Source organism: Cydia fagiglandana, chromosome 21, assembly GCF_963556715.1.
Source record: "Cydia fagiglandana chromosome 21, ilCydFagi1.1, whole genome shotgun sequence".
Classification (NCBI taxonomy): Eukaryota; Metazoa; Arthropoda; class Insecta; order Lepidoptera; family Tortricidae; genus Cydia; species Cydia fagiglandana.
In genome coordinates, this window is record NC_085952.1 from 12,700,113 (window position 1) to 12,827,731 (window position 127,619).

Consider the following 127,619-nt stretch of genomic DNA (forward strand, 5'->3'; position numbering starts at 1 on the left):
AATTATTATGAACGTCAAATAAAGTTACACCGGCTCCAATCTACACCGACAACAAACACACGTTTTCAAAACATTACATCTTTTAATTAACATGCATTATTTAAAAGTTAATCTATAAATCAAGATACTTAAATGCTTACATCATTTTAAACTCATTACGGATACGTAAATGTGTCTATTTATAAACCTTTTGTTAATTACGTCAATTTGTTGTATTCTCTTCAAATAATGAGATATTGATAATTTATTTAAACTCCTTAAACAGTTGGTTGATAGAACCAAATGTGTGCGGATACATGTGTGAAATAAATTAGTGCTCAATAATACTCTTGTGAGTGAATAGGTATTTCCGATGTTGGCGCCACTTGTTTTGACACTATGGTAAAGTACCTATATCTTTTTTTTAATTTTTAGTCTGATAATCTTAACAATTATCACTCAGAAATTCGCCATAGATACGTACTCAAATTTAACATTTCTGTTCCCATAATAAAAGATAGGTGTAACAAATGCCCAAAATTTCAATAGGTAGTTAGGTATCGTTCGTTTTTTAGCATTAGAAAAGGGCGTTTTCAGAAATAAATATTGAAAACCTGATTCTTTCACATCTGGACGTTCTTGGGCTCATTCTACTCAGAATCGACAGCATTGTCCATCCCACCATTAAAAAAACCGGGCAAGTGCGAGTCGGACTCGCGCACGAAGGGTTCCGCACCACAATGCAAAAAAACAAAAACAATAAAAAGCAAAAAAGAACGGTCACCCACGGTCAAAAATCACGTTTTTTGTATGGGAGCCCCATTTAAATCTTTATTTTATTCTGTTTTTAGTATTTGTTGTTATAGCGGCAACAGAAATACATAATCTGTGAAAATTTCAACTGTCTAGCTATCACGGTTCGTGAGATACAGCCTGGTGACAGACGGACGGACGGACGGACGGACGGACAGCGAAGTCTTAGTAATAGGGTCCCGTTTTACCCTTTGGGTACGGAACCCTAAAAAAGATGTCCCAAAATGTCCATTCCATTACGTCACGTTTTACTATGAAATTTTTTTTCACTTGTATGTGCGTGACGTGGTGGAATGTACAATTTTCATACAAATTTTTGGGACATTTTATTTTATCATCAGAATTGAATATTCTAGTGATTCTGAGTTGAAAGAACCCAAAAACACCGGGATCTGTGAGAATCGGGTTTTCGATATTTATCCCAAAAACACTACGCGATCTTGACGTGTCTTCTAATTGAAAAACTTTTTTAAAATCAGTAACTTGACTTTTAAAAGCAAAAGAATATAAATAATCGTATTTGATTCATAATTGTTACATATTGTCCGTGACTTATTTTTCAAAAGTGTTTTAATAAAACTCGTCAAGATTGTTAACTTTATTCTAATGCAAAAAAAACGAACTATATGTACACCCCAAAATTACGTCAGGATCGATTTTTTCGGATATCGATCGATCGATAACTTACACAATAAATTTGGTATGGTCTTCGAGCAACACCGGCTTCCGAAGGGTATGGTAATTATCCTGCAAAAATAAGATACGTGTTTAGTTTTTTTTTTTCCTATTATTGCAGCGCTATTACGCAAATCAGCGGCAATGTCGGCAAGAAGAAGATTCCTGAGAACTTTTTACTTGGGGCTGCAACATCTGCTTATCAGATCGAAGGAGGTTGGAATGCCGATGGTAGATACTTTCTTGGTTATTTATTTGTAGAGCTATGAAATAAGTGTTCCGTGAACAAAGTTTTGTACGGAACACTAAAAAGGAATCCAGAGGAAGTTATTTGCTCCTTTGTTTTAAGTTTTAACAATCTTCTTTATGGCTCCTCTACACGATCGGCCAACGCCGGCCACTCCAAGGGACGCATTTATGCATTAGAGGGAGCAAGTGATATTGATATCTCATTCTACCGTATGGCTGCGTCCCTTGGAGTGGCCGGCGTTGGCCCATCATCGTATAAAGGAGCCATTAAAGTTAGAACAACACCAGCACGTCTAGAGTTAGACCAAGAAGAGCCTGCTAGCGATTTGATAGCCCACGCAGTGCAAGAATCATTTATACTTCAAACTTCTATGAATTTATGACGTATAAATAACACTTGCACTGCGTGGGCTATCAAAATCGCTGCAGACTTTTCTTGGTAGTAGTGTGTTTGTGCCGCTTTTGGACCAGAACTTTTCCGCCAGAGGGCGACAGTATGTATGCGTAAGGTAGTGACAATTTAGTTCACCCTACTCCCCGCTAGATGGCGCCACTGTCTATGCGCAACGTTAGTTCCAAAGGTCTCCGCTAGATGGCGCCACTGGTTAGTTCACTCTACTCCCCGCTAGAGGCGCCACTGTCTATGCGCAAGGTTAGTTCTAAAAATCCCCGCCAGCCCTGCCTGGGGGCGACAGTATGTATGCGCAACGTTAGTTCCTAAAATTTCCGCCAGCCCCGCTGGAGGGCGACAGTATGTATGCGCAAGGTTAGTTCTAAAAATCCCCACCAGCCCTGCCTGAGGGCGACAGTATGTATGCGCAACGTTAGTTCCAAAAATCCCCACCAGCCCTGCCTGGGGGCGACAGTATGTATGCGCAACGTTAGTTCCAAAAACATCCGCTATGAAATTGCAAAAAGGCCCATCATGTTTGTTTTATAATATGAGGCATATATCGGCGTTTTTTTTTTTTAATACCACGTCAGTGGCAAACTAGCAGACGACCCCACCTGACAGTAAGCAGTCACCGTAGCCCATGGACGCCTGCGAATTCTATTGTTACCACGGATGCATTTTTATTTGCGTTTGGTTTTATCGCTTGTGCTTATCAAATGTATGGAGTTTATAGTTTACCAACCGCAAAGGGGTTTTTCTTTTATGATACCACATTGGTGGTAAATAAGCATACAGTCCGTCTGATGGTAAGTTGTTACGGTAGCCTTTGGACGCCTGCTTGAGAGAGCTGCCTCAGTTTAGGTATTCAAGTCCCCCCGCGGGGGTGGGGGGGAGGGGAGGGGAGGGGGAGGGGAGTGACCTTGACCTTGAGTGACCTTGACCTTGAGTGACCTTGACCTTGAGTGACCTTGACCTTGGGTGACCTTGACCTTGGGTGACCTTGACCTTGGGTGACCTTGACCTTGGGTGACCTTGACCTTGGGTGACCTTGACCTTGAGTGACCTTGACCTTGACCTCGAGGGGGCGTGACCTTGAGGGGGCGTGACCTTGAGGGGAGGGGGACCGGGAGGGGAGGGTGCCTAACGGGGTGAGGGGAGAGGGTAAGCGCCTCGGCGACACGTGAGCAGTCACCGTAGCCCATGGACGCCTGCGAATTGTATTGTTACCACGGATGCATTTTTATTTGCGTTTGGTTTTGTCGCTTGTGCTTATCAAATGTATGGAGTTTATAGTTTACCAACTGCAAAGGGGTTTTTCTTTTATGATACCACATTGGTGGCAAATAAGCATACAGTCCGTCTGATGGTAAGTTGTTACCGTAGCCTTTGGACGCCTGCAACTCCAGGGTGGATACAAGCGCGCTGCCGACTGCCCAAAGATTCAATAACTTTGTTTTAAAATATGAGGCATATATCGGTGTTTTTTTTAATACCACGTCAGTGGCAAACAAGCAGACGACCCCACCTGACAGTAAGCAGTCACCGTAGCCCATGGACGCCTGCGAATTCTATTGTTACCACGGATGCATTTTTATTTGCGTTTGGTTTTGTCGCTTGTGCTTATCAAATGTATGGAGTTTGTACTTTACCGACCGCAAAAAGACTCAATAACTTTTTTTTTTTCACATGTTCCAATGGGTAAGGAGAGGCATAATAAAATAATGTTTTTACTCACATAATATTTTTATTTCGTCAATAGACTTTAACTACAGTACATATGTAAAATCAAGAAAGATTATTATATCTAGCATAAATCTATAAATAATCTATAATAGGTATCTATTTCATTATGTCCTAAGGCTAATGTTTGATGCGGTTTGGATGGGATTGGGAATCGCTTATCATCATAATTCTTGAGAGCAATTTTGTTGACAGTTTGCGAATATAACTGGTGACCTTTACTACGGATAACATTCATGTTCCTATACTGAGGTGGAGCGTTCATAATACAATTGTGATAATCCTCACCGGAAACAGTTTTAGCTATGACACATTTTTTTATACCCTTGATTTTTTTAATAACATTATCCCCTTCCTTCTCTTTACCCCCCATTTTCCCCATTAAAACATCATCTGCTGCTGCTTTCTCCACATAATAACACTTTGATCTTATTCCTATAAATTTTGAAATTATTCTCCCACTAACCTCGTCCTTCATTTTTCCCAATACATTCTTATTAACTCTAGGTAACGCGTAAACATTATCTATTTGGAAATCTGATGTATCGAATTTATCTTGTACATCCGGTTTGATATCCTCATAGAAATCATTTGTATTAATGTCATAGATGAATGAGTCTGTATCTGTATATAATAGTCGTATATTTTCACTATATTTAGGTAGCATATAATTATAATGGAAATCAAACATATGGGTTTTACTTAATTCTAAGACTGTAAACCCTACATATATAGGCTTATCATATTTTATACAATTTCTAGTCATTTGTATTATCGAAACATCATCATTGATTATGCATGAGCTATGAAAGTTAAGACGACCGATTAGAGCGCGCGCACCTAACCGTCTTCCCTGACTCTCCCAAGCACTTACTACTCTAACATCCTGTCGTTTTTCAACATTTTCCATAGTTTTACCAAAGACTGCATTGTTCATTAATTTATAAAAGTCTTTCTCAAACTTGTTTCTAGACTGTATTCTTTTGTCTGTATTAAGATCAATGTACGATTTAAGCCATGGACGTTGAGTAAACTCAAGGATGCGGTGGATTTTTTTTACTTTCAACCCATGTCTTATAGCCTGTAGCAGATTTATATAATGAATTACATAATTACATTTATCTTCTAGTGTAGCTAATAATTTATTTGTTTTACTCATCCCTATCGATGGAGCCTTATTCTCAAAGCAAAACGGGAGGTCATTGTGTAAATCATGTAAGCTCGTAGGATACTCTAAATCTACTTCAAAAAAGTAACCCTTTTCATTTTCGGGGCATAATTTAGTCATATCGAAATTGATGGTTTCCTCTTCAGATAGCCAGCGAAAACCTCCTACAGGTAAATACTGGGACATAGCCCATCCATACAAATTATTTGCATCTAAATAAACTATAAAATTAGAGGGTTTATCTGAATCATAATTTTTTAAATATTTATTATTTGCTACTGCAAATTTCCCACAACACTGACTCAACCCCCCTCGTATTCCGGATGAAATAAATTTTATTTTTGACATGTCAGTGAGTAGCTCTAACTCAATTTGAGTGTGCTTTAACATAGAGTCCCAACTGAGTCCAGGGGCGGTATAATAGTGAGCCGGGTCGAGCTTATACGTCTCAAGACAGACGTCACGGAAGTTCTCAAAAACTTCTGTCAATAACATGACGTCAGTCTTAAGGTAATGATCGCTATACTCCCCCAGAGTTCCAATTTTGAAGGCATCCCAAACATCTTGGGCATGCTGGTAATCCTCATCGGAAATGGGGGAGCTGGCGAGGCTGTTATAGAAGGCGGTCTGAGGAGGTAGTGAAGTTTCCTCAAGCTGCGTCCACCCCCGTACGTACTCATAGGGGAACACCCCCTTGCGTGTTAGTAAATCGAGTTTATCATGAGGGAAATGTGAGGTGATAATGTTAAACTGATTTTTTGGAAGGTTTTGCACTAATGTATCTAACGAGGACGCCATAAATCTAAAAGAATCTATAAACCTAAGATCTAACTCTAAAACATCACTCTTCAAAGTAAGAGATATAAATTTCTCTTTATTCTGAGGTATAACATTAACATTGTCATACTTTTTCAAGGACTTAATTATAAAGTGTGAGTCATACCCACTGAAGTTATGCATCACTATTGGAATCTCATTACAAATTTTATAATTCAAGTTGCAGTTAGAATGTGCAGCGCCCCTAAACTCACCCGTGAGATGACAGTGATCCCGTACCCTATCATCTCCCAACACTCCCCCACAAATATGACAGTTTATTGCAGACTGGAATTGCACCTGCTGCTCTCGTGTAAGAGAACGCATAGGTATTATAGTTTTAATCTTACTCGCAAAGGGCGCTAACTCGGTCTCCAATGATTTAATAAACTCTTTCGCACAGTCCTCGCCGCGAAATGTCACATATTTAGATTTTGATTCGTCGTATGAGCATTTGATATAATAACCAAAGCTATACGGCTCATGTGACTGATAGTCTACAGTATATGAGGAAGATTGAGATGGCGTGCAAGTGGGTATAATAGGTTTTAACATAGCCTCGAAATCTGCATACACGACAACTGGTGCTCGTAATTGATAGCGAAAGTTTTTAAATTTTAATATATTTTCTCCATCATTCGGTAAAATGGTCTTTACATGGGAACAGTCGCGTTTTATATGTTCCTTGAATTTTACTTCATTGGAAAAAGGTAAAAGACATCCATCACAAAACCACATCTTATGACGATGTTTTGAAAGCTGTGTGCTTATCAACCTACTTATATCTTTAATCCAGCAAAAGTGTTTTTTGTCACCATCTTCTATTATGAGCATGTTTATATGACGGTCGCGTCGCTTTTTTGTATGATATACCGGTCCTGCTATTGACTCATCAATAATTTCAAAAACATTAACACTTATATTATTCAACTGTTCAAACCGTTTAATCCCGCACAATGACATGGGAAAAGACACCCCCTCTAGGCTTAGTATGTCCTTAAAGTGGGGATATGACGAGGGACGATCCCCATGTTTATCAGCGGGATACAAAGCGCTAACAATGGCCCACGCAAAGCATGCGTCATCATCATTCTTAACATTAATACAGGCGTGCCTCGCTTGCACCCACTTTGGTAGGGGCAGGTATGATGATCCTCGCAAGGGTTGATATTTGTTAATATTCACTTCTAGATGTAACACTTTACTTATAGCCCACCCACTGTCCCGTTCTTGAAAGTCTTCAGCCTTAACTCTGATCTCCTCCATAAACAATTGATAAATTTCATTTACGTTGCACCCATCTAATGAAATCACTTTATTCTTGGTGTTGAAAGATTTCACCTCCTCCACCTCCTGATCATTATCATTCACCTTGATCCATTTACTATATCGTCCGAAAAGTTGCAAATTCACCTTAACAGCGCTCTTAACCCTAGATATATTCTCCTCTATGAGATTAACAACTCGTTGGCGTACACTGTCCATGAAATCGTCAGGAGTGAGATATTCTTCCTTGGTAAACAGTCTATAAGAGATGATCCGGCTCTTGAACGCTGATGTTAATATTTCAGTGTCTTCGTCATACATCTTACATTTTAGACTGTGTTTATGCATTGCACTTTTCAGATGATTATGCAATGATTTTACCTCTATATCACAAGTATCACATTTTTGCGTTTTGGAGGGTGATGCGTCATCATTAGCTCGTACTGATGGCCCTTCATCGCTAACTCGACTGCGTTTCTCCCCCACCAACCGTTGATTTGATTTTTCACATTTGGTAGGTATGGTATTTTCACGTTTTAAACTCGCTGACTTATCCGACTTTAAATACTTCATACAGTAAGTCACATGTTTAAGCATGTTGGCTCTCTGAGTAAAGTTGCGATTACAATATTCACACGGAAACATTTTCAATTGTCTTGTTACGTGGCTACACTGAGACTGACGCGAAAGGAAATGATTTGCGGGTGTGCCGTGTGGCGGACCGCGGGCAACTGCCAGGCCCTGCGCGTGCGGCTGCGGAGCGCGGCAGAGCGGGGGAGGGGAGACGCGCCGCATCACGCGACATCGACCTTGAATGTGCACGTGTGCCTTGCCCCGGCGGAGCAGTGACGTCATGCGCAGGTGTCAGGTGTCGGGTGGCACCAAAATGGCGGAGCATTTCCAAACCCACAACTGGCGGCGGGCGTAGGGGGGGAGGGGAGACTCGCCGGCCAGGTGCGCCATCAAGGCCGATGTCGCGTGATGTGGGGCGGCCCCCCGGTCATCGCAACATCAAAACGTCGTAAGTGACGTGAAATTCATGGCGCTTACATCGTTACAGAAGCGGGGTGTGAATCTCGTGACCTAAACGTGTAACCGCCGGGGAATTCACGGCGCTTACGGCGTTTCAGTCGACTGAGAGTGACGCAATATTGCGCAATGTTGTGCAATTTACACGTGTTTCTTTCGACTGCGAGTGACTCAATATTGCGTCATCGGGTAAGTAGTCTCTGGAAGTTTCTATTGTGAAATAAAATAAGATGGGTTTAGTTTAGTTATTTTTTATTTTTTCATCAAAATTTAACCGATTCAATGGAAAATATAGGTATTACACAAAATATCGGCGGCATAACACTTGATTTCAGAGTCGACAATATCGTTTACATTGCACAAACTACCTATGATATTGCGTGCCTGTTGAATATTGACGGGGTGATATATCTTGAAATGTTTCTTGAAAAAGTTGAGACGGTTCTCGTAGGTAGACTTTGTTTTGTTCAAGTATCCGATACGTGCGTTAATACACTCCACGACATGTTCGATATGGCTCCATTCCATGTGGTTTATCACCAAGGGGTGTGAGTTTGTCATAGGTTCGTGATCATCGTCACAGGTGAGTAAAAGTAACGGCACCGGAGAGATACACATCTGAAGACGATTGCACTGTATCAGTTGCGGTGAAACACTCATTGGGTTATGAAAGAAGTTTCCAATGACTTCAACTTTTTCCGCAAACATTGCATTCCATTCTTCACTGGTGAGTTCATATCGCCCATTAAAATTGACACAGACATCTAGTCTGATTTTAGCCTCAATAAACTGCAACTTCAAGTATACATGGATATTTTCAATCAGAGCACTTGCACCAGCAGGACAGCGTTTGAGATTGTAGACACTCTTGCTCAGCTCACAGCGACCGACACCTTCACCGCTGCCGGAACAATCAATCGACGGTGTGTAAGAAGGTGAATAAATGTTTGAATAATTCATTTTTTATTTTATTTTAAAGGCTCCACGACACGTTTACAAGTGAGGACGGTCAATGGTCTACTGAATAATTTTACGAGTGGTACTGGTGAGAGCGTTGTACTCAAACAGTGAATCGTTGATGATGAGACAGTATGCCGTGGTGTTAGCCGGCACATTCTCTTTAAACTCCATTTCCAATTTAATATCAATAGCACCAGCTCCCGAGTTGAAGCTGTCACACTGTCTTGACGTGTCAATGACAATTAATGGAGACTGTGTCTTGTAATGAGCGTAATTTACTTGAGGGCTGGTATGATGACGGTTGTAGTACGACCGTTGGAAATTGGTAAATGCGTCATATAAGAGCGCATAGTTGTTTGTTTTAAATTCAGCCGAAAAGGGATCGTATGGATAATACTGTGCGTTCAAATACACCCTGCAATTGGTAAGATTACAATGGTCGAATATACTCATATCTTTGCTCTTCTCGTTCCTACGAGCCGTTTGGAAACCAACAATGAGATAGCGAGGTTTCTCCAGTTGAGTGCTAGTCTTGATGCACCAAATATGACGTTGTGAGGCAGGCAGTATGGGATATTCGTACAGTTCCCAGGTGCGGAACGCTATCTGAACCGGTATGCCCCTCTCAACATACGACATTAGACGCAATTTCTCCTTATCAGATACTTTTATGACTGGCATCCTCCATGTGACACGGGTGATTTCAATCTCACCATTTGGTGTTGGCGGTTGCGGTACCTTCTCCGCATCAACGGGTGCTAAATCTAAACAGTTTACATCTGTACTGGCGCGATTTAATATCAACTCGTGTTTCCCATTAATTATAACCTTTTTATAGTCCTCGGCGAAACCCAAGAAATGAGATAGTGGTATAGTCACAGTAAACTTGTCTTGTATCTTTTTAGCACCAACTTCCCACCCCGCCGTCTGAAGACTATGGTCCATTTCCTTGGTGTATGAGACTAGTCCCTTAATGGTGGACGTGATACCGCAGTTTCTCGCGCGGTCAATCTCCACACCGTTCAATTCATAACGAATGTCTTGAAATAAAAATGCAGCACCGTTGTTGACCAGTAGACATCCTTTCTCCACTGTGCCCTCCACTAATATTTGACTGTGACTCGGTAGTAGAATTAAATCTTGACGGTTGATACATATGTGGATGTTGTCGTTATTTTTGAACGAGTCATTATACGGAGTGTACGGGTGAAATTCTATACTTTCTATACTATCATCGAATAACACCTTCTCACCAATGTTTAAGATAGATGACGAGGACATACTTGGAAACCGATACTCTGTAAAAATGCACTATTTTCTCGTGTCAATTTCTTTGGCTGTTGTAGTGACTGGCGTTGCTGTCTCTCGTTGTTAATACGACGACGACGACGACGAGTAGTACTTGCTCCCACGAGAGCAAGATCTCGACTAATTGTAGAAGTGTTGTTACCAAGGCTTTTATTGTTATGAATAATCATTTCTTTTTTTACTTTTTACGAATATGCAAACGAAGTGCAATGCTTTCACCTCGAAAATTCACCGTATTACCGTGCTCGTTTACAATGCGCAACTCAATGTTTTGTATGCGATTGTTACTCTTCTTGACAGGTAAATATATAATGTTGGTAGGATGTTCAATAATTTGATAGCCGGGCGGGACGTCGGGTGAAAACTCGTGTAAAACATGCGACGGCTTGTTGTTTACGAATGAACCCTCCACAATATTGCACTCTATTCTTATAGTGTTTGTTATGATTATGTTTATTGTTTTATCCGACCAATGTGATGATTTTGCTTTAAGCTTTTTCGGTGAATAACCAAACAATGATCCTATGCTGTTTGGTTTGTCAAAGTGAATATCATACTTTGGCGAGAATATCATACACTTGGAGGTATTGTTGTTTACAAAGATATCTGCCACCGCCATTCTTTCACCCTCTGGGCCTTTAGCCCTCTTGGTCATTTCCTCCTTCAAGAGGTGTATTATACTGGAGAGCTCGTATGAACCTTCAGGAATCGCGATTACATCATCTCCATAGTGAAACAGATTATTGCTCTTATCAACATTGGGAATAGTGTTGAAAGTCTTAAAGTACACGAGAGCACACTCGTAAAAACCATCATTGTCCAATTCTAGAGCCGGTTGAAAGTCTACATTCAACACAGACTCGTTACCGCTCAGACTTATTGTGAATGATGTCATGGACATGATACCTGCTGCTGCTGCTGACGGGTAGAAGTTTAATGTAAGAATGAAACTACACATGTAATGCTCATGATATTTATTTAAAACAAACGCTTAGCATTGGTACACAGGAAATCCAAACACAAGTGTCCACAATTTACAGTATTAAATTTCTGTAGGCGATTGTAATTATACTCTATTCGCATGTTGCGCTGTAGTTTGGCACCGTTTATATAATCAATAAACTCTCGAGGTGGTCTCAAATCACCAAAGCTATCAAAATATAGACAATAATCACCCTTTTTCGCATAGGCACACCAATGTGTACCTTCACCACGCTGAGAGTCTAAATTAATGATACCAGTTTCATAATAGTGAGGATTCTTTGGGAGATTATCTCGCATGAAAACACCTCTAAAGTAGGGGATTTTCTCTCTACGTGCAAATCTCACAATGTCCAAATCGGTGAGAGCTTTATCCATTGGAGGTAAATTTATTTTCTTGTTTTTTTTTTTCTTTTCTTCATCAATTTTGCAGTTGCTGCCGCTACTGTTCCATTAGCCGGTGTAATGTAGAGTCCCATTCCACGTTTATAAGGTGCTAAATATAAACCTCTACCTACAATCTTGCTTTCGGTATTATTATTATTATTTCTATTCTTTACCATTTCATAAATATTTTTAGCAGCAGTGGTAACACCACCGGCCAAAGTTCCCGTGGCGGCTAATGCACCCAGTAGCGGTATCAAAGCCGGTAGGAAACCGCCTCTCTTAGGTATTGGGATGACTCGCTGTTTCTGATGTCCCTTGACAATTTTCCCTTTAACAAAATGTTTTGCCGCTTTTACGCCCACTTTGAGTAGTTTATTAGCAGTTGTATCCTTCCTTTTCGCAATGTGTTTTTTTACAGCGTCACGACTTGCTTTTATGACTTTTGATATGGGGACCATGCCCATACCGTGTTTAACTTTATACTTCATAATCTTATCTACCGCTAACGCGGCAATGCGTTCACCAATTGGATTGTGACCACGCCAACGATTTTCAGCAGCTTTGGCCAATTGTAAATCTGCTTGATGACGTCCCTCCAATGACTTGTCACGCGAGTAGGCAATATCGTGTAATTTACAAGCTTCGTCGAGCGGATTCACACCGGGATCGTTGCGAGCCAATCTCTCCTTCAATCTAGTACCGGGACCGCAATAATTGTAACCGGGTATGTGCGCTTCGAATGGTAGATTATTAATTAAACTATTTATAATACCACCGCCGCTTATGTGATGCTGCTGTCTACGTCTACGTAGTTTGGGGTTATGTTTAACACTAACCCCGCCAATGTGTGTTATCATCTCAAGTACCTATACTTGACTGTGTACGTGAGTATAAAGTATGCCTATATATATATTTAATATTTGTGTGTGTATATGTGTGAGTATAAAATACACGTCCTAATGATTTGATATGTCACAGTGAAATGAAGCTTAAAAAACAAAACACGTCGCTCGCTATTAAAGATTGGAGTGTTGTTCTGGATGATAATGTGAAACAAACAGTGACTCATCGCTCCTTTAAACACGGCTCGTTGCTGGTGAATAACATTAGATGTCTCATCTGTGGACCTTCCAACTGTGGCAAGACAAATGTTCTATTGACTCTACTCTTACATCCGAACGGTGTAAAGTTTCATAATGTTTATCTTTATTCGAAATCATTGAATCAACCCAAATACCAGTTTCTGAGTACAGTTTTAGAGCAAGCGGGTGACATTCCGTTTCACACGTACAATGATAAGAGTCAAGTCGTCCCACCGGAGGAAGCCGCCGAGGACAGCGTCATTGTATTCGATGATGTGGCTTTGGAAGATCAAGATGCCATTCGTCAGTACTTTGCAATGGGACGGCATCGTTGGTTGGATTGTTTCTACTTGTGTCAGACATATAGTAGGATACCTAAACAGTTGGTACGTGACAATGCCAATCTTATATTGCTATTCAAACAGGACGAGTTGAATTTAAAACATGCCTATGACGATCACGTGAACACCGACATGAGTTGGGAAAAGTTTAAGGAAATTTGTCGTGAGTGTTGGCAGAAAAAGTACACTTTTTTAACAATCGACAAGGAGAGAGACATTAACAAGGGTCGATATCGTAAAGGATTTGACGTTTACATTATTGTATAAAATTTAGTGTCATCTCCGGTTTATCATCAGTTTTATGTTGTCAGCTACTGAGGAACAACCTCTTTATCTAAAATAACAAAAGCAAACATGTTCGGTAATAAAAAGTTGAAACGGAAACTCGTAAATTCAATTGAGAGTGTAAAGAGAAAAGTAAAGGCGTTGCGAGCAGATAAGACATCGCTTGACACTTCGCTAGCGCAAACCTTTGAACCAATCACAAAACCGCTCAATGTTTTAATGAATAAAGCTTTGGAATCCAAGGGTAATAAGAATCACGATGATGACGATGACAATGCTAAACCAGCAGTTATGAATAAACCTCATGGCCCCTTGATAAAAACCTCCACACCATTGCCACAACGTTCGCGTAAAAGGAAATATCTGATCAAAACCGAAGAACCCAATAGTAAACTGATCAAGTGGAGTAATCATCCTTTAACAAAAACACACCAGATTGATAATGATGATGTTGATTCTAATGATTATGACGATGATGATGATGATGATGATGATGACGATGAAGAGAAAAAAACAGAGGGAGATGAAGAGAAAAAAACAGAGGGAGATGAAGAGCTTAGCGATGATGATGAAGATATGAAATCGGCTCTTGAAATTGATGAAGGTGGTAATAGTAGTATTGATGATCTACAAAATAAATATATTAAACATCTTGTTAAAACACCAAAGATACCATTTGGTGTTTATCTCGAGGATGATAAAATGCATATTGGTAATAGTCGAGTTAGAATCATTGATGACGTGTTGTATATTAAAGATTCACGATTCAACATGACTCCTGGACTGTTGGAACTTATCTTTAAACGAGTACCAAACAAGAATGTAATTTTGAAAAAAGATGTAGATGATTACAATAAGATTTTAGACATGACAAACGCTCATCGTAGAGGATTCTCACCCAACGGCCAATTGAGTGGAGATAGAAGTTTAAAGTATCTGCGCTACATTAAACAACCACAAGAATCAAAGAAACATAAAGAAGGTGGGTGTTTGAACTCTGGTAAAAGAGATATATTAACAACTAAAACTTTTTATCCAAAAACCGATTACATCTATTGGGATGACCCGAACGAGCTGGTGAGCCGTTTACAGCTTTTGATAGCATCACAAAACGCTGGCAACACCTCTCATTCGAACGAGATCAATGCAATCGTTGAGGAACTAACTGAGAGCGGTATAATTTTAAAGTAAGAAAACAGACCCGCTTCTGTTTGTTGTTTTAAAAGCTGTTTTCCGGTAAAACCGATCTGTTTCTCCCTGGTTACCTTGTTATAAATACTGATGAAGGCTCCCTCCATCGCTCACTTTCACAATGCCTCTTAACAAGTTTGGACAATACTTGGGCAGCGAATCTACAATCCGTGACGATATAAAAGTGGAGCGAGATTTAGTCAATTTTGAAAATAGACGAGTGGCAGGAATTCACAAGTCTTTCCTCAAAACTGATGCCATCTGTAGAGCTGAACTAGATGAACAAGTAGTATTTTTAAACACAAAGCTAAAGGCGAATATTAAAGATATAAAAGATTTACGGGTAAAGCTTGAAAAATTATCAGAAAGAATTACTGCACCAACTCCGTCACAACCTCAAACACCACCATCGACAGCGGCAACAGTTCCAGGAAAGCGCATTGCATTGAAGAAAAATGAGTAAGGCTCAAGTAGTCGACGAGATACACAAGTATGCGAGAAAGACATTTCCACGTCGACGATTCATTCAGAGGGGGCTCGATGACACATGGCAGATTGATCTGATTGATATGCAAAAGTACTCCAAGGATAATAACAACTATAAATACATTCTAGTGTGCATTGATACTTTTTCGAAATACGCTTGGATGCAGCCGCTAAAATCCAAGAGCGCTGACGATGTTACAAGGGCAATGAGCAAAATTTTGAGTGAAGGCGGGAGAAGGCCCAAGAATATTCAGTCAGATGACGGCAAGGAATTCTTCAATCTCAAGTTTAAATCGCTCATGACACGTCATCATATCAACCACTACTCTACCTATAGCGTCATGAAAGCTTCCATAGTGGAAAGACTAATTAGAACCTTAAAACATTGGATTTGGAAGCAATTTAGCTTGAATGGTTCTTACACATGGGTACAACTGATAAGCCAAGTGGAGCATTATTACAATAACAAACCGCATCGTACTATCGGTATGGCGCCGGCGAGTGTGAATAAAAACAACTCTAAACAGTTGTTACATAAAGTCTACAATAACATTAAAATTAAACCACGGGCCAAGTTCAAGGTGGGTCAACATGTGAGAATTAGTAAATATAAATCCACCTTCGCCAAAGGCTACACCGGCAATTGGACTACGGAGATATTTACAATAACTAGAGTGCAAACTACTAATCCAGTGACATATTTACTTCAAGACGCTAATCACCAACCCATCTCTGGATGTTTCTATGAACAAGAGTTGCAGAAAACTAAACACCATGACATTTATCTAGTGGAAAAAGTGTTGAAACGTCGTGGAAATAAAGTGTATGTAAAATGGCTCGGCTTAAATGAAAAAAGTTGGATAGATAAAGATAACATTGTCTAACTATTATTATGTTCAATAAACATTTATCTACTCTAAATCAATGAGGTTTCATTCAATAAAACATCTCTATATTCAGAAATATTATATATATTTATTGTTATTAATTATTATTAGTATACCTATACGTGTACAATTATAATACATGTGCAGTGAGCTAGCAATTTAAAAGTAAACAATGAAAAGGAAACAAAAATACACCATCATTAATAATCACCAGAATCTATTATGTTTGGACCTACCACACAAAATATGACATTAATTAAATATGTAAAAGATTCCACATTGCACACTGCGCGTGAAAAAAGTTCCGCTGTAACACCACCTAACAAGTCAATCCAGTCTTGAAAATTGATTTGGGCGTCTCCCACTATTTCTTCCGCTTCATCGTTTAAATCGTCCCACATTACAATTAAACGGTAAATATGACAATCGTCACGGTGACCTTCGACATATAAACTTTTCAACAATCTCGCCACTTCTGCTCTAAATGAGTGTAATGGCATGGGCACGCGCCATCTATTAATCAATGTATTCTTTTGGAACGCTTCCATCCACTCGTTTTTACATTGTTGATGAAAAGATTTCACTTCGTTGCTGGAATCGCTCTCGTGGCCGTAGTACAAGGGATTGGTGTGTTTTTCCTTGCCCCCGTCGTCTTGTGCTTTCGCTGTTGCCATCGGTTGTGCGGGTGGTGAGTGTGAAGTGGAGCTGCTGCATCCACCGTCACAGCCGCCGCCTGTGGTCGTGGACAACCAGCACTGGCAGCACCAAGCGGTCATGGTACTGTTAATGTCAGCTGGGGAAGATGTAATAAAAATTAGGTATTGTTTATATTAAAAGTAAGCAAAAAGTGTATCTAATTGAGAAGTTTTTAATTACAAAGACAGAACAGAGTTCATATACTCAAAAAATTAGTATGATACGACTATACTTGAAAAGAAACTTACATTTGGTATGTGATGAAGCTTGTGGATCCATTGTTGTAGAATATTATTTCAACACGATAATTGTAGTGACACTCTAGTGAGAATGTGGTGAAATGACTGTTTACTATGGCTGAACATGCTCTTTTATAAACCCGGTGGAGGGGAGCGGGGGCATAGGAGTGCGGGGTGTAGGGAGCGCGGCATAGGAGAGCGGGGTGTAGGGGCAGGGGGGCAGGGTGTAGGGGGCGGGGTGTACGGGGCAGGGGGAAGGGGGCGGGGTGTAGGGGGCAGGGTGTAGGGGGCAGGGTGTAGGGGGCAGGGGGAAGGGGGCGGGGTGTAGGGGGCGAGGTGATTATGGCAAAGAAACGTGTGAACCCAGTAAAGAAAACTAAGTACAATGTTTTGTAAAAAATAAATATATACTTACCTCAACTTTCAGTGATGAACAATCTCTGTCGAGCGATGTCAAATGCAGCCATTTACTTGCGCAATGAGATATAGTTGAGAAATCGGATGACGTCATATTTATTCTATTCCATGACTTCTAGAATACATTGTATAACAGTCCACAAACACGCTAATTTAGCATATCCCCGAGAAATTATGAGAATGTAGTCGAGAAATTGAGGCTGGTCCTACCGTGACGGGGTGGCCTAGAGGTTCATACAGTGTGTGGTGACGATAGCCCCGGTTAGCTAAAGATGCGCTGGTTCGAATCCGACCTTCGCCACTGGAGACCACCCCGTCACTTTTTGCGTTTCTCCTATGATACTGCAGTTTTGGAACTAACGTTGCGCATACATACTGTCGCCCTCTGGCGGGGCTGGCAGAATTCAAACTCACATACAAAGTGGAGACATCTATTCATTTCATAGCGGATGGTTTAGGAACTAACGTTGCGCATACATACTGTCGCCCCCACGCAGGGCTGACGGATAATTTTGGAACTAACGTTACGCATACATACTGTCGCCCCCAGGCAGGGCTGGCGGGGATTTTTGGAACTAACCTTGCGCATACATACTGTCGCCCCCAGGCAGGGCTGGTGGGGATTTTTGGAACTAACGTTGCGCATACACAGTGGCGACTCTAGCGGGGAGTAGAGTGAACTAACCAGTGGCGCCATCTAGCGGAGACCTTTGGAACTAACGCTGCGCTTACACAGTGGCGCCATCTAGCGGGGAGTAGAGTGAACTAACCAGTGGCGCCATCTAGCGGAGACCTTTGGAACTAACGTTGCGCATAGACAGTGGCGCCATCTAGCGGGGAGTAGGGTGAACTAAATTGTCACTACCTTGCGCATACATACTGGCGCCCTCTGGCGGAAAAGTTCTGGTCCAAAAGCGGCACAAACACACTACTCTTGGTCTAACTCTAACATCTTCATACTCGTAATAAGATAGCTATTATCTTGCCTTGTGACAGTTGTAGGTACCTACCACACCGCACCAGCAATTTTATTCTGTGTCTACACTTCTACAGGAAAAGGCGAGTCAGTTTGGGACCACTACCTTCACAAGCAACCAGATATAGTACAAGATTTCACCAACGGCGATATCGCAGCCAATTCTTATCACCTTTACGAACGGGACGTGGAAATACTTAAAGAATTAGGTGCAAAAGCATACAGATTCTCAATATCATGGACTAGAATTCTCCCTGACGGCACTACTAAGTTTATAAACCCTCATGGCATAGCCTATTATAGCAGACTTATCGATTTATTACTAGCTAATAACATACTGCCTTTAGTGACTTTGTATCATTGGGATTTGCCAATAACTTTCAGCAATAATGGAGGCTGGTTAAATGAAACTACTGCTGATAGATTCGGCGAATACGCTAGAATAGTTTTTAATACTTTTGGGGATAAAGTCAAGAATTGGATCACAGTGAACGAGCCATCTATACACTGCTCTTTTATGTACGAATATGGTATTCATCCTCCGTTGAAGAAATCCCCAGGGGTAGGGTTTTATGAATGTGGAAGGAATTTGCTTCGAGCTCATGCTAAAGCGTATCACATTTATGATATTGAATTCAGGAAAGTCCAAGGGGGAAAAGTGGGTTTGTCCTTGGATGCGGAGTGGCCTATAGCGGCCAGCGATGCAAAGGATGACTTGGAAGCCGTTAAAGATTATCTGACTTTTAACGTAAGTATCTACCTTGTAAATGTTATGGATGCTTAGCAGGCACTCAGGCATCTAACACCCTTGGTCGCACCGAGCGACCACGTCGCGTTTGCTAGATATTCGCTAGGCTATGTGTGTACCAGTGGTAAACTGCTGCGGGCCGACTCTATTATAACATCGTGAATAATAGCGTGATTCATTGTTACGTATAACATAAGACGTTGTTCCTTAAGCGATAATTTCATTTAAAATATTTAAATACATCGTGACTATTTATCGTCATAGGTGTCCATCTTGATCTATATATATATAAATGCAAGTGTCCTGACTGACTGATTCATCAACGCAGAGCCGAAACTACAAAAGCCAGAAAGTTGAAATTTGCACACCAGATTGCATTTATAAAGTGTACAAGAGATAAGAAGCGCTTTAGAAAAATTCAACCCCTAAGGGGGTTAAAAAGGGGATGAAAGGTTGTATGGGGTTAAAGTTTTCTTTTAAGCTAGAAATTTGAAACTTCGTAAAAAGATATATTATTAAAATACAAGAAAACTAATTTCAGCGTTTTTGAAAATTCATCCCCTAAGGTGGTGAAAAAGGGGTTGAAAGTTTGTATGGAAATCAAAAAATTATTCGAGTGGTTGAGTTGAATCTTTGTATTTAGGGATATTATTAGAAGACGAGAAAAGTAATTTTAGCGTTTTGTAAAATTCATCCCCTAACAGGGTTAAAAAGGGGTTGAAAATTTTAATCCGTTATAAATGCTTTGAAGCTTCTTAAAAAGGCATAATAGCCCATTACAAAAAAAACTGATTGCAACGTTTTTGGAAATTCATCCCCTAAGGGGGTTAAAAAGGGGATGAAAGTTCGTCTTCGGGTGCAAATTTTATTTTAAGCTAGGAACTTGAAACTTTGTAAAAAAGTATCAAATTTAAATACAAGAAAACTGATTTCAGCGTTTTAGAAAATTCATCCCCCAAGGTGGTGAAAAAGGGGTTGAAAGTTTGTATGGATATCAAAAATTTTTTCGAGCGCGGGACTTGAATCTTTTTATTTGGGGATATTATAAGAAGAAAATAAAAGTAATTTCAGCGTTTTGTAAAATTCATCCCCTAACAGGGTTTAAAAGGGGATGAAAGTTTGTATGGGGTTAAAGTTTTCTTTTGAGCTACGAATTTGAAACTTCGTTAAAAGATATATAATTAAAATACAAGAAAACTAATTTCAGCGTTTTTGAAAATTCAACCCCTAAGGTGGTGAAAAAGGGGTTGAAAGTTTGTATGGATATCAAACATTTTTTCGAGTGTGGGACTTGAATCTTTGTATTTAGGGATATTTTTAGAAGACAGGAAAAGTAACTTTAGCGTTTTGTAAAATTCATCCCCTAACAGGGTTAAAAAGGAGTTGAAAGTTTGAATCCATTACAAATGGTTTTGAAACTTCTTAGAAAGGCATAATAGCCGATTACAAAAAAAGTGATTGCAACGTTTTTGGAATTTCAACCCCTAAAGGGGTTAAAAAGGGGATGGAAGTTCGTCTGCGGGTGCAAATTTTATTTTAAGCAAGGAACTTGAAACTTTGTAAAAACGTTTTAAATTAAAATACAAGAAAACTTATTTCAGCGTTTTTGAAAATTCATCCCTATGGTGGTGAAAACGGGGTTGAAAGTTTGTATGGATATCATGCATTTTTTCGAGCGCGGGATTTGAATCTTTAATTATATTTGAGGATATTATTAGAAGACAATAAAAGTGATTTCAGCGATTTGTAAAATTCATCCCCTAACAGGGTTAAAATGGGGTTCAAAGTTTGAATCCATTACAAATGCTTTGAAACTTCTTAGAAAGACATAATAGCCGATTACAAAAAAAAAGTAATTGCAACGTTTTTGGAAATTCAATCCCTAAGGGGGCTAAAAAGAGGATGAAAATTCGTCTTGGGGTGTAAATTTAATTTTAAGCTAGGAACTTTAACTTTTTGGAAAAATTAAAAAACATGAAAACTAACTCAAGCATTTTTGAAAATCATCCCCCAAGGTGGTGAGAAAGGGGTTGAAAGTTTGTATGGAGATCAGATATTTTGTGAGTGCGGAATGCGGAACTTGAATCTTTGTATAAGGGCGGTACCTACCTACTATTATGAGAATACAAGAAAAGTAATTTCAACAACCAACATCAAAATCCACTTGACTTAAAACTTCATACAACTTGCTAAAAAAGAAAAGTACTTAATTTCAACATTGCTTGGATATGAAAATTATAGGTACTAAAGATGTAAAATGTTGAAGATAAGATTCCACGCGGACGAAGTCGCGGGCAACAGCTAGTGTACCTATAACGGACAAATAGTCAGAAAATAAGTTTCGGTAACTTTATTATTGCCATATTTCTTATAATAAAATGCATGTCAAGACATGCATACATAACGCTGGTGTCAGGGCTTTCCATGCGCGTGTAAAGACGTCCTTGACAGTCAAAAGGTTAATGCAAATTTAATAATGTAAAAATCTTACCAAGTTCCTCCTTGCAGGTCGGACAATATATGGACCCGATATTCAAAGGCGATTACCCTAAAAGACTGGTCAGCCGCATAGCCGCTGCAAGCAGAAGGCAGGGCTGTACCACATCTCGTCTGCAACCCCTCACAGACAAAGAGAAAGCCTATATTAATGGAACAGCTGACTTCGTCGGTATCAATCATTACTACAGTTTATACGTTTACAGAAATGCGTCAGTGAGGGGGATGTATGAGACGCCCTCGTTTCTTGATGACACGGGGTTGGGTACTATTCAAGATCCATCGTGGCCGCAAAGTGCCTTTACACGTATGAGGGTAAGCAGTACTTTTCACACTTCTTCCGGTCAGCATTAGTTTCAAATTGTTGAAAGGATCTTCTATACCCGAAGATCAGTGAAACCATGCTAAATTCGTCGTTACAATTTAGTTAATTTCTTTGTTTGTACGCTTACATGTATTGACTAATACCGTACTTTGCTAACGACAGCGTAAACGTTTTGTATGGACAATTGTACGTAATATACCCGTAGCGGTCACTTAAAGAACTATCAGCATTAACTGTGTTTGGGATTTGCCCAAACATTCATATTGCACTTCTATCCTTCATATGACAAACGAAAATGACGGAACTTCATTGCGTAAACCCAAACCACGAAAAAAACAAGGGAGAGCTCTATATCACAAACATGTAGGTACCTAAGTATAGCCTACAAAATAGAGTAAATGCATAGAGTCTGTGCGGAAAAAGAAGAGTCGTGGGATGTAGGGGGCCAATACATTCAATACACGAACGACTCTTCTCTTTCCGAACCGGACAGACTCTACCTAATTAATAATGTGGAAAAGACGAAAAAAAAATCCTAAGTGTTTTGAGCTGGAAAAATGATAGATGGATTGTTAAATCAATTTGGTCTAATAAACCCGCATAAAATTAAAACGTTACCCATTACAGGAATATGCACCAGGACTCTACTCCCTATTAATGTATCTAAAAGACACATATGCCAATCCCGTGGTCTACATCACTGAAAACGGGTTCCCCACGACGCCGGCTGAAGATCTCAACGACGAGAAGAAAGCTCATTATTTGAGAGCGTATTTGGAAGCGGTGTTGGCCGCGAAGGCTAATGGATCTAACTGTCAAGGGTACTTCTTTTGGTCGTTGATTGACGGTTTGGAATGGGCCAGTGGACTACAGAAGTAAGTTGTTTTGGAGACAGTGTTGCAAATATTTTACTTTGAAAATGTTTCTTAATATTAATCCTAAGGGCTGATTTATGGCTCCTCTACACGATGGGCCACCGCCGGCCACTCCAATGGACGCAGCCATGCGGTAGAATGAGATAGCAATATCACTTGCTCCTTCTTAACGCCTAAATCACACCCCGGACACTGGCGATAAAATGTATGAAACAAACGCGTTCCTACGCACAGACTGTGTGCGTAGGTAAGCTCGTGTAGGTAAACGCGTACCATGCTTGTGTGAGTGAGATAAGACGTGCGAGGGTTCTCGCCAGTTTGTTGTCAAGTTCGATGACCTCAATTACTCAAAACTCATTGCGCGAATTAGGAAGAAATAAGAATCGTATTATGTTGTAATGTAAGGTGGGTATCTAAGCTCAATTTATAGAATAGTTTCCTATTTTGAATCAGTATAAACAAAGTAACGAACATTTTGTAAGGTAGGTAATTCAGGCCACCAACATATTACGTAAGTTGTAAACATGATTTTTTTATTCATATAGGTATTGTACTGGTTTTGTAAATATTTGAATATTTTACGTGGCCTCCGCTCTGCGCACCGCGTCGTCGCGTCCTTGGCAGCCGGTAACTGTGAGGTAACCGAGAGCGGGTGGGCGGCACTTTCAACGGGAGGCAGGGAGTGTCCATACTGTACGTTAGTACTCTTTATTATACTGTGCCTAAATGCCTCCCTTGGAGTGGCCAGCGTTGGCCCATCGTGTAGAGGAGACAAGACAAGACAAGACAAGACAAATTATTTATTTGTAAACATAGGTAACAATGTTGGATAGGTACAAAAAGTATTTGAGAACGCTATGTTTCGCCGACAGGCATACAAATTCGAAATTAGGTATACACATACCAATTAAATTACATTATTACAAGGAAATATACTTAACTAAAGAAATTAATCAATTATACAATAACTTAATCATAATTGCGCGTATTACAAACTCATAATTATTTATTAAAATCTATTCATATTTTTATGTCAATAAGTCATGCATATATACAATACTTATATTCACTAATTACTTACAAGCTAATTTAAAGTGTCACCAAGAAACTCTGGCAACGAATAATAGCACTTAGAAATTAATAAATTATTCAAGTCATTTTTAAACAAGTGCAATGGTTTCATTCTTAGAGCTATAGGAATTTTGTTAAAGATCTTGCTCGCCAGACAAAACACACTTTTCCGCATTAATGCAGTACGAGAAAATACTGTACAAAGGTTGTCAGCACGGTAGGTATCTCTGTTAAATATCTGTGACACTTGTTTAAATAAATGCAGATTTGTTTTTACAAAAACAGCAGTTTCAAATATGAAGAGGCACGGTAGAGTCAACAGATTAAGTTTTTTAAAATACGGAACACAGCTATCCAATTGATGCAGACCACACATTGACCTTATACATCGTTTTTGTGCTTTGAATACGATCTCCCTGTTGGTTGAATTCCCCCAATATATAAGACCATAGCGGAGGGTTGACCCAACGTAACCATGATATGCGGCAATTACTGCTTCAATGTTTACTATCTTCGATAATCTGTAAAGAGCGTATGCATATTTACTTAGCTTTGTACAAATTTCCTCCGTATATGGTTTCCAAGACAACTTGCTATCAATAGTTAGTCCCAAAAATTTAGTTTCTTCAACCGGTTCTATAGTAAGTCCTTGATAATTACAATTTATAGGCAACATGGGTGTGTTTTGTCGAAAGTGCATTATTTTAGTTTTATTAATATTTATTGTCAGATTATTTACATTAAGCCATCTTATTATATCATTTATAGTATCATTAATTTCTATTTCATAACTATTAATATTTTTACATTCAATTATAACTGTACTGTCGTCCGCAAATAAGACCATAGGGTGCTTGACATGTTTAGGGAGATCGTTGATGTAGAGTAGAAATAACAGTGGCCCTAATACGCTACCTTGAGGCACACCATACCTCAACATACGCACATCCGATTTGTATGACCTTTCCTCTTTCGTATTCAAACATATTTGAGTCAGTTCCGTGGTCTGCTCTCTGTTACTTAAATATGATTGTAAAAGATCCCAAACATTTCCGCGGATACCATATGTGTCTAGCTTTTTTAGAAGTATCGAATGGTTCACATAGTCAAACGCTTTACTTAAATCCATAAAAATGGCGCATATATGTTGTCGTTTGTCGATTTTCGAGATTACAGGGTATACCAAATCGTATATTGCCATATTAATAGTTTTCTTTTTACGAAAACCCTTTTGTTCAGTAGCTAGCAGATTATACTTTTCCAGATAGTTATATAAAGCTTCATATATAACTTTCTCAAATATCTTTGAAAATACCGAGGCTAAGGCAATTGGTCTGTAATTAGATATATTGTATTTGTCTCCCTTCTTAAACAGAGGTTTAACAATCACAGGTTTCAGTTGATCAGGATAAATACCACTTGAAATGGATAAGTTCATTATATGACTAATTGGGAATGCTATGATATGGGATACCTGTTTAATAGCTTTAGTACAGATATCATCATGTCCGACACTGTGCTTGTTTTTAAGATTTTTTATGATCGACACGATGTCACAAGGAACAGTCGGCCTCATATATAAAACCCCGGGACGTTCGTCGTAATATTGAGCGGTTCAGCCATTGCCATATCGTTACCTTTAATTTCGTCAATGAAAAAATTATTAAATGCATTCGCCATGTCTGATGGATTAGTTATAGTTATTCCATCCCGAACAACTTTTGAAATCGGTTCTTTAGGCATATTTTCACTAGTATTTTTAATGACTTGCCACGTCGCTTTGGACTTGTTAGTAGCATTTTTTATAAAATGAGTATTCTGAGAACGTTGAGTAAGGTTGATGATTTTTTTAAATTTAGCACTGTATGTTTTAAAATGATTTTTATTTAGTAAGCTTGGTTGGGTTCTGTATTTCCAGAGCAGTGTCCTTCTTTTTTTACTACATAATTTAATTCCTTTGGAAATCCAGTTAGGTTTCTTGATTACTTTTACTTTAATAGTTTTATATGGGAAACACAAAGAATAGAATAGTTGAAACATTTCTAAAAAGTTATTGTATGCTAAATTCGGGTCGGAACAACTGAAAACATCCGTAAACGACAGGCAATTCATACATTCTTCGAATCGTATTAAATTTTCTGGACTCAAGTCACGCCGCTTGATTCGCCAGTATTTCAGTATGCAGGTCTTTTTTACCGGACATTTCAAAATTTGAGCAGTGTGATCAGATAGACCCAGTTCTACGACTTCGCCCTTACATCCTTTTTACCCGACTACGGCAACGCAAAAGGAGGGTTATGATTTTGACCGGTATGTATGTGGGTATGTATGTATGTATGTTCATCTGTTCCCTCATAACTTCTAAAGTACTTATTATAATTTAACAAACGATGTGTCATTCGAATCGTCTTAATCGTCCGCTGGTTATAGGCTATATGGCATCACAAAAAAATTAACATTGCGCCCTCTAGAGGTCATAAAGTCACGAACTAAAAAACTAAAATTAAGTAATGATGATGTGTTATACATCATTGGAAAGAGCTCAATTAGCACATTTCAAATATATAAATATTGTTAGCTTTTGCACCCGGCTTTGCTTGCATGCGCCAGATAAAACATTAATTTATTACCCGACTACGGCAACGCAAAAGGAGGGTTATGATTTTGACCGGTATGTATGTGGGTATGTATGTATGTATGTTCATCTGTTCCCTCATAACTTCTAAAGTACTTATTATAATTTAACAAACGATGTGTCATTCGAATCGTCTTAATCGTCCGCTGGTTATAGGCTATATGGCATCACAAAAAAATTAACATTGCGCCCTCTAGAGGTCATAAAGTCACGAACTAAAAAACTAAAATTAAGTAATGATGATGTGTTATACATCATTGGAAAGAGCTCAATTAGGTAAACGTACGATTATAAACTTAAAAGTAATGTGGCATACGACCACGGCTATCCTCTGAATCTCTGTAAATATATAAAAAAAATCAGTAAATTATATTACGTACGTTTACCTAATTGAGCTCTTTCCAATGATGTATAACACATCATCATTAATCGTACGTAATCATAGTAAGGTAAACGTACTGGCGGCCTAGCCAAGGTGGCAATCGCTTGCGCTTCGCCATCGAATTGCTTTGTGTCTCTCTATCACTCTTCCATATTAGTGTGACAGTGACAGTTACGTTTCATTCGCTACGGAGCGTTAGCGATTGACATGTTGTCTACGGGGCCTGGTTCTCGACGCGGTCCCAGTACATATCATCTTGAAACTTAAGTCATTGTCAATAGAGGTGACAGCAAAGGTGTCATCTATTGGGCATTATAGTATAGCGAGCACTAAGCGTTTACCTCATTGACATAGATATCTAGGGACTGGCTTTACGGGCAATAATAATGAGGCATGCCAGGGGCCAGTACAGCGGTGTGAAACCGCTACAACGCGATTGGTTGATGAGTTCGCATCACGCGCGCGATTGGTTGACGAGTTCGCATCACGCGCGCGATTGGTTGACGAGTTCGCATCACGCGCGCGATTGGTTGACGCGTTCGCATTACGCGCGCTATTGGTCGCAACTAGTTGCGTTAGACTGCACGATTGGCTGGAATTCGTGAGTAACACCGCTGAACTAGTACCATTTTTAGTGCCCCATTAGCCTGTCCTTAAATATTATACGTCAATGGTTTACCTTATAAGTGTGCGTGGCATTGTGCTAGAAATGTTGGCGTGTGCAACGTTATTGGGTTTGACAGATGGCGTCCAAAGATAAACAGATAGATAAAGTTTACTTAAAGTGAGATACAGCCTGGTGACAGACGGACGGACGGACGGACGGACAGCGAAGTCTTAGTAATAGGATCCCGTTTTACCTTTTGGGTACGGAACCCTAAAAACGTGTCATCGTAAATCTTATCGGAATACACGAAGTTTAATAAGTGCAATGTAAACGTGCGCGTGAACATCATTAGCGCCCAAGGGGTTAATTGTTGAGCTATGCAAGATTTATTATTATTATTTGTACAGTCATCACCAATAGTATCTTACACAACTAGGGCCGCAAAAATATGTGACACGTTCTTATTTGGAGCGCAATAAGAGCGCGTCATATATTTTTGCGGCCCTAGTTGTGTAAGATACTATTGGTGATGACTGTACTACATTTTGGATTTCACAGGCCTATAACTCCCGGTCTTTTGATAGGCTTGCGTGGGGATATAGATCCAACACGTAGAGGTCCCTTTATTATTATTTGGACCCTTACGTGTCCCACTGCACTGCTGAGCGAAGGCCCCCAATTTCCCCACAGATCTCTTTCCGCATCCTGCAAGATTTAACCAGCCGATTTCAACGTACCCTAAATTGCTCAACATTTGCAGATACAGATTCGGACTATACCAGGTGGACTTCAGCGACCCAAGCAGAAAGCGGGCCGCGAGGAAGTCGGCCCTGGTCTACAAGGAGATAATACGCAGTGGCACCATCGACTTTGGTTATAATCCGGACCCTTACGGAGACAAATGTTTTATCAAAGAGAATAGATAGTATAGAGGGCTATTGCCATAGTAAATTTTGTAGTCACGGTGCATTTACTGCCATCTATCGACACACGGTTAAAACTTTAAAAAAAAATTGAAAATGTATAGACTAATCAAAATATGTATGCGGAAAAATGATTTTAAATTTTTATTGTTCCATACTGACCCATGTTCTTTCACTGATATGTGTTAAAATTATTAAATATCAAACGGTGTTGTCAACGCCATCTAGCCGAGAATAGGCCAAAGGTAATGGCGCCATCTATTCGAGAGTGACTTTTTCTTGATTTCCGAGGCACGTTTTTTTCTTAAACTTTATTTATCTTATACGGAGTTACATATATCTCTGGTTTTATGAATACGTGATTTCATTGTATAAACTTTTGCACTAGTTATATGTATTATTGCAATCCCATTTAGTTTTACAGTCAGACCAAGAGTCTGCAGCGGATTTGATAGCCCACGCATTGCAAGTATTATTTTAAACGTCAAACTTCTATGAAATTATGACGTATAAATAACACTGGCACTGGGAGGGCTATCAAAGTCGCTGCAGACTTTTCGTGGCTTAACTCTATTAATGTTTTTGGGCCACGTTACACTAATGGCTTCTCTACACGATGGGCCAACGTCGGCCACTCCAAGGGACGCAGCCATGCGGTAGAATGAGATAGCAATATCACTTGCTCTAGAGGATATATGCGTCCCTTGGAGTGGCCGGCGTTGGCCCATCGTGTAGAGGAGCCATAACGTCTTTTGAGCGTCGGCGTCTAGTCAGCGCTATTGAGTCGAGTTGCGCCAACGTTGGGTCGAGCAGCTGCCAATGATTTGACTAGACGCCGACGCTCGGGAGACGCTAATGTGGCGTGGCCACCTACAAGTCAAAGAGAGATCCCACGCTAGCGTCTTCTGAGCGTCGGTGTCTAGTCAGCGCTATTGAGTCGAGTTTCGCCAACGTTGGGTCGAGCAGCTGCCAATGATTTTACTAGACGCCTACGCTCGGGAGACGCTAGTGTGGGGTGGCCACCTACAAGTCAAAGAGAGATCCCACGCTAGCGTCTTTTGAGCGTCAGCGTCTAGTCAGGGCTATGGAAAATTACGTCGAATTAAGCCAACGTTGCGTCGAGTAGATTTGACTACTTAGCCGCCGACGCTCGGGAGACGCTAGTGTGGAGTGGCCAGTCCTCGCCCCCATCCCCAGGGGGGCCCGAAGGACAGACAGTAACAGTATATTTGATAACCCCAGAATTACCCATAATAAACAGAAGATCATAGTATAAAAATGTTACTTTAATTCGCTTTCTTTACTTTCCAAAAGGCCCCCAAATTCTTATATGCCCAAGGGTGCAGGACAATGCTGTCATTCGAACGCTACGTCTAGACCAGCGGTGGAACAAAAATGGGTTTTGATAACATTAAAGTTTTTTCTTTTTTGATATGTTATTGTAAGCATGATAAATAACATTCATATAAAAAGTTAGAAAATTTTAGGTGGAGCGTTCGGCCATATTTAAATATTTAAATTTTTGCTAAATAACTATGTAAATATAAAATTAAAGTTACAAAAAACTTTAACATGTTCAATAACACTTTAATTTATTCACAATATTCGGTTTTTAGAAATCTGGAACAGCTGCTTTCTGGTGAACGTAAAAACACGAATTATTATGTAAATACAGAATTAGAGTAGCTGATATTGCAAAATTACGATATTACCTATCAACTTAGTATACATGTAAAAAGTTAGAAATGTAGACAATGTGCTTGTCTAGATATTGATTTCTGGTTAAGCAGTATAGCCAATATTGAATTAAAGTTTGTAGAGTTAATATTACACGGTCATAATAAAGATCTTACTTCTCACACAAAAGATTAGAAATATAAAATCACGGCGACACTAAATATTGATACGTAAGTATGCATTCCTAGCTTATATTAAGTTACATTTCAAACGCGCGGCGTTTTCGCGCGCCGCGCTGTGCGCCGGGGCAGGAGGCAGCGATCGACGGTCGCGGGCAAGCGGTTAGCGCGGTGACCTTAAAAATACGCAAAGCGTTTATAAAATTATTATCAATGGTAAATAGTTATTTTACACAGTACACTAATGGGAACTTACCTTCCCTTATTTATTTCTATATGTACTAGGGATTGCCCGCGGTTTCGTTTACGTAGAATTCGTTATCGTGTTAAGAATAGAAATAATAGATACATTTGAAAATTATTTTAGGTGCATTGTCATACAGATAACTACCCTTGTTAAAGTATTCAATACAATTCAATTCAATACACAGGTGTCATTTCAATATAATTTTGCGTAATTTGGCGCTTTTAGGTTATAAATGACTAGCGACATATATTTTTTAAGAGCGATCATCTCCGATAATATTTACTTTATCATAAAATCAATTTCAAACTAACGTTATTCAATATTTATCATTTTAAAGTCAATATTACCAACCAACTGATCCAATTTACCTACGGAAACAACTCAAAATTTGCATCAAATTAAATACCACTTTTCTTATCCGTTTCGAACAATCAAGAGGGCCTTTACGAGCTGATGTGATGAAAATTTTATTTAACCTTCGTCCCTCGAAACCTTCACTACGCTCAAGGTTCAATTTTACGACCACTCGCTACGCTCGTGCTTCAATTTTAGAATGTTTGATGTCCTTCCTGCCTCGCACAGCCAAACTGTGGAATGAACTGTCCGATACGACCTTCAAACCTTAAAAGACCCCCATTTTAAAGGTCGGCAACGCGCTTGCAACCCTTCTGGTGTTGCGGGTGTCCATGGGCGGCGGTAATCGCTAACCACCAGGTGATCCGTCTGCTCGTTTGCGTCCTATTTAATAAAAAAAAAATGTTTCGCTTGTTTGGGTATCAATATTAGCACGAGCGGTTAATCAACAACTTTTCCCCTTGTAAAACAAATAAGGTAGGTGAAGTGCAGGCATATGAGGCCCGGCGGGTAACAAGGCCCAGCATTCAAAAATAACAGTTGCTCCCTATTATTCCCAATTATTCTGAATTTGTACTTGTTGCTAAGAAGGCCCACTGTCAGTGCAGGTAAAAAGGTCCAGTCCCGGGCCTTATTGAACGTATGAGATGAAATATTAGATTTAAATATTTTAAGATAATTTTGAATATTATGAATCTCTTATTAATAAGGTCGATTTGAAGAAACTTCTATGAAATTATGACTTATAAATAACACTTGCACTGCGTGGGCTGTCAAAATTGCTGCAGACTTTTCTTGGTCTAACTCTAATAATTTATCACTTGCTTTATTGACCTAAAGACGTTTATAGAATCAAAAAGTCTAATAACATTGAGGCACTTATACTTTTTAAAGGCAGTAACTATTTACAAGTGACTTTTTTTGTTAATACATAGGTAGGTATTTACGATAGAAGTGCGAAAAATAGATATTTTGCAACGAGTGACAAATTTTAACACACGGCCAAAGGGAGTGTTTTAATGTGCTTATTATAGCACCGGTGTCGTAATGTAGCACCAGATGTACTGTCAAAATTATGTTAAAAGATAATACTTATTTGTTACGAATAAATATTTATACTGTAAAAAATTATCCCACCAAACACATTTTCATGTAAATTGTTGCTAAGACGAAACCATAAGACTCGCACTGTCAAAAAGTTGTCAGATCTCTTGTCGAGCCAAGCTTCAAACTCTACAAGCCCTAACTTCACTAACTCTACACCTTAGTCAAAATATGTGGCTTGGCTGTTTCGCTACCGCCACATGTGCATAAGGTGAAAAATTTATTAAATTCATTATTTTTAGGGTTCCGTGCCTCAAAAGGAAAAATACTGAACCCTTATAGGATCACTCGTGTGTCTGGCTGTCCGTCTGTCATAGCCTATTTGCTCCGTAACTACTGTACCAATAAGTTGAAATTTGGTATACACATGTAAGTCTATAGCCCAAGGACATACATGTAAAGTAAATAATAGAAATTCAAATAAAGGGTTCACTTTTGAGATGAATGATAAATAGAAGAAAAAAACACTATATCTTGTTATATATCAAATTAAGGGGCTCATTGTGAGAACCTCAGATATATTTTTTCATAATTTTAAAATAAATAGTTTAGAAGTTATTTAAGAAAATACGCAAAAAATGACCATTCCCCCCCTCCTTATCTCCGAAACTACTGGGTCTAAAATTATGAAAAAATACACATATTAGCTCTTTTCCTATAGATGCCAGAAAACCCTATTAGAAATGTGCAGTCAAGCGTGAGTCGGACTTAAGTATTTAGTTTTCCGATCCCTACGGGTTTTTTAAAGACATTTTACTCACTTTTCTCAAAAAAAAAATATATATTGTTAAAATTGTGTAATGTACGGAACCCTTGGAACGCGAGTCCGACTCGCATTTGGGCGGTTTTTGTATTATACTTACAGTAGTTCTTGTAGAAACGAAACGGCCAAGCCACATACTTTTGGTGTAGAGCTAGTAAAGTTAGAGGGCTTGTAGAGAAGCTTGGCAAGAGATCTGATAACTTTTGACAGTGCGAGCCTTATGGTTTCGTTTGGGCAACATTTTACATCAAAATGTTTTTGGTGGGATTTCACTTCTTTTTGTAAGTTGCTTATGACAATCTTCTATGCCCTAATTTAAAGGGTTGGGGGTGATTTACTATTAAAAATCCTGAAATAAGTATCTGGGGGCATCTGTTACACAATGTACTTCTTACTGATTCCCCATATAAAACCCGTTAGGGTAAACTTTGGAGTTGAAATCTGCCTTCACCCCGTAAGGGTAAACTTTGAGGTTGAAATCTATTCTATATCCTTCCCCATAACAATACCTATCTACATACCAAATTTCAACTAAATCGGTTCAGCGATTATTGATTCCCCATACAAAATTAAAGCCCCTCTTCATCCCCTTAGGGATAAAAAATTTCAAGTTTTTGAATTTATTTGTTGTTTGTGTACTAAAACTATCTTACATACCAAATTTCAGCTTCTTAGAGGACTTCAGGAAGTACCCGGTATTGATGATCATCAAGTGAGTGAGTCAGTGACGAAATCGAAGTTTTTAGATATGAATAAAATCTAAAGTATAAGAGCTATGCAATTGATATGCTTAATAAGTCCGAGAACTTTGTTTATCTGGTATAATCCAACCCCAAGTTATGAGGGTTCCAAATAACGACGAAGCGCTTCGAGAAAAGGTAGATAGTGCCCTTGCGCTTTGCTTGTCTTGGCAGGGGCACTGCCGTGCCCCCAGATGTTAAAAGATGATACTACTGTAACTAATAAAGATTTATGTTTAGTTACCTACTATTTTCGCGTAAACTAGACAATTTTTATATCTTTAGTTATTAAGGCCCAAAATAATTATTTTCACTTATTATAAATAAATCCTCCTGTTATGAAGTATCAAATATTGTTATTTGTATATGTATAACTCGTAAGTTAAAAACAATAAAATATGTTATTACCTGCTGTCAAAATGATTATTTTTTGCGGGATTAAGTAATACACTGCTAGTGTTCAATAAGGCCCATAATAGGACTTTTAAGGTATATTTTCCAAGAGTATCGTAATATTTTTATAACTATTTTGGTATAATGAAGAAACTTAAATAAATGAGAAACGTATTTGAGTGAGTTTTTCATACTTCATATCCTGTTTATTAAAAAAAACCATTTTAATTTAAGGTGGGCTGTATATAGGCATATACGGCCCACACGGAATATACAATAAGGTAAGTGGCCTCACTTACCTTATTGTATACTAGCTGTGCCCGCGGCTCCGCCCGCGTGGAATTCGGTCTGTGTCAGTAAGCGGCTAATTTCTAATCCTAATTTCTCTCCCTCTCCCCTGGAGGCATAACTTGAAGTAAAGTTGACAGATGGATATCCTAGAGGACTGTAGTCCAGATAAAATATTTTACACTTAGGTACCACTAAATAAAACTACACTCCAAAATCAATAATTTTTTTCGCCCTTATTAAAATTTTACACGTGATTTTAACGACAGAGTGTATATCGGACGATACAGTAAGGTATACGCGCGCGAGCGAAAGCGAAGCGGCCTGCCTGGCTAGAGCGCCATTCACCGTGGTCTTCTTCACACTCCTGAGGAAGACGCGTGCCGTTTGTAACCTCAATGCGTTGCGAGACTTTTGCGAAAGATTCGATTTTTTTCGGGAAGGCATGGAAATGTGTATAAAATGCGAGTCCCAAATCGTTTGACTCCGCAAACGGCCAGTGCCAGATTAAGATATTTTGATGCCCTAAGCATTTCTAGACCATGGTGCCCCCTCTACCTAGGGTCATCAAGTTTACATTGAATTTTTTTGGTAAATTGAGTGACGTTGATTGCCGCATTACAGCTGAGAATGGAAATCAGTCACATCATTTTATCACGAAAATTTACAGTGCTGCAGCAGTAACGTTGCAACAAGTACCTAATGCTGCTGCAGTCGCCATATCTTAGAATGTAATTGAAAACGCGAGTGAAGCGAGCGCGAAATTATTTCGATATAAAAACGCATTTTGATAGACAGTTGTACATTTTTACTTTTAGTATGGAAATCAGTCACATAATTTTATCACGAAAACTGACAATGCTGTAGCAGTAACGTAGCAACAGAGTAATGGTGCTGCAGTCGCCACCTGAATGTCACCTTCATCATATGTTAGAAAGTGATTGAAAACGCGAGCGAAGCGAGCGCGAAAATTTTTCGATAAAAAAAATGCAATTTGATAGACAGTTGTAGATTTTTACTTTTAGTATGGAAATCAGTTACATCATTTTATCACGAAAATTGACAGTGCTGCAGCAGTTACGTTACAACAGAGTAATGCTGCTGCATTCACCACCCGAATGGCACCTTTATCAGACCTTATAAAGTTATTAAAACGCGAGCGAAGCGAGCGCGAAAATTTTTCGATATAAAAAACACAATTTTATAGACAGTTGTACATTTTTACTTTTAGTCCCAATCAGGCGCGAATCCAGGACTTCATACAGATAAGGGATGGGACAGTTTTTTATTGGCTCGATATTTAAGGGTCTCAGCGAGGTTGTTTGATGCAAGAGAGGTGAAAAGATGCAAGAAAGCAGAGCTTGGAGTTGACCAAGTGAATTGAATTGGCGAAGTATGAGCAAGGCAGAAGGCCCAGCTGCGAAAGAGGAAAGCTTGGATTTGGATCCACGCCCAAGTGTAATTAAAGCAGGAGATCAACTTTGCCGTAAGGTAGAAGGCCTCGCATAAGACCTAACGCCGAACTGCAAAAGAGTGGCTTATAATCACGTCTCTTCTACTGCTCGCTCTTTGGCTTCACTCGAAAGCGCTACTCGTTTAATTTTGTTGTATTATTCAACATAATTATTCAATTTGTTGATATACGTACACTATGCGTACCCTCTCTTCTAAACTTAGAGTAAATTTGGCAAAATCCTTCCTCGGTGGCTTATTCATGACAAAACGTATTAAATTCAGCGCCATCTGTTAGTTTACCAGGGTACTCTATAGTGGTAGCACATATTTGAAAAAAGTTTGCCCCTCCTTCCTAAGTAGCGCCATAAGATTCAGGGGCAAACTTAAGTCAATCAAGTGTTTTGGCTACCCCCCCCCCTTTTAGGGGTTGAATTTTTATAGCCTAAAACCTGGCCGGGGATTTTCTCGACAGATTAGTAAAGTTTCCATCAAAATCCATTCAGCCGTTTTCACGTGATGCGCGTTCAAATAAACAGACAAACAGATAAACAGATAAACAGATAAACAGACAAACAGACAAAAATTCTAAAAACTTTTGGAACGTGTTCTGTTATCGATTCTAAGTATCCCCAGCCAACTTTTTTTCAAATATCTTCCATGTACAGACTTTCGACCGTCTTCAGCTTTATTATATGTATAGAAGAAGATAGATTCAGGATGTATACCGTGTAATATTGAGCAGTTGGTTTATAATATACATATTATGATATTAACCTTGAATAGGACAGGACATGACAATAGGAACCAGAAATAGGTATAGTTGGTCAAACCATTTGTCAGTAAATAAAAACAAAAAACTATATTCATCCTTTTCCTTGGGTGCTAGTACTAGTGTAAGTCAAAGATAGTATGATGATTCTCTCTGTCTATGTTTGAAATGAGACATTCCTTTGACAAACTATGTACAGTAAAAAATAGTTGTGAATATCTTGTACATTTTTATTACAATATTAGTCAAGATAATGAAACACAAATTTTCTATGGGACGATATCCCTTCGCGCCTACATTTTTCAAATTTGCCGCCTCTTTCTACTGCCAAGATCTGATTGACCAGCTGTAGGTATTTTTACGTAATAAGATATTTTAATTTCACGTAATGTCCGCATCTAATTTATAAATGTGCACGGTAAACAAACAAATGAATGATAAGAAAAGACAGACAGTGTTACTGAGCGGGAGGTGGGGCGAGGGGCGAAGTATAGGTAGGCTATGATAGGCTCTCGAGCGCCGCGCCGGCGACTGACGGACCAGCGCGGCGTATGTATGAATTTCGCGCCTTTTTAACTAGATTTTACTATTACAATGCAAGCTACACGCAGAAATTTCTTACTTTCCATAATATGGCTGCGTATATTATTTTATAGTAATAGACTTATTTTTACAGACTCTAATTCAATATTAGATCTTATAGGACAAAAAACGCATATTAATTCTAGAGCATATATCTTATTCTTCTAGCTTTTTAGCTTGCCTATTAACTTAAAAAATGAGATATGTTGTTGTGGATTTTTTAAACTTTAATTCAATATCGACAAAATAATAAGCTAATTTGTAGTTTGACAAAGAAGCACGTTAAAAAAAATTCTAATAATTTTACATTATAAAGCGTCATACATATTATAAACAATGGAACTTAAACATTGCACTTTAATTCAATATTAAAAAATCATTACTAAAAATATATAAATACCTAATTTATATCTAACGCTCGTTCTAACTTTTCATCATATATTGCAAATATGCTTAAAAATATGTCCCATATCAGATAAGTATCACTTTTTCAACTTTAGAATTATCAAAACTAATAGTGCAAAAATCCGGTCCCACTATATTGAGCTAGTCACCGAAGTGTCAAAACTGAAATTGAACTTTATGCAAATGCACATAGGTCTATGTCCGTGACTGATTAATCCGTCTTTGGCGTTGGACCTGCGGTGCGAATATATCGGTCATTGGCGTCCAAAAGGTTAAAGACGGCCCTGGTGGCCCCCTACAAGACTAAGCGGGATCCCACGCTAGCGTCTCCTGAGCGTCGGCGTCTAATCAACTCTATGGCTGCTGTTCGACGCCACGTTGGCGCAAATGTGCAGCGACACCATTTTCCTTAGCGCTGTCACCGACACTTAACACTGACTACCGAGAACCCGCCTGGTAGGCACTCGTAATGTTTGCTCAGATGCCGGACAACCCGCCCAGCGGGTTCTTTTGTACGCAGATTTAGACGACCGGTTTCTGGGGTAGTGCGCCGTTTATTGGCCGGTTGCGAAAGTGTTAAAAGACGGTGGGTCTAAGGCGTCACATTGGATCCGCATGCTGTACCGGTGTGCGAGCGGGACATCGCCATATACGTCGTTGACCGCTGTCTCGCTCGTACACCAGCGGCGGGATAACCGCGTGTGTCGCTTTTAGCAACTAAATCATAATACCTACTTACCTAAGATTAATTTATCTTGATCTATTAATTTATTCCTACAAAAATTAAGTATAGTTTGAATAATCTCAGGTGAATTTTTCGGGGGCTCGGACCCTAATCTGTTAAACAAAAGATATTGTTTCCTTTATGCAGTGGTTACAATGCTTACTGCTAATAGCCCCGACGTAAGTAACGGGAACAAACCCATTTAAAAAGCAAATTTACCATTCTAATTATATGGTTCAAATTCTTGAATCAGCTCATTCGGAGATAACACGTTTTTGCTATCTCTAAAAACAAGACCACCCTAATTGTTCTCTGAACAAGCTGTCATATGAATTTGAACCTTAATACTATCACGATAGTTGCTTTTTAAACGACATGGTTGCTTTGGCACGTGGCTGTAGACCGCTCTTAAAAGAAACAAAGGCTTTTGTTTAACGGATTAGCACCCGAACTCGAAAAATTCACCTGAGATTATTCAAACTATTAAAGGTTCTTATTAGCGTGATGTGTTGGTAAAGTGTCATGGCATAGTTCAAAGAAAAATATATTTTTTTGGATCTAAATATTTATTTTCCATAGTACATACGATTATACTACAAATAACATCACATACATAGTTATATAGTAATTTACAGAATAGATTCATTGGTTTTTACAGTTGCGTAAAACTACATAATAGGTAATTATGTAAATAGTGTTTAATATATTTAAATCTATATTGGACATACATATCAAATTCACTAGTATTTGTGCAGAAAAGTAAAATATTTTAAAAATATGACATAGGTTAGGTATGTTAACAGTACATATAATTATTATTTTTTATTATATTTAGATGTCAGTATAGAGTAATTTGAAGTTACTATATTAGAAGAAAATGAACTAATTATTTAGCTGACATCAAAAGAAATTTTCAAATGTTTGTATAAAAATATAGGGCACCAATTCCACTAACATTGACTGGTAGAGAATGCCTCTCTGCATTGAAACTGCCTTTTGCATGTTAAGGTTTTGTTTTATGAAATAAATATAAAATTAAAAAAGTTACATAATGTAGTTCAAAAGTAATAGTTTTGTACAAGTTATTTAGGCAGATACAAATTTTAGGCCCAGATCAGTTTTTGGTAAATATATGAATTCCTTAAAAAAAATTGTCCTACTATAACACTGAAACATTCATTAACACATTTTCAATGGCCCTCACATTAATTTGTGATTTCAAGGACTATGGCAATCGTTATGGCGATCATACAACAACTTCTGACAAACTGAACCACAGATTAAATTGAACTTTCTCTCTATTTCTATTGTCCTGTCCTACATGCCGTATACCCTTCACTGTACCTTATCTATTCAGTCTTTTTACGGCAAGACCTTAAAGGCCTTGGCCGGATAACTCCTAGGAGTCGAAGTAGAGTCAGGACGGATCATCATCAGAGTCCAGGTCTGATGGATCCTCGGAGGAATCACTGCTGCTTGAGTCTGATGAGGATGATGATGATGAATCACTGTCATCATCACTTTCATCATCGTAATTTTCATTGTTTTTGTTCAAGCCTAATAATGACAAAGAGGCCATGCGTATTGCCATCTCATTCTCCAATACGTCTATCTCATCTTGCTGGACCATGTGTGCTGCGGCCTCTAACTCTTCTAGCTCTAGATCTAAGTCACGTTTCATGATTTCGATATTAGCTATGTTATTAAATAACTCTGTAAATTCCTCGCTCCTGCATTTTTGTAGAAACACCAAATAATCTTTAATATATAGTTGGTTCAATATATAACGGGCATCATTGCTATTGTTAAACATTTGGTGAATTTCAATCATACATTTTATAATAAATTTCTTACCCTTGCGGAACAGTGACGCAAGATCGTTTTTAACTTTATTGCAAAGTTCAAAGTTTCTGAAAATCGGGAATATGAGTGCCCGTCTGTAGCTAGCTATTAACACTTGCTTCATGTCGTTAAATGAGCAAAACCAGCTTAACGTTGATGATAGCTTATTTATAGTCCAGCTTGACTCAACATTACTGTCATTCATAGTTGTCCTTTTATCGTAACAATAACCATACAAAATATCAACTAATCCAAGCAAAACTTGTCTGTGCTCATTTTTATTAAACAGATAGTGCTTATTTGGCAATTCCTTAAGGATAGCTACTTCTTGTTCATTGAAGTCTGCATCTTTATCGAAATCTGGATTATTCCAATACAATTTTCCTGTTAAATACGGAGCAATCAGCTCTTCATCAAATAAATCTGCCAAATAATGGTCCGATGAAAATTTACCATCTTCATAATCTACTCTTAAACCATTTCGCTCAACTTTAGACACAGTCTCAGGGTTTTTAAGCTCAAATATTTGAGGGAACTCGCTACCAATTTCATGAAATTCAGTGGTTATTTTATCCGCAAAACCATATGAGTAATTGTTGCCATTATCATTATCAACGCTATCATCAATTGTGATGCCATCCTCCTCAAGAACTTCCACCAAATCAGGATTTAGGTCAGGAATGTCTCTAGGAGCGAGTAGACTAGTAATCATGTCTAAATTCTCGAAATTTTCACCTGGATTTTCTTTGTCAAACGTTAGGAGAAAATCTCCTGAATCGCAAGTGTACGAACCTTTAGAATGGTCATTTTCGATGATCCTGCCAGGGAGACGGAGGCGCAAGAAGTAAGGGCTGGATACGAATAGAAAATTCTCACCATCTACGTCGATTTCCGTGTCTCCAATGTTTGTATATGGTGCATGCACGGTGATATACACGTGGTTGTCGTCCTGTGTTAATTTGAACCGTGGTGTCAACATTTTGATGACGATAAATTAAGTGTATTAGGTTTTAGTTCAATATCTTCTTTTATTTCACAATATTCACACACATATTTGGTATTTCGTTATACGAAAACCGAGGCCACCAAGTGCCTTACTTCAATCACAATGCTTTTTTTGACAGAACTGAGAAGAGAACTGAAGCAGGAATAACATTGACATTTGATTGAAGTTATTGATTTTAGTAGTCAGAAAAAAAAAGTTCATATAACCAACATAACGGAATTAAAACTTTGTTTAACCCTCCTATCCTATTAGCTTTTGGTTTTTTGATCGGATTAGAGGAGCTAGAGACGATGTATAAAGATACTTAAATTTAGTCATTGCATTTTTTAGTACTGTGACTGTTTTCTAAACTAAAAATACAAGTATAGTTGCGTCATGTTGCCGTACCTGTATTAATCTCATACAACGTACACCTCTAGCGGCCCACCATACAAGGAAAATTGGCAATCCAATTTGAATCAACGGTATTAGAAAATAGAGTTGAATTTGTTTTGTTTTAAAATCGAACGAAACGAAATAAAAGAAACTCTATTCCATTTAATTAAGATTTAAATTTCATTGGAGGTAATTTGTACTAGTATTAGGACATTGAACCCCAAGAGGTTAATATTGTACCAGAGTGTTCCCAGGCGACTAGCGTTTCGTTTCTTGTTAGAGTCTGTGCGGAAAGAGAAGAGTCGTGGCAGAAACGGGAACTAACATTTTAAATTTTATATGGCAATCAAACCTTTGACACCTGTCTTGTAAAAAGTAAACAAACTTCTGTCAATGTATATTTTTATTAACAAAAACCGCAAGTTTTATGTATAAAATATTTTCAAAACACGATCAAACCGTACATAAAACCACAAGGAAAATTATATTTAACATTGTTCGGTTTTGTCAGCGGGAAGAAAACGGCTAAAAGCCGACTATCGACTTACAAAAAGTCGCGGAACGTGTTTCCACTATTCGCGGGTATTGATGTTGTATTTAATACTAAATAATTACTTATTTAATAAGCCCCCTAAGTAAGGTGTCTCCGGTACATAATCGGTAAGTATATTCATTCAAAATATATATTAATTTTCATAAATGTGCAGGTCATTCATGATCTTTAAAATAACTGACAAATAGTCTTGATACTTGCCATTTTATGCATATTTATATGTAATTTCTTTTTCAGGATTGTGTAAAAGTACCTACGGTATCTCGAATAAAACATAAGTGACATTGAATATTTTAATACAGACTTCGATTACAAAGAATAAATTTTTTCTAATAAAATATTTCTTTATTTGTAAGTTCGTTTACTAGGTTCTGAATAAAACTTTTTCTAATAAAATATTTCTTTATTTGTAGGTTCTGTTAGTTACGAAATTATATTTCATATTTAGCAGTGACTTTTCGGCGAAGTAAAATATCGTGAAATGAGAGAACCGGACATATCCCAATAAGGCCTACCTACTTAGGCGGTCGTCACACTGCTCCGCATCTCGCAGCGGCGTCCGTTGACACGTTTTTTAACTTTGTATGCAGAATCTTGATTTTGTATAGAAAAAACGCATGGTACGACACACTGGCTCCGCGTCGACGCGCGGAGGAGCGTGACGCACGACGACTCGCGCGCTCGGACGGAGACGCGGTGCGTGCCGCAGGGTATGTCACACCGAGCTCCGCGGTGCCGTACGGATTTTAGTGCAAGAAGGACGTAGGTGCAATGGATATCGAGTATATCGACGTCGATAAGTTTATTTTTGAAATTGAAAGTCGTCCAGCAATTTGGAATATTAAATGCGACAAATATTTTGCTTAGCAAATAATCAAATGACGAGGTTGACATACGGGTGCAATTAAAATTTTTTTCTTCGTGTTGCCTTAAATCTTGGTAATTTCTTGGTAAAAGACCCATTTATAGGTCTGGTTTGTAAATAGGGATGTACCCACGCAGTGTCTTCTGCGTTTTATGACTCGATTGTAGACGTGCGCGCCGCCGCGGCGCGCCGCCGCCATAAGGAGTCAGCGCGCCGCCGCCGCCGCCGGTAGTTTAATATTTGCGCCGAGACAAAGCCCGCAAGAGTACAAATTTAAAATCAATTGACATAAAGCGCGTGCGACGTGCCTAGCTTTAGCGTTCCGACTGTTCCGTTTTTTTTTAATCCATTGCTTGATTTATTTTAACCCTTAAATCGATAACGTCCACTATAATGGACATCCCAAGAAAAAATTCTGCACCAAATATTAAAGCATAGCGTTACTTTCCTCTGATAGCGTACTTACACTACCAGGAAACTACTAATACTACTTGAATGATATGTTATTTTTAAGTATGAGTATGTAAGAAAATATTGGGAACCAGTGTGAACATAATATTTTTGTCAAAGTCCTACAGAACGCAGAACTTGCAAGGAAGCATCTGACAGACTGACATTTTACCCATATTTTTTTTTTATATGACAGTTTATTAAGCAACGTTAAAATAAAATAGATCATAATACTGACCAGTTACTGGTCTGTTCATTACGTGGCAATATGATATACATAAGAATGTTTTTTGTTTATGGGTAAAACGAGTGTAAAAAGTGTAATGTCCAGTATTTTGCCCGTTGTAATCGACAACACGGCACTTTTGCTAAGTCCAATATGTTAGACGTTGCCAAGTATGCAAAGAGTAAAATTATTAAATTTTCTGGTAGTTTTTGTAGTAAATAAATTAATTTTAAAAAGTCATTACTTGCCGTATTACGTAATGAACCAAATAGATAAAAAATATATTTTTATGGATTTTTTCCCTGTGAATGTGGTGTGTGTGTTTGTTTCCTGTTTGTGTGTGGATTTGTTTTCATTAAGAGACAGACCCGATTTCATTTGAGATTTGTTAGGAAAATTTTGATAAAAGTGCATCCATTATTGTAAAAACCATTGCTTAGATGTTACTGCTTCCTAGGATAACCCGCTGTTTGATTTAATCTTAAATAAATGACGTCAATGACTGGTAAAATTTTACCACCTACGAGAAGTTATTCCAAAAATATAAAATAGGTTTTACTTCAATTCATTACATAAGTTGACATTATCAGTAAGTGTATTTCTAATTAAAATATGCAATTATTCTATATTTGTTTTAAAAAACATGAATTGGACTAAAAACAAACCTTATATGCACATAAAGTAGGTACTCATACTCGGCAATGTCCAAAATAATGGACGTCTTTTCATTACGCGGCGTATCTTTTTATTTACACCGATCCTGGCAACGTCCAACATACTGACATATGTTTTTTCATGATATTTCTACAATAAACCAAACAAACGATGTAACACAGTTTTTTTGATATTTTTCCCGTGTTGATTTAAGAGTTAATCTTGGTTGCTCATTATACGTATATTGAAAAGTTGAAAATCCCACGCCGCCGCCGTGGATTTTTTCGTGGCGCGCCGCCGCCCGATTTTTTTCGACCGGCGCGCACGTCTACTCGATTGTACAAAAAACAAACTGAAAGTATCACCGCAGCGTCCTGAATAAGTTCCGTTTCCATTTTATCGACAAATAGGAACTGTTTTCACCTTAACGTTCGAATGTGAAATGAACGCGAGACGGAAGTAACGCGGGACGTCGCGCATCGCAGCTCCGGACGGAGATGCGGAAAAAACTCGGACGTTGCGTTGGTGCGTTGTCCCCGCATGCGAGTCCGTTGCTCCGCGTCTCGCAACGAGACGCGGCGCCAGTGTGACAACCGCCTCATGCACTATTTTTATTCATATTCATATTTATTATTAATAATGTACACATACATTACAAGTCAAGTTTACAATGGGTGAAATATATCCCAGATAAAATTACAGTTCTATTGCCCAATTTCTACCCGATCTACCCGGTTTTAATAACTGTTGGACTGCACAGATTAGGCAGTACATAAATGAGAGTCGTATCTTGTTCGGTACTAAAATTACAGTTGTATTGGGCAGATTCTTAACTAGTTTTAGCAGTTTTGTCAATCGCAGTCACTTTTTAGTATCTAGATATAAAAACAAGTGTGTTTTACAAAAAAAAAACTAGTGCCTGCGCTAAATCAGGATTGAGTTGACGAGCCGACACCACCACCAGGCTCCGTTTAGTGAGCCGTGGTAAAAAACCGGAACAAAAGGGATTCAAGTATCATGACCTTTAGTGTCGTACTATAATCACGTGACCAGTGTTGTCAGCATAGCAAAAACCATAAAATAGCACTAGCGCGCCCTCAAATCCCACGACTCTTCTCTTTCCGCACAGACTCTAATACAATGTCAAACTAAAAGTAACGAAATGCCGAAAAACTAAAAACAGAAATAAACGACTTGACAATCCCACACAGGATGCCGAAAGTGGAGATATTTTTGTATTTTAGGGAGTTTCTAATTTTAATTCATTCTCGGAACACTTTCCTTCAGGTCTATTTTGATAAGCGTAGGTGTATCGCGTAGGAGTGAAACATCTTTCACCTAATAAGCTCACTCATTTTAATGTACGCCGTGTTTGTTAATAAGCACATTTCAAAATAATTCACTACGATCACAAAGTAGCTCAAGTTTTAAACAAAATGTTTGCAAAATGCAAAAATGGAACGTAGGTCGCGGATGTCTGATTTTGACATTCAAAAAATTGGCGAAATCGTGTGACGGAATCAAAACATCGGAATATTTTGTTGATAAATTAAAAGTATTTATATTTGTAAAACTTACTTTAATGAATATTTTTACTATTAACGGGACGGAAAAAATAATATTTAGTGTTCAGTAATGCCACCGGGTAGAAAACGTTGGAATATTCATGGTAAGTAGAAAAAGTTTCAATCATTTTATTCGATCAATTTAAGAAACAACTTGTTTTGATTCTTATGAAACGCAAAACAGTCCCGGTTTATTGCAATCTCTAATGTAAGCGGCATTATATTATGACTAATTTCCAAAATGTTTATGACCAAAATAATAGTGACCTTGTATGGAGGTCTTAGGTCTAGATTATTCTGCAATCTAAAATTAAATTACTGTGCACTAAATTCTTTCAAGAACTTGTTTAAAATACATTGAGATATTTATTTGTTTTGGTTAAACCTAAATTACTAAAGCTATATGTATATTCTACCTATTCTATTCAAGCCTAATAATGCACTGAAATAGTTTCTTATTATTTGTAGTATGTTGACTGTCACCATCAAAATATAGTCTGGTAAATCCAATTTGTCAGTAAATAAGCAGAAAAAAAAACTATGTATACTTCATCCCTTTCTATTGGGTGCTAGTACTAGTGTAAGACAAAGACAGTATGATTCTCTACATCTATGTTTGAAATGAGAGGGGGATGAGTATAGTTTTTTTTCTTATTTACTGACAAATAATGTTTGCAAGACTGTAGTTGGTACTACAGAGATGATTCTTAGCTCTACAAGAAATTTATATTTTCTATAAAGAAATGAGTACTTTTTGCTATTTAATTTGTTTCAGATGGTCCACAAGGGTCCCTCAGAAGGCTCCGGAACCAGCTGGCCGAGGACGGCTGTGCTGAATCACAAGTAGTTCTCGCTAAACAACTGTTGGAAGAAAAATGTGGTATGTCTTAATTAGCCAAGTGTTGTTGGCCCAGCGGTAAGAGAGTGCCAATTCGGAGGTCGCAAACCCCAGCTGGTACCAATGAGTTTTTCGGAACCTATGTATGAAATATCATTTGATATATTTACCAGTCGCTTTTTGGTGAAGGAAAACATTGTGAGGAAAGCAGACTAATCCCAATAAGACTTTGGAAAGTCAGATGGCAGTCACTTTCAAAAAACAAGTGCCTATGCCAATTCAATTAGTTGTCAAGTGGACCCCACATTCCCATGAACCGTTGCAAAATGCCGGGACAACATGAGGATGATATGTTAATTTAATGTAGCCTAAAAATAAATTGATAAAACTAAATACTTTAAATTATTTTTACGTTTGTTAAAATAATAAGAACTAATTGAAATTGTTGAAAACAAATATGAGACGTCAATTCAAGGAGAGAGTCCATATCCTGGAGTGGAATATTTCAGTTGATATGTAAACTCCTTTCTACCCTAAAGTTTTGTTTCAGAACTTGAAGCTGATAAGGTGTCAAATTTCAAGCAGGCCTTAGAATGGCTTATTTGTGCCACAGAGCAAGCCCACCCTGAGGCCAGGAGGATGTTGCGCAGGTAAACTATATATGAAAACTGGCCAAACAGCTGGCTGAGGTCACTGGGAACAAAAGAGCTGGCAGCTTTCTCCTTCAACGAATTAGCGTTAAACTTTAGGGTTAAATCCTGTGTCCCTAGTGAAAAAAGGTATGTCTTGGGCAGCGCAGTTGTAAATGGGTATAAGTTCCAAGTAACACATGTGCCCTTTTACCCCTAAGCTGCGTGAGACTTGTACCCTTTTTCACTAGGGCCACATTATTTATCGTAGTTAAAGTATCTACCTTAAAGTCAGCATGCAGTACCTATGACAAAATTAATTCTAAATTAAAATCCTCAAGTTCGTTTTTCGGTTGGCATTTTTTTTATTTCAACAAGAGGTTAAAGTTAGGTGAGACCGGTGAGAGATCTCCATTTGAACACAAGTGACGAGTGAATTCCTGTGTATTGTTTTGAGGATAGTCTCATTAAGCGGGGCTCCGTCGACTCAGGGAACGAGTCAAAGATTTTCACGTTTCACGATATGCCTGATCTTACGATCGGCCGCCGACATGTATACGGCGTCGTAGTAACTCTCATAAGTGTTATGTATACCTACCTACCAATGATGTTGGCGTATGCCTGACTCTCATGAAATTTTGTGAGCATGTTCTTAAATTAAATTATACGGATTTTTTGTCAATCGCTTAGTTATTGAAAAATATTAAAATGGCGTATATACACTGTGTTTTTTTTTCCCGTTAATTTCAAGGGTGCATTCCTCCTGAGCTTAAATCAAGTAACTTTCTTAAAGACACCGATGTTCTAATTAAGTCCATTCCGGAGATAATCAATAATTTATTTTTTTCCTATAAGGCCTCTACAAGCATGTACACTTGCCTTAGGGCCGGTTTACATATTGATTAGTGTTTAGAATGAGTTCATACATTTGCTACTAAACTTAAGTACAATCTCGGTCGATTGATGTACGAAATGACATTGATATGTCACAGATTTCAATTGTTTGGTTGAGTTAAATGTAATGCCCGTGTTACAACAACGCTATATGCTACATTTAATTACTTTTTAAACAAAAAAAAATCCAAAAAAGAAAACAATTTTTTTTTTTAAATTAACTACGCCATTTAGTTCTCTTAAACGTACTTAACCATACCCCGAAGTTTATTGTTTGTTTATTGTCATTTATTGCATACATGTACATTGATGCATAGAAATACATGCACGGAAAGAAATAAGCTCTAGCAAAGTACCAATTTCGCTTCATTAAAATTTATTTAGTTGAATACAACCAAGACTTATTTAAAATGCGGAAACATTAACCTAGTTGACTTCTTTTATTTTAACAACGAACTTTGCAGGCTCCCTCCGAGTCAAGTCACTCGGTTGTAGACAGCAAAAACTTATTTATTTCTAGCCATTTCATTTTCTCAGTGTGATGTTAAATACAATGTTAGGAAGCGTACATGTTACCCTGTGAGGGTGTTACAATATGATTGTAGCTGTCTTACATTTACTTAAACACTTAATGTTTACTTAATTCTCTAATATCTTAATTTAATTACATTTATAATAGTTTATTCGAATAAAATACATTTATGTCCTTACATCGAAAAAAGTAGGTTAGATTAGTTGATTAATTAAGGTTATCATCATTTAGGAAATCGTCGATACTATAATAACATTTCTCGGTAAGTAAGTTAATGAGTTTTCTTTTAAATATTTTGTCTTTCGTCTCAGTGGATATATTGGGAGGTTGCATTAAAAGTCGCTGTGTGTTATGATTTTTTGAACGTTTATTTCTATGATAAAAAAAATCATGATTTTAATCGAAATATGCGCCATCGGCAGCTACGACCTTCTCCCACTTTTCTGGCAACAATTGAATTCCGCGGCGAAAGAAAGCTCTATCCTTTGAGGCTATCCAATCAGCAATCCATTTTTGGACTTCTTCATAATTTTTGAAATGCCTGTCTTCTAAATCATGCTGCATCGACCGAAACAGATGATAGTCTGATGGAGCCAGGTCTGGAGAATACGCTGGGTGAGGGAGGGTTTCCCATTCAAATTCCATTAACTTTTGTTTGACCTTCAAAGCAACATGAGGCCGAGCGTTATCATGAAGAAGAATCACTTTTCGTCGATTCGATGCAATCGATGGTCTGTTTTTCATCAAATTTGTGTATAAATTGTCCAACTGTTGTTGATAACGCTCAGCGGTGACTGTTTCATTCGGTTTTAACAACTCATAAAAGACAACACCTTCCATATCCCACCAAATACAGAGCATCGTCTTATTAGCGTGGATGTTCCGCTTTGGAGTCGACGTTGTCGGTTGGCCAGGATCAACCCATGTTTTTTTTCGTTTTGGATTCTCAAAATAGATCCATTTTTCATCTCCGGTCACGATACGCCATAAGAAACTCTTCTTTTTTTGCTTTGCAAGTAAGGAAATGCAGATGTTTAGCCGATTCGCAATAGCACTGTCGGTCAATCGATGTGGCAGCCATTTTCCTTCTTTTTGTATCTTCCCAATGGCATGCAAACGTCGCGATACAGTTGATTTATCGACTCCAAGTTGTTGAGCTAATTCTTTAAGCGATTGAGCGGGATTATAAAATAGCCATAGTCCAATAGCGCTTTCAATTCCTCATCTTCAAATTTTTTCGGTTGTCCTGGCCGTTCTTTGTCATAAACATCACAGTCACCGCTTTTAAACCTTCTAAACCAATCTCTGCATGCTGTTTCGGATGGAGCAGATTCCCCATAAGTATCTGCGAGCAATCGGTGAGCTTCAGCCGCACTTTTTTTCAAATCGAAATAATGAAGAAGTAAACATCGGAAAAATAACTTATCGCGATCCATTTTTCACTGTGTATTAAATATTACTTATTGAAGATAAAAATGCTGACTGTCAACTGGATTATATTAACACACTTTCAAGCTTCAAAATTGTACATGTCACAGTAATTATACTTTAGTCTAGAAATTGCTAGCCACATTTATATGAGAACAGCGGGAATTAATGCAACCACCTAATATTATGAGGAAGCTTGTTGAATATTTTGATTGATCTTACGTGGGGGCTATTTTTATATATTGCTAGATTACATGTCGGAGTAGCTAATAAATTGTTACATCTCGTGGTACCTGCTACTAAGTCTTTACGCATTTGGTATAGGTGTAAGTGTTTTCGTACAAAGTTTGCTGTTTCTAGAATGTATATACAAGGTAGGGTCCGTAATTTATATTTCAAAAAGAACGGGCGGCAGCTTTACGGCACTCGTATGTTAGCAAGAATACGGACACAATGTTTTTACATGACAAAGAGATCCTGAGCATCTGTGCTGGATCCCCACAGAATCACTCCATAGCGCAGCCACGAATAGGCATAGGCATAGTATACCGAAAGGGCATAATGTAGATCTGTATTTCGTTTGATTGCGCAAAGAGCATATACGAAACTTGAGAGTTTTGCTTTGATTTTTTTTATGTGATTTTTTTAAGTTAACTGAATTCAATAAAAACACGGTGTATTTAGATTCATATTTTTACAGAAAAATACACGTGAGGTCCCCTTATACAGTTACATTTGGAAGATTATAGAGTCAGACCTTAAAAATTCTTTTATTGGTCTGACTCTACACAAAAACGTCTAAACGTATATATCGCACCAATAAAAGTCTGCAGCGGATTTGATAGCCCACGCAGCGTGTTATTTATACGTCATAATTTCATAGAAATTTGACGTTTAAAATGACGCACTGCGTGGGCTATCAAAATCGCTGCGGACTACTTTTTACGGTCTGACTCTATAATTGCAATTGCTCTATAATCTTCCAAATGTAACTTAAACCTCATGCCACAATACTGGCCTATAAAAATATATTTAAATGTCAACGTCATATCTAAACGCCATATCATCAAAAATGACCGAGCGATGTACAAACACAAATTCCGTGTGACAAACACAATAGTATGAAGTAAGTTTGTTTTTCTTAGCGGGACAATAACACAAACATACAAACATTCCCGTAGGCAGTAGTTTGTTTATTTTTACTCATTCCTTTAACGCGATAGACGTGTTGACATCGTTGTATTAATTTCTAGTTCAGTCGCGTAAAAGTACCTACTTATATAGTTCAAGTTTTTAATAGTAAAATCGCGATTCAAACAGGATTTGTTCGAAATCTTCGTCATTCTGACATCACAGTAATCGATACTGAAATCATTACTAAGCCGATCTAGGGCTTTAAAAGTTGTCTCTTCACGAAAGTTAAGATTGTGTATCAACTAAAACTCCTACGTTAGTTTCGACACTTTTTCACCAATTTTCTTAACGTTTAAAGCACATAATTTTTTTAAGATACCTGTGGTATATTACATCCCTTGCTCTATGAATTGTACCAATGTTACTAGATATACTTAAAACATTGTAACGCAGTTTTAACAGACCAAATAGTTTTCATGATCGTTTTTTAATGTTATATATAAATGAGTAATTCAATTCACTTTGAGAAGTGGAGACGCAATTTCGAAAAAGTCCGCGATGAACTTCGAGCTAAAGTGTAAGATATTTTCGGTTATTTTATTTACTTTTAAGTTTAATGCATGCTATAGCTTTTGTCTCTTTCGCAGGTGCATCCGCAGCGGTGTGATAGAGGAGGACAGTGCCGCGATAGTCCGCGCTAAATCTTGCCTCGCGGCGAGTCGGCAGGAGACCGTAGCGAGAAAAGCTGCCAGAGACCTGTTTGCGAGGTATAATATTCCTTTCTCTTACGTTCACTGTGGAGGGGGGTCGAAGGATCCCCTTAAAAGTACCCATAGGAGCATTCCATGAAATTGTCTACCGTTTGTCCCGTACAAACGCGAATTTTCTGAAAATTTGCAGGTATAGGAGTTTCCTTTTCTTTGAAAAATGTACCAAAATATGCACAGAAAAAATATTCGCCTGCTTTAAATGCCGAAAAAAAGTCGCAACACAGGAAATAAAAAGCGTTTGTACGGGACAGCCCGTGGAATGCTCCCATGCCTACTTAATCTTTTGGACGCCAATGACCGATATATCCGCACCGCAGGTTCAACGCCATAGACATTAATCGGGCACAGATCACAGACCTACGTGCATATGCATAAAGTTCAATTTCAATTTTGACACTTCGGTGACGTGGAGTCCGCGTGACAGCATTTTGTGTTTGACACGGCGCGGCGTCGAAAAGGATAATTACGAGCGAAAGAAAACAACTCCATCTCTATCAGTTTGGCAGGGAAAGTTCGAACTGTCTTTTTTGTTAATGCTAAAATTTGTATTTTTTTTTTATGGTTTAATATAACTACTATATATTCTAATACTTTTTAACGAGCAATTCTTGTAAGTATAATTATATATTTATTTTGGGGATCTCGGAAACGGCTGTAACGAATTCGATGAAATTACCTAAATGGGGGGTTTCGGGGGCGAATAATCGATCTAGCTAGGCCTTATCTCTGGGAAATCGCGTATTATTGAGTTTTTATATGTTTTCTGAACAAAGCTCGGTCTCCCTGATATTATTCCTATAAGATACCTTTTTTTCTGTAAACTAACCGCATGGAAGCGGTGCTCTCTTAGCACAAGTGTCTTCTCACTTAAAAAGAGGCACCAGCGCATATACTGTAATTAATTTTTTAGCCTACCGAATAAAATAATTTTTTACTAACATTTTTTTTGCAGTTTGTCAAACGGCGAGGAGTACATAACGACAGCGCAGCTCGAGAGACGCATCCGGGAGATCTGCAACACAACGCTGCAAAAGGACGACAGTACTGACGATGACTCGCCAGGTAGGACGTTTACACCTTAGAGCATTTTAACCTTAGCCTTTTAACCGCCAGCAATTTTTGATCGAGCGTGCTCGTGTCGCCACCGACAGTAATTGTATTGTGCTGTAAAAACCAAATCAGATCTTTGTCTTATTTATCAGACTGTGGCGAAATGAGTTGGATATGTAATGTCTTATATATCAAACTCTGGCGGTTAAAGGGTTAATAGGAGCATTCCACGGGCTGTCCCGTACAAACGCATTTTATTTCCTGTATTGCGACTTTTTTTGGGCATTTAAAGCAGGCGATTATTGTTCTCTGCATATTTTTGACCATTTGTAATAGAAAAGGAAACTCTTATACCTTCAAATCTTCAGAAAATACGCGTTTGTACGGGACTAGCGGTAGACAATTTCATGGAATGATCCAATAACTGGAGTCGCCTTTAAGAGCTTACCACTCTGCCGAAAAACTTGCACAATTGTGCAAACTTTTTTGTATGGACTGACATGGATATTTGTACAAATCATGTAGAAATAGCAATACATTTGACGTCCCCTCCCCCGCAAAAATCGGCAGACTGTTTCTTAAAGGAAATGACAGCGATGACTTCTCCAGACACTAAATGCTCTAAGGTTTACATCTCTGCCGCAACCAGGCGTGGCTCACTCCGCGATTTCGTCGCTTTGCTACAGGTAGCTAAAAGTACATCCGTTCGGCCCCAATTTTGGGGTTTGCCATAGGCCGCGCGTGGCGCTGTAGCCACCTAGCGGCCATATATGTGCTGATCGTAACAGACGCGTTTTGTTAGGGAGTGAGTCTTCTGTACCTAGTACTATTATTTATTCTGTGCCGCAACATGAATACCTATAGCTGCATCTCCATAGGAGAGAATATACTTGGATACATTTAAAAGTGATCTGCGCTGCGCTCCGCCGGTTTGGTTCGGTTTTAGGTGCAGTAAAATCGTGTTCTCACTGTATACTTATACCTACCATACCTTTAGCCGGGTGTCATTCTGAATCCCTAACAACGTTTGTCCTAAAGTCACTTGCCCTAACTGGTTTGTCCTAATGGGCACATGCCCTAACGATCAATTGTCATAACGATTATTTTCCATAATGTAAGGTTCTGAAAAATGGTTAGGTTTTAGAACTTGCTGCCACAAAAGTAGGTTAGGTTAGGGTTAGAACTGCGACCCTCGCAAAAAAGAAAATATGCTTAATAACATTAGGATAAGTAATCAATAATTAGGGAAAGCAAAATTAGGGTTTTTAGTGTTAGGACAACTGATCATTATGACAAAATAATATTAGGGAATGCAAAGATAGGAGAAAAGGCTTTAGGGATTCATATATAGATCCCCTTTAGCCTTTGCTCGTGTAGATGGCGACACTTTTTGACATTTAACAAATTTAAAACAACGTCAGGTGACAACCAATACTCATTAATTACCACCACAAGTTCATAGCCACCATATTATAGTTCGTTTTTTTTAGCATTAGAAATAAGGTAAACAATCTTGATGTGTCTTTTAATTGAAAAACACATTTTAAAAATAAGTTACGGCAAATATGTAACAATTATGAATCTAATACGATCATTTATATTCTTCTGCTTTCATAAGTAATAGTTACTGATTTTTAAAAAGCGTTTTTCAATTAAAAGGCGTGTCTAGATCGCTTACCTTCTTTGAAGTTCTTTCTAATGCTAAAAAAAACAACAACAACAACTATAGTACCAAAATAAGGTCGAATTTTATTTAATTATTTTTTAAGAGTTTTGGTTGTCAGCTGACGACATATCAGTGAATTAACAAGGACCGAAGTCAAATACCGTTCTAAAAGTTTTAATCATGTGTCGAAATATGGCAGTAAAGTTACTGTGGCTACAAAAATGACTGACAATCCGCCTCTATACTAAATTCTCTTTGCTACATACATACATATAATCTCGCCTATTTCCCGGAGAGGTAGGCGGAGACCACGGATTTCCACTTGCTACGATCCTGACATACCTACCTCTTTCGTTTCTTTCACTTTCATAACATTCCTTATACACGCTCGCCGGTTTAGGGTGCTCTTGACCTGTCCTTTCTTCAGGTTGTTCCCAGATCTGATCAGAGAAAATCCGCCGAGGTCTACCCTTTCCAACTCCCACTTCCATTTCTCCCTTTTAGGTACACTCTCTTTGTTAGCCTTCTTTCACTCATTCTTTCTTTTGTTTTGCTAATGCTGTAAAATAATAGGTAATGTGGTTTTCTATTTATAGAAGAAGCCCCCGCGTTGGACGGAGGACACGCTCTGGAGCCCTCACTACACGGCCACGGAGACGTTCCCAATGGAACCATCAGGACGCACCCTATTGCTGACGAAGGTAAGGAAGAATTTATTAAATTTAGGTACACGCAACACTCACAGTTTCCGTACACTGGTCCGAAGATAGATCCTCTGGTTTCAACATATTTTGAATCACTGGTCCCCAAGTAGACGATAATTTGTACCCGTCCTCTCTATTGATATTTTTAGGGTTCCGTACCCAAAGGGTAAAACGGGACCCTATTACTAAGACTCTGCTGTCCGTCCGTCCGTCCGTCCGTCTGTCACCAGGCTGTATCTCACTAACCGTGATAGCTAGACAGTTGAAATTTTCACAGATGATGTATTTCTGTTGCCGCTATAACAACAAATACTAAAAACAGAATAAAATAAAGATTTAAATAGGGCTCCCATACAATAAACCTGATTTTTGACCAAAGTTAAGCAACGTCGGGAGTGGTCAGTACTTGGATGGGTGACCGTTTTTTGTTTTGCTTTTTTTTTGCATTATGGTACGGAACCCTTCGTGCGCGAGTCCGACTCGCACTTGCCCGGTTTTTAATTTCAATCGCCTCTCATGATCAGTGATACAAATGTTGAAACCAGCGGATCTATCTTCGGACTAGTGTACAGATACTGTGAGTGTTGCGTGTCGTGCCGTGGACAAGAAACATTAATGGCCTGTGCACACCGGCTGCGTGTGCGTGACGTGCACGTGCGCGTGCGGCGTTGTAGTATACAGATTCTTATGAGAGACGGCACACCGCTTGCGTGACGTGTGCGTGTGCGGCTCCAACATTTTAGCGCATGCGCACGCGCACCTCACGCATACGCAAGCCGGTGTGGCTGGGCCTTAAACTTTATTAAATTTATTTTGATGATTTACTATAGGTATACTCTGCGAATGGATCTCTACCATTCATGCCTGTAGGCAGTACTGGTACAGTCAGCTGCAGATATAGTTGATTCACCCTACGAACAAGTTTCTATGCGGGGAGTCAGTTATCTCAGCAACTGACTGTACCTAATTCTGAGAGGAAGAAAGTGAGAGTTAGGAAACGAGATGGATTTCTTCCTCCTTCAAAAAATACTTTTATTTTGGTTTCAGATTACGAAGACCCCTGCAACAAGGCAGTAATCCGCAACTTGACAGTTGACAACCTCGTGACAGCGGCCGTTGACTACTGTCAAGGCGAACTTCCCCTCGTCAGCTACGAACTCACTTTGACAGACCCCAGTGTCAAATCTCTAGACCATGTCCCCCTATTACAACAAGCATTCCTACACCCAATAGTCTTCATACAAGTGTTATACTTGAAACTATTATATTACTTCGGTTCTTTTACGTTTACACTGTCCAATATTGAATTGTCATTAGTTTTAATAGCATATCTATCTGTCAGTACCGATAGTTTATACCATTTGGTGCCACTGGTTCTATACTATATTAGTTTCGTAGCGATGGTAATATGTACATTCAAAATGTTTCACGCGAAACGGCAGTTTATCGATTTTCGAAAATGGTCCGGACTATTTTTGAGATATAGCGATGGTAATCTACAGCCGGATGAATCTGAAAATCTGTTTGTTAGAAATAATTTGGGACCTTTTCTTCAATTTTTCCTGGCATTATTTATTAATTTATTCCTGTACCCTTTTATAGCTACCCAATGGGTACCTTTTTCTGAATTCTGCGTGCTATCATTCTCCTTAATGTTTCTATCGTTACTATCTTTTGGTACAAATGGTAGTCCATACCCAGATCTCTTAGCGTTACTATCTTTCGGTATAAATGTATTAGCCAAATATCCATATGAAAAAGATACAGTAGTCCATCAAGGCTGGCGTTTTTTAGATCTCCATATATCCAATTATCCATTCTATATCCTTGGTAATAGCATTGAATTTTGCTTGAACGCTCGTATGTTCTTTTCCCTACTCATCCCTGTTATATTAATCTTTATGGCTAAACGGAGTAATTGGCAAGGATTTTTCAAATACACGCTACCGCATTGTGTGACTTTGAGTTGGTTACAGATGTTCATAATGTGTTCGCATGGTTGTACCACGTATGGTCTTATTCGGGGTACATTAGGGCTGGTGTGTTCGTTCTTGTTTTTACCCTTGATTGGGGTAATAACGTTGACGTTGCCTATATTCGCGTGTATGCAGTATATAACGATATCTAGAATGTTCTATGCGGCGTCCATAGTGGTTGGGTTTCTCGTCAGTTTGGTTGTGACGTGTTTGTTGGCTAAAATGGAGGCTACGAAGAAATTCGTCACGCCGTTTCAGGTATGTAATTAATTTAGCTAAATAAGTGCTAATTATTAATCCCCTTATTAAAAAATCTTTACGGGATTGATTTAGTTCAATTATATTTTATCCCTTTCTTACAAATACATAAGTCAAAATGACAGATAAAGACAAACGTTTATTAGATAATTGAGTTTGTAGCGCGTTTATGAATAAGGGGGTCAGCCTTTGAACGCCACCGTCGCACAGCTGACAAGGTTACATTTTAAAAATGAACCTTCGTGCATTTCAATTGAGTTTTCTATTGCGTGTCCGCTTTGTGCCCATAGAACGAAATTAAGTACATAGAAATACCTATCTAATGACCTAACTCTCATTTCTGTTGGTTCTTGGACCAGGCTCCATACAAGGTTGCCCATGGTTCTTTGTCCTTTATAAAGGCCTCTGGGCTCGAGAAGGTTATATTTAAAATAATTAATCGTTCCAGCTCATATTCGGCCTCGCCACCCTCATATACTTCGGCAACCAGTTCTCGAACATCCAAGACGACGGCCTACCCTCCGGCCTAGTGGAGATGCTGGGCGACAAAGCAGCCATTAAGAATCTGCTGAAAAACGACTTTGAATACGAGGATAGTGCGTACCATGTGAACTGGGAGGACTATTATACGCAATGTGAGTTAGCGTTGCTCATACTATTTTTCGTTAACCCGCTCATCCACTCCTTACAACCGCGCCAGCAAGCGGACGCCCTTACGACTTTGCGTGACCGGCGGCAATCATAGGTGGGAACGAAATGTTCGATCGCTGTCTCGCTCCAACCTATGGTTGCCGCCGCCGCCAGTCGCGCAATGTCGTTACCGAGCCGTTAACCCCATGAGTTCCAAATATGTTTTATCAAATCAAATAACATTTATTATCAGAGAATAAAGCCCATAGCCCAAGCTAACTCGGCACCGATTTTGATAGTACAGACTGTGCGAGTGTTATTTTAAAACTCGTAATTTCATATAACTTTCGAGTTTAAAATAACACTTGCACAGTCTGTGCTATAGCAATATCTGCTCAATTAGCTAGATCTGACACTAGAAAAATATATAACTTGACAGTCGTTTTTCTGTTGCAGGTAATTCACCGTCCTGGCTAGAATCCAACATGGCGGCCACTCAGATGAAGTGCTCCGTGTTGGACGGAGCCCACGTCAACTGGGAGGGCTACGTTAAAGAAGTTCGGTTGAAATCTCTCACCAACCGGTGGGACGACTTCGCTTCGTGGTTGCCGATATTCTTGCAAGAATTTTTCAGGTAAATTGGCTACTTGTATAGGGAAAAAATGTATAAGTATACACAGAAAATTAGTAAATATATTTTTGTGCTTTCAATGGTTTTTTTAAATGGCCAAATACTCATATTAGAAGGTGGATTAATTGAAGATTTCGCTTCGTGGTTGCCGGCTTTCTTCTGAGCTATTCAGGTACCTTAACATACTTTAACAAACTAGTTTTATCAGTAAAAAGGCGACAAATTAAAAAATATAGGCGCCATTCAATTATCCATAGTAATTTTGAATTTCGCGCCTTTTCCAACTGGCAAATTGAGCAGACTACAGTTTAGAATCCAACATGGCGGCCACTCAGATGAAGTGCTCCGTGTTGGACGGAGTCCACGTCAACTGGGAGGGCTACGTTAAAGAAGTTCGGTTGAAATCTGTCACCAACCGGTGGGACGACTTCGCTTCGAGGTTGCCGGCGTTTTTGCAAGAGTTATTTAGGTAAATATAGATTTATGAACCAATTCGACGGTTAAAAAGGACATGGAGTCGCGTTCCCGAGCCAGCATTCTTCTCCTTCATGGCGTACCTGAGGCACAAGGCGAAGATACTTCAGCTGTAGCGGTGGACATTCTCCAACAGACCTTAAAGGTGGAGGGAGTAACTCTCACGGCTTGCTATCGGCTGGGAAGCAATTTGACGCCATCAAGGCCCCGGCCTGTCCTTCTTAAGTTCAGCTGCCACAGGATTAGAGATGCAGTCTGGGCCGCTAAGAAGTTGCTGAAGGGCTCGGGCAGAACTCTGTCAGAGTTTCTCACTAGCACCCGGCATGCAGTATTTCTGGAGGCCCGCAAGCGGTATGGTGTGAAGGGCAGTTGGACGAGTGATGGGCGCATAGTAGTGCAATGCCACGACGGGGTGCGCCGCAAGGTTGTTACGCTGGCGGAGTTGGAGGCGTTACCGGCCCCGGCTTGTGCTGCTGAAGCCGATGGAGGAGTGCGGACAGAGACGGAAGCAGTGGCCGGAGTGAAGGCATCATCGGCGGCGGTAGCACCGAGACCATCACGCCAAGCGAGGTTTGCTGCGGGCTCCGGTGTCGGCAGGCGTTGAGAACATGCATGGTTGGTGTTCGTTGTTTCTATGTCAGTGGCAATCAACGTGTTACTTTTGTTTTATCAAATTTTTGCTATGACGTCACAAAATCAAAGTTTCACTTTATATTTGTAGCGGTACATTACAAAATCACTTTAGGTTTTGCAGCGGTAGAATTAAAACATTTAGTTACGTTGTAAATAAACACGATTTGTTAGCCTACCCTGTGCTGTCACATTGACATTTGACGTTTCATTTCATCGTTTTGTTCGTGCATCGATGAGGTGTATTTTTCTGTATATTTTAGTTTGTTTAATTATTTTTGCGATGTCGCTGCTGTGCTTGTTTCTGTTTTGTGTTTATTTGTATAAATTATAATAGGTAGCTGCTGGCGAGCAGATGAGGTGGTTTACTACTAAGTTAGTATTAATAGTACTTACTAGGTGTATTTATATATTTATTACATATTATATACGATATATATTTTTAGAAATAGTACTCAACCACATTATATATACAATGTCAAACGTTTTAAATGATAGTTTAGACAGCGAGTTTTTCTCTCTCTCTTCTTCTAGCCTTTATGATTCTTTGAGTGATGCGTCAGACTTGCCTGATTTGGGTGAACGGTTGCAATACGCGTTTAACTCTTCACATAAAAACTTTAATGTTGTTCATATCAATGCGCAAAGTGTGCCGGCACACTACCCTGAACTACTTTCGGCCTTTAGCTCCAACAATAACATTCACGCTATTCTCATTTCAGAGTCGTGGCTAAAACCGTCTCTACCTTCTACGCTTTATCCATTGCCAGGGTACTGTTTGATACGGAACGACCGGACCGGCACTAGCGGAGGTGGATCGGGAGCCGTCCGCGGTGGTGGAGTCGCCATTTATATTAGAAGTAACCTTGCTTGCAGAATAGTCGCGCAGTCACCATCAGTCTATTCGAACTCTGCCGAGCATCTTTTTTTAGAAGTCGTATTACATCATTCCAAAGTTCTTCTAGGCGTTTTTTACAGCCCTTCCTCCAGCATAAATTATTTCAATGCTCTGTATGATATATTAGTTGATATAACCCCCCAGTTTGACCATAGTATTCTCATGGGCGATTTCAACACCTGCCTCCTAAAAAATGATCTTCGCTCCTCTAAGCTTTATTCTCTTGCTACGTCCTTAAACCTAAGCGTCTTACCCCTCACAGCTACTCACTTCCCGCATAACGGTCCTCCTTCTTTATTAGACCTCATTATCACCTCTTCTCCAGACTTAGTTTCCTTTCATGGGCAGTTTAATGCTGCTGGCTTCTCCAACCATGATTTAATATACGCTGCTTTTAAAATCCGTCCTCCAAAACGTAGGCACAAAATTATAATGCGGCGAAACCTGCGGGACTTAGATTTACAAGCCTTTTATGCCGACTTATCTAATGCGGATTGGCAAGGGTTGGAGAGTCTTGCAGATATCGACATGAGGGTAAGGGCTTTCAATGATATACTGCTTGCGATTTTTGACAAACACGCGCCCTTGAAACCTACACGCGTCAAACACCTTCCTGCGCCGTGGCTCACGCCGGATATTAAGACGCAGATGGCCAAGCGTGATCGAGCTCGCGTAAAATTTCGACAAAGCCCTTCAGATAGTAATCGTCAGAAGTATCTATCGTTACGTAACCGCTGCAATAAGGTCTGCAGGGAGTCAAAACGTCGATACATCCACAGTTCCATTGATGAATGTCCCCCCGCTAAATTATGGAAGTTCTTAAAATCACTCGGGGTGGGCAAATCTCAATCTAGTTCATCCAGTATCCTCGATATAAATGGCATTAACCAATACTTCAGTACTTCACCAGTTACTCTGGACCGTTCCCTTAAACATTCTACCTTGTCACTTCTTGCAGCTTCTACAACCAACGCCAGCGTAGATCCTTTTGAACTCGGCTGTATTTCTGCACAAGAGACCCAAGCAATCCTCAAAACTATTAAAACGAAAGCCGTCGGTGACGATAACCTTAGTGTAGATATGCTCATGCTCGTGGCGGATTTTATTTCTCCTATCATCTCTAACATTATTAATTTCTCCCTTTCCAGTGGCACGTTTCCGGCATCCTGGAAGTATGCACATGTCATTCCTCTCCCAAAAACCTCCAATCCTGCATCTTTCTCCCAATATCGTCCTATCTCCATTCTTCCTATACTATCAAAAATTATTGAACATTTCGTTAACCGTCGCCTGCAATCCCATCTTAATAAAAATTCATTGTTTAACCCTCTCCAATCTGGGTTTCGCCCCGGGCATAGCACAGTCACCGCTTTGGTTAAAGTTACCGACGACATTCGTTTTAATATAGAGTGCAAAAAGCTAACTGTCCTTGTTCTTCTTGATTTTAGTAGTGCCTTCGACACTGTAGACTTTGACATCCTTCTAGGCACACTCAGCACTCTAAAAATCTCACAAACTTCCCTCTCGTGGTTTCATAGCTACCTTTCTGGCAGACGCCAGCGGGTCAGAGTAGATGACAAGCTGTCCGACTGGTGTGAGCTCACCGCTGGCGTCCCGCAAGGAGGAGTGCTTTCTCCCCTTCTTTTCTCTATTTTTATTAATGGCATCACCGAAGCACTTACATCATCATACCATCTTTACGCAGACGATCTTCAGATTTATGCAGCGGCCAGTATAGATGATCTTCCTTCATTGATTACTCAAATCAACCTTGATTTGAAATCCATACGGGACTGGGCGTGCAAATTTGGTTTGAAAATCAATGCTAGGAAGTCGCAGGCGATTATTATTGGTAGTCCTTATTATGTAAGCAAGCTTTCGGACATGGTGGTACCCGACATTTTGTTTGATGGGACTAATATCCCTCTCTCCTCTACTGTCCGAAATTTGGGTATCACCATGGATCAGACGCTTTCTTGGTCTCCCCATGTTGCTGAGGTGAGTAAAAAAGTTTTTGGATCCCTCCACTCTCTTCGACGGCTGCAGAATTTTCTCCCACTTCATACTAAACTGACTCTTGCCCGTTCGCTCTTGCTCCCTCTGCTAGACTATGGTGACGTTGCGTATCTGGACCTTAATGAGGAATTGCTGGATAAACTTGAGCGTTTACAAAATGTTTGCATCAAGTATATATTTGGCCTCCGTAAATATGATCACGTCTCCAACTTTCGCTCCCAGCTCGAATGGTTACCGATCCGCCGACGCAGAGATGTGCATGTCGTGTCGTTGCTGTTCCATATACTCTTCAACCCCCGTTCCCCATCTTACCTAACGGAAAGATTTAGCTATCTGGCTGAAGGAAGTGATCACCGTTTACGATCTAGCTGTAATCTCACGCTTACTATTCCGCCTAATAAGACGCGAACATATGCAAATTCTTTTACGGTGCGCGCTGTGAAGTTGTGGAACGAGTTGCCCCTGTCGCTCAGGCGGTCCCAGTCTGTGGCGTCACTCAAGGCTAATCTGAAGAAGCTTTGGCTTTCCAATCAGCGTGATCTGGTTAAGTACTAACCTTTATTTCTACTTTAAACTTGTATATATATATATATATATATATATATATATATATATATATATATATATATATATATATATTGTATTGTATTGTATGTATGCTAGTATGTATTTTATGTATTTTATTCGATAATATTATTTATGTATTTTATGAGTTGACAATACAGTAAAGGGCCAAAAAGAATGCACATCGAGCTTTAGAAAGAGGCAATCGGCTAATTTCGACTTCGTATAGCGATATCTGTGTCGCACACACCATGACGTTTGTTTTGTCAGTCATGGTTCAAATGCGAGAGAGTGCAGTCGCCTATCTAAGTCAATATATATATAGAGCTGCTAAAACCCCTATAAAATTAAATTTGTACTATGGCATCATAGGGAAAAAAGGTAAGCTAAGTAAGGTAAGGTAAGCTCTACCAGTCACGCGAAATTATCCACAATGTTTATAAATATTTTTTATCTGAAGCCAACCAATTTAAAAAACATGAGGATGTTAATGTAAGTAATTATTTAGGTTCAACAGAGATTTGTCATTACAATATTACACTTTTTGTCGATCTTATATAAAATATATATTTATGAAGATTATTTTTCCCTAACAAGAATATAGCAATAATTATAAATAGTTACATCGTGTTTTACAGCTCTATATATTTCACGTGAAATCAAAACAAAACAACAATAAAGTACTTAGTTCTAAATTCAAATTCTGATAAACGACTAACCTAATAATTGATGTACATGGAAATGAGCATTCGTTTGTATTCGGAAATGCGATGATTGCCGATGTGCATTCTTTTTGGCCCTTTACTGTACGTTAGTTTACTTTTTCTAAATATTACTGTACATCCCGTAAGTTTGTCTATCTGACCTGACTGGAGTTTTCCTCTCATCTAATCGAAGGTTAGCTGGAAGAGATCCCTTATAGGGATAAGTTCGCCTTTGTACTTCCATTACTGTAATTTATTTTTGTAAACCTGTGTTGTGTACAATAAAGTGATTACTACTACTACTACTAAAAAGGCGACAAATTTGATTAATGTAGGCGCTAAGCTCGGATTCCGTGCGTAATTTCGAAGACTTGATCGGTTCTCGAAAGTTCGATCTTGCGTAATAATTTGAATTTCGGGCTTTTTCCACTGGTAAATTGAACCGTACCCTTTTGTACGGATATGGTTACGGATACGGATACGGTTCAATTAGAAAATTATGATTAGGAAATTATGATTATGATCCATACTAAAATAAATTCATACGTTTCATACAGGATCAGTATCATTCAGGTATTCGTACTCCACTTTCAATCGTTTATTTCTGAAAACATATTGTATTTTTTTAAGTAATGAGGTAATTCAAATTAGCTGTTAGATTATACTATTCCTGAGATTAATGTTACATACAAGAAATAACATTATTACTAAATCTAAAATAAGTCTAAATTAAATTCGATTTTGACTATGATGTTAACTATTGTTTCAGATGTTATTATGGCGAAGAATACACAACGCTATGCCAAAGCGGTGTCTCTGTGAAGGAATGCCAGTTCGTGCGGAACGCGGCGAGGCACAGCGGGAAGATATGCCATCTGAACAGGTTCAACGAGTAAGTACTGCAATAAAGATCGGTTTTCCTAGGATAGCGGTGCCGTCGTATAGCGGCCGTGTCCATACTAAATAATACGGCTAAATATGGATGTCGTAGTATTTGTATGGAGACGGCCGCTATCCTAGGAAACTATAGTCGCACCAAACAAAGTCTGCAGCGGATTTGATAGCCCACGCAGTGTAAGTGTTATGTATACGTCATAATTTCATAGAAGTTTGACGTTTAAAATGACACTTGCACTGCGTGGGCTATCAAAATCGCTGCAGACTTTTTACGGTGTGACTATAGAGCATAAGCGACCACATCGGTGCTTGAATACACTAGTCTGTTGTGCCAGCTCCACCACTCTGGCTTTCAACTTTTACATTTCAAGTTTGTAATTTAATTTCGCAAATATTACATTAGTCATTTATTTTCGCTTTTCAATGCATATATTACTTAGGGCATACAGAAAATTCCTGGACTCGCCACTTAGAAAAAATAAGTCGTCTCATATATTATCATGTAGTGCAGCGGTTCTCAAACTTTTTTGGTGACGGAACCCTTTCGGCAAGCGAAATATTTGACGGAACCCCAAATTGAAAATTTTCGTTCATCACTGTGGACCAGATATACCTATAGAAGAGCTGGTTTTTTTCTCATTATTACAAGTATATTTTCGCGGAACCCCATCAGAGGCTTTGCGGAACCCTAGGGTTCCGCGGAACACACTTTGAGAATGGCTGATGTAGTGTGTGTTACGCCTTACCGTTTACGCGTTACGCGTTATAAGCTTGTACACATGTTATTCTAGACATGATAAACCTATACTCCAACCAAATAGTTTCATTTAACGTCCAACGCTACATGGCGATCCTGCCAGAAACTCAGAATCAGAATCGAGACACTTTCAGTATGGCCCACGCATGTTAAAAATTATACGTATCATAGAAACTGATGTAAGATCTACCCACACAATTTATTTACAGATACACATACGAAATAACAGTTCTAATGGAAACCACCGGCCTACTCGCTCGGCAAGCGGAAATCAACCTAATCTACGACCACCATTTCACCAACTACACCCGTCTCCTTCACTCCAACGAGCACATCCGGTTCCGGGGCGTCCTCTCCAACCTAGACTTCAATATAGGCTCTAAAACCCTTAAAGTCCTAGGCTACGAACTCCAATGCCTAGACTGTAAGGACGCTAGAGGTAGTGTTAGCTCTAAAACGCCATCTATGAGTAAGTTTTCGGAACTATTTAAAACTATAGCGAACGATTGTGTTGTGTCGAGTAAGAATGTATTGAATTTCTTGTTTAATCCTATCGTTGTGTTTAAATAGTTTAATATGACAAAATTAAACTGTGTGACAAAATTTTCATACGAAAGTAAAAAAAGTGTATATGATACTCGGATATTTTAATATTGTAAAAGTCAGTATGACACTAAAATTGTATTAATATTTCAGTTGGTTCAATTTTAAAATTGTTGATTTTTTTCTCATAACTTGTTGATTACCGCCTTGGTGGTGTTTTAACTTTTTTAGATCCACTAGCACCGTTCACTAACCTGGGTTTAACCGGTTAAACCTGGAGTTACACAGGTTACCAGTACGGTTTAACCGGTTAACCCCGGGTTAGTGGGATGGTGCAAGTGGCGCTTAGAGACAGACCATTTCTATACTGCAAAACGTAATTCAAGACCAAAAAAAATAAGAAAATGTTGCCAATTTTTACTAGCATGTCTTGTATTTATGTAAAAATAAGTAAATATAAGTACTTTTTTAAATCGTAGGAGTAAAACTACTAATAAATAAATTATCTTAGCGTGATTATTTATCAAAGGGAATTTACTATTTTACAAACAAATTATTACAGTGGCAACATTGTCTTACTTTTTTAGTGTTGCGTACAAAACTTTGTTCACGGAACACTTATTGGGATCACTTCGGTCTTGTTTGGTCTTGAATTACGTTTTGTAGTTTAGACTATGTACCCCTACGAGGTGTTGTTTCTATAAGTACCTACTAATGTGCCCTCGAAATGTTTCCATAATCGGAAAATTTCCACATAGAAAAATTTCGGAGCCTTCTTATATTATATGGTATGAAAATTTCGTGAGCATGTTCAATATTTAGTTTTTTTTTGTTGCATCAGTTATTGGAAATTATTCAAAATTGCGCAGCCATACATTCGTTCAGTTTTAAGTTATGGTCGCTAGGTCTACAGCTCAAAGAGCCACTTGTCTACCATTCATAGAAATTTTGCTGTTGATACATCACCACAGGGTATAGTTGTTAGGTTTGTAGCTGGCCCCGAAAGGCTAATCCATTGTCTAATTGTTAATTAAAACCGCACCTGTACAAAAAAACAGGCCAAGTGCGAGTCGGACTCGCGTTTCTAGGGTTCCGCACATAAGTCCGACTCACGCTTGACTGGACAATTCTAATAGGTTTTCCTGTTATCTATAGGTAAAGAACTATGTTGTGTATTTTTTTCAAAATTTTAGACCCAGTAGTTTCGGAGATAAAGGGGGGGGGGGAATGGTAATTTTTTGGCTATTTTCTTAAATAACTGCGAACCTATGTATTTTAAAATAAAATAAAAAATACGTCCATCTTTGGGTCACTAATTTACATATGTGTACCAAATTTCAACTTAATTGGTCCAGTAGTTTCCGAGAAAATAGGCTGTGACAGACGGACGCACGAGTGATCCTATAAGGGTTCCGTTTTTTTCTTCTGAGGTACGGAACCCTAAAAACCGATTTAAACGGCCCAAACATTTTTTTTTGTAGGTAAGTAGCACGTGCGGTTTCACTTAACAATAGACAAAAGACTAGCCTTTCGGGGCCAGCTACAAATCTAACGACTATACAGTCAGCAACAGAAGTTTCTAAGCGGGCCAGGTATTCAAAATGTTCTTGACGCGACTTTATTGTTAAGAGAATAAGAGCGTGTCAAGGTAATTTTGAACACCTCGCCCGCTTAGCAACTTCTGCTCGTGACTGTACAGTAAGCATAGATTAAAATATAAATTGTTAAGACGGTATAGAAGTATTTTAATAAATGTTTAATATATAATTTATAATATGTAAATCGGGTATAATATATGAAATCGTATGATGCTCTCATTCATGTGACAATAGATATAATGAAATGTCAGTGTTATTAATAAATGAATATTTTAATTTAATTTTGTTTCTTTATCGCAACAAGTTGGCGCTCATAGGTACCTGCAATAACTGCAATAACATGTTATACAACGAAGGCCGCTAAAATATCTGACACGATCTTTTTAGTAGAGCCATAAGAGCGTGTCACATATTTTTGCGGCCATCGAAGAGTAACATTTTATTGCAGGTGACTGTACCTAATAAACCTTACCCGAAAGAAAAAAGAATACAGAGATTTATTGTCAAAGTAAATTATGTAGCCACAGTGAATTTACTACCATCTTTCGACAGATGTTTAATACTTTTTGAACGCCATTTGAATTTGATCCTTATTTCACAGATATGCTTCGAGCAACACGGAAGGGAGGCGGCATTCGCACTATTTCCCCTCTGCCGAGGTACAAGATTAGCGCGTCAATCTAATCTAGCGCGGGTAATAAAACTAGTTTCACTTGGATTTTTCACTAGACCGAGTCCAGACGCGCGCGTGAACACTGCTGCACAAAAATGCCTGTTTGCTCGGTTTTTTGCTATAAAAAGAGGTCGGGGACATCAAATTTACAAAAAGAAAGTGTTACATTTTACATGTAATATTTTTTTTTACATATCATACGTTTAATTACATTTAAATACAATTATTATATTTTAGTCTCAAGTATTTGTTGGATTTATCGATTTTGCTCGCTCAGTACAAATAGCGGATCGGTCGAGCGACAAATCCGACTTCTCATCTCCCAGAATACAATGACATACTTCAACGAAAATGTGTTAGTGTGCGTGTTGTGACACTAGTCACTCGTCCGTACACAAAAAGAGAACGAGGTTTGCAAGATTTGTCTTTGACGTGTGTCATTTTCTATGTATTTGTGTCGTCATTACAGAGCGCCTACCGCGAACCACGTTTGACGTGTTGCCTCCCTGTCACACTTACGTATGAATTTACAAGTGCCATAGAGAGGCAACACGTCGAACGTGGTTCGCGGTAGGGCCTCTGATTGGATTTTGTATGTAAGTGTGTGAGAAGTGCGACTGTGTGCACCTTCCCCCCGCGAAAAATGGCAGAAAGATTTGTACGGTGAGATATCGCTTGGGCCCCTCCCTTCCGACGTGTCGGAAGCCGGTGTTGCTCGAAGCAGATATGTGTTAAATTTGTTAAATGTCAAAAAGTGTCACGATTATTTAAGCAAAATTGAACTTTACGGAGTCCCACGTAAGTCGCTATTGCATTGGCGAAGCTGACGACTAGCCGTCGTTGGCGCCCTTGGCAAGACTTTCTGATGACGTCCACAGCCGACTGGCAGTCAAACGGTTAAACCTTAACCCTTTACCAGGCTATGGGATATATATTTCCCACACAGGGAACTTCAAACGTGTTCTATTTTCGATCAGTAAGACTGACATTCGATTGTCATTTTTAACCATGGTTAACCTTACATAACTCATGGAGGAAGAAGGGTTTGGCACATGGAAGTAACTAAGAGTCAAAATATTTAGAAAATTAATAAAATATAATTCGATTTTTCCAGGTTTTGTGGTATAATATCGCAGTAGCAGCATAAGAAATAACATTAAACATAAACATAATTTATTTCATGGTTACATTCATACATAGACTAGGAATCCTCTAGACGGAGTTTAGAGCAATTATTTCATGAACCCGATGATGCCAAAAATACGGGCCGCGGGGGACGAGGTGAGCGAGGTCCCGTGCCGTGATTGGTCCGTTCAAAGACACGGACGTCATACAAAGACACTATCGACTAACCTAAAACTACTGTATTTGTGGCAGAGGGGGTATATAAAACAGACTTAAAACTAATAGTGTTGGTTTACATGTGCCTGAACTAGGATTTCCTGTGTTTCAGGCGAGAAATATCACTATTCACTTACAAAATACATATACATAACATAATTAACAAGAAGTAAGAATTATTATACTTAATTTAGTTTTATATTTATTACAAATTATATTTTTTTAGGCCATAAAATTCTAATTTCTACCAGAAAATTACCTCGCAACTTCATTACCAAGAGCTTGTGATAAATGGTGGAGTTAAAGTCATATACATGTAAGTAGGTAAGTATATTTAACCTTTTAACCGTCGTAGACTGATATTTAAGACACAAAATCGCATTTCGGCGGAGTCTGATAAGACAAAACTTCGTGTAACTTCGTACCGATGACACGAGCACGCTCGATGAAAATATCGGCGGTTAAAACATTAGATTACTTTCTTAAAATTAAATGCATTTTTTACAATACATGCATTCTTAAAATAAGAAACCACCTGTATACAATACATTAAGATAAGTACATACACACTAGAACCAAAATTGAATAGTATTTATTTTAGTACGTACCTAACTACGCAGACTTATTTTTTGTGAATTAAATTGGCATTGAATATAAAAATATATTATTAATATCATTGAGTAAAATGTGGTTATGACTAGCTATGACGTGATAATGTAAAAAACCGGGCAAGTGCGAGTTGGACTCGCGCACGGAGGGTTCCGTATCATAATGCAAAAAAGGCAAAAAAAACGGTCACCCATCCAAGTACTGACCCTGCCCGAAGTTGCTTAACTTCGGTCAAAAATCACGTTTGTTGTATGGAAGCCCCACTTAAATCTTTATTTTATTCTGTTTTTAGTATTTGTTGTTATACATCATCTGTGAAAATTTCAACTGTCTAGCTATCACGGTTCGTGAGATACAGCCTGGTGACAGACAGACGGACGGACGGACGGACAGCAGGGCTATAACCGCGAAAATCGAAGTTCGCAAATTGCGGGCATTTTTCTCTGTCGCTCTAATTACGCCTTCATTGGAGTAAAAGAGAAAGATCCCCGCAATTCGCGAATTTCGGTTTTGGCGGCAGCCCCTCAGAGTCTTAGTAATAGGGTCCCGTTTTACCCTTTGGGTACGGAACCCTAAAAACTAGAAACACAAAAAATATATTTCTAAAAGTATCACTACAATTAAAAAATATTACTTAATCTATTATACGTAAATATTTACAAATTCGATTGTTATTAAGTACACTTAACTTTGTATCACGGACTGATTTCTAATGTCACATATTATTATTAACTATACTGATAGTACCGAATTTAATAAGTGGCCATTTCGGCCGTGACACCAATCTTCTTAAAATATTATAAGCAGTCGACCAAACTGACATATAAGTACAAAAAGTCTGATGAAAGTTTCATTAGAAACATTGACAGCGCGGTGTAGATACTGAGAGCCATCTATTGACAAGTCTTGAAAACCGTGAACCACACCGTCTGTAAGGCAGGTGGTGCTACCTTTTCTTAAACTGATACCAAAGTGCATAGTAGCTACATAATTTACTTTGACAATCCGTCTGATTGCCAAAGTAAATTATGTAGCTAATGTAAATTTACTGCCATCGTTCGACAGACGATATAACTGTTAGAACGCCATTTGACTTCGATCCTTATATCAATAACAAAACTTCAGTGAGACACGGACATATTAAATATATTAAGAACGGGTCACTCGCGTATTTTATGTCACCGTAAACGCGAGCTTCCGTTTTTCGACTTAAGATACGCGAGTGACCCGTTCTTAATATATTTGATCCTTATTCTTAAGCGCTGGTGGCCTAGCGGTAAGAGCGTGCGACTTGCAATCCGGAGGTCGCGGGTTCAAACCCCGGCTCGTACCAATGAGTTTTTCGGAACTTATGTACGAAATATCATTTGATATTTACCAGTCGCTTTTCGGTGAAGGAAAACATCGTGAGGAAACCTGCATACATCCGCGAACAAATTCAAAGGTGTATGTGAAGTCCCCAATCCGCATTGGGCTAGCGTGGGGACTATAGCCCAAGCCCTCTCGCGCTCGAGAGGAGGCCTGTGCTCAGCAGTGGGACGTATAAAGGCTGAAATGATGATGATGATGATGATTCTTTTACTGATACGTGTTAACTTATTATTACATATTAATAGGTATTAAATTGTCAAAAGCATTAGGAGCGGTCATTTTCCAAGATCACAAATGGAATCTCAATATCAGTGTTTGTTTATAAGTTAGTTGGTTTGTTTGCTTGTTGGTTTGTTCGCTTGTCGGTTTGTCGGTCGGTTAGTTTGTTTATGGTCACAGCCAGTCCCCGGGCACGGGCATGGCGCGCAGCGCGGCGTACACGTCGCGCATGGCGGGGCTGCGCGCGCTCTCCCGCCACGCGCACTGCAGCCCCAGCTGGATGAAGGCGCGGCACAGCAAGGGAAAGGATTCTGCCGTGTTGATGAGCTTGGCGTCTTCTAATGTGGCTGTGAATAAAAAAAAATTACAGAAAAAATTAAAGTAGGGTCAAAGAGAATTTAGTATAGAGGCGTATTGTATAGTAAATTTTGTAGTCACAGTAAATTTACTGCCATCTTTCGACACAGGATTAAAACTTTTAGAACGCAATTTTACTTTGAACCTTGTTCTTTCACTGATATGTGTTAAAATTGACAAATATCAAAAAGATGTCGCTATCTACACGGATAATAGAAGCATATTGTGAAAATACATTTTGTAGTCACAGTAAATTTACTGCCATCTTTCGACACAGGATTGAAGTTTAGAATGCAATTTGACTTTGAACCTTATTCTTTCACTAATATGTGTTAAAATTGATAAATATCAAAAAAGTGTCGCTATCTACACGGATAATAGAGGCATATTGTGAAAGTAAATTTTGTAGTCACAGTAAATTTACTGCCATCTTTCGACACAGGATGAAAGTTTAGAACGCAATTTGACTTTGAACCTTATTCTTTCACTGATATGTGTTAAAATTGATAAATATCAAAAAGGTGTCGCTATGTACACGGATAATAAAGGCTGTGAAAGTAAATTTCGTGGTCACAGTAAATTTACTGCCATCTTTCGACACAGGATTAAAGTTTAGAACGCAATTTGACTTTGAACCTTGTTATTTCACTGATATGTGTTAAAATTGTTAAATATCAAAAGGTCAAAATTGTTAAATATCTACACGAATATGGCGCCATCTTTTGGAGCATTTTTTTTTCTTGATTTTTATAGACACTTTTTTTTCTTAGACTTTATTTATCTTATACGAAGTGATATAATATGTATATCTTTCGTAGGGTGTATCAGGGAAAACGTGATGTGGACAGCTATTACGAAGGTCGTAGGGTCGAAGGCTTAAAACGTTCCGGAGGGGCATGCTTACGCGAGGCCGAAGGCCAAGATACGGGAGGTTAGTCTTTTAACACAGAATAATAGTATAACGGTCTAAATGCGAAGGCTCAAGACCGAGCACCGAGGCCGAAGGCCCAAAGCATCCGACAGGTGCGCTCTTACCACAACTTTTCCAAGTATCTTAATCTTTTCGACACCGTGTCAAACACAAAAGCCGTCGCTCGGACGCCACGTCACCGAAGTGTCAAAACTGAAGTTGAACTTTATGCATATGCACGTAGGTCTATGTTGCTCAGTAGTCTGTGACGGATTAATCCGTCTTCGGCGTTGGACCTACGGTGCGGATATACAGCGTTGGCCGAAACATTAATGCAATTGAAAATTCTTGACCATTAACCAGTATAAGTTGAACCGTCAACTTTAATCGTCCGTTACCGTTTACGGTTCAATTTGTAATGGTTCATGGTCAATTGCAATTAACGTTCGGCCAACACTGCGGATATAACCGTCATTGGCGTCAAAAAGGTTAATCACTTACCCATGTCGAAACCCTGCTGCTCGGCCTTCGAGTGCATATAATCGCTAAGCAACTCCTTCCGTCGATCCGGGTCTAAGGGTTTCTGTACAGTGGCCATTTCAAATAACACCACGCCGTAGCTGAATACGTCCACCGCTGGGGATATTCTGTGTGAGCGGAGATACTCGTTTGGAATGTAGGGGCGGGTGCCGTGGATCCTAAAAAAAAATCTTTTGTAACTCCCAACACAACTATAATGAGTTCATTATACAACGCTTTAGTGAACTATAATGAATAAAGATAGAACAAAAGACATAAACGAGCCCGTAGCCCAATCGGCCTACTCCGCTTTAGTACTGTCGCCACACGGGATTGTTATGCCATTTTGGGTTCATGCTAAATTAGAGCTTTATAGCGTAAGTATTAAATAACCAATTTAGCTAGGACTAGAATAGCGGAGATAGACGCCTTATTAATTAGTCCGGTAAAAAATATGATAAGATCTAAAGTGCCATATTTAGCTTGCTCAATTTAAAAACTATTTTTTATGCCAGGATTGTACTAAATATTATTGGGTCTGTAAAATAAACATATAACCCTCTTTTTTAAGCTGTAGCATCCCAAAGTACTAATAAAAGTACAAATGGAAGGTCGAAATTACATACTGAAAAGTTGCCACAATTTTCATTCATTCATTCATTCATTCTACAATACGATCTTTTTCACACCTTCCTCTACTTAACATGTTGATGATAATATATAGTACAGTCGCCATCAGATATATCGGAGCGGCCGATGTGCTCAAAAATATCTGAACACGCACTCAAGCGCCTTGATAATAGAGGCGTGTTCAGATATTTGTGAGCACCTTGACCGTCCCGATATATCTGATGGCGACTGTACTTACTTGGATACAAGCAGCGGCCGGTCGGCGTGTGTGCCTCGCCTCGCCAGGCCGAAGTCTCCGATCTTGGGCATAGTGCACTGGTCTAGAAGTATGTTGGCCGGTTTGATGTCCCCGTGTATTAGCGGAGGGCGACACATCGTGTGGAGGTAGGACAGACCCCTAACATGTAAAAAGTACTTACTTGGATACAAGCAGCGGCCGGTCGGCGTGTGTGCCTCGCCTCGCCAGGCCGAAGTCTCCAATCTTGGGCATAGTGCACTGGTCTAGAAGTATGTTGGCCGGTTTGATGTCCCCGTGTATTAGCGGAGGCCGACACATCGTGTGGAGGTACGATAGGCCCCTGTAATGTAAAATGTGAGGGTCAGGGCTATCACCGCGAAAATCGAAGTTCGTAATTTGAGAGAATTTTTCTCTGTCACTTTAATTACGCCTTCATTGGAGTGAAGGAGAAAGATCCCCGCAATTTGCGAATTTCGGTTTTCACGGTAGCCCCTCTGTAGTCAGTATGCTGATTTGTGTGTAAGGTTTGAGGAATTATTGTTTATTTTATTTTAAATCGAAGGAAAACATCGTGAGGGAACCTGCATCTGCGAAGAAATTCAAAGGTGTATGTGAAGTCCCCAATCCGCATTGGGCTAGCGTGGTGACTATAGCCCAAGCCCTCTCGCGCATAAGAGGAGGCCTGTGCCCAGCAGTAGGACGTTTATAGGCTGAAATTATTATTAAATTGTTTTTATTAAGAACTTGTCAAGTAAATCACATTTTAAGTTTTATCCCTATTCACCCCAGTTGACGGTATATAAAGCAACTGTTACACTTACCTAGCAACCCCCTGCGCTATCATGTACCGCTGGCACCAAGTCAAAGGGGGGTGGTACGTCGTACACTTGAGCCTGTGGTCCAGAGACCCTCCCGTCATCAGTTGGTACACTAAACACACTTTTGGACCTGAGAATAAAACTATATTTTAGTAAAGAGCTTTTCCTCTTGCGCAAGTTTTTCTTAGCGTCGATATTATTTTTATGAAATAATAAGTTTTGGCAAAAAAAAATATTTTTGGTCCAAGCTTTTATCGCTGACTGTACTTATATTTCCACGGGTAACTAATACTCATTGAGACAATTCTAAAAACCCCAAACACAATTAGGTTTCGTTTTTTTATCACAGAGTTCCTATGGCCACCTCCTGTCTCCATCATCAGATCAGCTCGATGGTAACTACCGTAATATTGTAACATACCTTGTAAAAATACCAAATGGCTATTGAAGCTGTACGACCATACTAATAATATTATAAAGGCGAAAGTGTGTCTGTCTGTTACCTCTTCACGCTTAAGCTGCTGAACCGATTTAGTTGTGGTACAAAGATAGTTTGAATCCCGGGGAAGAACATAGGATAGTTTTTATGTCGCAAATCATCCCTGAAGAGAGTGCCAAGTGGGGTGGATAATTCCAGGCGCTATACCTACTTTAGCTGCTGTCACTATTTCCACGCAGCCGAAGTCGCGGGCAAAAGCTAGTTTAGAAATATATCTGAAAAAATGTAGAACAGCCTACCTCCAACGCTGTACCCATACAAGGGCAATATGTTGTCATGTCTAAACTGGTCGCTGGTGAGTTCCCTGATCAACTCCTTGTGGTTGTCTTTACTGCTGAGAACTTTCACTGCGACGGGCAAGAGTTTCCATTCACCTGCATAGAAAAGTGAACTTTAAAGCGAAGTAAATTAGATTGTTTTTACAATGTCCGATCCGATATCGAATGTAGGACGCATAGTCAGGCCGCGGAGGCGCGGTCACGCACACAACAACAAGCGTTATGCCTACACATACGCACACAAACAAAAATTATCGGTGCGACATCTAACGGGGTTCCGACATGGCTAAAATTATTGCAAACGCCCTTCCGATATCGGATGTCGGAAGGCGCTTATGAGAAAAACAGCTACAGGAGAGTGCCATATGGCATCAAGTCCGGCTTTTTTGCGTTATCTATCGTTTTTAGTAATAATGATATTTATTTATTAGAATAATCAGCGGTCGGCAACCTTTTAGCCGCCAAGGGCCACATAGCCCACATAGCAGTTAAACAAGTTGACGCGGGCCGCACTTTGTTAATATTTATAACTTTATCAGACATTGTCATTTGTCAATATTACATACAAAATAACCAGGGAGGCTCGCGGGCCGCCTGTTGCTGACCGCTACATTAGATGAATAAATAAATACAAAAAAAAACCGGGCAAATGCGAGTCGGACTCGCGCACGAAGGGTTCCGTACCATAATGAAAAAAAAAACAAAAAAAAGCAAAAAGTAAACGGTCACCCATCCAAGTACTGACCCCTCCCGACATTGCTTAACTTTGGTCATAAATCACGTTTGTTGTATGGGAGCCCCATTTAAATCTTTATTTTATTCTGTTTTTAGTATTTGTTGTTATAGCGGCAACAGAAATACATCATCTGTGAAAATTTCAACTGTCTAGCTATCACGGTTCGTGAGATATAGCCTGGTGACAGACGGACGGACGGACGGACGGACGGACGGACGGACAGCGAAGTCTTAGTAATAGGGTCCCGTTTTACCCTTTGGGTACGGAACCCTAAAAACACATATGTCTTTACTTCCATCCGACATCCTATATTCGATCGGCCAATGTGAAAACGCTCTTATGAAGTTATGTTAAAAGTTAGTAAAAGCCTGTCACTCATGCCTCATCCTACGGAGTGGCAGCTGACTTACACGCGAGACATCTTACCTTTGTACACCTGCCCGAACCCTCCTTTGCCGAGCAGGTTGTTCTGAGACCAGTTCCCCGTGGCCTCCTCGAGGTCTCTGTACTGCATCACGGGGATCGTGGTCTTCATCAGCTCATCCTCTACGGGACCAGCGTCCTGATGAAACCAATAACAATTAAAAGCCTTCTAAACTGCAAAAAGTAATTCAAGACCAAAAAAGTAAAACAATGTTGCCACTGCAATAATTTGTTTGTAAAATAGTAAATTCCTTTTGATAAAATAATCACCATAAGATTATTTATTAGTAATTTTACTCCTACGATTTACAAAAGTACTTTTATTCACTTATTTTTACATCAATACAAGACGCGCTAGTAAAAAGTGGCAACATTGTCTTACTTTTTTTGGTCTTGAAGTTTTTGGTATTACGTAGCAAGTCCCGGTTTCTAATAATTTTTAAGGACAATTAGTTTTAGGGTTTACCCAAAGGGTAAAAACGGGACCCTATTACTAAGACTCCACTGTCCGTCTGTCTGTCTGTCACCAGGCTGTATCTCATGAACCGTCATTACTAGACAGTTGAAATTTTCACAGATGATGTATTTCTGTTGGCGCTATAACAACAAATACTAAAAAGTACGGAACCCTCGGTGGGCGAGTCCGACTCGCACTTGTCCGGTTTTTAATTTAGACTTGACACAAATTGTTCTCCAAAATATTTATTTATCTAGTGAGATTATCTTAGATGATTGGGTAAAAGGCCTCTGTTTCCGTTTTTTCAAAGCCAGTGGCGGATTTTCAGTTTTTGCCGCCCTAGGCCTCAGGCCCTGTAGCCGCCCCTTTCTCAGCACCCATTATATATTAACTACACTTTGAGTTTTTTCTTGTCACGAACGAATTTTTTGTCACAATTTGCCGCCCCTTATATCTTGCCGCCCTAACTAGGCCCGGGCAGGCGTGTCTCACTCCGCGATTCCGTCGCTTTGCTACAGGTAGCTAAAAGTACATCAGTTCGGCCCCAATTTTGGGGTTTGCCATAAGCCGCGCGTGGCGCTATCGCCACCTAGCGGCCATATCTGTGCTGATCGTAACAGACGCGTTTTGTTAGAGAGTACCGTGAATCTTCTGTACTTAGTACTATTATTTATTCTGTGGCCCAGGCCTACTTGGCCTTAGGGCAAATCCGCCACTGTTCAAAGAAAAGTTTGAGAGTTACCATCGACACGTCGGTACTTGACTCCGCCGTTGTGGTGCGGCCATTTGTATTCGAAACTGGCAAAGGCACCATGTGGGCGTCCTGTAAACCATACAATATGTACGAAGTGTGCATGAAAACCATACAATATATATGGTATGCAACTGTGCATGAACAGCCGGGTCCACACAGAACGAGCATACGCGCGAGGCAATTTCCTCGCGCACAAAACGGCCAGTGTAGACGTGCCTCGCGCATAGAGAGAGCGAGCATACGTGCGAGGCAATTACCCTGTGCGGACCCGGCTAAGTGTAGACGGCAGCACAGAAATATGTTTAAGAGGAAAGAGGATGATCACTTCTCCATTGGCTTTTAAGGCCCCAGGGCCTATAGTACTCATTCAGTTCGATGAAATCTAAATCATATTCAGTTGAACACTCGCTTTTGCGTTTTTCGTTCAATTTTCAAACGACGCAGTATCGACTTTATTTCCTACACTCTAGGTTCAAATTTCAGTGGCAAATTTTGGATTTTTCATTTGCATGGCTGGTCTAGAAGGATACAAACTTAGTCGTTATTTTTCTGGTCGGATAACGGAACTATATTGAAATGATGTTAAAACTTATACAAACATGATGTAGTTATTATGTAGATATGTTTCAGTTGCTATGTCGCTATTGTACCCATCTTTTTAGTAAATGAAGTATATTGTATTCAAATTAATAAGAAATATGATGTGTTGTGTGTGTGTAATGTGTTAAACTAAACAAAAAAGTTTATCAATTATGGTTAATTACAAGTCAATTAGGTTACATGGAATCTTATACTATTTTTTAGTAAAAATGAACTAAGTATTGCACAAAATAATGAGTAAATATCGTATTAATGAGGTAATTTACCTTAACTTGGCCTTTGTTTTCTATTAACATCACAGGTAGAGGTATACTCTCACTTTTTGTTGCTGTTTTGTGCCTTTTCAAATTTTCTGTAACATACAATACAATACAAATACTCTTTATTACACACCTCATTACAGAAAACAATACAAATAAGAAGGAAGAAGAGGTAAAACAAACAAAAAAAAAACAAACAAAAAAGTTTAAGACATTAAAAACAAAATACGAATTATATAGAACCTCTTTTAGAGCAGCAAGTCTGAATTTTTCTCACAAATTTTAGCCTTAATTTATTTTTTAATCCACACAAAGCAAGTGTAAATAGCCGGGTCCACAGCCACAAAGGGCGAGCATACGCGCGAGGGAATTTCCTCGCGCACAAAACTACCAGTGTAGACATGCCTCGGCCTAGGCGGAGCGCGAGGTATATCTACAATAAACGAGGAAATCGCCTTTGCTCACTCTGTGTAGACCCGGCTAATAACCTATATAACTTATACAGTTTGAAGTTATATTCACACAGGGCGAGCATACGCGCGAGGAAATTTCCTATGCTCGCTCTGTGTAGACCCGGCTAATAACCTATAAAACGTATACAGTTCGTAGTTTTTTTTTTTTTTTTTTTTTAGTTATATATTACCTTCAACTGGTGCAGTATTCCCCGCGCCACATATATCGTGTTTATTTGCTAACTTCTGAAACTTCTTATCCACCACCGGTATAAGGCAAGACATCGCCGGGAAGTGTTTCATCCGGTACAGCAGTACGAGTAACTCCTCCGCCCTGTGGTTGAACTGGCCCCATCGTATGAGGAGTAAGCTTGTCGGTGATGTTGTTTGACGTTTCGCTGTTTGTTCGATTTCCTAGTAGTGTATGGGTAAAATAATAATTTTTAGTTGAATTAAAAATGGAAAAACTGGCCAAGTGCGAGTTGAAATCGTGCACGAAGGTTTCCTTACCATTACGTAAAAAACGGCAAAATAAATCATGTTTGTTGTATGGGAAGCCCCACTTAAATATTTATTATATTCTGTTTTTAGTATTTGTTGTTATAGCGGCAACAGAAATACATCTGTGAAAATTTCAGCTGTCACGTTTCATGAGATACAGCTTGGTGACAGACAGACAGATGCCAACTACTTTTGGTAATAGGGTCTGTATATAATTAACTGAACGAATGTATTATTAGATTTCTACAACAAATCTTATACAGTAACAACCTAAATATACAGTAGAAACCGGTTTAGCTCGCAGTTTCACAAAAAGTAGGGACGTAATTTCCGAGTATCCAATAATGTACCGGGGAAAATCCCGAATAGTTATACTAAATATGTACTTACGTTGACATCAAAGGCAGAAAAGTTCATGCGGCCAGCCAAGTCCTTCCATATATCGTCATTGTCCAATAATCTACACAATTTCTTGTTAATATCAAACGGTAGCTCGTATATGTACATTTTTGCATTGACACACTTGAATGGATTACGCTTTCGCTAAATAATCAACAAGTGCATCTAAGAACAAGTGGAATCACTGACAGTCACTGTCACTGGACAAATAAAAAATAAAACATAAATAAAATGACACTGACAGTGACATTGACAGCTGCTCTTGCACGTTCGAAAACGAATAATATGTTTTCCTTTAAAGTTTCACACACTCGTTTCGACTTTCATTTAAAGTTTTGCACATGGCGCATGTTACTTGCACATCTAGAGGTAGAGACACTTGCGCATGCATTCAGGTATGGTAGACATAACATCATGAAAGTATAATATGTACATATTAAGCTCCTAGTGAAAGAAGGTATTTGACTATTTGTGAAGCATTTTGCTCCGATTTTACCTCCGAGAGGTATTTGTAAATTACTTTCGGTAGGTACCAGTCGGTTTCAGAACCAGAATTACTGTTGCAGTACCTAACGCTGGTATTGGAGCATTCCATGAAATTGTCTACCGTTTGTCCAGTATAAACGCGAATTTTCTGAAGATTTTCAGGTATAAGAGTTTCCTTTTCAATGACAAATGGTCAAAAATATGGGCAGAAAAATAATCGCCTGCTTTAAATGCCAGAAAAAAAGTCGCAACACAGGAAATAGAATGCGTTTGTACGGGACAGTCCGTGGAATGCACCTATTGCTGGTGTAGTCTGAATCAAAATCAATGTTGCTACCCGGATTTATGACATTTACTGCAGGTATAGTCGGCAGTAAAGTAACGTCAAGCCCGCTCCACACTGCAAATCGCATGCCGAATCGCTGAATCTGAACGGTAAGCAAAGTATCATCACTATCAGTATCACTATCACTACACTCTATAAAACAAAGTCCTCCGCCGCTTCTGTGTGTATGTATGTTCGCTATAAACTCAAAAATTACTGAACGGATTTTCGATACGGTTTTCACCTATCAATAGAGCGATTGGGCTTGTGTAATATAATAATAGTGTAGGTAATTATAAATGGCCATGATAGCGTCAAAGGTAGATACTTACTACTTGACGTAACCACAGAATAAATAATAGTACTAGGTACAGAAAACTCACTCTCTAACAAAACGCGTCTGTCACGATCAGCACAGATATGGCCGCTAGGTGGCGACAGCACCACGCGCGGCTTATGGCAAACCCCAAAATTGGGGTCGAGCGGGTGGACTTTTAGCTACCTGTAGCAAAGCGACGAAATCGCGGAGTGAGCCACGCCTGACGTAACACTGTCCGATTAGATATTTGTTGCCGATTCATTTTTGTTTTTTTTTTTCAAAATGGCGCAGGCGCAGCCATGGAGGTTCGTGAGGTTTACTTACAGAGTATTAGTGTTAATGTGTCAATACAGTGGTTATAAATAGCTAACTAGCGCAAGCTTCTAGCGTTACGCGGTTGCACAGGACCGCAGCTTTGTTTCCATTTACATTACTTGATATTAGGTATATAATTGTGACGTTCCACGGGAAAAGGTACCTTCTGGCGGTTGGCGCTTACGCTAATATTAACGCCGCTCCAATACTATAGGGGACATTGGGGTGCTATGCGGCATAGCACCCCAATAGTATAGGAGCGGGGTTAATAATGGCGTAAGCGCCAACCGCCATAAGGTACCTTCACCCGTGGGACGCGGGCGTCATAATTTATCTAAGTATATACATAGGTAAATACATATTGCAATAATATAGCCGGTCAAACAAGTTGGTCAGTAGAAAGGGGCGTGAAAGTCTCGTAGGATTACTAAAGTATTTTTTCCCTATATATAGTTCGTTTTTTTTAGCATTAGAAATAAGGTAAACAATCTTGATGTGTCTTTTAATTGAAAAACACTTTTTAAAAATAAGTTACGGCAAATATGTAACAATTATGAATCTAATACGATCATTTATATAATAAAAATTCCTTCTTTCATAACAGCAATATATTTCTTGATCACAATATTCCGTTACAGTTCAATCTCCAATCCTCTCACTTCACAATCGTCCTCCCTTCACCTCTGCCCGTAACCGAATGCCCGTTAACCGCCATGCCAGTCGTCTTTTATTCTTTCTTCCAACTACCTTCTATTTACAAAGGTCAACTATCAATCACGTTACTTTTAAATTTATTAAATTATAGATTACCAATGATTATTCAACTCTTTATTTCATTAAATCTGTTTCTAATAATTAGTAATTTTAATGAATCTTACACTCGCCCATCCTGACATTGTGCATGTCCTCATGCACAGTCATACTAATCGCGTCTGTCATCTAATCTTACACTCGGCATGTCAAATCATCGGGCATTCAGTAAGAAAATTATTAATGCTTTATTACCCATTTAATACAATTTCTTTGTCTGTCTATATACATTTTTCTTATTATTTATTGAATTAATCTATATCTTCGCATAATAATTTCAAATCCAATAAATCCATCTAAATATATAAGTTTCTATTCAATAATTATACAACAATATATCATATTTTTTTATGCATCAATACATATAAAGTACATTACTTAACATATTCGACTGCTATGTTTTTTTTTTTACTCATTATTTCTCGTGTTTTTTTTTTTATTCCGTTTTTTTTTACCACTCTCATGACACAAACGTGTCTCACAACATACCATTTTTTTAATCAAATTTTACGTGTAGCACATTATTTCTCTTGTTTTTTTTTTTTGATTCCATTTTTATTTTTTTAATGTGCTACTTACTGAATCACTCTCATGACACAAACGTGTCTCATCACAACATAACATCCTCTATTTCCGTCTTTTTTTTTTATCATTACCATATATCCGTGCCTCCATCCATAGCAAATAACTAATTCAATAATCTATTAATTCAAAAATTCAATAATCCAATAATTCTTTAATTCTTTAATTCAAAAATCCAATAATCCAATAATTCTTTAATTCTTTAATTCAATAATCCAATAATTCTTTAATTCAATAATCCAATAATTCTTTAATTCTTTAATTCAATAATCCAATAATTCTTTAATTAAATAATCAAATAATTCTTTAATTCTTTAATTCAATAATCAAATAATTCTTTAATTCTTTAATTCTTTAATTCAATAATCCAATAATTATTTAATTCTTTAATTCAATAATCCAATAATTCTTTAATTCTTTAATTCAATAATCCAATAATTCTTTAATTCTTTAATTCAATAATCCAATAATTCTTTAATTCAATAATCCAATAATTCTTTAATTCAATAATCCAATAATTCTTTAATTCAATAATCCAATAATTCTTTAATTCTTTAATCCAATAATCCAATAATTCTTTAATTCTTTAATCCAATAATCCAATAATTCTTTAATTCTTTAATTCAATAATCCAATAATTCTTTAATTCTTTAATTCAATAATCCAATAATTCTTTAATTCAATAATCCAATAATTCTTTAATTCAATAATCCAATAATTCTTTAATTCAATAATCCAATAATTCTTTAATTCAATAATCCAATAATTCTTTAATTCAATAATCCAATAATTCTTTAATTCAATAATCCAATAATTCTTTAATTCAATAATCCAATAATTCTTTAATTCAATAATCCAATAATTCTTTAATTCAATAATCCAATAATTCTTTAATTCAATAATCCAATAATTCTTTAATCCAATAATCCAATAATTCTTTAATCCAAAAATCCAATAATTCTTTAATTCAAAAATCCAATAATCCAATAATTCTTTAATTCAAAAATCCAATAATTCTTTAATTCAAAAATCCAATAATTCTTTAATTCAAAAATCCAATAATTCTTTAATTCAAAAATCCAATAATTCTTTAATTCAAAAATCCAATAATTCTTTAATTCAAAAATCCAATAATTCTTTAATTCAAAATCCTATAATTCTTTAATTCAATAATCCAATAATTCTTTAATTCAATAATCCAATAATTCTTTAATTCAATAATCCAATAATTCTTTAATTCTTTAATCCAATAATCCAATAATTCTTTAATTCTTTAATCCAATAATCCAATAATTCTTTAATTCTTTAATTCAATAATCCAATAATTCTTTAATTCAATAATCCAATAATTCTTTAATTCAATAATCCAATAATTCTTTAATTCTTTAATCCAATAATCCAATAATTCTTTAATTCTTTAATCCAATAATCCAATAATTCTTTAATTCTTTAATTCAATAATCCAATAATTCTTTAATTCTTTAATTCAATAATCCAATAATTCTTTAATTCAATAATCCAATAATTCTTTAATTCAATAATCCAATAATTCTTTAATTCTTTAATTCAATAATCCAATAATTCTTTAATTCTTTAATTCAATAATCCAATAATTCTTTAATTCAAAAATCCAATAATTCTTTAATTCAAAAATCCAATAATTCTTTAATTCAAAAATCCAATAATTCTTTAATTCAAAAATCCAATAATTCTTTAATTCAAAAATCCAATAATTCTTTAATTCAAAAATCCAATAATTCTTTAATTCAATAATCCAATAATTCTTTAATTCAATAATCCAATAATTCTTTAATTCAATAATCCAATAATTATTTAATTCAATAATCCAATAATTCTTTAATTCTTTAATCCAATAATCCAATAATTCTTTAATTCTTTAATCCAATAATCCAATAATTCTTTAATTCTTTAATTCAATAATCCAATAATTCTTTAATTCTTTAATTCAATAATCCAATAATTCTTTAATTCAATAATCCAATAACTCAACTGAATAATCCAATTTCTCGATAATCCAATAACTCTATAATCCATTAACTCTATAATCCATTAACTCTATAATCCATTAACTCTATAATCCATTAACTCTATAATCCATTAACTCTATAATCCATTAACTCTATAATCCATTAACTCTATAATCCATTAACTCTATAATCCATTAACTCTATAATCCATTAACTCTATAATCCATTAACTCTATAATCCATTAACTCTATAATCCATTAACTCTATAATCCATTAACTCTATAATCCATTAACTCTATAATCCATTAACTCTATAATCCATTAACTCTATAATCCATTAACTCTATAATCCATTAACTCTATAATCCATTAACTCTATAATCCATTAACTCTATAATCCATTAACTGCTTAATCCAGTAATCCAGTACCTGATTAATCCAGTAACTGATCAATCCAGTAACTGATCAATCCAGTAACTGATCAATCCAGTAACTGATCAATCCAGTAACTGGTCAATCCAGTAACTCACTAATGCGTAACTCATTAGTCCGTAACTCATTAATCCGTAACTCATTAATCCGTAACTCATTAATCCGTAACTCATTAATCCGTAACTCATTACTCCGTAACTCATTAATCCGTAACTCATTAATCCGTAACTCATTAATCCGTAACTCATTAATCCGTAACTCATTAATCCGTAACTCATTAATCCGTAACTCATTAATCCGTAACTCATTAATTAAAATAATCCAGAAATTTTATAATTCGATAATATTATACTTATCATCATATGTAGGTATTTTCATCATATCGTTATTTACTTGCCACTTAAGCGTCAGTTGCACCAACCACAATTGACGAATTGATCAACAGCAATCAGCAGAGCTTTGCAACGAACTTCTTAAAACCAAGGATACTGTACCAAAATATTCGCAGTTTAAGCAATAAACGACATCTATTAAAATCTACAACTGAAGACGACAAAGATATACAAGCCATCCGTTCCTGTCCTGTGCGGCTTCCACGTGAAAGCGATCCTGGCCGTTGTCCTTCCGTGTTGATCTTCGAAGCCATCTCTCATTGCCTCGGCCGTGTCTGCCGCTGCTGCGGCTTCGCCGGTTGCGACTCCGCCTGTTGTTCCCTGCGACTTCGGCTTCGACGTTCTTGTCCATCATCAGATTTCGATTTTCGGTCACGCTCAGGAGTTTTCGAGCGCCGCCTGGATGTTTTTTTTTCCTCATGGTCCATAGTCTGGAACTCGAAAACAACACCAGCAATGGAAGAGTTCTAAATCTTTGGGTTGTTAATAGTAGACAAATATAAATTGTTCTTATTAAGCTAAATTCAACTGTTTTATTTATTTATTTACTGCTTCCGGGGTCTAAATGCGGGACGTTTAAAACAGATCCCTATCCCGGTACGGATCCGGAACACAGGCTTTTCGAAACGAGAAAATTCTAGAACTGGTACAGAAAAGGAATCTAGAACAAATTCGGGATCCGGCACTGATCCGATACCAATCCGGCACAGATCCGGTACCAATCCGGCACGGATCCGGCACCAGTCCGGGACGGATCCGGCACGAATCCAGCATGGATCCGGAACTCATCCGGCACAAATCAGGTATGCATCCGGCACGGTTCCAGTATCCGGCACGGACCCAAATCCAGAAACGGGATCCGGAATACGAAACGGGCCGCGTAGCCAAGATGCCAATCGCTTACGCTCCGTAGCGAACGGAATGCAACTGTCACTGTCGCGCTAATATGGAAGAGTGATATAGAGACATAATGCTTTTCGTTGTCGAAGCGACAGCGATTGTAACCCCGGCCAGGTCGGCGGGTCGGTAACTACCAGTAAAAGTATCATTCCTACTTATTTACAGTCTGAGTAGTTTATAATTTCGAAAACACTTAACCCCGCTATATAATACTGACGTATTGATAAGTGATATATTGAAAATATGGTAAAAGTTGTAACCAAATAAGCGGTACATACATAGACTAAAAGAATTCGATCTACATCTGTAAATAATCGTAAACGTATCCGAACTATTCAAAATAAAACGGTGTTCCAAAGGTTTCACGCTACCCGCGATGTAACGAATGCTTTAATTATATTATGGATAGGCATTACAGCAAACACTAAAAAAAAACCTAACTGTTGGTCTTGAAGAGAAAACTTGCAGTATAATTGCTCTCGAGTGAACGAATAGGCCGAAATGGGTTTACCCAATTATTTTGTTCTTGATAAAATTAACGGTGTCTTTGTTTCTAAGCGCCCGTTAAACATAAACTTCCTAACATAGGAAATATGAAATGATAATTAATTTCAACTAAACAACAACCAATATAAGTGTTACTAATATATGTATAGGTATATAATCATAATAATTTTACACCACTGTTACTATTGTAACAAATTAATTGGGTAATTAAGATTTAACTCAATCAGTTCTAATATTAATATCAGGAATACCATAGTGACTTGTAGGTACTTACCACTTCTGATGTATAATAAAAATTCCTTCTTTCATAACAGCAATATATTTCTTGATCACAATATTCCGTTACAGTTCAATCTCCAATCCTCTCACTTCACAATCGTCCTCCCTTCACCTCTGCCCGTAACCGAATGCCCGTTAACCGCCATGCCAGTCGTCTTTTATTCTTTCTTCCAACTACCTTCTATTTACAAAGGTCAACTATCAATCACGTTACTTTTAAATTTATTAAATTATAGATTACCAATGATTATTCAACTCTTTATTTCATTAAATCTGTTTCTAATAATTAGTAATTTTAATGAATCTTACATTTATATTCTTCTGCTTTCATAAGTAATAGTTACTGATTTTTCAAAAGTTTTTTTCATTTAAAAGATATTATGTCAAGATCGCTTACCTTCTTTCAAGTTAAGTTAAGGAAGTACCAATTTATAATTATGTATGTATTATATGCGCAGAATGCATCAAAGAATGACTCATCCCTGACAAAATATTCTATCGTAAGTTTCACAAAATGAATTACGCTACGTCTTACGTAGGCGAACAACGCGCGAACGCGGCGCGGCGCCTGACATTCGCGTGCAAATCGCGCCGCACCGCGTTCGCAACGAGATCGCTACGTAGGACACTTCTATGGGCATCAAAGGATTGATTTCGCCGCGCCGCGCCGCGCCGCGTTCGCGCGTTGTTCGCCTACGTAAGACGTAGCGTTAGGTTACCTACAGTTGAAACTAATTTCGAATTCTCGTAAACCGATCATTAGGTCGATAATTACATTAAATGAATGTCTGATTAGTATTTTCTTTTACGCTAGAGCATTTCTGTTATTTCGACACAATATTTAAAATTTCTTAACAATGAATTGAAACGGGGACACGAACATTACTGTTGCGAAGAAAAACGTAACGAGATATGTGAAAAATGAAGAAACATACGACATTCTTTTTTAGTCTAGTATCGAATGTTTGTACAATTGGTTTTTGTCTTCATAATCGATTATTTGAGTTTTTCCTAAGAAATGACCGACAAGTAGACCAAGATAAGTCTGCGACGATTTTGATGGCACACGCTGAGCAAGTGTTATTTTAAACGTCAAACTTCTATGAAATTATACCTAACACTTGCACTGCGTGTGCTATGAAAATCGTGGCAGACTTGTCTTGGACTAACTCTAGGTACCTATATGGGGTTGTATATCTCCCAGTTTTGTGTAGAAAAGCTTTAATATTATTTATAACGGAGCTTATCATTATCACCTCCGTCGTCCCGGCTTTTGGAAGTTCTCAATCGGGGATCTGTTTGGCAATTATGGCTTCAGTGGTGGCACAGAATAAATAATAGTACTAGGTAACAGAAGACTCACTCTCTAACAAAACGCGTCTGTCACGATCAGCACAGATATGGCCGCTAGGTGGCGACAGCGCCACGCGCGGCTTATGGCAATCCCCAAAATTGGGGTCGAACGGATGGACTTTTAGCTACCTGTAGCAAAGCGACGAAATCGCGGAGTGAGCCACGCCTGGTGGTGGATGTTCCCTAAGGCCACGTAGGCCCGGGTCTAGGGCGGCAAGATATTAAAGGCGGCAAATTGTGACAAAAAATTCGCTGATGATAACAAGAAATAACTCAAAATGTTCTCAATATGATGGGTGCTGAGAAAGGGGCGGCTACAGTTGCCTGGGGCGGCAAAGACTGCACGACTCTGTATGGCTTATTTATCCCAATAATTGGCACTTGTTTTATGGTTCCTCTACACGATGGGCCAACGCCGGCCATTCCAAGGGACGCTGCCATGCGGTAGAATGAGATAGCAATATCACTTGCTCCCTCTAACGCAGAAATACGACCCTTGGAGTGGCCGGCGTTGGCCCATCGTGTAGAGGAGCCATTACGAAAGTGATATCCCAAACGCTGGCCTGTCGAAAATGTCAACTAAAGACCCCTTTTTAAAATACTTCCCTTTAACTTAGGTTTCTTTTTTAAATACCACGTTGGTGGAAAACATCCATTGTTTTTAGATGTGGCCGAAATATCTTATGCCGACAGTATCGAAAAACTGTGGGAGTGGGACAGTCGCCATCAGATATATCGGAGCAGCCAAGGTGTTCACAATATCTGAACACGCACTCTAATGCCTTGACAATAGAGGCGTGTTCAGATATTTGTGAGCACCCTGGCCGCTCCGATATATCTGATGGCGACTGGACAATGGGAGTGAAATTAAACGATTTTGTGCGAGTCGCCCGTACGCAGGAATTAGAACAAATACAGAACACTTGAACACACACAAAACCACACGGGACAGGGGCGCACTCTGCGCTGTTTTTTCATAAAATAAATTATTAAATATGAAACAAATAAAATGATGTTATGCCAAACAAATTGATTTTATTTCCTAAAAATATTAATGCAAGGGCCATCTCTCTCGCTATCCCGGAGCTACCTGAGTTGATTTGGATAGGAGGTATACCAACGAAGCATATAAATTATCTAACGTTGTCTAATGACCGCCCTAAGGCCCCTAAGTTTCTAAGAAATTGAATAGGATAGAAAATAATTTATTTGAAACAACACATCTTATAATTAATACAGACAAACATGTAACATAGGTTAATGTAATTGTTTGTTTCAAAGAGGATACTACTCAGCATGTGTCGGAGCACTTAGTGCAACGACGCTGATTTTCAGTGGACCCTTGAACTTGTAAAATAAGAAATTAAAAAATACCAAAAACAATGCGTAAATAAAAATAAGATTGCATGTAAGTAAACCTACTCGAGAGAATTAGGCCCATACCATTGCATGTAAGTAAACCTACTCGAGAGAATTAGGCCCATACCGGCTTTGAATCGGGTGGCCGAGTAGTACACTCTGGTCACCACACCTTAAATGAGACGGAAATGAGAGCCGAATCCGACCGAAGTTTCGGTTTCGGCAAGTTTCGACATAAAGGTCATGTTTCGGCTGTAGGTCGGTTATACTAGATTAAGAGTTTTTTTATTGTAATTCCTGGTAAGTGCATTTATGTGTGTGTTCATCACATGTTTTCTATGTATATAAGTATTCAAATGTCACAAAAAATAAATCACAAAATAAATTAAGAGTTTTGTTAAAAGAAAGTTTTTCTTATTATTGTGTGTATAATAAACAATTTTTTTTTAATCAGACCTTATTCTGAATAAATAAATAAATTTAGATATTTGTTTTAAATAAATAGTATAAGTGCAGCCCTGTGTTCTGAAGGCTGCGGCGCCTACGAGACCTCCACCACCACGTCCACGCCTCGTTCAGTCTGCATCCCACCACCACGTACCACTCACGTGCAAGCACTCATTAAATAAAGTAATTAAATATTATGCAATATTTAACTGCAACGGCTGACAGCGGAAGGTGAGACACCTTACTTGTTACCAACCTATGTCCAAATATGCTACTAGAGTCAGACCAAGAAAAGTCTGCAGCGATTTTGATAGCCTATGCAAGTGTTATTTTAAACGTCAAACTTCTATTAAATTATGACGTATAAACAGCATTTGCACTGCGTGGACTAACAAAAACAAAATCGCGGCAGACTTTTCTTGGTATAACTCTATTATTGTGTGTAATTAACAGTTTATTTTTAACCGGACCTTATTCCAAATAAATAAATAAATTTAGATATATGTTTTAAATAAATAGTATAAGTCCAGTCCTGTGTTCTGATGGCTCCTCTACATGATGGGCCAGCGCCGGCCACACCAAGGGACGCATTTATGCGTTAGAGGGAGCAAGTGATATTGCTATCTCATTCTACCGCATGGCTGCGTTCCTTGGAGTGGCCGGCGCTGGCCCATCGTGTAGAGGAGCCATGAAGGCTGCGGCGCCTACGAGACCGCCACCACCACGTCCACGTCTCGTTCAGTCTGCATCCCACCACCACGTACCACTCACGTGCAAGCACTCATTAAATAAAAGTAATTAAATATTATGCACTTCAGTATTTAACTGCAACGGCGGACAGAGTAAAGGTGAGACTTTACTTGTTACCAATCTATGTCCAATACTACTACACCTACATAAAACATAAATAAAAAACCGGACAAGTGAGAGTCGGACTCGCCCACCGAGGGTTGCGTACTTTTAGTATTTGTTGTTAATAATCATCTGTGAAAATTTCAACTGTCTAGCTGTCACGGTTCATGAGATATAGCCTGGTGACAGACAGACAGACAGACGGACGGACAGTAAAGTCTTAGTACTAGTATCCCGTTTTTACTCTTTGGGTACGGAGCCCTAAAAAAATTAAAACCCCTAAAGCTATGAAACGCATGACCTCATTTTGATAAAACTTACCTAAGGACCACCGTTAGAAAACCTGCTTTAAAAAGACGCATCCAAATCAGTTTACCCATTTATGTGATGAGAACACAAATACACACAACACACATGTAGTGGTCAAATTTATAACACTAACACTTCTCCTTTCGCGTCGGGGATTAATTTTTTTTTACATATTTCTTGCGATAGGTATATGTATATATACAGGGTATTTTTAACCCCGTGCAGTGATTTCCTATCGCAACCTTGAAAAACTTTATGTCCGATGTTTCATTTGACCATACACGTTTTTTTTAAATCTTCGGATATAATCGTAAATAACCCCGTCAAATCAAATGAAAACATCGAAGAAACATTTTTCGAAGCTGCGATAAAATACCAGAGCGGTTACCGGGAAAATCGAAATTCGCAAATTGCGGGAATCTTTCTCTTTTACTCCAACGAAGGCGTAATTAGAGTGACAGAGAAAAATCCCCGCAATTTGCGAACTTTGATTTTCGCGGTTATAGCCCAGGGTGTGTAGCCAACGTGCAATCGTTAACGCTCCGTAGCGAACGAAATACACTTTTTTATTTCAGGTATTGTACTTGAAAAGTTACTATAATACTCAATTTTTCCTTCAAAATCCAAATGAGTCAAATCGCCCGAGATGTCGCAATGTTTGTACAGTTGGCCTTTTGTTCATAGTAACCTCGTCTGACATTACTTGGTGGTTGTTGCAGTGTTAATAGGTATCTATCATTTTGATAACGTGATAAAACATTTGTAATATGTGCCACACATGACTGTTAGGGGCCCACTGATTAACAGTTCTCCGGACGGTATCGGCCTGTCAGTTGTTCGGAACTGTCAAAATTTTGTTCTAACTGACAGGCCGATACAGTCCGGCGGACTGTTAATCAGTGGGCCCCTTACAGGCCGATACCGTCCGGTGGACTGTTAATCAGTGGGCCCCTTAATTATAAAACAAACATAACTGTAAGAATTAAATGAACTCAATTTATTGTATAATAAGTGTCATAAAATGAATACAAAACTAAAAGTAACTACAATTAAGATAGCAAGCTAAAAAATTAAAAATACCTATCAAAATTTTGCGCCCTTGGTAAGGTGCCCATCACGCAGGCAGCGTTCCCGCGCTGGATTGCTATGGCCTTCCCGAATAAAGAATTAAATCCACATTAATATTTTGTTCGCTATTTCAGGGTCGGACCGTGTCGTTCTGGACCACGAGATATTCAAAATGGAAATTGGATCAAGATTGAAGGAGAGAAGAAATAAATTAATTCAGGGCCATAATACTTTAATAAGTTCTAAATTACTGTTCCTGTTAAGGACACGGGAAAAATAAAAAAATAACTTAACTGTAACTACAATTTCAAATGCAACGCAGATGGTGCAGCAAAAAGACATCCAAAGAAACATAAGCCAGGGTCATTATTGCGTTAGTTTACAGTCCAGGGGGCCGATTTTTGAAATTCGACCACTCGATTTCGTGTATTTCGTTAAATGATATCTCCACTACTAGGCATTTAAATTCTACTAATAGAATTGAAATCGAGTGGTCAATACCAATAGATTCCAAATTTCGATCGCTCGTATTTCAAAAATTAGCATTTCCCCGTTTTCCACCGATTTTCGAGTGACGAAATCGAGCGATCGAAATTCAAAAATTGGCCCCCAGTGCCTGTCTCCGTCCACTTGGCGTAGTTGCTGCAGAAATTTGTGAGTTTTTAACCTCTTATTGCCAATGAAATCTTTCAGTGATGACCTGATGACACACAATTACCAGAGCCTACATACATTTTTATTTATTTAGAGAGTTCAGTAAAAATACATTAGACTACCATCAACATCAATAAGTCTAAAATCATTATCTGTAGCTTTATCTGTATTGTATAATCGAGCGATAGAGTGACAAAAAACAAATGTGACATTCCACGGGAAAAGGTATATTTTGGCGGCTGGCGCTTACGTCGCATAGCACCCCATTAGTATTGGAGCGGCGTAATAATAGCATAAGCGCCAACCGCCATAATAAGTTACCTTCACCCGTGTGGGACGTCACAAATAACGATTTTCGATGTTTCGATGTTGGTGGTAGGCTCTCAGACTTAATTGACGACCGCTGGCATTGGCAGCGCAACTTCCTCTACGCAAATGCTGCCAAATTGTATTAATGTTGGCGTGGCTAATTATTTAACAGGGTTGCCAAAAAATAAGTGCATCATTGCCAGGGAGGTTTTGGGATACTGAGCAACTTTTACTATAGGACCAACCCCGAAATCGCAAAATAAAAATTTGGCTGTTTCATACATTTTAGCTGGTCCATTTTCTATGGGAGGGCAAATTATTTTTCGTGATTTCGATGTTGATCCCATAGTAAAAGTTGCTGAGTATAATCCCAAAACGTCCCTGGCTACGGGAATGCACTTATTTTTTGGCCACCGTGTATATTTTAAAGTTTGTTTTACTTATATTTAGGTTAAAATTTTAGAATAATTAAACAAGACAAGAAGAAGAGCAGAAGAGACTTCCCTTCGATACTGTTAAGCGAAGTTGGTTTGTGACCGTCACTAACGGGCAGTGATGACGTATTTGCTCGTTTTGACGATCGCAAAATGAACTCGCTTGACTATAATCTACGAGAGAGAAAAATCAAGACGATGAAGATGTAAACTATTGATGTTGAAGAAAGTTAAGGATTATTACTTTAATTGTGGTTTATGCTGTAAAAGTTTCAAAGATAGGTACCATTCAAAGTAGAGTACCAAGATAACTCTGTGCTGTGACATGATTTCTGATGGCCCTTTCAATCTACCTATCAAATAACAGGCCAATTCGAACGTACACTGACAAGTACTGAGTGAAATACACGACAACTAAATAACATGATTTAAAATGTAATTCTGATGTTATTGTACTTTTGGATTGTCCTGCAAGTCACAAAAACAAAAAAGTAAAAAACAAGATATCGTAGAAATGAAAATTAATCGATTCGAGCAAGTCATGAGGGGCTGACTATTGAAATAGCCGGTCAAAACGTAGGTACTTAAAATTGATAACAATGTTCTCTACTTTCCAAATAATCTGAAAAAGTCGCGGGAAACAAGTAAAAAGTAATTGAAAATAGAGTTTTTATAGAGAGTTATTCTTATTAGTGACGATGACGATGAATTGACATAAATATAAGTAGGGATTGATCGGTTTCGATATAACATAAACCGGACAAAACCTACTTAAACTCATATCAAACTTTCCATGAAGAATGAAGAAGATAGAACGCCGATAAAATTTGTAGTAAATCATGGTAGAAATTGAAAGGCTTTAATACTGAAAAAGCCAGACAAGATCTACTTAAATCTACTACAAAACGTGTTTCTTCGGATGCTTGAACTGTGGATATTATTGACTCGAATTAAAGTAGAGAAAGTGTGGCTTTTGATATGAAACAAAGCCATACGTATCTACTTATATTCGCGACACATCACTGAACTTTCACACTTAACCCGGTAGATACGGCTTTGGGTCAAAACAACCCGTAGGTATAACAGACTTCTGTAAAAGTTAGACTGTATCACTACACTGGTTATCACTGAATGATGTCTCAGTCTAAGCATCCAAAGACTTTATACAACCATTCTCTAGATTTGAAGTCATTAGTTAAGTATTGTTTATATACAGTTTTAGATCCCTATGGATGTTTGTGGTCCTAATGTTTTTGTTTACGTTAATTTCGCATGGACCTTAATGATGTTGTTGATTTTTAGGATTAAAAGTGATATTCTAATATGTTTGTTGTTGTAAATCATAATAAAGTTTTTACTCATTTTATCTCATCCGTTTAAAAGCAGGATTCTTCAAATTTTTGTCCCAGCTACCATTCTTGTTTTAGGAGGCAGAATTGTATGGAACTTATCCGACCCATCAAGGACCATATTAGTTTGTACACCCCTGGTAAATCAGATCTCAGTCAGCCATGTTATTATTAGTACTAACAAGATTTATTTTGCTAATAAAGATTTTTGCATTTTATTATTAATAGATTTTATGGCGCATTTTGATAACTGTAGGGCTAAAATGGTCGGCTCGTTATCATTTGTCACCCTGCCTGTCACGTTCTAATAAATATGTAAGTGAGAAAGTGACGCATGGCATGACAAATGATAAATATGCGGCCATGTTACCTGTGCTGAACGTAGATTTTAACAGACTACAAAGTGACTTAGAAGAAACAAGACGACTGACATACCTATAGACTTCAAAAACATTTGGAGGTTTAGGTATAGAAGTAATTGAAGGAAATTCTTTAGACAGCGTTAGGTAAATTAAATGGCCGGAATGAGCCAGACGTCCAGAACGCCGCGATGAAATCACAAAGGAACAAGGAAATGATCACTTAACGCGGTGATCGCATGGTGAATCAGCTTGACAAACCCTCGCTCGTGCGTTCGGCAACGATACGATTTTAAAGGTTCAATTTTAAGGGGCCCACTGATTAACGGCCGCCGGCCGCTGAGCCGGTAAAGGTTTATTTGACGTTCATAAGCGCATTGTAATATGCCTACTTGAATAAACTATTTTTTATCTTTTATCTTTATCTTATCTTTTAACGGTATTGGCCTGTCAGTTGTTCGGAACTGTCAAAATTGAGTTCTAACTGACCGGCCGATACTGCCCGGCGGACTGTTAGAGTCAGACCAAGAAAAGTCTGCAGCGGATTTGATTTGAGTCAATGTTATTTATACGTTATAAGTACGTCATAATTTCATACAAGATTGACGTTTAAAATAACACTGATGACACTCCATGGGCTATCAAATCCGCTGCAGAGTTTTCTTGATCTGACTCTAATCAGTGGGCCCCTTTACGGCTCGGTTCGGGAAATGAATTAGAGACTCACTAAATATGAAATAGTAAAGATATGTGACGTTCCACTGAAAAAGGTACCTTATGGCGGCTGGCGCCGCGATTCGGGAAATGAATTAGAGATTCACTAGATAGGTAGGAATAAATAGTGCAGTATGTGACGTTCCAAGGAAAAAGGTAGCTTATGGCGGCTGGCGCTTACGTCACATAGCGCCGCAATAATATTGGAGCGGCGTTAATAAATAGCGTAAGCGCCAGCTGCCATAAGGTACCTTTTGCCGTGGAACGTCAAATATCTGTACTATTTCATATCTATTGAATCTCTAATTCATTTCCCGAATCGCGCCGTTAGTCAGGGGCCGTAGCCGTCACCAACACTGACAAACGCCAATCAAGAAGTTAAAATATATATTGTTATAAGTAGTTAAAGCTTACAATAAATACAAATTTATGGGAAATACTCGTACGGAGCAATAAAATAATATATTTTCCTTCATTTGAACTATTTATTTAATATAATCTAGTAAGTAATGAAATTATGGTTCATATACCAAAATTTATTACTCACACCGTGATTAAAAATGTATTTAACCAGATAAAAATCATACTGGGTTATTTCGACCCATTGCCACCAAAGTTATTGATGTGATAGCAAATATAATATATGTATTCCTAAACAGAGTAAGAAATTATTACGGTCAGGCAACTTAAGCTCAAATTTTGGCAGTTATTTTTTGTTATAGGTAGGTACTAACATACTTAAAATATTTAGTCAATTGATGTTTTCTAAATAACTCTCGTTCATCACATTGCGTTGAGGAATTTTAACCTGCAACCTACTGATTTAATATTGACTTTATTTTGTTGAGTTAAAATATCGTGTTTTACTCGACATCTTCGCTACAGTAAGCATAAAAGGCCCACAATTTGGAAGGGCTTTTTGAAGAATTAACTCGCATTTAAATTAGTCACAATCACTTTAAATAAATAAATTTTAAGGATTTATTAAAACGGAACTTCCTCATTAGGTTGGTACACTGCTTCCGGCGGAAACGGCCCCCGTTATTCTTAGAAATTGAATTTAATTGAATTAGCCTGTGAATTGACACTGCGGCGATTCAAAGGAATACTGTCATACTCATATCTACTGAAATTGTTGAGTAATGAGTACCTATATATCACTATATTATAAATATGTAGGTATAGCAAGAGGCCCTATTTGAGCCAAGAATGGGACAGGTGACGTAGAGTTAGAGTTAGACCAAGAAAAGTCTGCAACGATTTTGATAGCACAAGCACAAGCAGTGCAAGTGTTAAGTATTTTAAACGTCAAACTTCTATGAAATTATGTGTTATAACGAATAACACTGCGTATGCTATCAAAATTGTTGCAGACTTTTCTTGGTCTAACTCTAGGTTGATAGAGACTTTTTTGTTGCAAATCAACACCCAGCTTAAAATAGTGCGCTCAACGCATAAGGGTTGTATGTATATACATATGAGTAAGTACTAGGTATAGTAATAGTTCATTCATGCAAATAAAGCCTAAAATCATCATCATCGGCTTCTTACGAATTGCACTTAAAATAATTAGGTACTTAGTATACAAACTTAATAAAGAGCTTTCACGTTATGAACCCGCATCTGCTTACAAAAACGCTATTATTGATGCTGTTGCAAACGTGGCATTTGGCAATATTAATTTCAACATTTATCACATTGTACCTAGGATTTAATATGTTTATAATTTTGTTGCAAATAAATCAACAAAGTAGTCAAATTGGATTCAGTACCTAGGGGTCATCCATTAATTACGTAACACGTTTAGGGGGAGGGAGGGGGTCAAGAAAATGTGACATATTGTGACATGGGGGAGGGGGGAGACACAAACTTTGTGACGTCACTTTAACTTCATCAGTAACCGAAAATTTATTTAAATTATTTAGTTCGCTGTACATTTAAATAACAAGTTTTTTTAAAACGAAAATTGTTTTTTCACGCCACTGTTCGGAAATTTGGCAATAGATGGTCTAAAACCAAGCTGGAAAGTAGGCAATAGCTGTAGCACCTGAAGCACCACTACTACAATGTTTCATTGTTGTCATCATCTGTCATTGGTGACAGTTCGCTACAGCAATGAGTATCATTTAAAACATAAAAATCAATAAAAGGTCTTTTTTTGCGCAACTTTTTCCTTCAAAAATAAAATTAGGTTATTTATAGCACCAATTTCTTGTTTAAAAAAAAAAGAAATATCAAAACCATTCACTTCATTTTTTTTAACAATTATCCATTCAGTTCACGCTTAAGGCGTTTTTTACTTTTGTAGCTGTTTGTGGTTTTATTAGCAAAAACGCTTCTAATTTTAGAGTCGGTTTGAAGCAAATAACAGAAAAACGCCTCTTAAAAGTGGTAAAAAAAGTAAAAAAGGGCGGGATCTGAAAATACCTACTGAATTGGATAGTGTAAATTATGTTTGACTAAAAAATATAAGAAACTCGTATCTACGCTCGCTATAAAAACGAGTTCTTCTAGTGAAGAAAATGATATTCTTACGCCTACCGAAATTCAAGAGACAGTACAGGCAATGGCTAGTAATTTGCTACCAGAGAAATCGCGGGCTAGTACTTATAGTTATGCAAATGTTTTCTTATTTCCTCGCAGTAGTCGTGAAAAGCACTATGTAATGCCTCGGCCGGAAACGCTAAAGATGGACTCGTATTATTCGAGGGCCTCCACTAACGTGTCGGCCCTCGAACTCACTCGTCCATCTTTTAGCGATTTTCCGTCCTCTCCTACAATGTACTATTAATCGTTTAATTTTCTTTCCTAAGCAGTTTTGGGTTATAAAATTACTAATATTTATATCGTAAAAAATATTTTGATAAAATATTAATAATACTTAGCAGTGGCGGCGCGTCAAACATATCCATAGGCAAGCCGGGGCTAATTTGGCTTACATATTTCCTTTACAAGTCTGCTCAAACGTCCAAAAACAGGCAAGCCGGTGGGAATCGGCTTTTATGGACGAGCCGCCACTGATACTTAGGTACTTACTTAATTCGATTTTGCGATTTCGTAGAAAAAATGTGACGTCACACTAGGGGGGGAGGGGTTTGCCAAATGTGACCAAGTGTGACAAGGGGGGGGGGAGGGGTCAAAAAACCTAGAAATTGTGTGACGTAATTAATGGATGACCCCCTAGTAAAGAATAAGAATAAGAATCTTTTAATTAAAAAAAAATGGTTAATAAAAGAAAAAGGTGGTGCTAAAAGTGGTGGTTGGAAAAAATGGTTAAATTATAAATTAAATTAAAATCAGCGAGGGAATATTGCAGGCATTATGGGGGCTTTTGAGCCGGGTACGATGCAGGCCGGAGGCGCATAGAGTTAGACCAAGAAAAGTCTGCACTGTCTGCTATGCAGCGACTTTGCCATAATTATGGCCGCAATCATATTGGAGCGGCGTTAATAATAGCGTAAGCACCAACCGCCATAGGGTACCTTTTACTATGGAACGTCACATATCGTTACTATTTCATATCTAGTGAATGTCTAATCCATTTCCCGAATCGCGCCGTTTGATAGCCCAGTGTAAGCGTTGTTTTAAACGTCAAACTTCAATGAAATTGTGACGTATAAATACCTAACCCTAGCACTGCGTGCACTCTAAAAAAAATTTGGTTGGCCCTATCAATATCTTGATGGCCGTAATCAAGCATCTTGATTCCATACGAGCCTAACAAGAACTTAAACACATCAAACAAGGTAATTCTGATTGCTATTACTATTGTTAGGTAACTGAACCAATTAAGATCTTGTTCAATATTTACACGAAAAATAATTATGCTAACTAATTGATCCTAGTAAGATCAACTAAGGGCTTGATAATGAAAACAAACAAGTTAGTTTAACTAAGATGTAAATCAATGTTAACATGAAGAATTACTGTATTAACTATTTGACCCAAATAAGTTCAACTAAGAACATGATTACACCAACTTATGGCGTATTAGCCTGAACTAAGATATTGGTCAATTTGAATCTTAATTGTTTAATCATTTCAACTAAGATGTAAATCAATGTTAACATGAAGAATTACTGTATTAACTATTTTACCTAAATAAGTTCAACTAAGAACATGATTACATCGACTTATGCATCTTATTAGCCTGAACTAAGATATTGTTCAATTTGAATCTTAATTGTTTAATCATTTCAACTATGAAGCTTGTTTAGTACAATACCATTCTTGTTCAATTGTACTATGACTTACTTTGTCGCATTTACTAAAACATTTCTTTCACATCTCTAGTTTTTATACGCGCCGTGCTGAATAATGCTGGTGGTCCTCGTTATTATTCTCAAGGAATTAGTCTTAAATACTAAAATATACATTATACATTTATTTCAGATCTTTTTGGCGATCGGCTTAGACCGGTTTAGCTTTACAAACACGGGAGGAGGCGTGCTTGTGAAATGTGAAGCCATATCGGCCTAGGCCGATCCTCAAAAAGATCTGAAATAAATCTGTAATCTGTATTACCTACTTAGTATTTAAGACTAATGCCTTGAGTATAATGCGAGTACGAGGACCAGCATTTATTCAGCACGGCGCGTATAAAAACTAGCACAAAGAAAATTTATAAAATTTAAACGAATAAGTAGTGAATAAAATATTACAACAAAGAAAGGGATAAAACATAATTAAACTAAATCAAGCCCGTAGTTTTATAAAAAGGGGGTAAATGAATAAAACAAAAAAAATATTATAATAAGATGTTATTTATTCATTTAATCATTTTGAAAGTAAACGTTTTGCATTTAAATTCACGCGCACGGATCCGTGTCTAAGCATACGAGGGGTTAACACTCGTTGGTCTAATCACGTTCACACTTGTTGGTCTATCCAAGCACACTACACTCACAGTGTCACTACGCGAGTTTGATTCGGATGTCACTGGTTGTTTTTTAGTCAAACAAATCACAATATTCGACACATTTCACAGTTTAAAAACCCATTTTCACGATTAAAATTGTTGTATTTGTGAATTAAGGCTTCTCTTACCAATCTTGGTATATAGTGGCGTGCTGTCGAAATGACCTTGGGACCATGCAGCTCGATCCAGTGACTTATACTCGACTCAAGGTGACACTGAGCAATAGCTGACTTGTGAGCGTCGTTGTTCTTGACCGCAGCGATGTGGTCTTTAATTCTGCAGGCAATAGTGCGTTTGGTATGCCCACTGTACGAACTACCACAACTGCAATCAACTTTGTACACACCAGGTTTTTCCAGAGGAATAGGTAATTGAATGAGCTTAACGCAACTGCGTGCTACAGAGACTGACTGCTCGGTCGCACGCGCCACGAGAGGGGCGCGGGCGGGGCGGAGAGCGGGTGTACAGCTCTTGATTGATCGGATTAACCGATTATTTAATTTAATTATTAAGAAAATCGATTTAACAAATAATTCTTAGTAGAATGGAATATTAGTTTCGTAATCAATACAATAACTTGATCATAATGGGATTGAGTGTTTTATCTTCGTTGTTCTAAATAAATTATATGTTTAGTTGATTCAACTAGCAAATCTTATGTAAATCAACAAAGACAAAATAATCAAATAAACTATTAAAATGTTCATAACTATTAACATATTTATCTGTTTTAATTAAATTGTTAAGGATTGAATTAACCTACGTTACATAATTATGCCAACAAGTTAATAATAGATGCAAAGTATACAATTGTTAGGATTAATAACATACCTACTTTATTAGTTCAATCACAGATACACTTATTGTTTTAAGTAATCAGCTTTCTTTGATTTATATAAGATCGTTATTGTTGTAATTAACTTAACGTCAACTAAGAGAAAACTGCTCTTAGTTGGTCTTCATTTTTTAGAGTGTGGGCTATCAAAATCGCTGCAGACTTTTCTTGGTCTAACAGACTGCCCTCCTTAGCTAAAAAGCGGTATTTGCATAAAATTTTCTTTGAAAATACGTCCTTCTCTCCTAGGCTAAAAGGACGTATTTTCAATGAAAATTTTATGCAAATACCGCTTTTTAGCTTAGGAGGGAGGAACTCTATTAGATAATTAGTTTATTAATCGTTTTAAATATCATGTTATTTATTAATGTTTATATTTAATTACACAAACGGGTCTACCGCTATATAATTTCATTGTATTTACCTAGACCCGTTTGTGTAATTAAATATGCGTACAAAACGCGAGAGTTTAAAGTGTTTTATTAATGTTTGTTTTTGAATAAAGAGGTTTTACTTTAAATCCTGGTAATGTGCCATATTCCTTTAAAAACCCCGCCCCGCCAGCATCCATTCAAATACGATAATGTGGGCACTATTTAAACCTAATCAACATTCGTTAACGCGCAGTCCGGGATCATGCGCGGGAGACGCTACACGCCGCCATTTTGTTTTTCAGTTCAAATTTGAAATAAGAACGTGACGGACGTTCAAGTGTGGTTTGACGTTGAGCAGTGACAGTTGAAAGGATTATATTTTGGCGGTAAGTGAGGAATTTAAAAGGATGAGTGTTTTGGTCTACAACTAAAATAAATACTTACTGATTGCCTATTTTCAGTTACTTATAAATCTTATAATATATTTCGTACAAAATAAATAAAAATACAAAAAAGTAATTAGCGGAAAATATAGGCATCATTAGAGCTCATGTTAAAAGAGATTTGGAATTAATATAAATATATTATAATAGATTTGGATAAAACTTTAATAAGTTTCAGAAATATTTAGGTAGGTACGCTTATATTAGTGCACAAATAAATTATTTAAGGAAAACAATAAGTATTTACTTAGAAATACTTACGAATTAAACTTTTCCTTCCGTAAATTTATCTTATGACTTATAAGTTATTCAAACAATCGTACACAACTAAGTTAAGGGAAACATGTAAGTTTCATCCAAACAAAGTATAAAAACTCATTAGCATTATATACTGAATTATTATAAAATTACTTCCCAAAAAAATTCCCTAACATTGGTAGGTACCTACAGTAAAAACTGGCAGAGAAAAACTTACAAAAATCAGTATAAAACACCCTCATTCAACGTGACCTTTGACCCCGTCCTCTAAGAGCAGAGATGATCTAAAATTAGACGTCTGAAATAATTAACAAATTGGTCGCTAAGGGCATACCGCGAACGTTCAATGTGTGGTCTATGTCACACTTACGTACGAATTTACAAGGGCGACAGAGAGGCAACACGTCGAACGTGGTTCGCGGTATAGCCACGTCAAATTAAGCCGAATTTGGGCAAGCTGCGGAAATAATTCGTGTAGTTTTGAAAATTGGTACAGGCATACCTTGTGGTGTCTAGATAAACATACTAAAAGTCCTCGAGGGTAGGGGGTGTGCTGGGGGTGTAGAGGGGGGTTGAAGGTACCTTTTTTCATATTTTTGCTCATATCTCGAAAATGTGTACGAATTGCATTATAATTACTTCAGACAAAAGTTTTAACATAAAATTTACTACAAATTTGGTTATGTTTATTTTTACTCTGCGATCAATACTTTAGGAGCTACAGGCTGTTAAAGTTAAATAAGAGATAAAAAATAGACGGTTTAAAAAAACGTCGTATTTTCATAATTGTTCATCATAAATAAAAATTTTAATTGAGAATAAGCAAGCTAAATGACCTGCTGATAAAATATAATAAAAACCGGCCAAGAGCATATCGGGTCATGCTCAGTGTAGGGTTCCGTAGTTACCCGTCCGTCAAAATAGACTATTTGCAAAAACTCAAAAACTGCTTAATCGATTAGGTTCGCTATATTTTTCTCTGAAAGTCTTTACTAAGCTTTACTTTCACGATCTTTTTCATATTTTTTGGACCCATGATTCAAATGTTAGGGGAACTAAAGTAGAAAACACAACTTTTTTTCTTTCAGATTGATTATTTCCGAAAATATTAAGCAGATGAAAAAATAGTTCTCAAAGACCCGTATTCGTTTTAAAAGACCTATCCAACGACACCCCACACTATAGGGTGGAAGCGAAAAAAATTTCATCCCCTTTTTAAAAACCTGTTTAAAACGAATAAGGGTCTTCAAGAATTATTTTTTGATCAACTTAATATTTTCGGAAATAATCGATCTGAAAGAAAAAAAGTTGTGATTTACCCCTTAGTTCCCCTAACTTTTGAACCATGGGTCCAAAAAATATGAAAAAAATCGTGAAAACATAACTTAGTTAATACTTTCAAGAAAAAATATAGCGAACCTAATCGGTACAGCTGTATTTGAGTTATGGCAAATAGTCTATTTTGACAGACGGGTAACTACGGAACCCTACACTGAGCATGGCCCGACATGCATATGGCCTATTTTTTTATATTTTATCAGCAGGTTGCTTAGCTTGCTTACTCTAAGCTAATTTTTTTATTTGTGATGAACAATTACAAAAAAACGACGTTTTCTTAAACCATCTATTTTTTATTACTTATTTAACTTTAACAGCCTGTAGCCCCTAAAGTATTGATCGCAGAGTAAAAATAAACATAACCAAATTTGTAGTAAATTTTATGTTAAAACTTTTGTCTTAAGTAATTATAATGCTATTCGTACAGATATTCGAGATATGAGCAAAAATATGAAAAAAAGTACCTTCAAACCCCCTCTACACCGCCAGCACACCCCCTACCCTCGATGACTTTTAGTATGTTTATCTGGACACCACAAGGTATACCTGTACCAATTTTCAAAACTACACGAATTATTTCCGCAGAATTTTCTAATTTGCTTAGGCCAGGCCCTCTTAGCGCATTAATGCTGGGTGACGCGCCGTGAATCATAGATTAATTGTCATAAATGAACAAAGAGACTATTCATGTGACTAGTATTTTGTATTATCCAACTCGAAGGACCAAAAATGTAGCGCTTTATGTTTAGGTATTTTATTTATGTAAATAATAACATTGCAAGGTGATTTTTAGGATTTCCTACGTAAAAGGAAAAACGGAACCCTTAATATAATAGGATCACTCGTGCGTCTATCTATTACAGCCTCAGAAACTACTGGACCAATTAACTCGAAATTTGATAGACATATGTAGGTAAATTAGTGACCCAAAAATAGACATGTAACGTAAGCAAAAGAATTGTAAACATGGGGGCCACTTTTGTGGGGTAAATGAAAAAGTTTAAAAATAAATTATTCAAACTATAATCGTGTTATACCTTTATCAAATGAAAGAGCTCAATTTAAGAATAAAGTCAATTATATATTGACCCCTCCCTATTATCTCCGAATCTTCTGGGTCTGATTATTTTTTAAATACTTACACTGCTTAAACAAAATAGTTATTTACTTATAGTCAGATGACAGGAAAACCTTTTAGAAATGTGCAGTTATTAAGCGTGAGTCGGACTTAACGTACGGAACCCTAGGAATCCATACATTAGGCTACCTATTTAAATTAGTTTGTAAACGGATTATTATGTAACCAATCATAGCGGTGTGGGGTCAATATTACCCAGTACAAGTATGTACAGTCTACGTCAAAAACATGTTTACACTTTTGCACCTTACTCCTTTGTAATAAGGCAAAAAGTGTAAACATATCTTTGACGTCGACTGTACAGTTAATATTTAGCGGCAGCGAAGTGCAACTTCGACTGAGTGTTAGCTAGCTTATTTATGTCTTATGGTTTTGATGTCAGTCGCAGTGGCGGATTTGCCGTAAGGCCCAGTAGGCCCGGGCCTAGGACGGCAAAATATTAGGGGCGGCAAATTGTGACAATAAATTCGCTGATGATAACAAACAACTAACAAGAAATAACTCAAAATGTAGTCAATATGATGGGTGCTGAGAAAGGGGCGGCCTAGGCCGGCAAAGACTGATGTAAGTAAATCCGCCACTGGTATAATGACGAGTCCAACATAGGTATAATGTGACTAACAACTGGTCACGTTTTATTTCATAGTCAAATACGCGTCATCTATTTCAATTTGCATTCTGTACGGTTACCATCAGTTTGTCACTGACATAAACGCCGTCGAGAACGTAATTTACTTTCTATACATCTCGCTCGAACTCGCATATTAGTGCAAACGGGATGTATAGAAAGTAAATTACGTTCTCGACGGCGTTTATGTCAGTGACAAACTGATGGTAACCGTACTGAGTTATTCCGTCCGTTCGTCTCCAAGTCTGTTTAATCCACGAGACTTATAAGAGTTATTAGACACCACTAATGATAAAGTGTCACTTGACCGACACTTCCTCAAAACAACAAAGGCCCATATCTCTTAAAACGCCTTAAAACACTTACGTCTTTTTACAACTAAGAAAGAGACAGATACACCCACTGTTTACTTACAAGTTCACCACACTTGAAGATATCTGCAGTCATGTTTAAATTCATTTAATTTTATACCTTGTTCGAATAAGACAAGGTTGAAAATTGAATAAGTGTGCAGCAAAGCGGTAGCGCGAAACATCAGTAGATATAACTAACCATTCTTAGACTTTATTGCGACGAGATAAGATCCATTATTGGTCATAAGTGTCACGTTACCACCCCATTGATCCGCCTATCTCGGGTCAGACGTTATCACATTCAGTTGTTTGTCCGTTAACAATAGCCCGGTTATTTTTGAATATGGAATGCGAGGATAAGGTGATATTGATAGCCATTAAGAAGTACAGTGCCACCAGTTTATTAATTGCTATCATATCGGTAAAGGTTGTTCCTAGTAGATTAAACTGTAAGTATATGAAGTAACAAAGTGCTGAGTACACTGAAATAGATGTCATAGGTATTAAAAAATTTTTTTGGCTAAAATTTCATTTTTGATGCAAGCTTTTATGGCTGACTGTACTTTTCTCAGGACAGACAACTAATACTCATCGAGACAATTCAAAAAACCCCTAAAACAATTAGGTTGCGCTGTTTCATCACAGAGTTCCTATGGCCAACCTCCTGTCTCCATCATCAGATCAGCTCGATGGTACCATAATATTGCATTTTCATCCGATTTATACATGCATGCAAAACTTCAGCTCAATCGGAAACCGGGAAGTGGATCAAATTTGACTTGCAAGATTTGATTACAGACAGACAGACAGACAACGGTCAGGTGAAAGTAAATAAAAGCTTGTAAAAAACAACGGGTTACTCTCTGGGAGTGCCGGCAGTAGTGAAAACTCAACGACAATGTAACTCAAAATATTAATAACAGCGCCATCTACTGCAAAATGTCTGCAGCACTATGTATAATTGAGGTTAACGCCATCTAGCGCTATTTTGTCGCATTACTTGAAACCCCTAGGCACATCACTGTGAGTACTACAGTTATATTAATACCAGTTTGAGGGAAACTCACTAGATGGCATTTAAATAAAAAAACACAATGACATTGTCCGTCACACGTGACGTCACGCAAGCGCCCAGAGCGGCTACCGCGAAAACCGATATTCGCAAATTGCGGGGATCTTTCTCTTTTACTCCAATGAAGGCGTAATTAGAGTGACAGAGAAAAATCCCCGCAATTTGCGAACTTCGATTTTCGCGGTTACGCTACGTCTTACGTAGGCGAACAACGCGCGAACGCGGCGCGGCGCGGCGCGGCGAAATCAATCCTTTGATGCCCATAGAAGTGTCCTACGTAAGCGATCTCGTTGCGAACGCGGTGCGGCTCGATTGCACGCGAATGTCAGGCGCCGCGCCGCGTTCGCGCGTTGTTCGCCTACGTAAGACGTAGCGTAAGACGTAGCGTTATAGCCCTGCGCCGCCTAAACGAATCAGCAGGCTCAGGCATACATTTTCGCCGCGCGGTAGAAAGAGAGGGTTACGCCTTACGCTGTCTCGAGTTTAACATTTTTTCCCCACCTCAAAAAGTGCACAGCGCCGCTTAAGAAGTTTTCACTTCAAACATGTGCGTGCGCAGGCCTTCAGTGGTATAGGCCGGATAAGTTGTAAGTGTATAGACGAAATTAGAGATACGACGCGATTAGGAAAATGAAAAAGATATTCACTAGATATGAAATAGTAAAGATATGTGACGTTCCACGGCAAAAGGTGCCTTATGGCGGCAGCAATAATATTGTAGCGACGTAAATAATAGCGTAAGCGCCAACCTCATAATCATAATCATTTATTTGCACATAAAAAGAACCATAAGGTACCTTTTTCCGTGGTACGTCACATATCTTTACCTACTATTTCATATCTAGTGAATCTCTAATTCATTTCCCGAATCGCGCCGATAGACTAAGAAAAATCTGCAACGATTTTGATAGCCCACGCGTTGCAAGTGTTATTTGACGTCAAACTTCTATTCTATGAATTTTATTTTTCTATGAAATTATGACATAAAAAATAACACTTGCATTGCGTGGGCTGTCAAAATCGCTACAGACTTTTCTTGTTCTAAAGCCTCCTCCACACTCGGGCGCGAATCGCGGCGCGAAGCCGCGAACGTGAGTGTGGCGTCGATTTTCGCAGACAGCGAAATCGACTCCACACTCGCGTTCGCGGCTTCGCCCGCGATTCACGCGCATAGTCTGGAGGGGGCTTATCTCTGTACCGAATTTAACGTGACAAAATATGAAAATATAATTAATGTCATATTTAGTAGAGACGTTATTGCTGACTTCTTTATTGTAAAATTTAAGCAGAGTTAGCTTGGACCAACTCTATTTTTTTTTCCTAGAATGTCGAGGCATGTCAAATGCTGATAAACCCTATTCTTGGCATATAAGTACTTGGAGTAAAAGAGAAAGATGCCTGATACGAACTTCGGTCACAGAATAAATAATATAATAGGTACCTACCTAATAGTCCTACCGTACAGAAAGGACTCTTCGTACAAACCCGAAGTTTGACAGCGGTTCAGGGTCGAATCATGCTGCCCCTTTCTAATATATGGCACTATCCCTTTCGGCTATTTATAGGGTTGTTAAAAACCAAGTGAATATCTTATCTATGGTCGTGCACGCAAAAGGAAGTCAAGTGGTGCCAACCCTAATAATTGCTCGGAGCAATGCTGAGCCGAACGGAGCCGAGATCAACCGAAGTGAGGAGTGTCTCCCCACTGCTTCGCGTTGTGTTCGCGTACCTCAGACGTAGGGGCTGTCCATAAATTACGACATCGATTTTTTGACGATTTTTGATTAAAGTCATCCAAAAATCATGCTTCGAATGACCCTGTTTCCTCCTACGTCATGCTACCATCATCCGATGTCCAGACCCCCCGTCCCCTAATTTTAAATGACGTTATTTATGAATAGCCCCGATAAAAAATGTAGACGTCTTCAGGTCAACGCCCTGTTGATCAGCACTTCGTCTGGCGTAATTTATCTATGCCATTAATTAGTCTATGACGTGTCTCAAACTATACTCTTATTACCTACTATACTTATGAGTATAATTTAAACGCCCTTCTAGCCTAGTTGATGGTGACCCTGTTTATGAAGCAGATCCCGGGTTCGAATCCCGGTCAGAACTATCTCTGCCAAATTTAAACTAAATCCGTTCAGCGGTTCAAGCGTGAAGAGACAGACGGAAAGACAGCCACATCACTTTCGCATTTATAATATTAGTATGGATGGATAAGTCAAAAACTTGTATACCTACTTCGAGGATCACAACTTTATACGTATGTGTTAATATCTAAAGTAGTAATAAACACGTGTTTCACTCCGCAAATTAGCATTAAACTACATATTTGTTTCATATTTACAAAGTAGCTACCCATAAAAGTTTCCACATTGCCATAAAATTTCAATCCGACCTATTTTTGCTACTATATCACATAACTTTCGCAACTTCCCATCTCAATTAACCCTTTACCGCATATGGGTCCAAATTTGGAACGGAATGATATTATCCTCGTGGATTGATATAAGCGTCATCTATGTTACTGAACTTGTAAGAGGTAGAAACTATGAATACTACTAAACGTTTTCTGTACTCGATACAGCTTCTAACTAGTTTGTGGTCCATGTGACATTATCATTTCCACCGACGTCCGGCAATTTTACATGCAAGTGTGATTGACTACTTTGTAATTAGATTTTCGTTGTTATTTTAAGTGCAATAAATAAATTTCCAGCGTCGAGTATTAGAAAAATAGATGCCGCGAGACTATACGGTAAAACATGTAAGCATTTATATTCAAATTACTATGTATGATGTCGTGAAAGTTTGTTCCTGAAATGGAACAGTATGCGTTACAAGCTAGAAGGATTGGACTAATATGGAACATTATGCGTTAGTGATTTTTTTGTCAGTTAGACAAATATGGAACCTTATGCACTCAGGCTTGCCAATAAAAACAAAATAAAGAAATAGCTTGCTACTTCATTATTTTATTTGTATAAAGTTAGGTACGTTAGCCGCATTGTTAAAAATCTGTAGAGAACCGGTGACAGCTGGTAGCTACAGATAACCAATAACGATCAAATTATTTTACTACGTCAATGACAAAGAAGCATACGTTCCGTATGGTGGTAAATGGCTACCATGACCTAAACCTAACCAAAAATAAGTATAAAAATAATAAATAGTTGTTGAAGATGTAAGGGTTTTTTTTTAACTTACATTTCCATACATATATTGCATACAGTTCCAAATTTGACCAGTTTTATAATCGGGCTCCGGTTAGCCTCTAATACATCAAGTACCAAATTTGGAATAAATTGTTATTTGGTATTATTTTTAGTTGGGTCGAATATAGATTTTTTTCACAATTTTTTTTATGTTACATTTACAGTGTTTTATTACATATATTTAATTCGGGGAGAATAAAAAATCCATGCGGTAAAGGGTTAAGCACAACATTCAAAAATCGCTCCTTTCGAGACATAAATAAAGTTCAATTACCGGTGTGAAGTTAGCAGCCAAAGTTAGCAGCCGCCGATAACCCAACCAAATTAAGAAGTCAAAATTTTTAATGTAAAAAATATCATAGAAAACCACTAAAAGAGCACCTGATACATGTAATTACAAAGTAAACAGACCGAACAAGACTACAAGTGATGAAAAACTAAAATATGTACCTACATTTTCGTCACAGAACTCATGCTGTCTGTAATATCGCCTAATAAAACGTAAAGCTAGCTCTAGAGGTTTTTAAAACCGGTTCCATGCAGCATGCAGCAAAAGCTGCTGGGATCTATAAGTGATACTCGACCATAAACTTGGAGAAAAGGGGAGACCAAGGCAAACTGAACCCAAAATATTCTAAATAGTTGCAGTATTCAAAGATTTTTAGCATGAAGGACGGCAAGCAAGGGAATTTCGACCTGACAGATAGCTACTGTCATAACCTACAAACAATTGTGCGTCGCAAGTTGATACTCGATCGATAAGACTAGTCAATTAACAGAAAATTATAAATTTAAGATTTTCTTACTTAAATGGCTGATGAGAGCTACAAGTGCTGAAACGGCCAGCAAGAGATTTTTGAAACCTGAACTATACAGCTAGATAATCGTGCTAAAGAACTGCTGAGAGCTTTAAGTGATACTCGACCGCAAACATTGTGAAAAGGGGATACCAAAGCGAAATGTACCCAAAATATTCTGAAAAGTTGCAGTTTTCAAAGATTTGTAGCATGAAGGACGGCAAGCAAGGGATTTTCGACCTATGTGACATATAGCTGCTGTCATAACCTACAAACGATTGTACGTCGCAAGTTGATACTCGATCGATAAGACTAGTCAATTATCAGAAATGTATAAAATTAAGATTTTCTTACTTAAGTGGCTGATGAGAGCTACAAGTGCTGAAACGGCCAGCAAGAGATTTTTGAAACATGAACTATACAGCTAGATAATCGCGCTAAAGAACTGCTGAGAGCTTTAAGTGATACTCGACCGCAAACATTGTGAAAAGGGGATACCAAAGCGAAATGTACCCAAAATATTCTGAAAAGTTGCAGTTTTCAAAGATTTTTACCATGAAGGACGGCAAGCAAGGGATTTTCGACCTATGTGACAGATAGCTACTGTCATAACCTACAAACGATTGTGCGTCGCAAGTTGATACTCGATCGATAAGACTAGTCAATTAACAGAAAATTATAAAATTAAAATTTTCTTACTTAAGTGGCTGATGAGAGCTACAAGTGCTGAAACGGCCAGCAAGAGATTTTTGAAACCTGAACTATACAGCTAGATAATCATGCTAAATAACTGCTGAGAGCTTTAAGTGATACTCGACCGCAAACATTGTGAAAAGGGGATACCAAAGCGAAATGTACCCAAAATATTCTGAAAAGTTGCAGTTTTCAAAGATTTTTACCATGAAGGACGGCAAGCAAGGGATTCTCGACCTATGTGACAGATAGCTACTGCCATAGCCTACAAATGATTGTGCATCGCAAATTGATACTCGATCGATAAGACTAGTAAATTAACAGAAAATTAAGATTTTCTTACTTAAGTGGCTGATGAGAGCTACAAGTGCTGAAACGGCCAGCAAGAGATTTTTGAAACCTGAACTATACAGCTAGATAATCACGCTAAAGAACTGCTGAGAGCTTTAAGTGATACTCGACCGCAAACATTGTGAAAAGGGGATACCAAAGCAAAATGTACCCAAAATATTCTGAAAAGTTGCAGTTTTCAAAGATTTTTACCATGAAGGACGGCAAGCAAGGGATTTTCGACCTATGTGACAGATAGCTACTGTCATAACCTACAAACGATTGTGCGTCGCAAGTTGATACTCGATCGATAAGACTAGTCAATTAACAGAAAATTATAAAATTAAGATTTTCTTACTTAAGTGGCTGATGAGAGCTAGAAGTGCTGAAACGGCCAGCAAGAGATTTTTGAAACATGAACTATACAGCTAGATAATCATGCTAAATAACTGCTGAGAGCTTTAAGTGATACTCGACCGCAAACATTGTGAAAAGGGGATACCAAAGCGAAATGTACCCAAAATATTCTGAAAAGTTGCAGTTTTCAAAGATTTGTAGCATGAAGGACGGCAAGCAAGGGATTTTCGACCTATGTGACAGATAGCTACTGTCATAACCTACAAATGATTGTGCATCGCGAATTGATACTCGATCGATAAGACTAGTAAATTTACAGAAATTTATAAAATTCAGATTTTCTTACTTAAGTGGCTGATGAGAGCTACAAGTGCTGAAACGGCCAGCAAGAGATTTTTGAAACATGAACTATACAGCTAGATAATCACGCTAAAGAACTGCTGAGAGCTTTAAGTGATACTCGACCGCAAACATTGTGAAAAGGGGATACCAAAGCGAAATGTACCCAAAATATTCTGAAAAGTTGCAGTTTTCAAAGATTTTTACCATGAAGGACGGCAAGCAAGGGATTTTCGACCTATGTGACAGATAGCTACTGTCATAACCTACAAACGATTGTGCGTCGCAAGTTGATACTCGATCGATAAGACTAGTCAATTAACAGAAAATTATAAAATTAAGATTTTCTTACTTAAGTGGCTGATGAGAGCTACAAGTGCTGAAACGGCCAGCAAGAGATTTTTGAAACCTGAACTATACAGCTAGATAATCATGCTAAAGAACTGCTGAGAGCTTTATGTAATACTCTACCGCAAACAGTGTGAAAAGGGGATACCAAAGCGAAATGTACCCAAAATATTCTGAAAAGTTGCAGTTTTCAAAGATTTGTAGCATGAAGGACGGCAAGCAAGGGATTTTCGACCTATGTGACAGATAGCTACTGTCAATACTGTCATAACCTACAAACGATTGTGCATCGCAAATTGATACTCGATCGATAAGACTAGTAAATTTACAGAAATTTATAAAATTAAGATTTTCTTACTTAAGTGGCTGATGAGAGCTACAAGTGCTGAAACGGCCAGCAAGAGATTTTTGAAACATGAACTATACAGCTAGATAATCACGCTAAAGAACTGCTGAGAGCTTTAAGTGCTACTCGACCGCAAACATTGTGAAAAGGGGATACCAAAGGGAAATGTACCCAAAATATTCTGAAAAGTTGCAGTTTTCAAAGATTTTTACCATGAAGGACGGCAAGCAAGGGATTTTCGACCTATGTGACAGATAGCTACTGTCATAACCTACAAACGATTGTGCGTCGCAAGTTGATACTCGATCGATAAGACTAGTCAATTAACAGAAAATTATAAAATTAAAATTTTCTTACTTAAGTGGCTGATGAGAGCTACAAGTGCTGAAACGGCCAGCAAGAGATTTTTGAAACCTGAACTATACAGCTAGATAATCATGCTAAAGAACTGCTGAGAGCTTTATGTAATACTCTACCGCAAACAGTGTGAAAAGGGGATACCAAAGCGAAATGTACCCAAAATATTCTGAAAAGTTGCAGTTTTCAAAGATTTGTAGCATGAAGGACGGCAAGCAAGGGATTTTCGACCTATGTGACAGATAGCTACTGTCAATACTGTCATAACCTACAAACGATTGTGCATCGCAAATTGATACTCGATCGATAAGACTAGTAAATTTACAGAAATTTATAAAATTAAGATTTTCTTACTTAAGTGGCTGATGAGAGCTACAAGTGCTGAAACGGCCAGCAAGAGATTTTTGAAACATGAACTATACAGCTAGATAATCACGCTAAAGAACTGCTGAGAGCTTTAAGTGCTACTCGACCGCAAACATTGTGAAAAGGGGATACCAAAGGGAAATGTACCCAAAATATTCTGAAAAGTTGCAGTTTTCAAAGATTTTTACCATGAAGGACGGCAAGCAAGGGATTTTCGACCTATGTGACAGATAGCTACTGTCATAACCTACAAACGATTGTGCGTCGCAAGTTGATACTCGATCGATAAGACTAGTCAATTAACAGAAAATTATAAAATTAAAATTTTCTTACTTAAGTGGCTGATGAGAGCTACAAGTGCTGAAACGGCCAGCAAGAGATTTTTGAAACCTGAACTATACAGCTAGATAATCATGCTAAATAACTGCTGAGAGCTTTAAGTGATACTCGACCGCAAACATTGTGAAAAGGGTATACCAAAGCGAAATGTACCCAAAATATTCTGAAAAGTTGCAGTTTTCAAAGATTTTTACCATGAAGGACGGCAAGCAAGGGATTTTCGACCTATGTGACAGATAGCTACTGTCATAACCTACAAACGATTGTGCGTCGCAAGTTGATACTCGATCGATAAGACTAGTCAATTAACAGAAAATTATAAAATTAAAATTTTCTTACTTAAGTGGCTGATGAGAGCTACAAGTGCTGAAACGGCCAGCAAGAGATTTTTGAAACCTGAACTATACAGCTAGATAATCATGCTAAATAACTGCTGAGAGCTTTAAGTGATACTCGACCGCAAACATTGTGAAAAGGGTATACCAAAGCGAAATGTACCCAAAATATTCTGAAAAGTTGCAGTTTTCAAAGATTTTTACCATGAAGGACGGCAAGCAAGGGATTTTCGACCTATGTGACAGATAGCTACTGTCATAACCTACAAACGATTGTGCGTCGCAAGTTGATACTCCATCGATAAGACTAGTCAATTAACAAAAATTTATAAAATTAAGATTTTCTTACTTAAGTGGCTGATGAGAGCTACAAGTGCTGAAACGGCCAGCAAGAGATTTTTGAAACCTGAACTATACAGCTAGATAATCATGCTAAAGAACTGCTGAGAGCTTTAAGTGATACTCGACCGCAAACATTGTGAAAAGGGGATACCAAAGCGAAATGTACCCAAAATATTCTCAAAAGTTGCAGTTTTCAAAGATTTTTACCATGAAGGACGGCAAGCAAGGGATTTTCGACCTATGTGACAGATAGCTACTGTCATAACCTACAAATGATTGTGCATCGCAAATTGATACTCGATCGATAAGACTAGTAAATTTACCGAAATTTACAAAATTAAGATTTTCTTACTTAAGTGGCTGATGAGAGCTACAAGTGCTGAAACGGCCAGCAAGAGATTTTTGAAACCTGAACTATACAGCTAGATAATCACGCTAAAGAACTGCTGAGAGCTTTAAGTGATACTCGACCGCAAACATTGTGAAAAGGGGATACCAAAGCAAAATGTACCCAAAATATTCTGAAAAGTTGCAGTTTTCAAAGATTTTTACCATGAAGGACGGCAAGCAAGGGATTTTCGACCTATGTGACAGATAGCTACTGTCATAACCTACAAATGATTGTGCATCGCAAATTGATACTCGATCGATAAGACTAGTAAATTTACAGAAATTTATAAAATTCAGATTTTCTTACTTAAGTGGCTGATGAGAGCTACAAGTGCTGAAACGGCCAGCAAGAGATTTTTGAAACATGAACTATACAGCTAGATAATCACGCTAAAGAACTGTTGAGAGCTTTAAGTGATACTTGACCGCAAACATTGTGAAAAGGGGAGACAAAAGCGAAAAGTACCCTAAATATTCTGAAAACTTGCAGTTTTCAAAGATTTTTAGCATGAAGGACGGCAAGCAAGGGATTTTCGACCTATGTGACAGATAGCTACTGTCATTACCTACAAACGATTGTGCGTCGCAAGTTGATACTCGATCGATAAGACTAGTCAATTAACAGAAAATTATAAAATTAAGATTTTCTTACTTAAGTGGCTGATGAGAGCTACAAGTGCTGAAACGGCCAGCAAGAGATTTTTGAAACATGAACTATACAGCTAGATAATCATGCTAAAGAACTGCTGAGAGCTTTATGTGATACTCTACCGCAAACAGTGTGAAAAGGGGATACCAAAGCGAAATGTACCCAAAATATTCTGAAAAGTTGCAGTTTTCAAAGATTTTTACCATGAAGGACGGCAAGCAAGGGATTTTCGACCTATGTGACAGATAGCTACTGTCATAACCTACAATCGATTGTGCGTCGCAAGTTGATACTCGATCGATAAGACTAGTCAATTAACAGAAAATTATAAAATTAAGATTTTCTTACTTAAGTGGCTGCTGAGAGCTACAAGTGCTGAAACGGCCAGCAAGAGATTTTTGAAACCTGAAGTATACAGCTAGATAATCATGCTGAATAACTGCTGAGAGCTTTAAGTGATACTCGACCGCAAACATTGTGAAAAGGGGATACCAAAGCGAAATGTACCCAAAATATTCTGAAAAGTTGCAGTTTTCAAAGATTTTTACCATGAAGGACGGCAAGCAAGGGATTTTCGACCTATGTGACAGATAGCTACTGTCATAACCTACAAACGATTGTGCGTCGCAAGTTGATACTCGATCGATAAGACTAGTCAATTAACAGAAAATCATAAAATTAAGATTTTCTTACTTAAGTGGCTGCTGAGAGCTACAAGTGCTGAAACGGCCAGCAAGAGATTTTTGAAACCTGAACTATACAGCTAGATAATCATGCTAAATAACTGCTTAGAGCTTTAAGTGATACTCGACCGCAAACATTGTGAAAAGGGGATACCAAAGCGAAATGTACCCAAAATATTCTGAAAAGTTGCAGTTTTCAAAGATTTGTAGCATGAAGGACGGCAAGCAAGGGATTTTCGACCTATGTGACAGATAGCTACTGTCATAACCTACAAACGATTGTGCATCGCAAATTGATACTCGATCGATAAGACTAGTAAATTTACAGAAATTTATAAAATTAAGATTTTCTTACTTAAGTGGCTGATGAGAGCTACAAGTGCTGAAACGGCCAGCAAGAGATTTTTGAAACATGAACTATACAGCTAGATAATCACGCTAAAGAACTGCTGAGAGCTTTAAGTGCTACTCGACCGCAAACATTGTGAAAAGGGGATACCAAAGGGAAATGTACCCAAAATATTCTGAAAAGTTGCAGTTTTCAAAGATTTTTACCATGAAGGACGGCAAGCAAGGGATTTTCGACCTATGTGACAGATAGCTACTGTCATAACCTACAAACGATTGTGCGTCGCAAGTTGATACTCGATCGATAAGACTAGTCAATTAACAGAAAATTATAAAATTAAGATTTTCTTACTTAAGTGGCTGCTGAGAGCTACAAGTGCTGAAACGGCCAGCAAGAGATTTTTGAAACCTGAACTATACAGCTAGATAATCATGCTAAATAACTGCTGAGAGCTTTATGTGATACTCTACCGCAAACAGTGTGAAAAGGGGATACCAAAGTGAAATGTACCCAAAATATTCTGAAAAGTTGCAGTTTTCAAAGATTTTTACCATGAAGGACGGCAAGCAAGGGATTTTCGACCTATGTGACAGATAGCTACTGTCACAACCTACAAACGATTGTGCGTCGCAAGTTGATACTCGATCGATAAAACTAGTCAATTAACAGAAAATTATAATATTAAAATTTTCTTACTTAAGTGGCTGATGAGAGCTACAAGTGCTGAAACGGCCAGCAAGAGATTTTTGAAACATGAACTATATAGCTAGATAATCACGCTAAAGAACTGCTGAGAGCTTTAAGTGATACTCGACCGCAAACATTGTGAAAAGGGGATACCAAAGCGAAATGTACCCAAAATATTCTGAAAAGTTGCAGTTTTCAAAGATTTTTACCATGAAGGACGGCAAGCAAGGGATTTTCGACCTATGTGACAGATAGCTACGGTCATAACCTACAAACGATTGTGCGTCGCAAGTTGATACTCGATCGATAAGACTAGTCAATTAACAGAAAATTATAAAATTAAGATTTTCTTACTTAAGTGGCTGCTGAGAGCTACAAGTGCTGAAACGGCCAGCAAGAGATTTTTGAAACCTGAACTATACAGCTAGATAATCATGCTAAAGAACTGCTGAGAGCTTTGGGTGATACTCGACCGCAAACATTGTGAAAAGGGGATACCAAAGCGAAATGTACCCAAAATATTCTGAAAAGTTGCAGTTTTCAAAGATTTTTACCATGAAGGACGGCAAGCAAGGGATTTTCGACCTATGTGACAGATAGCTACTGTCATAACCTACAAACGATTGTGCGTCGCAAGTTGATACTCGATCGATAAGACTAGTCAATTAACAGAAAATTATACAATTAAGATTTTCTTACTTAAGTGGCTGATGAGAGCTACAAGTGCTGAAACGGCCAGCAAGAGATTTTTGAAACATGAACTATACAGCTAGATAATCACGCTAAAGCACGAAAATTTTGCAATATATGTATAAACGCAATTTGATAGACAGTTGTACATTTCTACTTTTAGTATGGAAATCAGTCACATTTTATCACGAAAATTGACAGTCCTGCAGCAGTAACGTTGCAACAGAGTAATGCTACTGCAGTCGCCATCCGAATGTCACCTATATCATATCTTATAATGTTATTGAAAACGAGAGCGAAGCGAGCGCGAAAATTTTTTAATATAAAAAATGCAATTTGACTTAAAAAGTTATCGAAAACGCGAGCGAAGCGAGCGCGAAAATTGTTCGATACAAAAACGCAACTTGATAGACAGTTGAAGTACATTTTTAATTTGGCAAAATCTTTCCTCGGTGGCTTATTCATGTCACAACGTATTAAATTCAGCGCCATCTGTTAGTTTACCAGGGTACTTGTAACTAGACGCACTAGCTGATCTAGTTAACATAAATAATGATTGACACAGCTGATCAATCGATCTATATTATTTTCATAAACTTTAAAACCTTCAATTATTATATACAAATGTTAATTAAAATAAATACATGTAAGTAACTATAATATATGCATTCAGTAAATTAATTTTAAATAACAGCAAAACATTCTCACGAGAAATTCGAAACAACAAACAAAAACTTAACTGAGTCAAGTTTGTAGTGGGCCATTAATCAGAAAAACTGATTCGCTGAATCCAAAGAGAATGGAATGTGTATAGAGAATTACTGTCGGTGAATTTTGTAGTCACGAAGATTATGCTGCCATCTGTTGACGCAGTATTGAAACTAAAGATGAAAATGTATAAAAATAAAATATCAATAAAACATATATATTTACATATAGACATAAATGATTTTTATTAATTTTGGAACGCCATGTGTTTTGATCCATGTTTTTTTACATTGCATGCATTAGAATTGTTGAATATCAAGAGAGTGGCGCCATCTGTTAGAGAGTGGCTTTGTCTTGATTTCCGAGGCAAGGGGTTTCTTTTGACTTTGCTTGTCTTATGGGATTCACATCTCTTTGCTAAAACCACTCAAGATTGGAACTCGAGTTTAAAGGAAATAAATAACAAAGTTTTTATTTTGAAGTGCGCCTAACGCGTCAAATGCGTCAAACGCGTTTCGTTAATGTCTTTTATGGTTATAAATACCCCCACGCCAAGCTGGGAACGGGGGATTCTATTTTTGTCCGTCGGATTGTCACGATCTCTGGCTCGCCCGTAGACGTTAAAACAAAGGTGTTATTTTTACGGTTGAATGTTTGACATTACGTAGCTACTATGCTGCTTTTTGTCAGACTGTTCAATTGCTAGTTCAGTGTAAATACTTACGTGTGTTTTGGTGTTTTTGTGTTTTAGAGCCAGATTAGTGTCTGATTGCACGGTCAATCAACCGAAAACGCCTAACCTAGCGGTGATAAGCAGGCTTTTCCGGGAATCCAGTAGAGTGTTAGGTCCAGGTCGCGAGAGGGGCCTGGCGTCAACCTTTTTACCTACACAGGTGACGATTATACCTCTTACGTTATCTTCAAGGTCTGACAGAGGGATGTGAGGATCTCACGTGTGGATCATTAAGAGTAATCTTTACTCACTGAAATCTGTTGGTAATTGAAGAAGCGTGGTCTTGTTATATATATTTATATAATCACATTTTATATTTGGAATAGGGCGCCTTATTCGTCAGTACCCTTGGCTACGGCCTATACTGCGGAGGGAGGCAAATTACACAGACACTAGGGTTTGCAATACCTCGGTTTTGTCGGCGGAACGTTTACAGCTTAAATTAGGGTCCCTCTCACACACTTCCCCCCCCCCCCTGTAATACTAGAGGTTCGCTTCTAGTCTTACACATTAGAATAGGTGAAATTGGGGTAGAGTTAGGGTAGAGTCATTATTTGGGTGTTAGGGTTAATTATTATTTCTTTCTTTATTATTATTTATTCTTTCACATGTATTTTAGTTACATACAGTGTTAAAATCATTAGAGAGTTAATTGTTTTAAAATACAGAATAAATTAAAGTCTAGTTTTAGTAGCATATGGATGGGTTACTGAGGCTCGTATATTAAATATGATTTAAAGGTAATACATTTTTATATTTGGTGAGATAGGGGAACAAAGTTATTTGAGGACATACTAAATAATTTTGTTATAGGGAGCTAGTGACAGGCGAAGCAGTTCACTAGTGACAATTTGAGCTTTTCTATATTGGGTATCTAAGGGTTAAAAAGTCATGTTTATTAGACGATCGCTTCAGTATTCCATACATTTATAGTATATTCAGATAAGTTTCTTGGCGTTTCTTCTTGTCTGAAAATAGGTTCCGAAACGCAGATAAAAGTAAATATTACATAGTGTTTAGGAATACCTATTAAAAACAAAACAAAATAAAATAGGTATTATTTAGTTTAGAGACCCGACTTCATCCGAGGCGTGACAGTAGATAAAGTATGTTTGTACGTATTAATTTTTGCAACATTTACATATACATATTTTCCTTTAGCTAGCTAGATTAGCGAATGGATATAAAAGGAAAATATAATTACAAACAACAAGGGCTTACACTACTGTTCATGGTAACTGGTCACGGTAGGGCTCGGTAGAAGATAAATTCTAAAAAATATAATTTATTATTTAATTTTTTTTCATATGATAGTGTTATAATATAGAAATACAGTAGAAATATTTACAATTACATAGGGTATTTTAGGGGTAGTATTTTAAATCCAAATCTAATCAGTCTGCACATAAAAGACGAAGGGTACTAAGGTTCACAACGTATTAATTTCACTAGACGATCACATGGCCAAATTTATTTATTTTTATTTATTTATAATTAATTCTGGATGAGTTTTATTAAAGTAGATTAGCTAATATTGGGTTAAGGTACATTTTTGGTACCGGAATGACCAGGATTAAATATATGAATAGTTTGATACATACTCAATAGTGGTAGCACATATTTGAAAAAAGTTTGCCCCTCCTTCCTAAGTAGCGCTATAAGATTCAGGGGCAAACTTAAGTCAATCGAGTTTTGTGGCTACCCCCCCTTTTAGGGGTTCTATTTTTATAGCCTATAACCTGGCCGGGAATTATCTCGACAGATTAGTAAAGTTTTCATCAAAATCCGTTCAGCTGTTTTCACGTGATGCGCGTTCAAATAAACAGACAAACAGATAAACAGACAAAAATTCTAAAAAGTTTTGGAACGTGTTCTGTTATTTCTACTCAGAATCACGAGCTCTTTCTATCCTTATAGGAGGAAAAAAGGGTCCCAAGGTTTTTTCCTATTCTGTTACCATTTTTTCATAGACTTTGTATGGCGGTTTCGGAATGGAAAGATCGAAAAATGTATGGAAATCTTGGGACACTTTTTTTCTCCTATTAGGATCAAAAGAACTCATGATTCTGAGTAGAAATAACATAAAAAATCCCAATTTTGAAAAAAAATGCAGGGGACAACTTTAAGCAGAATGAATGCCCCATATGAGCAAACAACTCAAAATTTGCACTTTAGATAGAGGATTGATTTCAAAGAATAAAGAGAGTCTTTTCAATTCGGAAATTCCGAGTAATACTTTTTAATTCAGACTAGGTATTCACTACTCAGAGTACCTTTTATCGCAAAGTATTTGTATTTAAAAAAGTATTTTGAAAATACATACCTTATTCGTATTTTGTATTTAAATACAAATTCAACAATTATTTTGTATTTTGCATTTGAAATAGTATTATCAAGGAAGTATTTGTATTTTGTATTTAAATACTTTTTATAAAGTATTTTTCACATCACTGTGGATTACTCGCCTGCCGTCTAAGATGCAGAAAAATTTCATTGAATGTAAATGTTCATATAAAACCTGATTTTCTTACTAATTCCCTATGCACCGTTAATATGCCGTCGAGTAGGTATCACTCTAGAAATAGTGTTATTTGATAGTTTATGTCTGTAGGTTAACACAGTAGCTATCTGTCACATAGGTCGAAAATCCCTTGCTTGCCGTCCTTCATGCTAAAAATCTTTGAAAACTGCAAGTTTTCAGAATATTTAGGGTACTTTTCGCTTTTGTCTCCCCTTTTCACAAAGTTTGCGGTCGAGTATCACTTAAAGCTCTCAGCAGTTCTTTAGCGTGATTATCTAGCTGTATAGTTCAGGTTTCAAAAATCTCTTGCTGGCCGTTTCAGCACTTGTAGCTCTCAGCAGCCACTTAAGTAAGAAAATCTTAATATTATAATTTTCTGTTAATTGACTAGTCTTATCGATCGAGTATCAACTTGCGACGCACAATCGTTTGTAGGTTATGACAGTAGCTATCTGTCACATCGGTCGAAAATCCCTTGCTTGCCGTCCTTCATGGTAAAAATCTTTGAAAACTGCAACTTTTCAGAATATTTTGGGTACATTTCGCTTTAGTATCCCCTTTTCACACTGTTTGCGGTAGAGTATCACATAAAGCTCTCAGCAGTTCTTTAGCATGATTATCTAGCTGTATAGTTCATGTTTCAAAAATCTCTTGCTGGCCGTTTCAGCACTTGTAGCTCTCAGCAGCCACTTAAGTAAGAAAATCTTAATATTATAATTTTCTGTTAATTGACTAGTCTTATCGATCGAGTATCAACTTGCGACGCACAATCGTTTGTAGGTTATGACAGTAGCTATCTGTCACATAGGTCGAAAATCCCTTGCTTGCCGTCCTTCATGGTAAAAATCTTTGAAAACTGCAACTTTTCAGAATATTTTGGGTACATTTCGCTTTGGTATCCCCTTTTCACACTGTTTGCGGTAGAGTATCACATAAAGCTCTCAGCAGTTCTTTAGCATGATTATCTAGCTGTATAGTTCAGGTTTCAAAAATCTCTTGCTGGCCGTTTCAGCACTTGTAGCTCTCATCAGCCACTTAAGTAAGAAAATCTTAATTTTATAATTTTCTGTTAATTGACTAGTCTTATCGATCGAGTATCAACTTGCGACGTACAATCGTTTGTAGGTTATGACAGTAGCTATATGTCACATAGGTCGAAAATCCCTTGCTTGCCGTCCTTTATGCTACAAATCTTTGAAAACTGCAACTTTTCAGAATATTTTGGGTACATTTCCCTTTGGTATCCCCTTTTCACAATTTTTGCGGTCGAGTATCACTTAAAGCTCTCAGCAGTTCTTTAGCATGATTATCTAGCTATATAGTTCAGGTTTCAAAAATCTCTTGCTTGCCGTTTCAGCACTTGTAGCTCTCATCAGCCACTTAAGTAAGAAAATCTTAATTTAATAATTTTCTGTTAATTGACTAGTCTTATCGATCGAGTATCAACTTGCGACGCACAATCGTTTGTAGGTTATGACAGTAGCTATCTGTCACATAGGTCGAAAATCCCTTGCTTGCCGTCCTTCATGGTAAAAATGTTTGAAAGCTGCAACTTTTCAGAATATTTTGGGTACATTTCGCTTTGGTATCCCCTTTTCACACTGTTTGCGGTAGAGTATCACATAAAGCTCTCAGCAGTTCTTTAGCGTGATTATCTAGCTGTATAGTTCATGTTTCAAAAATCTCTTGCTGGCCGTTTCAGCACTTGTAGCTCTCATCAGCCACTTAAGTAAGAAAATCTTAATTTTATAATTTTCTGTTAATTGACTAGTCTTATCGATCGAGTATCAACTTGCGACGCACAATCGTTTGTAGGTTATGACAGTAGCTATCTGTCACATAGGTCGAAAATCCCTTGCTTGCCGTCCTTCATGGTAAAAATCTTTGAAAACTGCAACTTTTCAGAATATTTTGGGTACATTTCGCTTTGGTATCCCCTTTTCACACTGTTTGCGGTAGAGTATCACATAAAGCTCTCAGCAGTTCTTTAGCATGATTATCTAGCTGTATAGTTCATGTTTCAAAAATCTCTTGCTGGCCGTTTCAGCACTTGTAGCTCTCATCAGCCACTTAAGTAAGAAAATCTTAATTTTATAATTTTCTGTTAATTGACTAGTCTTATCGATCGAGTATCAACTTGCGACGCACAATCGTTTGTAGGTAATGACAGTAGCTATCTGTCACATAGGTCGAAAATCCCTTGCTTGCCGTCCTTCATGCTAAAAATCTTTGAAAACTGCAAGTTTTCAGAATATTTAGGGTACTTTTCGCTTTTGTCTCCCCTTTTCACAATGTTTGCGGTCAAGTATCACTTAAAGCTCTCAACAGTTCTTTAGCGTGATTATCTAGCTGTATAGTTCATGTTTCAAAAATCTCTTGCTGGCCGTTTCAGCACTTGTAGCTCTCATCAGCCACTTAAGTAAGAAAATCTGAATTTTATAAATTTCTGTAAATTTACTAGTCTTATCGATCGAGTATCAATTTGCGATGCACAATCATTTGTAGGTTATGACAGTAGCTATCTGTCACATAGGTCGAAAATCCCTTGCTTGCCGTCCTTCATGGTAAAAATCTTTGAAAACTGCAACTTTTCAGAATATTTTGGGTACATTTCGCTTTGGTATCCCCTTTTCACACTGTTTGCGGTAGAGTATCACATAAAGCTCTCAGCAGTTCTTTAGCATGATTATCTAGCTGTATAGTTCATGTTTCAAAAATCTCTTGCTGGCCGTTTCAGCACTTGTAGCTCTCATCAGCCACTTAAGTAAGAAAATCTTAATTTTATAATTTTCTGTTAATTGACTAGTCTTATCGATCGAGTATCAACTTGCGACGCACAATCGTTTGTAGGTTATGACAGTAGCTATCTGTCACATAGGTCGAAAATCCCTTGCTTGCCGTCCTTCATGGTAAAAATCTTTGAAAACTGCAACTTTTCAGAATATTTTGGGTACATTTCGCTTTGGTATCCCCTTTTCACACTGTTTGCGGTAGAGTATCACATAAAGCTCTCAGCAGTTCTTTAGCATGATTATCTAGCTGTATAGTTCATGTTTCAAAAATCTCTTGCTGGCCGTTTCAGCACTTGTAGCTCTCATCAGCCACTTAAGTAAGAAAATCTTAATTTTATAATTTTCTGTTAATTGACTAGTCTTATCGATCGAGTATCAACTTGCGACGCACAATCGTTTGTAGGTTATGACAGTAGCTATCTGTCACATAGGTCGAAAA

The 127,619-nt window shown here is 38.0% G+C and overlaps 4 protein-coding genes across 6 annotated transcripts; 2 read left to right on the forward strand and 2 right to left on the reverse strand.

Annotated features, from left to right (window-relative positions):
- Nucleotides 1-1,493: 1,493 nt before the first annotated feature.
- LOC134674977 (cytosolic beta-glucosidase-like) lies at nt 1,494-28,430 on the forward strand (the record flags this gene model as incomplete). Its single annotated transcript, XM_063533120.1, has 5 exons — nt 1,494-1,698; nt 18,443-19,113; nt 21,622-21,924; nt 22,562-22,809; nt 28,265-28,430. Coding segments are annotated over 5 exons (1,593 nt in total), but the record flags the coding sequence as incomplete, so codon positions are not given.
- Nucleotides 28,431-38,937: 10,507 nt separating this feature from the next.
- Nucleotides 38,938-41,058, reverse strand: LOC134675314 (protein SHQ1 homolog). The gene has a single exon (XM_063533519.1). The coding sequence runs from the start codon at nt 40,926-40,928 to the stop codon at nt 39,525-39,527; it is 1,404 nt and encodes a 467-aa protein (XP_063389589.1). The 5' UTR covers nt 40,929-41,058; the 3' UTR covers nt 38,938-39,524.
- Nucleotides 41,059-45,480: 4,422 nt separating this feature from the next.
- LOC134675149 (wolframin) lies at nt 45,481-68,145 on the forward strand. Of its 2 annotated transcripts, XM_063533318.1 has the most exons (11): nt 45,481-45,747; nt 46,419-46,523; nt 47,032-47,131; nt 51,746-51,865; nt 52,821-52,930; nt 55,181-55,285; nt 56,336-57,522; nt 57,971-58,157; nt 58,609-58,786; nt 64,839-64,961; nt 65,933-68,145. In XM_063533318.1, the coding sequence occupies exons 1-11, from the start codon at nt 45,714-45,716 to the stop codon at nt 66,291-66,293; spliced, it is 2,610 nt and encodes an 869-aa protein (XP_063389388.1). In that variant the 5' UTR covers nt 45,481-45,713; the 3' UTR covers nt 66,294-68,145. The 2 variants fall into 2 exon arrangements, with proteins under 2 accessions (XP_063389388.1, XP_063389389.1); XM_063533319.1 differs by lacking the exons at nt 45,481-45,747; nt 46,419-46,523; nt 47,032-47,131 and adding an exon at nt 51,064-51,090.
- A 3,600-nt stretch (nt 68,146-71,745) lies between these two features.
- LOC134675176 (serine/threonine-protein kinase pelle) lies at nt 71,746-81,082 on the reverse strand. 2 transcript variants are annotated; one of them, XM_063533368.1, is made up of 10 exons: nt 80,900-81,082; nt 80,200-80,422; nt 79,563-79,648; nt 78,685-78,765; nt 77,489-77,624; nt 76,288-76,422; nt 75,553-75,679; nt 74,732-74,890; nt 73,846-74,042; nt 71,746-72,424 (listed from the first exon to the last, which is right to left on the reverse strand). In XM_063533368.1, exons 1-10 carry the CDS (start codon nt 81,014-81,016, stop codon nt 72,252-72,254), a joined length of 1,434 nt encoding a protein of 477 aa, XP_063389438.1. In that variant the 5' UTR covers nt 81,017-81,082; the 3' UTR covers nt 71,746-72,251. The 2 variants fall into 2 exon arrangements, with proteins under 2 accessions (XP_063389438.1, XP_063389441.1); XM_063533371.1 differs by lacking the exon at nt 71,746-72,424 and adding an exon at nt 73,494-73,640 and having other exon boundaries at nt 73,800-74,042.
- Between the last annotated feature and the right edge of the window lie 46,537 nt (nt 81,083-127,619).

Excerpts from the sequence above, each read along its gene's own strand:
- LOC134675314 (XM_063533519.1), bottom strand. The coding sequence starts at position 40,928 with ATGTTGACACCACGGTTCAAATTAACACAGGACGACAACCACGTGTAT.
- LOC134675149 (XM_063533318.1), top strand. The coding sequence starts at position 45,714 with ATGCCACCGGGTAGAAAACGTTGGAATATTCATG. Across the intron at positions 55,286-56,335 it reads GCACCCTATTGCTGACGAAG|ATTACGAAGACCCCTGCAAC; the intron begins GTAAGGAAGAAT and ends TTTTGGTTTCAG. Across the intron at positions 64,962-65,932 it reads CATCTGAACAGGTTCAACGA|ATACACATACGAAATAACAG; the intron begins GTAAGTACTGCA and ends ATTTATTTACAG.
- LOC134675176 (XM_063533368.1), bottom strand. The coding sequence starts at position 81,016 with ATGTACATATACGAGCTACCGTTTGATATTAACAAGAAATTGTGTAGA. Across the intron at positions 80,423-80,899 it reads TTTCTGCCTTTGATGTCAAC|GAAATCGAACAAACAGCGAA; the intron begins GTAAGTACATAT and ends ATACACTACTAG. Across the intron at positions 77,625-78,684 it reads CAAGTACCGACGTGTCGATG|GACGCTGGTCCCGTAGAGGA; the intron begins GTAACTCTCAAA and ends TGGTTTCATCAG.